Below are 142,820 nucleotides of genomic sequence, written 5' to 3'. Positions count from 1 at the left end.
GTTTTAAAATTCCTTCAGCAGCCCCAGGCCCAGCAGCTTCTCCCAGCGAAGGAACGAAAGGAACCAGGCCGCACGTGACTGCTCTGCGGCTGGGGAAGGCTTTGATGTTGCGGGTGATTTCAGTGCGCCCCTCCCCCTCCCCGCCCTTCCTTCCCCTCCTCTCCTTTCTTCCTCTGCTCCCTTTCCCCTCCTCCTCCACCCCCTCCACGCTTCCCTTCTACCCCTTTCTGTCTTCTCCCTCCTCCCCACCGCTTCCTCCTCCCCCTTCTCTCTTCCCCTCCCCCATCCCCACCACTTCCTCCTCCTCTGCTATTCTCTCTTCCCACCCCCACTCCAGGTACATGCTAATTGCCCTCCCCTCCTGCCATTACTTACCTGGCCTTGTGAGACCCCAGCCGGGTTACCCCTAGGAGGTTGAAGTGTCGGGGTGCAGGCAGGGCGGCCTGCATTGGGAGAGAGGTACAGAGGTTGGAGAGGTGCTAACTGGGACAGAAAGGCAAGTGGGACTGGTGACCAATGGGACGTGTCATACCCTCTAACCCCATTCCATTTCCACGGGGTTCCTGGGTGACCCACCACTGCCAGCATGTTCTGTTCATGAGGCTTGAGGCCCTTTTGTCCTGGGGGAAACTGAGGCTCCAGGGTATTGAAGGATGGCTAGGAGTGGGGAGGGGAGATGGGAGAGAGAGTCCATGGTGAGGGAGAACAAGGTAAGGACTGTGGGGTCCAGCAGGTGGCAGGGAGGTAGAGAGGGTGTGGGTAGGGGACTGGTGTGTGAGAGGCAGATGGAGAGAGTGCCAGAGCAGGGGGCTGCATGTGGGGAGAGGGGCTGGGAAGGACCCTCAGTTCCTGTGCCCCCAGCCAGACATGGCCTCACCTCCCTGCCGCGCTCCTCCCTGTGATTGTCCTCTGGGCTCTCTGGTTGCTCTTGCTGTCTGCCTACCGCCCCCTTGCCCCCGTCCTCCCGTGCCTTCTAAAGGCCAGAGGAGCCTGTAGGGCTGAGTCCAGATTTGTGGGGGTTCTCTTCCAGGTCTCCGTTCCCTCCACAGCAGCGGTCTGGGCAGGCGGTAGGTGTGGGAACCCTTGGACCCCACTGTTCATGTGGGGGTTCTCTTCCGGGTCTCCGTCCCCTCCACAGCAGCGGTCTGGGCAGGCGGTAGGTGTGGGAACCCTTGGACCCCACTGTTCATGTGGGGGTTCTCTTCCGGGTCTCCGTCCCCTCCACAGCAGCGGTCTGGGCAGGCGGTAGGTGTGGGAACCCTTGGACCCCACTGTTCATGTGGGGGTTCTCTTCCGGGTCTCCGTCCCCTCCACAGCAGCGGTCTGGGCAGGCGGTAGGTGTGGGAACCCTTTGACCCCACTGTTCATGTGGGGGTTCTCTTCCGGGTCTCCGTCCCCTCCATAGCAGCGGTCTGGGCAGGCGGTAGGTGTGGGAACCCTTGGACCCCACTGTTCATGTGGGGGTTCTCTTCCGGGTCTCCGTTCCCTCCACAGCAGCGGTCTGGGCAGGCGGTAGGTGTGGGAACCCTTGGACCCCACTGTTCATTGCTGTGGTTATTCTCTGTTCCAGTCGGTCTGCAGCTTCTAAGGCTGAGGACACTCCAGTGGGTGCCTCCTCTGTGCTGGCCGTGCCTGGCCCCTCCCTGCCCTGGACCCTCTTGTCCTCCCCTGACCAGAGGCAAGGATGGCTCCTGGAGTCTGGGGCATTGGGCACGCTGGTTCTGGACTGTCCTGGGGAAGGCCTGGTGGGGAGGGGGCTGTCTGCTGCTCTGGACCCCAGGCTCTGGCCCATCCCTGCTCTGGTTTCTGTGGTCAAATTTGTCATCTGGGTTGGTGTCGCCACAAAAGGCAAGTGCAGAGATAGATGAAATTCGGACAAATTTGCGACCATGCCAGTTGGTAGGCCTACTGTATGCCCAGCTAGCCACAGGGGACGTGGGAGTGTTGCCTGTCCCGCTGCCCCCTCCCCCAGCACCATCAGTGCAAGGATGAAGAGCCCAGGCTCAGGGAAGTGCCGAGACTTGCACAGCAGGGCTGGGACCCTGGCCTTCTGCTTCGGGGGTCTGGGCAGGATGGTCTTCAGTGATAGCCAAGGAGGCTTCATTCAGCCCTGGAGTCGCCACCCCGGCACGTGCCCTGTTTTCCTCCTTGAAACCTTAGTGACACTACTCCTGTCTCCCTAGGATAACTTCTCAGCGACAGCTGCTGTCACGTTCCACACCCAACGGGTGTCCCAGGCACAGTCGGCCCATTAGGTCAATCGCCCATGTGCCCACCCTCACCTACCCTCTCTCCAGGAACACCTCCGCTCATCAAACCCTGCCTGTCCTCACCCATCCCCTGCTCGTCCTCACCCATCCCCTGCTCCCTCTCAGCTCCTGGATGACTTGCTGGAAGCTGAGCCTTGGCTCTGGCTGAGGACTCAGCCCTCCCCCGGGCTAGGAAATCTGGTAACAGGAGCACCAGGGCCCTGGGATTTGTGCTCTGATCAGCTGTGTGACCTTGGGCAAGTCACTGGCCTTCTCAGGACATGTGAGAAATGGAGACAGTGGTGATACCTTCTCTCCCATAGGTTTGCTTTGAGTCTGTTGAGAAGACAGATGCTGAAAAGCCCCACCACTTTGTACAGATGTGAGCAGCTGGGCTGAGCGGTCACCTCTGCACCCCCTGAACCCAGCAAATGTTCATCCGTGCCGGAAAGGAGCCCTGCTGTGAACCCTCCGTGTGTCCCTCCCACTCTGAGTCTCACCTCCTCACCATCAGCCAGGAATGCTGGGCCCTGCCTGACAGGGGCCCCAGCTGGTTGGGGGGATGCGACCCGAGCCCTTCTGTTGTGGTTTGTGGGGCAAGAGGGGAGTCCACACATGTTTTGTCTGAACTGTGTGGCTGAAGATTCTCTCTGGCCAGTATTTCTTAAGTCTGCCTGGTCTGGGTTGGTAGAAGAGGTTATGAAGGGGCAGCTCCTGGGGGCTGAGCTCGAGGATCAGGGATCATGGGCTTTCATGGCTGACCCTGTGAACTGCCCCTCCCCAGTGCCTGGCCCCTCCAGCCCAGCCATGGGGCTACCCAGCTGTGCCCTTGGAGGGTGCTCAGGAGGCAGTGGGGAGAGGGAGAAGGTTGGGAGGGGCTCTGATGAGTTTTTGTTGCTGGTAAAAAAGAAGGCACAACCAGTGTCTTTAGATTTACAGTCTAATGCAAATGAGGACCCACTCCTCATTCTTGCTGCTCCATGAATATGACCAACCCTTAACCCAGCTAGGGAACCTGACCTCTGCCCAGGCCTGGCAGGGGACAGGAAGTAGCTCCTCACCTGTTTTTCTTTTTCAGCCCCCTGGTCAGTTCTACAGCATAGCCCTCTCTGATCATGCCCATTTTCCAGATGGGCAGCCTCCTTGCCCAAGGCCACCTAGCGGGCCATCCATTGTGGGTATGGGCACTGAGGCCTGCCTGAACCAGTAGTGCACAAGGGTTGGGACGCAGGTTCTGGGGCCCGAGTTTAAACTGACTTCTCCAGTTTGCTGTGTGGTTCTGGGTGGGTTACTGCACCTCTCTGAACTCAGTTGCCATGTCTGTAGAGTGGGTTTAACTATAGCACCTTCCTTTGGAGAGGCATCAGTGCCGGAGTGCATGGAGCACCTGGCATGGAATGAGTGCTTGCTGAGTGTCAGCTGTAGTTGCTGCTGTTTTTATTGTTATTTGACTTAAAAATCTCCCCCTGCTCCTCGTGTTGCTTTCTCATTTGTGAAAAGCTGAGCTGAATAAATGACGACGGGGCCTCCTGGGTCCCCCTGCAGCGCGATTACATCCCTGAACCCTGCTTGGGGCTGGCATCAGCAGGGCCCCCTTGTGGCTCGGGTGGTGAGGAGACACTTGGCCCTGTCCCACTGCCTGGCTGGAGCCCTGTTTGGGGGTGGGGGTCTCAGCCCTGCCTGGCCTGCCTCCCGGCTGACAGCTCGGGCACCATGAGCTGGCTGCCAGCCAAGCTGCTTCCTCTCTGGCTGGCTGGCATCCCGGGCCCGATGCCAGGGGGCCGGCTGGTGGGCAGCAGCTCGAACGCCGCAGGGCTGTGATCCTGGCCAGGAGACTCCAGGCAGGGCTGGGTGTTGGGGCCTCCAACTGCCCCTCATGGCCCTTGGGGAGCTGGGCACAGCTGCACTGGCTCTCGGTACCACCCCCCAAGTTGGCACTATTGCGGGTTTGCAAAGCGGCAGCAAAGAGTGCAGCCAGGGCAGTGGGAGCCGTTCACACCCCCAGGCCTGTCTCACAGGGTCAGACACTGAGCCAGCACTTGCTGAGTGTCTGTGTGTCCAGGGCCTGTGCTGGAGGTTAAGGACGCAGCATCCCGTTTGCTGAGGCCTGGCTGGGGGAGGCCAGGCTATTGCTGAAGATGATGACGGTGGTAATAATGGTGACCCTGCACTGCCAAGCACTCACCTGCCAGGCAGGGTTCTAAGTCCTGACACATCTTCACTCAGTAGTCCTCATAAAACTCAAATGGCTAAGGACTGCTTTTACCCCCATTTTACAGATGAAGAAACAGATCCACCTATAGCTAGAAAACGACAAAGGCAAGATTGGAACTGCAGCTTGCTGGCTTCAGAGTTCACGCCCTCAGTGATGCCCAGGGTCTTGTGGAGGGCAGCCTGTACCATGTGGGAGCTGGTCACGCTGCGTGGGAAGCCTGCCTGGAGGAGGAGGGGATGGGTATATGGGTTGGGGCTGAAGTCTGCACAGGATTTCTGCCGCTGAGGTGGGGAGTTCAAGGAAGGCTTCTCTGAGGAGGTGTCATTTGGGCTTTGGCCTGAAGGACATGAGCTGGTTGTATGAAAACATAAGGGAGGAGCGTCTCGGGGAGGGGAACAGCCAGGGCAGAGGCTCCGAGGCAGCAGCAGGCTTGCCAGGTGGGAAGGACCAGAAGGCAGCCCAGCAGTGGGGAGTGTGGAGTGAATGGGGCTGACAGGGTAGGGCCGGGTCACGGAGGGTGGGGAGGCTGCAGCAAGAGAGGAGTTCAGGGTGGCTGTGACGCAGGGACAGCTGTATGCTTCGCCTCAAATGTTACTGTCTTTTCTCTCCATCAAGGAGAAAGGGCCCGGGCTAGGGTTAGGAGGCTTAGGAGCCAGACTGTATCACTCCCTCTCCTGCTGTGCCTCCCCCGGCGCTGTTGTCTCCCTCAGTGGCAGTGGGGTTTCATCACCGGCTTTTCAGGTCCCTTGCCCATGTCTGATGGTGTTCCAGATGGGCCCAGCCAGGTGGCCCCTGCCTTCTAGGCAGCACGTAGGTCTCCTGGGGCAGCCTCGATCTGGCCAGCGCCAGCATGTCTCCCTGCACACAAGCCATCAAGCACCTTTGGACCCTATCTGAAGGCCATCCCTGTCCCCCAGGGCCCTCCATCCAACCACAACACCGGTGTGTGTTCCCCCCTGCAGGCTGCCAGGCACTCCAACCACAACACTGGTGTGTATTCCTCTCTGCAGGCTGCCAGGCACTCTGCCTGCACCTGCTGCAACTGGACAGTCCAGGCCTGGTGTGTGACTACAGCAAGGCACTGCCCACCTCTGAGCCTCATTGTCCTCGTCTGTAGAGTGGGGACATCAGCGTCTACTTTGTGGTTGGCTGTGAGGCTTAAACAAGATAATCTCCATCAACTCCCTGCCAGGAGCCTAGCCTGGCCTCCATCAGTGGCCGCTGTTGCAAATGTGAGTCCTAAATCCCTGTGACCGCTGGGCCCAGCACCCTGGACAGCAACAGCCTGGCCCTGCCCTCTCCCAGAGTTGGGAGGGAGGGCCTTTTCTCAGCCTGCTCGCCTGGGAGCAAAGCCTGCAAGTGACTTCCCTGCCTCTGCCATGCCGACCCCCAGCAGCCTCCCCTGGCCTCCCTCCCGCTCCTGGAGTCTTTAGTCTTCAGCACAGTCTGGTAATTAAAAACCTTCAAGGGGGACTTTATTGAGTTAGCATTAGTTATTTTGTCAGGCTGGGAGAGCAAGAGAATTATCTGTCCTCCGGGAGAGGGGGCTGGGGCGGGGTCGCGGGCTGAGATTGGCAGGTGCCTGCCAGTGCAGTGCACGCAGCGTTTGTGCTCTATTAATGCACCGCACTGCAGGCGCAGTGGTGGGATGTGACCTGAGTGGAGCGGGCTGGCGGGTGTGTGTGTGGGGAGGGGGGATTCCCCACTGTGAGGCTGGCCCTGCGGGAATGTTCCCACTTTCCAAGCTCTTCCTGGCTCCTGTCCTAGGGCTCTGTCAGCTCCTGGCTTTCAAAACAAGCCCCTGCCAGAGCCCACATGGAGAGATGGGCTGCTGAGGTTGCTCTTTGAGATAGAGTCTGTCTCTTTCTGTCACCCAGGGTGGAGTGCTGTGGCACAGTTGCCCCTCACTGCAACCTTCGGCTCCCGGCTTCAAGCGATTCTCCTGTCTCAGCCTCCTGAGTAGTGGGATTACAGGCTCGCACCACCACACCTGGCTAGTTTTTGTATTTTTAGTAGAGACGGGTTTCACCCTGTTGGTCAGGCTGGTCTCGAATTCCTGACCTTGTGATCCGCCCACCTTGGCCTCCCAAAGTGCTGGGATTACAGGCCTGAGCACCATGCCCAGCCTGAGGGCATTCTTTTCTTACTCTGAGCTGGGGGCTAAGCATCTTGCCTCCCCAGGCCTGCCCTTAGGTTAAGGTTGGTCAGTGGGCTGGTTAAGGTGCCCCAGGCCTCGTCCTTACCCTACCCTTCCCATAGCCTAAAGACACCCCCTTACAGAGTCAGGCAGGGACACCTGAGATTGGGAGCTGTGTGACTTTGGCGGAGTCTCCTCACCCTGCTGCCCTCAGACTCTCATTTGTGGAATGAGAACCACCCTCCCCAGGTAGTCCTAATGCAGGATAAAGGAGGCCAAATGGGAATTCCTGCCTCCAGGAAAGCACCTGGTTTTGTTCCCCTGGGTCTGTCTGAATGCCTAGCCCGAGAGAATGAGCTGACCTTTGCCCTTTTTGTTTGGCACTCACCTAGGGACAATACTGTGAATCCTGGCAAGAACCTTGCAAGACAGGTGTGTCCAGCCCCTGTTTCAGATGAGCACATTGAGGCTGCAGCACGGTGGCAGTTTGCTCAGAGTCAGCCAGGAGTGGAGAAGCTGGGTCTGCCCTGGATCTTTCCCCTGTTCAAGAGGCTGGGGGGCCAACACTACACTATTGAATCTTTTAGGGAAGGTGCCAAGGAAGGACATTTGGCCTCCTCCTGGGCTTGGGCCTGGCCAGGAGGCCTCCTGCTGGGAGCTGGCCCCAGGGCTTTGTATCCTGCCCTGCCTTGCCCCAGAGCTGGGCCCCACTCCCTGGCCTTTCCGCCCTGCCTATAAGGCCTGGCTCCTGAAATTCAAACCCCACCACTCCTGGTGGGCAGGGAAGAGTGGGAGGGGGATGTGGGATCTAGAATCCAGCGCTGGGGACAGTGGAAGGGTCTCACCAGCCATGTGTCTGTGCCACTCATGCTGAGACCCGGTCATTCAATAGATTCTCCTGGGCCGGGGCTAGTGCTCGGCTGGCCCTGGAGGCACAGAGGGGCTCACCGGGAGCAGAGAGGCCTGATAGTCCAATCTGAGTCTTGTCTCCCTAACCGTGGGGTCCTGTGTCCCAGGTGCGTGCTGCTTTGCAGCTCAAACAGGCCTCCTTGTCCTCCAAGTTCCTGCTCAAACACCTGCTCCTCTGGGATGCCTTCTGGGATTTATCCAGGCCACTATGCTGCCCACTCTTCTGGCATCTCACAACCTACCTTGGTTACAGTTGACACACAGGATGTTACCTCATTGAGGGCCAGGCTGGGCCCTAGTTACGTCCATATCCTCAGTGTATCTCCTGGGTCCTAGCTGAGTCCCAGCTCTGCCTCGGATTCCTCATCTGTCAAGTGAGTCCGGAGCACAGAACCGTGCTTGGGGACCGCAGGGCAGGATGAGGCCAGAAAGGGCTCCTTCTGTGGCATCCTTGACCTGTGCATGTGGCCTGACTTTAGCACTGGGGCCTCAGAGGATCAGGACATGGAACACCCAGGCCCAACCCTGGGAACTGTAAGATATTGCCTACTACTGCCGTGGGACCTGGGTGAGCTTTCTTCTTGCAAAATTGGGGGTGCTGATCCTCACCCATACTCTGTAAGACTATGGACAGAGAGCCCAGCATGACGGGAGGGCCTATGGGTGCTGTGCTAAATTTCTTTATCTAAGGAATGGGAGTGGGCTGGGCGTGGTGGCTTAAGCCTGTAATCCCAGCACTTTGGGAGGCCGAGACGGGTGGATCACGAGGTCAGGAGATCAAGACCATCCTGGTCTACACGGTGAAACCCCGTCTCTACTAAAAAATACAAAAAACTAGCCGGGCGAGATGGTGGGCGCCTGTAGCCCCAGCTACTCGGGAGGCTGAGGCAGGAGAATGGCGTAAACCCGGGAGGCGGAGCTTGCAGTGAGCCGAGATCGCGCCACTGCACTCCAGCCTGTGCGACAGAGCGAGACTCCGTCTCAAAAAAAAAAAAAAAAAAAAAAAAAGGAATGGGAGTGAGGCCCCATTAGTGCTCATGGGACTCATACGAGGGGTGGTATGTGAGAGGTGCCTGCTTTTACCCAGGTCAGACACCTCAGGTCCACAGGGGCAGGAGACAACAGGTGCTGGCTGTTGTCAGGGAGGGCTGTGGAGCCAGGAGCCTGACCTGCCTCCCTCACATCTGTGGTTTCAACTTCTGTGCTCTTAATCTGTGCTGGAAAGGAATTGGGCGGAGCCCCACACCCTCACGCTAGCCCTTCTGCTTGCTGGGCTGTCTTTGTGAGTACCTGTGCTCTGGACCAGAATCAGGAGACCCTGGCTCAAGAAGCCCCTCTTAGGCACCTTGTGGCCCCAGGACCCCACCTTTGCCTGGCCTGGGCTAGGCCAGGCAGCTGGGTCAGGATGCACCTGGATCCACAGCAGCCCTGCCCAGCGCCCCGTCTGTCACGCTCTCAGCCACACCTTTCTTGCTCTCTTCTGATTCCCCACTGCAGGGGCTGCCTCTGCTGCATGCGCCATCAGGAAAACTGCTCTCTTGGCAGATGACGTCTCCCAGAGGCAGTCCCACCACAGGCACTGCTGCTGCTGCCCCAGGACTCATTGTCCAGACGGTCCAACTGCTTTGCCAAGGGGCAGACCTGAGGCCTGTGACCTCCAGCGGGCTCAGGACACACATCTGACTACTATGGTTGAGACTCTAGTATGGAGATCCCCTCCCCCTGCCCCTCCACACACTGCTCTCTCCTCAGGGAATGCCTCCTCCTGGAAGCCCTCTCTGACCCCAAGGCTGTGGGGAGGGCCCCTCCCCTGGGGCTCAGGCTGGACTGTGGTCATCAGTTTACTTATTTTCCTTCCCACCAGACTGTGAGCTTGTTGAGTAACATCATGCATTTCTGGATCCCTGGCACACAGGAGGCACTCAATAAATGCTTGTGTTTGTTGGACAGTTTGTGGGGACTGGGAGGACCTTAAAATGTTCAGAGAAGGGGAGATAGAGTCTCAGAGACAGGAGGGACGGGGCATGGAGTGAGGCTTCACTGTCCAGAGGAGAGGGTTCCGATCCTGGCAGCCTGGGGACGGATCTGGCTGGACCACTTACTTCTCCTCTCCATGCCTCAGTTTCCTTATTTGTAAGTGGGCATCTTCAAGCCGCCTCTCATGGTTGTACTGAGGTTGTACGGAGGGAAGGTAAGAGGAGTGCTTTGCAAAGCCCCTGAAGGTGTGAGTCTTCCCAGCACTGTTCTAGGGGCTTCAGTGGGCCAGGATGGTCCGGAGGCCTGCGCCAAGGCCCCTGTGTGCTCTGGGAGGCTGACCTCGTCCTTGAATTGCCTCTGGGTACAGGCCAGCACCTCATCCCAGCCTCTTCCCCAGGCCTAGTGTAGCCCAGCAACCAATGCTGAAGGGGGCAGGCCCAGCAGTGTATGCTGCAGCCAGAGCCAGTGGGCTGAGGGGCGTGCGCTCCTTCTCCTCTGGTACCCTCCAGAAACCAGAAGCCTTTCCCTCCCGGCCTGCCCTTGGCTCTAATATCACAGACCACACTGTGGGGAGAGGGTCCCCTGCCTGTGCTAAGCAAAGGTCAGGAGCAGAGGCCTCCCACCTGCCACCAGCCCGCCTGCTCCATGGCCTGGTCACACCCACAGCTGACCCAGCCTCCCTTCACTGGGATTTTTATATTTTGAGCAGATGAAAGATTCTGAAAGATTCTCATTCCGTGTGTGTGCACGCACACACACGCACACACACTCGTGTTTTGGCTGGGATTAGCTAGACCCTGGCTGCCAGTTCCTCGGAGCTCTGCTGTGTTGAGAGGACATCAGACGGCCTGTGCTGAGCCGCTTCTCGGGGGCCCCGAGCCTCCTGCACATCCTAGGGCAGGGTACTGGGGGTCAGGACTGGGAGGAGAGAGGATGAAGGGGGCAGGCCCTGCTGTAGGCTCTGGCCCACCTCTGGCCCTGGCCCCCAGCGAGGGTTGGGGCCCAGCCCTGCCTCCTGCTGGCCCCTGTCCCCCTGGCTGACCCCGGCTCCCCAAGCAGCAGCCGGCAGTGCAGGGGGCGCATGCGTGCGGCGGGAGTGAGCCGGCTGTGGAGAATTAATATTCCTGGAACATCGCCCCGGCCGCCTGCACACGCCGAGGAGAATATTACGGCGATTAGCGGTGGGAGTTCGGCCTGCACGCAATATCTGGATGGAGAATTCGGTGTGATTAATCTGGCGCTAAGTAGCAGCCTCCGGGGTCCGCAGGGCTCTGGCATGTTTGGAATGGGAAAAAAGCTCGGGAGCAGAGCAATTCTTTGGGGGTCTCTTTGGGGGTCTGCCAGGGTGGCAGCTGTGCCCGGGGCAGGCTGCAGGCTCCTGGTGGCCCCAGGTGGGCAGATCATCCCTTATTTGCAGCCATCGGCAGACTGCCAGCAGATAAAAGTGTGTGTGGTTCAGCATCTCAGCCCATCTGACACCTATCTCAGACCTTTCTCTCCCTTTAGCCGCCTACGTGCAGGGTCACAGACCCACATTGGAGTTGTAGCTTTACCGCACGCTTCACACCACCTTTCGGGGCCTCAGTTTCTTCATCTGTAGAACAGGATGCATCATTCCTACCCTGCCATCTTGGGGAAAGTCACTATTGTTTTTCCCACTTCATGGAAGAGGAAACAGACTGTGAGCGTTTTGCACAGCCAAGAGTGGCTCTGTGCTATGCAGATATTAAAGATTATTGTTAATAATTCTGGCCGGGCGCGGTGGCTCAAGCCTGTAATCCCAGCACTTTGGGAGGCCGAGACGGGCGGATCATGAGGTCAGGAGATCGAGACCATCCTGGCTAATACGGTGAAACCCCGTCTCTACTAAAAAATACAAAAAACTAGCCGGGCGACGAGGCGGGCGCCTGCAGTCCCAGCTACTCGGGAGGCTGAGACAGGAGAATGGCGTGAACCCGGGAGGCGGAGCTTGCAGTGAGCTGAGAGCCGGCCACTGCACTCCAGCCTGGGAGGCAGAGCAAGACTCCGTCTCAAAAAAAAAATAATAATAATAATAATTCTACAAAGAACCTGAGTTCAGCAGCCACCAGTTCCTCTTGCTTTGTCTCTACTCTTTGGACAATGGCAGATCTGGTGTTTGGAACCTCCCAGAGCGTGTTGTTGGGATGTGGTGGCAGGGAGAGAGCACTGGTGGCCCCATCTGTAAAATGGGTGTAAAAATACCTCACTTCCCTGAAGTGGAGATCAAAGTGAGAAAAGCAGGTGACTGTTTTAAGATCTGCTATTCTGGGGCTGTTTTGTAGTCTAACTTAGGGTAGCAGTGGAGACCCGGTGAAACTGGTGGTGATGTGGGTCGGGGAACGTCTGTTGGTTTGGCCTTCCTCCCAGTCATCAGCCCCAGCCTGACTGCTTCATTGGATGGAAGCACTGAATGCCAGGGCTGGAAAGGAGCCTCCTGATCTTCCCCAGTGTCTTCATTTAAGGGCAAGGAAACCGAGGTGCAGAGAAGGAATGAGGCCTGCCCAGGGTTGCACCAAAGTGGTGGTGTGAAGGGAGGATTGTGGTCTTTGGAGCCAGCCAGACCTGCACTGACCTTGGGCAAGTCTGTCTTTCTCTGGGCCTCGGTTTCCTTATCTGTAGAATGGGAACGTTGTGCCAGCCTTTTGGGGTAGAACAGTGTAATGGGCAAGGAACAGAGCAGACACTCTGTTCTCTCTTTCTCTCTCTTTTTTTTTTTTTTTTGATACGGGGTCTCAAAAATACAGCCTGTTGCCCAGACTGGAGTACAGTGGCATAATCTCGACTCACTGCAACCTCTGCCTCCCTCCCAGGTTCAAGTGATTCTCCCACCTCAGTCTCATGAGTAGCTGGGAAGCACGCCACCATACCCAGCTATTTTTTTTTTTTTTCTGAGACGGAGTCTTGCTGTGTCGCCAGGCTAGAGTACAGTGGTGCGATCTCGGCTCACTGCAACCTCCACCTCCTGAGTTCAAGCAATTCTCCTGCCTCCACCTCCCGAGTAGCTGGGACTATAGGCATGCGCCACCATGCCCAGCTAATTTTTTATATTTTGGTAGAGACAGGATTTCACCATGTTGGCCAGGATGGTCTCGATTTCCTGACCTCATGATCTGCCTGCCTTGGCCTCCCAACATGCTGGGATTACAGGCGTGAGCCACCGTGCCTGGCCATGCCCGGCTAATTTTTGTATTTTTAGTAGAGACGGGGTTTTACTGTGTTGGCCAGGCTGGTCTTGAACTCCTGGCCTCAAGTAATCCACCCATGTTGGCCTCCCAGAGTGCTGGGATTACAAGAGTGAGCCACCACGCCAGGCCAGCACTCTGCTCTCTTAACAGGAAAAGGTCACGTTCTACTGGGAGCCCAAGAGGGCTTTCTGAAGGGTGCCCAGCACATACAACTGGCCTGCCTCCTCTTTGCCCAGGGTGCTGGACTTGCCGAAAGCTCTTATGGTGAAGGAATTCAACCATTGCACTTTTTCACTCAATTGCTTCACGCCCTGTGGGTTGAACATTTCCAAATCTGATTTGTAAGACTTTTCTTTTCTTTTCTTTTTGGCTAGTGAGGCTTTAGACTTCCATGCAACTCACCGTGCCCAGAAATGGATACTGGATCAATTGTCTTTACTCCCCCTTTCCCATGCAAGCAATGTAATGGCCTTTGAAAGGGGGTTGGTTTGTGGTTTTCCAGCAGTAGAATGGTCTGTGGTCTTGAGCAGCTAAATTTGAAACCGGGCTTTTCAGGAGGATCAACTGAGCGCTGAAACAGCTGGGCACAGTGCAAGGTGGCAGGGGTCAGGGAGAGGCAGGTGGGGCTCCTTGGGCTATGTTTTCACTGCTGACGCCTCAGTGCCGGGAACAGTAAGAGCTCACACAGCCCTGCTTGAGTGAATGCATGCATACATGATGGGATGGATCTGTGCTATGATGAGATGCAGTAGAGTATGTTGGTTAAAAGCCTAGGCTCTAGAGCTAGACAGCCTGGAGTGGAACTCTAGCTCTGCTCTTTGTTAGTGGTGTGACTTTGGGTAGCTCAGTTCAGTTCTCTGGGCCTCAGTTTGCTCATCTGTGAAATGGTTGAACTAGATGATTCCAGCATTCCTCCCAGCTCAGATGTTCTGGTTTCTTTCTTGGCCTTCATCCCCAACAATAATGTGCCCAGAACAAAGGCGTGGTGCTCCCTGAGCCCTCTAGCTCAGCCACCACGCTCCCAAAAACCTGTGCTCCCAAATAGAGGCAACGTGTCCTCTTTACCCAAATGTGCCTGGGAGATTGCCGCCTTGGAAATGTGCCTTTTTGCTTTGGGGGTTGGGTGCTCATACCCTTCTATTTTTTTGCCCCCTCCTCCCTTCCCCCCAGCCATCCTGATCCAGCTTACATACCTCCTCCTCCAGGAAGCCTTTCCTGATGCTGACTCCCAGCTATACTCCTTTCAAGGCCCCTCTCTGCATCTTTTGCTCCTGGCCTGGGATCCCACCTCACTCATGTTAGGGTGTTTGTGAGAAGTTGTTGAATAATTGTGCACACATGTCCTCCACGGTTTAAGGGACTGACAGGAACCCACATCTATTCCTTATCTATGAAGTGCCTGGCCTGGTGTGAGGAGGCACATTTGCACTCCTTGTCTGAAATTACCCACTCAAAATCTCAGTGACATAAAGAGTGTTACCCTGCTTCAAAGGAGGAAACTGAGGCTTGGCAAGCTTATTTGGAGCCTAGTCTCTGATCCCCTGAAGCTCATTTTCTTCCCACTGCCACAGCACATCTCTCTCAGACTGTGCTCTGTCCTCTGGACACCTTGCAGACCCTGATCAGATAAAGTAATCATGCTGGCCGCTAACTGGGATCGGCTCCTGCTTGGAGAGGCCACGCCGCTGTAAGCATTTTGCATCTCTTATCTCATGTAATCTTACAGCAACCTTATAAGGTAGGTCCTATTCTTATCCCCGTTTTACAGGTGGAGCATGTGTGGCTCTGAGAAGGAACTTGCTCAAGGTCACACAGGAAGGAAGTGGTGGAGCCAGGATTTAAAACCAGACAGCCTGATGTTGGTGCCTGCCAAATTGAATTGCAGTTCTTCAATTCACTGTTTCTGTCAACCTTGCCTAGGTTTCTCAGGGCATATTTCTTGAGTATGCACTGTGTGGGTCAGAGGACAAGGGGCAGAGGATCACAGACCCATGTCCTTGGCCGATCTCAGAGCCCCACTGGGAGGGGGCAGGTACAGTTCTGCTAGAGTCTTTTGAGGGCCTGCCCTGTGCTGAGACCCTCTGAAGGGACACTGCTGTTTGCTGTCAGCTTCACATAGGGTGGGGCAGGCTCAGAGGGGTCAGTGGCTTGTCTAAGGTCACCCAGTGAGCAAGTTGGTGAGCCAGGATTTGAACTTGAGCAGTCAGCCTCAGAGTCCCTACCCCTTTCCACCATTTCTTCCTGCCTTCCAGGACACAGCATATGAGCTGCTATGGGGGAAAAGCATAGAAAGTGGCATTTGACTTGGACTTGGGGGTAAGGCTTCTCTGATGAAGTGAGGTCTAAGTCGAGACCCTCATGTAATGCAGGAAGTGGTGGGAGTAGGGGGAGGAGAGGGAACAGCTTGTGCAAAGGCCCAGAAGCAAGAGAGAGCATGGTTTGTTTAAAGAACTGGATGCAGTGGTTCATGCCTTTAATCCTAGCATTTTGGAAGGCTCAGGTGGGAGGATCACTTGAGCCCATGAGTTCGAGACCAGCCTGGGCAACACAGTGAGACCCCCGTCCCTACAAAAAAATGAAAAAAAAAAAAAAAGAAAAGAGAACAGAATGAAGGTGTTTGTTCTAAGTTTCTTCACTGGCATTTCCAGTTGCAATCTTTGAGTAGTCAGTTTATCTAGAAGGGTTTACTGACTGCCTCATGTGGATTCTGTACCATGTTAGGTGTTAAATGCAGACCCAGCCCTTGGTAGGGGTAGGGACTAGGGCATTGCTCAGTGGGGGTCCCAAGGACTGAGGTGGGAACAGTAGCTCCAGTATTTGGGAAAGGCCAGGAGAAAAGGAAGTACTTTATAGTCAGTGGGAGCTGCCTTGTGTCCTTACCTGTAACCCTGACATCCTAGATATGGAAAGGATGAAATGAGATAACCAGGACCTGGCGCTTAGTAGGCCCTCACCAGATGCCAGGCACAGAAGCTTAGTGGCAGGCGTGTGCCAAGTTTGGGGCAGCCAGTGGTCAGCAGCCCAGCTGCCCCATGGCACCAGGGAAGAGGGGAAGGGCGCTGCTGGGGAGTAGGCAGAGCAGGGCCTGGAGAGGGCCTGGGCCAGGAGCCTCAGGCTGAAGCGAGCATGGCAGAGTGAAGTGCATGGTCTCTCACTGAGGGCAGAAGCTGGAACACTGGATGGGAAAGGCCCACCAGGCCAAGGATGACTTGAATAGCTATGGAGGAGGCAGCTCAGGCCAAGGATCTGGCCGTGGGCCCGAGTCTAGGCACTGGACATTTGGGTCTCTGTTCTGTCCCAGTGCTTCCTGGGCCTTGGTTTCCCCATCTTGACATGGGGCATTGGTACTTACCTCTTAGGCATTGCTGTGGAGTAGGAAGCGGGGTGTGAAGCGCCCGTGCTGGGCTTGCAGGTAGTAGGTGTTCAGCCCCTCAGAACGAATGCTGCTGCCATACACAGAGAAACAAGAGCCAGGACCCCAAGCTAGGCCTCCTCTTGCTGTGGCCTCTCTGAGATGGGACTTGGGACAAAGGGTGGTTGGGACTGCCATGCCCTGTCCTTTCCAAGCTCACCTTTGTAGGGGCAGCCTGGGCTCACCTCGGTGGTCTTTGAAGGCTTTAAAAAGCCCTGGAGCTGCTCAATTAGCCCTTCAGGCTCTGGGCTGTTTTGCTCCTCACATCCCAACTCACCTTCCTGCTTTGCAGCTCAGATATGCCCTTCCCTTTCTGAGCCTTGCCAGGTGAAATGCAGCCCTCTCTGGTCCTCATGACCACCACCTAAGGTGCTGGGTGCAAGTCTCCGGCACACAGTAGGTGCTCTATCAATAGTCGCACTTGCCTCTACCCCACAGTCTCCAAGCACAGCAGTGAGCTGCGATTCTCACCTGTGGTGGGCGTTCGCCCCTTTTAAGCCATTCACTCTGGGGCCAATTATAAATAGACACATAATCGCCCCTATCTACAGAGATAAGACATACTCTTCAGATGAGCCCGCCCCTCCCCTGCCCCCCTCCACGCTGGCACGCGCTCTCCGCAGTTGAAGGCGACGGAGGGATCGGGTGCTCCCCTCCCTCCTCCATCTATCCATCCCTCCTCCCCGCTGCTCCTCCATCTCCACCCTGCAGAGGTGAGATCGGCAGGGGCCGTGATGTCAGAGGCTCAGCTGATGTCACCGCCCCGGCCCTGTGACTTCACTTGCTGGCTTGGGCAGGAGGAGCCGCGAGGAGGCTGAGAGCCGAGAAACTGCCCCCCTTTCCTTTTTCTTCTCCTTTTTTTCCTTTCCCCTCCTCCCCCGCCTCGGCTCAGGAGTTGTTTTCCTCCCCGGTGGTCGCCGGGCTGGCAGGGGGTCTGGGGCAAGGGCCAGGGAAGGATGCGGCTGCAAAGGTAATGGTGTGCGCGGTGCCTCTTCCGCGGTCGTGAAAGTTTGCTCTGGCGTGCGAGGCGTGCCCGCCGGGTGCTCCGCCGCACCGCGCTGCCCTGGCCCGAGGCTCCCCGGGGGCGGGCAGGAGGCGCGCCGGGCCAGGGCAGGGGCCTCCCGGGCGGCCTTTACTGCCTTGTCCCCATCAAAGGCCGCAGCTGCTCGAGTGTCGGCTGTAGCTTTGAAACTGCCATAAAGAGCGATGGAGGGCGGGGAGGCGGGGGATGTTCAGAGCAGTGCCCAGGAGGGTGGCCGGGAGAGGAGGGGCCCGAGGGGGCTGCTCGGGGAGCGCGGCAGCAGCAGGGGCGTGAAGGGCAGGGCCCCGGGTCACAGTCCCAGGGGCCGACTGCCCGCCCCCGTCCCTTCTGGTCCAGATGCAGCCGCCCTGCGTGGCCAGCCCGGGTGTGAGGGTGCAGAGCGGCAGGGGGCGGGGGCTGGCTGCTCCCTCTCCCCCCCTCCACTATTTCCAGGCATGTTCTTCCACCTCCAGCAGGCCATTTGTCAGCGGTGATGCGGGACAAAGGAGGGGCAGTGGGTGGTCTGCTGCGAGTTGGGCGATGGGCACGGAGCGAGGGCCGAGAGAAACGCCAACAATGAAGAGGCAGATCGAGGGCTTTGCTCATTCAGGCTGTCGAGGGAGCCGTCATTTTGTGTTAGCGTGTGTGTCTGAGGTGGGAGGAGGGAGAGCAGAGAATGACAGGAGAAGGATTATGACATTGTGTTGTCTCTGTTTGTGGTAAATGCAAATTTGGCACCAGTGGTTTCCCGGGAAAAGCAACAGCAAGTAACCCAGGCCGAGGCCTTGGCCCAGACCCACGGAGGGAGCCCGTGCGGGGCGGCCGGGCATGGGGCTTTATTTGGCCCTCCCTTTTTTTCTATTTGGCGTGTGAGTCTTCCATTTATTTTACAGTGAAGAGCTGGAGACAGACAGGCCGGCAAGGCAGGAGAAGCCGGCCCCCTCCTCCCAGGCATGGCAGCCCCTCCTCAGCTCATCCCGGAGGAGGCCTGGGCAGCTCTCCCAACCCCCAGGCACTGTCCCAGCTCCCTGACCTTCCTCCCAGGTCTCTGCCCCCAGCCAGAGTCACCATTCCATCGTTCTCTTAACCTGGGCAGCCTGAGTGTCTGAAGGCTACTTCTGCCCGCAGTTGCTTCCCAAGCGTAACCAGAGACCGAGAACCTGGGACCGAGGCTGGGATGGGGCTTTGCAGAATGAAGGCCAGGGCCAGGCACTCCCCTGGCTACAGTGCTGGCCTGGCTGGCCTGGAGGTTGGCAAACAGCTCTGCAGCCAGGGGCTGTTGGCACAGCCTCCTGGACCTTGACTCCTCTGACAGGCCCATGAGGGCAAGGGAGCTTGAGCCTGCCCTGGGCCAGGAAGCGGCCATGATACAAGTCTCTGGGCTGCCACAGGGCTCAGACAGGTGCAGTGACATGGACACAGGTGGTCAGTGTGTTTACAGCAGGCCTCCAGAGAATGCGTGGTGGAGCGAGATTTACCAGGGCCAGGCCGTAGCTCAGGCCCTAGCAGACTGTGAGTTCTAAGCTGAGAAGCCAGAGCAGAAACCATCTACAGGTGGAGGGTCAGGGGAAGGCTGTGGCCCTCCTTCCAGTCTCCCTTTCCCTGGAGCTGGTCCCTCACCTGACCTCACCACTTTCTCTTTTCTGGTCAAGTCTTCTGGTCTCAACTCACTTCCTCCAGGAAGCTTTCCCTGTCCTCCTCTCAGGTGAACTTCGGTCCTGTGCCTGGCCCACTTTCTGTGCCCTCTCACAGTCCTGACCACACAGAGGTGGGTCTGTCTCCCTGTTAGGCCTTTGGGTGCAGAGCCTGGGTGACCATGCTTGGGTACAGGGACATTTAAGGCCTCCCCTCTGCCCTCCTGGCACCTGCCCAGAGCTGGGCATAGAGGAGCCCTGTGCCTAGAGCTCAGAGGAGCAGACCCAGACTCAGATTCCCCCAGGAAGTGGGACCACCAGGATGGAACAGCTGCCCTCTCCCCATGTCCTAGATGGTGTGATGGGCTCACTTCCTTTGGGCAGACTCACCCCAAGGGGTTTTTTCCCCACAGAAATCTTTTCCCTGAGTTCCCCTGTGAATTCTGACAGGGAAATCAAGAGAGGCTTCACAGAGGAGGTGGCATTTGAAGGCCTTGAATAGTGAGTAGGAGTTTGCCATGCTAAGGCAGGAGAGGGTGCACCATCAGAGGGAAGTGCAAGAACAGCGCATCCAGGGTGTAAGAGGTGGGTTGCACTGTGTGGCTGAAGCTGTTGGAAGGGACCAGTGGGGAGAGGCGGTGACAGTGGAAGTGGGACCCTTGTTTTGCTGGCTGGGGGAGCCACTTCTGGAGGAAAGAGAACTTGACCTGATGACAGTGCCACATGGACACCGCAGTTACTGCAAACTCACCTTCTGGATGTGCCTGGATGTGCACTTTGGACCTGTTTTCAGGATCTTGCAAAGCTGGCTTGTTCTAGCTGCTCCCAAGGCAGCCTCTCTCAGGCTGCCTTGTGCTGGGATTCCCAGATGGCCTCAGACTTGAATTTAAGGACCAACTCGGGTATTCTTTTAATTCGGAGTCTCAGGACCAGCCCAGGCCACATTCTGCGCTGGAACCAACTTGGAGGGGAAGCAGTTTGGACGCCGATCAAGGGGTGAAGGTCCTCCAGCCTGGGACCCTGAGATGACTGGAGGCTCCTGTGGGAGACTGGGGTGGCTAGTCCCCCAGACCTATCCCCAACTGAGATGGCAGCACAGAGGGGTGGCCAACGTCCTGGGGCCAGACTGCCTGGGTTCAATCCTGGCTCTGCCATTTCCTAGTTGTGTGGCTTCAAAGAAGTTACCTGCCTTCTCTAAGTCTTTGTGTTCTTGGGTAATAATAATACCTACATCACAGGGCTGAGGTGAGGATTATATGAGATCATTCTCACAAAGCAGTCAGCCAGAGCCTGGTTCCCAGGGGGCACTGAATAATTGTTAGCTTAAAAAAAGACAGCTCCAGAGAGTGAAGGCTCTAGCACCTAGTATCTGGGGGCTAATCACTCAATCCATCTGAGCCTCAGTTTCCCTAGTTGTAAAATGGAGATGGTCATCATGTCTGGTAATAATAGCCAAGACCTAGGAGCACTGACTGTGAGATTTGCAGGCTGTGTTCTAGTTGCCTAACTATGTATTAGCTTAATAGTCTCTCCCCACTCTGAGCCACATGTAGGGGCACAGCAGGGCCCAGGGCAGCCTAGAAACTAAAAGTGTGCAGGGAAGAGCCCCAGAGATTTGGTATTTTCTGGGTGAAGCTAAACCAGCCCCCTTGCTTAGCAAAGGCAAGAACAGAGGGAAGTGGATGGCTGGAGTGTGAGGCATGGAGACCACAAAGGCCCACCCACCACTGTAAATGAGCTGCCTGGGGCTGGACGCCCCTCATACATGGCAGAGTCACCTACACACCATGGGGCCTTGAGCGCGTCATGACCACCATCCTGGACTTTGACTTCCCTAGCTGTGTGAGGCGGACTTGGGTCTGCTCACTTCTCAGGTCTGCCACTGCTCTAAGGGGCTGTGATTCTCTTGTTGCTTTGATTTTCTTGGAAGGTTTCCATGTAGGTAGTGACTTGGGCGGTATCATCTGCCGATTGATTTTTCCAGAAAGGATGCTTTCTTCCCTCCCCCTCTGCACTCAGCCCATAGATAAGTGACCTCTTGCCTAGCTTTCCCATTTCTCCTCCTGTCCCCGCTAGTAACTCACCTGGTCTGGGCTGGGGAACCGAGAGGGCCCAGCCCAGTAGTAGCTCCCCAGAGGGCGCATAAGCCCATAGACACCACCCCCCATCACCTGTGAGGAGCACCTGGGGTGGTGTCTACGGGGCTGGGGAGCCACATCCAGCCCACACCTGGCTTTGTGAGCCTGATTGCCACGGAGTCCCCCAGTGGCTCATTCACTCAGCGGCTCCTCCCCAGTGGCTCCTCCCCTCAGCAGAAGCTTTGGGATTCAATAGGTGCGGCTTACTCCTTGCTCCGCTGTGGCTGCTGGGTGACTGCAGGCACCACACTTCCCTGAGCCTGTCTGCTCACGGGGTGAATGATCCCGCCTCACGGGGTGCCTGAGGCTGGAATGACGGCAACTTCACTTAGAGGCGCGGTCACTGATTGAGCCCTGTGTGCCTGCAGCCCGGGGGGGGGGGGGGGGGGGGGGCGGGGTGACGTTAATGTCCCCATTCTACAGGTGAAAAGGCTGAGGCTGCAGGACCTTAGGGAGCTTGCTGTAGGTCACATCGCCCTCTGTCCTTCCTTCCTTATTTTATTTATTGAGACGCAGTCGCTCTGTTGCCCAGGTTAGAGTGCAGCAGCACAATCCCTGCTCACTGCAACCTTCACCTCCCAGGTTCAAGTGATTCTCCAGCCTCAGCCTCCCAGGTAGCTGGGATTACAGGCACGTGCCACAGGCCTGGCTAATTTTTTGTATTTATAGTAGAGACGGGGGTTTCACCATGTTGGCCAGGCTGGTCTCGAACTCCTGACCTCAGGTGATCCACCCGCCTCAGCCTCCCAAAGTGCTGGGATTACAGGTGTGAGCCACCGCACCCGGTCCTTCCTTTCTTTTTAACACCCACCTACTACCAAAGGCACAGAGGCAGATGATGCTGGGAGCCCGTCTGAGGCAGGACGGGTAAAGGAAGCCTAGAGAGCCCTAGGGGAGGAGGCTGGGGAGGCACAAAACTTGTGAAGAGGTGGTTACCATGCATGTCTGTCATTATTTGCCCACAGAGGGATATACTGATCATAGGAATAACGGTCGTCAGGTGAGCAGGGGAAGGGGTGCCCTGCGCCATCATGGCTCCTGAAGAAGATACAGTCGTGGTTCCCTCTTCCCAAGATGTTTCTGCTCACCTTCGCTCAGGACATGAGGTTGCTTAAGGGCAATGTGTGGGTTCAGAGCCGGCCTCTGCACTCACCTGCATTAGATCTCAGGCTAATTATTTATTGCTCTGAGCCTCAGTATCCATGCCTGTACATGGGGATGGTCACTGTACTCACAGTGTTGTGAGGATGTTGTGGGTGAATGCAGGTAATGCACTTAGCACCATGCCCAGCTGGTGGGCGAGCTCTAGGAATGTTCTCTGTTGTTGTCCTCTTGAATCAGCCTTGCCTCTCTCCTCAGCATTCCCTCAGCACCTGCTGTTAAGTCAGCGCCAAGCCCAGGGAGCCTCCTCCTGTGCCCTGGGCTAAGCCGCCAGCCTCAGGGCCTGGGAGCTGAGCGTCTGGATCTGCCGCGCAGAGGGAACAGCCTCTGAGAATTGGTGTGTTGGCTCCCACTGCTGGCGTGACAGACATCCTGAGGAAATATGTCACTTTACAGTAGTTTTCAAAGAAATGTCTAGAAAGCTCTATTAACCCTATGGGGGCCATTCATAGCCTGGACTTTTGTTAGGTCCTAGTCTGAGTTTTGTTTTGATTTGCTGAGGACCCGCCCTCTCCTGGGCCTTGGTTTCCTCATCTGTAAAGCAGTAGCTACCTAGCTCAGAGGGCTGCCTATGTCAGATGAGACTGCTCCTGTGAAACATGCTTTGTAACCTCAAAAGCACCTTACAGAGCTTTCGGTTCTGTTTCTGGTCATTCACCTGACGGCTATGGGCAGATGCCTGGCCAGGGTAATACTGTGTGCCCAGGCTGGGTGTGTGCAGCAGTGGAATGCCAGCTTGGCTCTCAAGGGCTCCCTGAGTTGTGGCCTCACTAAAACCCTTTTACTTTGTAATTTCTAGAGAATGTGGAAGGCTTCACAGGCAGCCTTGCTCCTTCACAGGGAAATGATAAGCATCTTGTCCTGGTCACTGGTTCATCCCACGTATGTTTTTGGAGCAGCTCCTTGTGGTGGGCACTGGCCTGGCTGATGGGGATGAAGCTGAAGACCAGAGGTCAGCCTTGCCTTTGAGAGCTTGGTCTAGGAGGAGGGATACGGAAACTCGCATCCAAAACCCTGATGACTGAGGTTCAGGGTGACCTGACACAGGGCCTGCACTTCTCAGAAGAGGCTCAGCCACAGGGCAGGATCGCGTCTAAATGCATATTGGCTTGTGTCCTCTGCTCAGAATCCTTCATCATCTCCTCTTTTTGCCCAGGGATAAAGTCGCAAAGCCTCTATGGCCTGTACTGTCCTGCTCCAGCTACATCTCCAGCTTTCTTGTTTCACTTAAATTACCCTGCAGGCCCTGGTGCCCTTCCTGGAAATCTACTTGCTCCCTCCTACCACAGGGCCTTTGCCCATGCCATGCCGTCCGCCTGGAGCTCTCCTCCAACTTCACCATGTGGTTACTTCCTATTTGTCTTTCAGGTCTCAGCTCAAATGTCCTAGATCCCCAAGGCTCAGGGTCCCTGTTGTACACCTTCTGTGCTCCTGTCACACTTTCTTACTAATTTGTATCATGGCTGTTATCAGATGATTATGTGATGATTCTTTTTCTAACCGCTGCATGGCACCATAAGCTTCATGACCACAGGGACCCTTAGGATCAATGCTTGCCATAAGGGCTGTCAATGTTTGTTGAATGAATAAGTGTTAAGGTAAGAGTGTGGAGGAGGTGGCATTTGAGTAAGACTTGAAAGAGGGTATAATTTCAATCTGTAGGGAGGAGGGAAGGGCATTCCTGCTGCAGGGAGCAGAAAGGCACAGGACAGGAAGCCAGCTTGTCTAGTTAGGTGGAGAGGCAGAATGAGACCTGGGAGAGGTCTGGAGAAGCAAGCGGAGCCAGATAGGGCTTTGTATTCCAGGCTGATAGGAACAAACTTGAATGATGAAGCCACTCAGGAACCACTGACAGACTTCTGAGCCAGGGGAGCAAAGTCAGAACTGGCTTTGGATAACTAATGAATCCGCCACAGGGATGGGTGGGCAGGGCAAAGTGGCTGCAGTCAAGAGGACCAGTTAAGAGTTGGAGAATCCACGGCTCCTGCTGCTTTCTGCTCCCCTGGAATCAAATGTTGATTTGGCAGTTATCCCCGAGAGCTTGCAGGGAGATGCAGGGCAGTGATGAGGAACCTCACACGGCGTGGTTGCTTCCAGAAGACAATCGCCTTGGTGGCAGGGCAGCTATTCCCGAGTCAGTAGAGGGAGAGACGGAGTTGATTGAGCATTGGCATCTGCGTTTCTTGGCTTCTCCTGTTGAGAAGGCAGCATCCAGCTCTGCATCCCTGCACCTGTGTTCTGGTGCCTTCTATTAATAAGTGGTCCAGGAATCTTGATGCTGAAGGACCAATCTGTGGCAGAAGATGAGCAGAAACATTTCTGTCAAATGCCCAGCAAACAAGACTTCATGCCTCTGTGGGGAGCCAGCAGATAAGAGTCAGGACTCGAGGACCTGAGGACAAATCCCAGCACCATCACTTAGCAGCTGTGCACCACCAGGCATCTTCTAAGTGACTCTGGGCTTTCATGTCTTCAGTGGTGAAAATGGAGGCTGCCCTGGGGCCATGAAGGCTAAGGTTAAGTGACATATATGGATCCCCAAGCACGGGGAACACTGGAGGCTCAGGAAGTAGTGGCCATTATCATGGCTGCGTTTTTCTCCATGGTTTGAATTCTTAGCGGGAAGCTTGGGTTTCAGGCTTAAAAATGAAGAGCATGTCAACAAAACAGGATGGAACAAAGTCTTTTCCCAGCATGCCTCAGCATGTGGCACTGCCTTCCCGTGGAGCCCAGACAATGATATGGCTAAAAGTCTTGAGCTTTCAGGCAGAAATAATCCCAAAGGAAAGGAACTTCCTTATTGTCATCTTGTGACAAAGCCACGCAGGGGCCCTGCAGCCTGTCAGATTCAGCTCTGCCCCCTCCAAGCTGCTCTGTACCTCAGTTTCCTCATCTGCAAAATGAGGCAAGAACAGTACCCACTTTATAGGGTTGTTGTAAGGATTAAGCAAGTTACTGCAGGAAAAACTCTTAGAGCATGCCTTTGTCACTGCGACTGTCAGATCATTTCATATTCAGATTAACTCTTTGTAGTGCCCTGAGTAACTCTGTAGGGGCTTTGGAGAGAGGTCTGAGTTCAAATCCTAGCCTCTTCCTAGCTGTGTGACCTAGACAAGTCTCTTAACCTCTGTGTGCACCCATTTCCTGCTCTGTACAATGAACAGGACAATCCCTGCCTCACTGGTTCGTTGTGAGGAGTGAATGGGATCCCTCAGGGAAGGGCGAGGACTCCCCTGAGGCAGGCAGCTCACTTGGCCCCTCCCAGCCCAGTTTACAGCTGAAGGAATTGGATGATTTAAAGACACACACTGGTGAGACCAGGCTGGCCCCAGCTCCATGACCGGCCCAGTGAGAGTCCAGCCACTAGGGGCAGTGAGTGCCGGGCAGGTGGGGGTGATCTGTGCACCCGGGGCTGCACGGGCTTCCCGTTTCTTGGCCTCTCCTCAGGTGTCGGCTCTCTGCTCACCTGTGGGGAAGATGTGTCAGTCGATTCACAGCAGCTGCTGCTTGTTGGCCAGACTGTGGTCTTCCCAGCGTGGGGTCTGAGAGTCTGAGGCCCCCCCACCTGCCCCAGCTGCCCAGTGTTTAATATATGACTGTGGGAGAGGCTGGTGCTGCCCACGCCATCCTCTTACATTCTTTCCCTTATTGGCCTGCAGACTTTTGGTCCCACTGACTGTCTTTCCAGTGTTTGCTGAGTGCTGGGAAGCCTGGTGGTTAAGAGTGCAGCCTCTGAAGTCGTGGGTTCAAATACCAGCTCAGCCTCTTCCAAGCTGTGTGACTTGGGATAAGTTAAACTCTTTGCCAGCTACTTGGGAGGCTGAGGCAGGAGAATGGCGTAAACCCGGGAGGTGGAGCTTGCAGTGAGCTGAGATCCGGCCACTGCACTCCCGCCTGGGCGACAGAGCAAGACTCTGTCTCAAAAAAAAAAAAAAAAAAAAACTCTCTGCACCTCCGTAGCCCCATCTGTAAAATAGGAATGATAACAGTACCAAACTCATTAGACTGCTGCAGAGATGAAGAACTGGGATGACAAAGGGAAATCTGCAGAGTGCCTGGTTCATAGTAAGCCTGGATTCCTCTGGGTTGTATCATCCTCACTAACATCATTTTAATGGACATGGTGCCCTACCCTGCACAGGATGCCGGAGACCCGAGAGAAGCAGAGGTGTCTCTGCCCTGCATATGCTCACAGTCCAGGGGGAGAGATGGCTGCATCCCAGATTAGGATGCCACACTTCTATCCTGGAGGGCAGAGTGAGGGGCAAACCTAGAGAGCAGAAGTTTCTGTGGGACCCCGTGAAACAAATCCATACCAGACATGTCAATGCTACAAGGCTCTGCAGGATTCCACCCTTGCCCAACTCCGCAGCTTCATCTTTTTCCCCTGCACTGGGCACAGTCCTCCTGGGCACAGCAGGTGGCTCTCGCCCACACCCCTACGTCTCGGTATTCTCTGGTCCTCTGTTTTGAAGCCCTCCCTACCACCATAGCTTTAGAGCCTCCTCTGACCTTGCACCAGAAGGAACTGTTCTGAGCCCCCATGCTCCCTCCATGTGGGCTCAGAGACTTGCACAAAGCAGGGGCTCCTGTGGAATGAGGGCACAGAATGAGGGCGTGCCCACAGAGGCTCTCCACCCCTGCTGTTTGTGCACTCTCAGTATCCTTGTGCTTTGCAAGGGGACAGTGCGTGGCTTGGGGACAGGCACAACAGGAGGCTGTGGGGAGTTTCCCACTCTGTTAGCCAGAGGCTTTTGTAGGTTGCCTCCTGGAAGACTGCAGATGAAGCCCTGAGCTTGTGAGCAGGAATTCCAGGCCTCCCTCTTGGTGTGATTGAGTTAGCAGGCGGCCCCTCCCAAGAGGAAGGAGAGCTGGAGCTTGGTGAAGGATAAAGGTGAGGGCTGTGTGTCTGCTCACCAGAGCTGGCAAGTGAGGAAGGACATCCGCCTGCTCTGAAGGCACTCCGGCTCACTTTGCACAAGTCACTGATCTGCCGAGCAGGGCCAGTCTCCTCAATCAATCCACGCTGACAGATGGTAGTAGAATCAGTGACCTAGAGGCAGAAGGCTCCATTTGTAATCCTGGAGTGGCCCAGGCGCCTGGAGGAGGGCAGAGGAGTTTGTAATAAAAGGAGTGATACAGTGTTTCTAAAAGCCATCTTTGAGCCAGAGGAAGAGGCAAAGGATTAATTTTGTTTATAGAATTGATACACGGATTCAGTTCAATGAGTAATTTTTGAGTGGACTGGGTTAGGAGGGAGGGGGAAAAAACTAGTCTACTGTTTTTGTTTGTTTGTTTGTTTTTTACTGTTCTTTCCTTAAAGAGCTCCCAATGTGGTAGGAAAAACAGGATCCATGCATTTGAGACGAGAGAACAACAGAAAACACTAATGTGATTTCAGAGGAAGGGGCTCTCAGTTATTGAGTAATCTTGGGCAGAACTTAACCTCTTTGAGCCTCAGTCTATTCATGTGTCCTATTGTGTCCATATCATAGAACATGCAGCTAGTGTTAACAGTGCCTGGTACTACACTGAATTTTTTTTTTTTTTTTTTTTGAGACAGAGTTTTGCTCTTGTCGCCCAGGCTGGAGTACAATGGCGCAATCTCAGCTCACTGCAGCCTTCGCCTCCCAGGTTCAGGCGATTCTCCAGCCTCAGCCTCCCAAGTAGCTGGGATTACAGGCACCCACCACCACACCTGGCTAATTTTTGTATTTTTAGTAAAGACAGGGTTTCACCATGTTGGCCAGGCTGGTCTTGAACTCCTGACCTCAGGTGATCCACTCGCCTCGGCCTCCCAAAGTGCTGGGATTACAGGCATGAGCCAATGTGCCCAGCCTATGCAGCTCTCTTGAGAGTCCCACAACACCTTATGAGTGAGGTAATTAAAAAAAAAATTTTTTTAAAGTAAATACAGATGGGGGGAGTCTCACTGTGTTGCCCAGGTTGGTCTTGAACTCCTGGCCTCAAGCAGTCCTCACACCTCAGCTTCCCAAAGTGCTGGGATTATAGGTGTGAGCCACCACACCCGGTCCAGTGAGATAATATTATCTCCATTTTATAGCTGAGGAAACCACAGGGGGAAGTGACTTGTCCAAGGCCACACAGTGCAAGAGTAACCTACGTCTTCCTGTTGGCTATGATGCCCATACACGTTCTCTTTCCAAATGGTACCAAAAGAGAAAGCGGCAGGCTTTCAGGGATAAAGAGGCCCAGCTGGCCTGGTCCTAGGACTGGGGAAGTTTCCAGGTGGAGGTCATCAGGGCAATGTTCTGGCAGGGTCTGAAAGGGCAGGGAGGGGCTGCATGGTTATAAGAGGCAGGAGCTGACAAGAGCCTGGACTTCAGTTATCCGTCTGCATTCTTTATTCATTCCCTTTCGAATGAGACTCTGCGACAGATTGTCACCATCCCCAGGGCCCTGCATCTGAGACGCAAGTGAGCTTACGAAGAAGGGAAAGAATGGAGGAATGATGGGGCAGGCAACTCTAAGGAAAAGCGATTCACCTTTCTTCATGAATTCTCTCAATAAATTGAGGGTGCCCCCAACACCAGTCTTCAGGAAGCTCCCCTGCATTCTCCTATTTTTGTCCAGAAAACACGGCCCTGTGCTGAGCGCCTCTTCCACCTTTTCCCTTTATGGCCCTGACCCCAGGAGAAGCCAGGTACTGGTCTTTTAAGTCTTGAGGCCTGAGAATTTGAAAATGAAACTCAGAAGAACAATGGGAACAATCAAAGGGCAGGGCCTCGTGGCTTGTTCAGCTCTGCCCCGGAAGAGCCTGGCATGCAGGAGGTGTTGGGGAATCAAGTCCCTAGGAATAGTCCTGACCTGCTTTGGAGCCAGCCCCCACTTTGTGAGACTGGACAGAAGCCAGAAGAAATCACTGCCTTCCCCAAGGACATGCTCCTGCCAAGGGGCCCAGGACCGCCTTGGGCCCTGCCTCGGACCCTGGGACCCTCCTTGGGTAGCCTGAGAAAAGGCCAAGCATTAACATCTCTGGCTAGGTGGGGTGAAAGGTCAAAAAGTAAAACCAGGCCCACTGGGGAGCTGTGTACCTCAAATATATGGAAATCTGGGTCCCAGACCACACCTGGTTCCTGTCAATCCCCATCTGCTGCTGGAAGCACTTTCCAATCCCAACTGACTTGCAGGTTGGGTTGCTTCAGGAGAGGAAGCCACATACTCCCCTAACATCTAGGACAGACGGGAGCCTAATTTAGAATCGGCAATTTTAGCCAACATTAGGGACATCTAATCCAAACTTTCCTCACCCACAGGAAACTGAGGCCCAAAGTGGGAAGAAAAGTTGGCCAGGTCAAAGGTCAGGGGCAGGATCACAAATTCTCAACGTATTCTACCCTTGCTGGCCTTGTCACTTTTGATGGCCCTGGGGGCGCCAACATCTACACAGGAGTTGCTCTACAATTGCGATTTTCTTTATAAAGAAGTCAAGCCCTTTCTTTGCTCTAGAAACACATCAGGTCTGCAAAGGAAGGCTGGAAACAGGCTGAGGCCTTGGCACCGCAAATCCTCTGCCTTATCGGCAAATTAATTCGGGACCCTGGGCGCAGTCAGCCTGGCATTGCAGCTTCTTAATGCAGCAGCAGAAGGCAACTGGAGCGTCCATTTTACAGGTGAGGTAAGTGGGCCTCCCTCCTCGCGTTTTCTGCGGTGGAAACTGAGGCTCTGAGAGCATCCAAGCCCTTCCTCCACGGATACCCGGCGCCCATGGGCGGGGACTGCCAGGGACCCAGGCGGGACCAGCTAGGCCTTGGGCTGCCCCCGGCCCAGAGGGCTCTTGGTGGGCAGGAGCCGCCCCCACGCCCTGCCCGACTAAACAGGTCACCGAGAGGAGGCCGGGCCCTCGCCCGCGGGCTTCCCGGGCCGCGAGAGGCGCGATTCTGGCATTGGAGGCTCCAGGGAACTCCAGAAATCCCAGAGAGATTCCGGGCCACCAACTCCCCAGAAAGTTGGCTCGCGGCCACCCCCAAGACGGCCCTGAGGCGCGGGCCAAGATGGCACTGGGCTGGCGGCGTACTGCGCCCAGCGGCGGCGGAGAACCTCGCGCGACCCGGCCGTGGGGTGGGGGTGGGGGGGTCTTCGCAGCCCCTGCCCGGCGCGCGCCGGCCTCGACGCCGCCGCACGCGGGTGGGCACGCGCGCGCCCGGCCCCGCCCCCAGCGCCCCGCCCCCGCCGCGCGCCCCGCCCCGCTGCGCGCCCGCCCGCCCGCCCGCGCGCCGCGGCCCAGAGCCTCCCCATTGGCCGCGCGCCGTCACCTGACGCTCTGTTATTTCCTGTGTGTTGGGAGAATGGAGAGAAAAAACCCCGAGCCGAGCCGCTTTCGGCCCCTGCGAGGCGGCTGTGGCCTCCGCCAGGGGAGCCCGCCTTGAGGCGCGCCCGACCGGGGAGCGAGCGCGCGGGCCGGAGCGAGCCTCGAGGGGCCACGGCCCCGGCCCGCCCCGCCGCCGGCCCGGGCGCCCGAGCTGGAGGCGGCGGAGCCACCCCCACCCCCACCCCGCGCAGCGCCGCCAGCCGTCGCCACCGCTCCCTCCCCTCCCGCCCCCGGCGGAGGCCGAGGGACTGGGCGGGGGGCTCCAGCAGGTAACCGCCGCCCGGGCCTGAGGGGCAAGGAGAGGGTCGGGCCTGAGAGACTGGGGCCGGGCCTGGGTGTCCGGCCTGGGGGCCTGGGAGCAGAGGTCCTGGCCGGACCCAACCCGGGAGTGCGGAGCCCTCTGGACTCCGAGCTAGGGTTTGAGGTGCTGAGGGGAGTGTTGCTGCCCGGCCCGACCCGAGAGTGCGGGCAGGGGCCCGGGCCAGGGCTGGCGTCAGAGGGCTGAGGTGTCTCGGGCCGGCCCGGGGATTCGGCGGAGCTTGGGCGCCGGTGTTCGCCCGAGGGTGCGGAGGGAAGGTACCTGCTCGCCGCGCGAGGCCTTGGGTGCAAAGGCGGCGAGTGTGAGCGGGCGGCGTCCGGGAGTCAGCGCCGCCTGTCTCGGGGCCCCTGGCAGCCCCGGGGGCACCGCACGCCTGCCTCGGGGCCCCTAGCAGCCCCGGGGGCACTGGCCGCGCTCGCCTCTTGGCTGCGGGCTGGAGGCGAGGCCAGCGGGGCTGGGCCGGGCTCTGGGCGGGAGGGCGCCGCGCTGGGGCGCCCGGTAGGACAGGGGCCCGTTTACTGCCATGTGAACACCTGAAGCCATGTGGACGCGGCTGCTTCTCGCCTGTTGGGGGCGGAGGGCAGGTACCGGCGGGCTGGGAGCAAGGTCCCGGCGCAGGACACACTTCCTGTGTGGGGCGGCCTCTCCTCCCGCGCCGCGGGGAACAGGGCGGGGTGTGCGAGCCGGGGTCTCTGGGCGAGGGAGCGCTCGTTTGGGGATCTGAGGCTCTCGTCCCTTTTTCGGGGGAAAGTGGTGGTTTGAGGGAGCGTGGCCAATCGGGCCGATTCCTCTCAGGCTGCGGCAGGAGGTGCACTGTCCCCTGGGCGCCGGAATGGGAGTGGAATTTAGTGAGTTGGGGGGCGGTGCCGAGGAGCGGCCGTCTTCTCTGCTTGTGGGTGGGATTATTGTCGGTTTCTGTGGTTGCGGATACCAATACGGTCTGCTGGTCTGTATTCAATCCTTTAGTCTGACCTTAGGGGTCAGGTCAAAATTAGGATTTTCCCCTTTTCCTTTTTGCTTTTTTCCCTTGAAGATTAGATGTCTCTGGTAACTGCTGTAAAATGGATGGAATTTTGGAGCTATTATCTAACAGGCTGATCTTTGAATGATAATTGGACCCTTATGTTAACAGCCTCAGTGAAGAGTTTTATACAGCATCTTCCGCGGGGTAGCTGTTTGATGGGTGGGGTAACTTCACTGAATTCCGACCTAGGAGACCAGGAATCTGCTTACAGCTTTGACGCCAAATAAACTGCAGCCCAGGGCAAGTTACTTACCCTCGTAATTTCCTCATCTGTTAAGTGAGGATTCCCAGGTCAGACAGTACAGGGGTTTGTGGTTTTGCTTTTTTATCTCTCATTTTGTGCTCTGTTTTAGCCATAGGCAACTTTTCTGAAAAATGCAGACTGTACCTTAGCTGGCTTTTAAAAGCCTGTCTTTTAGCTTCCAGCCTCTGCCTTCAACAGAGCATAAAACTTAGGGTATACTCTTTTTTAAAATCCCACTTGCTGTTTGGTGCTTCAGAACAGAAAGTGTGTTATTCTGATCTGGGTGGAATGCACCTTACATATTTTTTGTCTTTGTGAAAGAAGTTATCAGAAATACTTCAGAGAATATTTGTCTACGTGGGAAATGTGTGGATAACATGTGATTGGGTCTGTGTATGTTGGCTCAGAGGAGTTCCAAGAGCTTTCTACGCAGGGGATTGTGGAGGATCCGGATCTTATTAAAGTTCTTCAAAGGACATTTGACATTTGGCTAACGGTTGAAATTTCCAGCCAGCTTCAGCATTCTCAGAGTAGGGGGACGAAGTAGAATGCCATAACATCTCCTGTGAAATGGTATGCTAGTGGAGTTAACTGTCACCTCAGGGTGCACTAATTATTTGCCTCCCCCAACTTACTCCTTACTGGTAGCCAATGCTCTGCAGATGCTTAGGAACCGCAATGAGTTTCACTGATTTTATGGTGTGTGAAGGCCTTAGGCCATGCTTTTGACTGGCAAGTATTTCTGTACCAATCTCAGAATTTGTTTGTCTTAAATTTCTAGAACTGTGCTGCTTGGCCGGATATGTGCCAAATATGGTACAATATGGCTTTCTCAGATCACTTTTTATTTTTATATTTTATTTTTTTAATTAAATCCCCTTTTATTTATTTATTTATTTTGAAACAGTATGGTGTTCTGTTGCCCAGGCTGGAGTGCAGTGGCGCAGTCTCGGTTCACTGCAGCCTCCGCCTCCCTGGTTCAGGTGATTCTCCTGCCTCAGCCTCCCGAGTAGCTGGGATTAGAGGCACACACCACCATACCCGGCTAATTTTTGTATTTTAAGTAGAGGCAGCATTTCGCCATGTTAGCCAGGCTAGTCTCGAACTCCTGACCTCAGGTGATCCGCCCACCTTAGCCTCCCAAAGTGCTGGGATTACAGGTGTGAGCCACTGCACCCGGCCTATATCACTTTTTGATTCAATCTCTTTGAACAGTTTCTAAAAGGATCCCAGCATAGGGGCAGAGTGTTTATGATACTGACTTTGGAGATGGTTTGGTAGTAGTTTTCTTGTGTGTTACCATCAGGCCTGTCACTGTCACTTTTGTGTTTATTTTTTGAGAAAGAGTCTTGCTCTTGTCGCCCAGGCTGGAGTGTAGTGGCACTATCTCAGCTCACTGCAACCTCCACCTCCTGGGTTCAAGCGATTCTCCCGCCTCAGCCACCCAAGTAGCTGGGACTACAGGTGCTCACCTCCGTGCCCAGCTAATTTTTGTATTTTAGAGATGGGATTTCACCATGCTGGGCAGGATGGTCTGGATCTCTTGACCTCGTGATCCACCTGCCTCAGCCCCCCAAAGTGCTGGGATTACAGGTGTGAGCCACTGTGCCCAGCCCACGAGTGGACACTTTTATATAGCCACACAGATTATTTGGAATTTTCCAGAATAAACAATTTGTTAGGATTTGAATTATGACCTTGTGTTCAGTGTGGTGTTTAAAAAACTCTGATTACTGAAATTGGTTTTGTTTTTTCTGTTATTGTTGTTTTGAGACGAAGTCTAGCTCTTGTTGCCTAGCCGGGAGTGCAGTGGTGCGATCTTGGCTCACTGCAACCTCCACCTCCTGGGTTCAAGTGATTCTCCTGCCTCAGCCTCCCGAGTAGCTAGAAATACAGGCATGCGCCACCTCGCCTGGCTAATTTTGTATTTTTAGTAGAGATGGGATTTCTCCATGTTGGTCAGACTGGTCTTGAACTCGACCTCAGGTGATCCGCCCGCCTCGGCCTCCCAAAGGGCTGGGATTACAGGCGTGAGCCACTGCTCCCGGCCTATTAAATTGTAAGCAGTTATCACACTCACATGTATATTACACTTGTCTTATAACTTATAAGGGAAAAAATTGTTATAAAATTTTCATTCAACGAAGTAATTTGTATGTATTTATGTGAGAGAAGGTTGCCAAAATTAGTAACATATCCGGAGACGTGGCTTTTAGGTTCCATAACCTAGTAGTGGTATACTTTTTTTTGAGATGGAGTCTCTCTCTGTTACCCCGGCTGGAGTGCAGTGGCACAGTCTCCGCTCACTTGCAAACTTCTCTTTTTAGGCTCAAGCGATTCCGCTGCCTCAGCCTCCCAAATAGATGGGATTACAGACTCCTGCCACCATGTCTGGCTATTTTTTTGTATTTTTAGTAGTGACGAGGTTTTGACATGTTGGCCAGGATAGTCTCAAACTCCAGACCTCAGGTGAGGTCAGGAGGTCATTCCCCTGCCTCAGCCTCCCAAAGTGCTGGGGTTACAGATGTGAGCACCTGCCCAACTTCCAAAAAATCTGTAAGATAAAATGGAGTGTAATTGAAATGATCACATTTACTTGGAGTTGGACTTTTACTCATGAGTTCAACCTAAGTAGGAAAAAATGCTGGCATTTGTATAAAAAACAAGCCTTTGTGCTAGACTCTGTCCAAGGCATTTTAAATTGTGTTACAACATCCACCCAGCCGACCTTAGCGGTAGACCATCTTTCCTTTCCCTGAGAGGTGGTAGAGCTAGTGAGGGTCAAGGCTTAGATATAACCCTCCCCCTCTTGGCTCCAGAGCCTGTACTGTACTAGATTTTTTGCCTGCTCAAGGCACAGATCAGTCAGTGGTAAGTGTGGCCCTGGAATCCATATCTTCTTGCTGTGCCCCGCTTTTTTATTTTATTTTATTTATTTATTTATTTTGAGACGGAGTCTCGCTTTGTCGCCCAGGCTGCAGTGCAGTGGCACCATCTTGGCTCACTGCAAGCTCCGCCTCCTGGGTTCACGCCATTCTCCTGCCTCAGCCTCCGAGTAGCTGGGATTACAGGCATGCACCACCACACCCAGCTAATTTTTTGTGTTTTTAGTAGAGACGGGGTTTCACTGTGTTAGCCAGGATGGTCTCAATCTCCTGACCTCATGATCCGCCTGCCTCGGCCTCCCAAAGTGCTGGGATTACAGGCGTGAGCCACCGCGCCCGGCTATTTTATTTTTTTATTTTAAAGCTATGATGAATCCGAAATCTAGATTCAGGTGAAATACTGGAAAGGGTGGTTTTTGAGACTGCTTATGCTTTTGTGATCCCCTGGGAGTTTCGTAAACTTACCTAGCCCATACTTGGTCAGTTTTGCCAGTGTACGTGAGATTTAATCTATGAAAAATTTCTGTTTTCCTACTTCATTCTGTCATTCTGTCCTGAGGTGAAAACTGTGCTATCAGCTTATAAGAGTAACATAATACATAAAGGGCTGTCTCTCTTCCTGACTAGTTTACAATGCATTAGAATCATTTTGTAGGGTGACTGCTCTCACTCAGTTTGACCAGTTGGGACTCAAAAGATGTATTTACCAAAGACAGTTCTTTCCCCAGTATATGCCTTAAGCCTTCTTACTCATGGGGACTTTGTGTTCAAGGCACCTTAGTACTCATTCATTCTGTCTGAGGCTTTGACTCTACTGTCTTCATTTTCTTTTTGTGGAGGTAAAAAAGTAACAAGATAAAGCAAAACAATAAAACTGTTGGAGTAAAACGGTACATGAAAGTGACACCTTTGAAATACAGTAAGCCTGGGCAACATAGTAAGACCTGGTCTCTGCAAAATAAAAAAACCAGATGTGGTGGGTGCCTGTAGTCCCAACTATTCAGGAGGCTGAGGTGTGAGGATCATTTGAACCTGAGAGGTTGAGGCTACAGTGGACCATGTTGTTGCCATTGCACTGCAGTCTGGGAGACAGAGTAAGATCCTGTCCAAAAAAAAGAAATATAATACAGTATACTGAAATCAAGGTATTTATAGTTAGAGCATAATTTGATCGCATCGCACTGGATAGTTTTTGATTATTGGTTAGGCTGTTGAAAGTCCTTTAATACCCTTGATACATGTGGTATGGGTGAAAAGGGTCTCATGGCGGAAACACAATCAGTACTTTCTGTGTAAGAGCAGTGTTTGCTTTGTGGGTAATATGCATGACCCAGCAGGAAGATGAACTAGAAAGTGAGTTAGCTGGTATATCAGTGACTTATTTAATCTGGTGCTTCATAGTGGGGAATTGAGAAAGAAGACTACTAGGGGAAATATCATTATTGCAGTATGCGTATGTAAGCTGTTCTATAGGAAAGAGTAGAACTTCACTGGAACATTTGATATCAGTCTGATTGGAAGATGGTTTGCACATTTGAACATCATGTCCCTGAATGTGAATTAAGGTCCGCTTGTGTGTGTGCGCTAATTTTTTTTACAGGCATTCTCAGCATGGGAAGTGCAGTGGTGGACAAGAAAGAGCCTACTCTGGAGACAGACTGTAAACAGTAAATAAAAATGTCAGGTGATGATAATAGCGGTGAAGAAAATAAGAAAACAATGTGAAATAACTCGGGGGATGTTACTTTAGAGTGGTCACAAAGATACTCCCTGTTCTGAAGCCTTTTCTGCCAGTGGGGCAGTTGAACTTGATCTGTGGGCTGGATGAAAATGACATTAAACAAAGTAAATAATTTGTTTCAGCCCTGAGCATCTTGAGAAGTTAATCCAAAGGATGGAAGTGGGCTGGTTTGAAGTGTTCCCTCTGTTTATATCTTTATGCTCTGTGAATAGGGACCTGGCTCAAAAGAGCTTAAGGGAGATCATTAGTGGTACCTTGTAAAGGCTAAGAAAGAGGAGTGCTGGCTGCTTTTTTTTAAAAATCATCCTGATAAAAAATATAGAGATGTATTATAATAGTGAGTGTTAGTGTAGGAAACATGTCTCTGGTTGTGTCTATTACCCTCCCTCCCCCCGCTCCCCTACTTTAGATCTAGACCTGTAGTTGTGTTCATGTTTCTTTGTTGGGAATCCTCTATTTGGATAGGGGGCTGGGGATATCAAGGCAAGCAAGGAAAGCTCTAAGCAGAGGCTCTGGCAAGGGAGGGAACCATGCAGATCAGACAGGCTTTGTTAACCATAGCCAAGAGGGTTCATCCTCTCAGTCTTTCCCAGCCAGCTGGCATCCAGCATGCCTTCTCCCACCCCCTTTCCATACTCTGATGATAGAATTTTAGAGCTGGAAGACACCTAAGAAATTGTCTAGTCTAACCCTTTGGCTTTACAACTCAGGAAGATGCCAAGAAGCTGGTAATTTACCCAAAGTTATGCGGCTTTATACTGACAGAATCAAGGGTAGGACCTGTTCTTTGCCATCTGTGCCCCATGCTCTTACCAGCATAGTTGACAGTGGCTCTTGAGTGGAAAAAGGAAGCTCCTGGGTGTTAATGTACTCAGGAAAAAGCCTATATAGTTCCAATCTTAAGATATCAAGGGGAGACAGTACACATCAGTCTTGAAAGCAGAGACAAAATTGTACTACTGTTAATTTTCACAAAGATATGTAGTGTTGGCTTCTTAGGCCCCATTGGTTTCTCTCATCCTAATTATGCCTTGGTCCAAAATAGGTGACATAGAGGAACTTCCTTTGCCGTGATCAGAATTAGTTCATTTAGAGTGAGGCCTTTTAGATGTAGGGTGAAACTCCTGATAGGTGGCTAAAATGGGTAAGTTAAGTCTCCAGCAGCTATAAGTTCTTTTACCTCCAGACCTCAGTTTCAGAGAAGCTAGATTTCACTGCTGCATTTAGAAGTGCCCTAAGGATGAAGCACTACTTTGAAAGTGTGGAGAATGTTCACTGTGCTTGGCAAGAATAGGGATTCTTGAGAAGTCAAGCAGGGAAGTACTTCCCTGGGCGTTTCCCTGACTTAGTGCTGTGGGGGACCAATTACGTGAGGACAGATTTTGTATCCCTTTGGCAGTGATGTGAGAGGATACTATTGCTGAAGAAAGTCCACGTGATGGAAGGCAGCAGAGCGTGTGAAGGAGGATACGCAACCTCATCCTGGCTCCATCACTTGCTATCAGTGACTTCAGGCATTTTGCCTGAGCTGTAGTTTCCTCATCTGTGCAATGGAGATATATCTTCTTTTGGGCTGTTGGGGGAAGGAACTAAAATAGGAAAAGTATATGGTGAAGTGGACTGCCTGCAGGTGGCACTTAGAATGGTAGCTGCCCATTAAACCATCAGTCTGTGTTGTGCTATATACTAAGACACTGGACTAGAGCAGGGCTGGTCCCTGCCAATTCTGTTGATTTTATGTCCTCAAATATTGGCCTAGTAGATAGTAGAGAAGCGCAATTAAATAGGGGTATCAAAAGTGTTCTCATAAGGGGAATAGAAGGTGCTGTACCAGGTGTGTGACCCTGACTTAAAAGGTCACTAGAGGGTTCTCAGAGCAGGACCATGTATTTCCTCATCAGCCTGCTGAATTCAGTGTCTCTTCCCACCTCTGGTTGTTCATCCTCTTATGCTTGACCATTGGTATTCTCCAGACCCTATTTTTTCAGTGTTCTGTCTCTCTTGGTGATCTCTGGTCTCCCCAGGCTTTTGTGTTTGTTCATAAGCTGATGATCCCCACATTGACATCTTCAGCTAGATGTCTTCTAGCGCCTTCAACTCCTGCTCGACACAGCGGCTTGACCATCTCACTGGTATCGTGAGCTTCTTAAGTCCAAAACTGAACACTTACTCCTCGCAAACTCTTTGTCCTACATTTGTCCCCCAGTCCATAAGTGGCTCTACCATATACCCAGTTTCTCAAATCAGATTTCTCCTTTTCTCTCACCAACGTCTACCTCTAAATCTATCACCGAGTTACTGTCAGTGCTATTTCCGTAAGATAACTTCTTTCATCTGTACTGCCACTACCCTCTTCACCTCTTACCTGAAACATGATGATGGCCGCCTCATTTCTGCTCGTGTCTCTATTCTACTTCACCCAGAACGGCCAAGAGTCGTGTGTCTGCTTAAAATCTTTTAATGGTTTCCCATAGCACTTAGATTCCAAACTCCTCCACATGGTTCACAAGGGCCGGAATAATCTGGCTCCCACCTGTCTCTGACCCTCCTGCTGCTTTTGCTCACGGCCCTCCAGTCACATTCATGTTTTTTTTTTAGGCCCTGGAAGGTGGCAAGCTCTTTCCCATCTCTGGAACCTTTTGCGAGACAGAGTCTTGCTCTGTCGCCAAGGCTGGAGTGCAGTGGCCCAATCTTGGCTCACTGCAACCTCTGCCTCCCAGGTTCAAGTGATTCTCCTGCCTCAGCCTCCCGAATAGCTGGGATTACAGGTGCCCGCCACCAGGCCCAGCTAATTTTTGTGTTTTTAGTAGAGATGGTGTTTCACCATGTTGGCCAGGCTGGTCTTGAACTCCTGACCTCGTGATCTGCCCACCTCGGCCTCCCAAAGTGCTGGGATTACAGGTGTGAGCCACCATCTAGAACTTTTTAGTATACTATTTCCTCTGTCTATAGCCCTCTGGCAAGGCTAGCCTTTTTCTCATCCTTCAGGATATTTGTTGAATGAATAAGAGGCAGCAAAGGGGATAGGGCAAGGAGGAAAGTGTCCTCTGAGTGTATCTACAAAGGTCTAAAAAAAAAAAAAAAAGATGTGGAATGAAATATGTTTGAAGAGCTGAAAGACTGAGTTTGGTTGTGGCATAGGTAAGAGTTATTTAAGCAAAACACGTAGGACTCAGGCAGCTGGAACTTGAATGCATTGCTGATGGGAGTATAAAATGATACAACCACTTTGGAAAACTGGCAATTTCTCAAAAAGTTGAACATGTATCTGCCCTGTGACCCAGCAGTTTAATTTCTAGGTATTTATCCAAGAGAAATGAAAATGTCCACAAATATGACTTACATGAGAATATTGATAGCCAAATGATAACCAAAAGTAAACAGTCCGGATGTCCATCAGCGAGACAGTGGATAACAAGTCGGCATGTTCATACAGTGGAAGACCACAAACAATAAAAAGGAACAAACTACAGACGCGTGTAATAAGGATTAATCTCACAAACATTATGCTCAGTGAAAAGCCAAACAAAAATCATACGTAATGGGTGATCCCACTTAACAGCATTCCAGAATGGGCAGAACTTATTTGTGAACTAGATTTCAGATTGATGTTGCTTCTTGGATAGAAAGGAATTGACTAGGAGAAGATGTGAGGGAACTTTTTAGAATATGAAAATAGTTAGGTCTTGATAGGCACTCATCAAAACTGATTAAATCGTATGCTGTATGTGATTTAACTGTAAAAATCACCTGTAACCTGCAGCCAGAAACAACGCAGAAACTGTTCTTGATTCCTTTTCCCCCTCACTCTCAACATCTAATTGCCCAGCAGGCTCTGTTCACGTTATATTCAAAACATATCCTGAGTTTGGGCCAGTTGTGGTGGCTCACATCTGTAATCCCAGCACTTTGGGAGGCTAAGGCAGGTGGATTGCTTGAGCCCAGGAGTTTTAGAAAGGCCTGGTCTACGCAGTGAGACCCTGTCTCTAAAATGTTTTTAAGTTAACCAGGAATGGTGATGTTCATCTGTGGTCTCAGCTACTTGGGAGGCTGAGGTGGGAGTATTGCATCAGCTAGCTGTGATTGTGCCACACAAAAACCATGTACATATATGTATCTCATGAATTTGTTCCCTCTCATCTCAAGAACTATACCTTCTTATCTGAACTGTATTATTAGTTTCCTGTTTTTCTTACCCCCTGTTTTTACCTTCCTCCCAAACCATTTTTTCCACTTATCAGCTAAAGTGACCTCTTAAAAATTCAAATTAGATTATGTCAATTGCCTTCCTAAAATGCTCCAGTGGTTTTTCATTGCTTTCATGGTGGTCAGCAGGGTCCTATCTAAATTTTGTCTCCCTCTGAACCCGTTTGACCTGGTCTCCTTGCTCTCTAAGCTATGGGTTTGTTGGCCATCCCTGTTTCTTGAACTCCTCAAGCTTATTTCTACCTTGGCTCCTCCTTCTGTCTGGAACACTCTGCTTCTCAAATCTTTGACTTGTTTCTGTTTGTCATTCAGGTTCAACTTAAATGTAACCTCTGAGAGGTTTTCTCTGACCCTTCCTGTCTAAAGTAGTGCCCCATTGCATCACCCTGCCTTGTTTTGTTCATAGCTTTTATTATAGTCTGAATCTATCTATTTTTTAAAACATTTTTAAATTTATTTATTTATTTTAAAAAATAGAGACAAAGGTCTCACTTTGCCCAGGCTCGTCTTGAACTCCTGGCTTCAAGCGATCCTTCTGGGATTACAGGCATGAGCCTCCATGAACAGCCTGAATTTATCTTGTCCTTTAGTTTACTTCCCTCTTCCTCTCAGGATTAAGCGTGCCTCCTTCACTGTTATATAGGCAGCAGTATTTGATACACGGTGGGCCAGATGTGTTAAGTGACATTATTGAGGACAGTGGTGTTAGGATGAGAGCTGTTGAAGATAGACTTGGTGAGGGAGGAGGTGCCAAGGAGAGGCAAGACTTCTTTTGGGAAACTAGGTGATGGCATTGCCATTCATTGAATTAGAAAACAACCGAGGAAGTGAAGATTGGAATAGGGTATAAAGTGATGAACTTGGTTTTGAATGTAAGTTTGAGATGCTTGTAAGGCATCACGTGTTTGAGCACAGATCTGCCATTTAGGAGAAGGAACTGGCCTATAGATGAAAACTTGGAGGTTTGTGTATATATCATAATTCCAGCCTAGGAGTACATGAGATTGCCCTTAGTGGTAGATGAAGAAGGTGAATATGTGGAGAAGTTGTTTCTACCTTGTTTCCTAAGTGATGGGCATATCCTGCTAGTAATAGAGACTTAGCTTGGGTCTCAGCCCCTAACAGGTTTTGTAGTTTCAGAACCCCCCAGGGAGTTATGTTATTCTTGCTAACAATGACAAGTGCTCACGAGCCCAGAACAGAAACTGAGAAAAGTGAAAGATTAAGGGAGCATGGTGGCTCTTAAATAGCAGCAGGGCTGCAACCAGATAAGCTGGAGGAAACTCCAGAGAGCATGGAACCAGGGAAGAGTTTTTCTGGTCAGACCTTTATAATTCTTTGTCTAGTTTTGGATTCTAGTGATTTGGACACAACTTTTTGTGCCTTGTGTCTGGCAGTAGACAAGATTACTGAGAAATGTCAGTTGGGTGGAGAGGGAGGCAGGCTTCTGGGGAGTGATAACTGAAGCTAGATTGTCATGTGTTGATGAGAAAGGTGAAGCGAAGACAGTAAATTGGGAGTCAGTCCTTCCTAAAGTTTGGCTGTTGGAGAAAAGGAAAATACAGATGCAGGGAGAATCTGGGATTAAGAGAAGAACTCTTTTATGTGTTTTTTTTCTTTTAACATAAATACTTCTTACGGAGTTATGTCCTGATAAACCCATCCATCCTAAGTCAAAATTATATTTAATACACCTAGCCTACTGAATGTCATAGCCTAGCCTAGCCTTAGATGTGCTCACAACACCTACATTAGCCTATAATTGGGCAAAATCATCTAACACAAAGCCGATTTTATAATGAAAGTGTTGAATTTATTGAATACTAAACTGAAAAAGTGAGAAGCAGAATGGTTATGTGGGTACTCAAAATAGGGTTCCTACTGAATGCTTGTCACTTTCGCACTATCCTGAAGTGAAAATCCTAAGTATATGAGAAACCAGAGCATGCGTAAATCCTGATGAGGAGCCAGCACACAGGATGGTGTGAAGATGCAGGAGACTGAGAGGATGTTGGATTGAGGACCTTCCTGGGGAACTCAGAACCCAGTGTGATCCCCTGTGATTGGCGTTGGGTAGTAAGAATATCCTTCTCCCAGAGGAGAGCAGAGGTGTGAGCAGAGGTGTGTGGGTGAGAAGCAGACTGCACACAGGGCAGGAATGTAAGGAATACTCTTTGCACACTGAAAATCCTCTGCCTAGGGAGGAGGAGGGGCTGTGGAGAGTTGGAGATTTCAAGAAATCATGAAAGATTTTAAGAAACTTCCTGCCAAGCAGATAGAGCTGACTAAGGAAACAATAATTGTAAGGATAAAAGTAAGAAAGTAGTTAAGATGAGCTTTCTACTTCCTGGGATTTTAGAGAAACTGGTCAGACCTTTATAATTCTTTGTCTAGTTTTGGATTCCATTGATTTGGACACAACTTTTTGTGCCTTGTGTCTGGCAATTCCACTGTTCCCCATACACTTCTGCCAATCCCATTTATTAGACCAGTGACTTGTAAATTATTTCAGAGCCCTCACATGTTATTAAAAAATATGTATGTAGCACTAGCTGTGTAGGTAGGTGGCAGTGTAGTAAGTGTTATATCAAAACAGAATAAGATGAGAGTAAGCCGGGGGGCACTCTCATCTCTCCGTGCTGGGCTCCCCCAGGTCTGCAGAGGCATTTTGGGGCACAGGTGGCCTGGCTGGGGTAGAAATGAGGGTCATCCTCTTCCCAACTCCAGCCAGAGCAACTCATCATCTCTCTTATCTTTTGGGTATATCAACATAAGATTTTTGCTGAAAAAAGACTTGCAGAATATTTTCAAACACCCCTTCACTAGGCTATAAGGCCCTTATAGTCAGGCCTGTGTTTTGCTTTTATAGCCGCATCGTCTGCATTGTTGCCTGTCAGTGCATTGAGAATGAATGTAACCATTTTGCCTCTGAGCCTCTGCTCTCTAATACTTTTCCCTCTTCCCCATCTCTAGCCATATATTACAGTTAAAATAAAATGTGTCTGTTTCATCGCAAATTTGTATATTCTTAGGTGATCGCCATTCCTTATTAATCGATGTCTTTATGTCCTGTTCACATAATTCTGTTAAAGTAATGTTGAATTTGGATTTGTTGTAGAAAACTTGCAAGGCTCTTCTAACAGTAACTAAAATCAGTAAAGAATAGGAGAAAAAATCCAGAGAAAATATAAGCAGGAAAACCATTGCAGACAGGGTCAGATGGAATATTAGCAGTTTAGGTGACAAACCCAGAGAACCACCTGCCCTGTAAGGAATGCCGGGTATTTCTCCTGGAGGGTTTTATTTTAATTTTTGAGACAGGGTCTTGTGCTGTCACCTAGGCTAGAGTGTGGTGACATGATCATGGCTCACTGCAGCCTTGAGTTCCTGGGCTCAAATGATCTTCCTGACTCAGCCTCCTATCTGGGACTACAGGCGCATGCCACCACACCCTGCTAATTTTATTTATTTTCTTTTGTAGAGATCGGGGTCTTGCTTTGTTGACCAAGGTCTGATTTTGAACTCCTGGCCTCAAGCAATCTTCCCCCTAGGCCTCCCAATCCTATAATCCTAGTGCTGGGATTATAGGCGTAAGTCACTGTGCCTGGCCCATGGAGAGTTTTAGAACATTAAAATAGAATTGTTACTCCATGGCAGAAGTATAGAGAACATGCCTGCCAGATTCCAGCCAGAAATAAACGCAACATACAGTCAGTGTAAATGAACCTGAACAGATTTACCAGTACCTGCACATTAGTAGACAGATGTAAATGAAAAGGTACACTATGCATTGAACTTAATGCTACTTTTTTGGGTTTTTTTCCTAATAGATGTGAGTTTAAATATAGCAGGAATAGGATTTTCATCTTCTCTTGTTGAAGTCTTTGTGGAAGTGGATTTAAGTTCTAGCATATTCAGTAGGAGAAATTTGAGCTGGAATGAAGGACATCACAGCCTGCATAATTTGTTAAATGTCTCTTTAAAAAAAAAAAAAAAAAACTTTGCTATGTTGGCTAGCATATGTGCTGAAAGTTGGCTTCCCCTAAAGATAAGGGACACAGGCCAAATGAAGCCTATGGGAATGAAACACATCAGAGAAAATAAAAGAAAAAAAGAAAATTTCTGTTCAGCCAAGATTGCTAAGTAGTTGCCATGCTAGGCACACAAAAAAAATCAAATAAAACACTTCACTTTTCCTTAGAGTTCAGGGTCTATGGGAGAGTCCAATATGGAAAATTAATATTTATCAAACCTATGAAGGATTGATAAGGCTGTAATGGTGGTGTAGCTGGAGTGCTGGGGAGAACTAGGCAAGAAGCTGTTCCTCCTCATTAAGTATGGGAAGAATATTGGAGGAGGTTGTAGAGGAGGGGGCATTTGGATGGACAAGAGAGAGACAAGTGGAAGACTGGGGAAAAGCATTCCTGAGAGGTCTTTTGGGAACCAAGGCTCAAAAGTATGTAGCATATTATCAGTCAAACCTTGGGCTCTCAGGCTAAGGGCCTGGAGATGACAGAGAGGGGAAGGTCAGAAGGGAGCGTGGGCCTAATAGTATGAGAGCAAGGTAGGAATAGCTTTGAACCTGGGGCTGGGGCACTTGAGTCTCATAAATGGAGCAAAGTTTTGTGAAGAGAGGTGTGAATACATGGTTGGGGGCATTGTTCTGACTGCAGAGGGATGGTGGTGGGAAGGAAGAGGGAAGAGCCGGAAATAGATGATGAATTGATCATTTTGGCCTCTTACTGTTCTGATTTTCTCATGGCCAAAGCCCTAGTCTGCATAAGAAGGATCTGTAAAAATTTAGCAATTGGCTTAAATAAAATGGATTTACAGGAAATTTCGGCATCAACTCATTTTGATTCCAAAACAGATTGGCAAGGATATTTTATGTACCCAAACCTTTTTAATAATAAATAATGTGATTTTTTTTTTTTTTGAGATGGTGTCTCACTCTGTTGCCAGGCTGGAGTGCAGTGGCACGATCTCAGCTCACTACAATCTCTTCCTCCCGGGTTCAAGTGATTCCCCTGCCTCCGCCTCCCAAGTAGCTAGGACTACAGGCGCGTACCACCATGCCTGGCTAATTTTTTTGTATTTTTAGTAGAGACGGGGTTTCATTGGCCATGATGGTCTTGATCTCCTGACCTTGTGATCTGCCCGCCTTGGTCTCCCAGAGTGCTAGGGGTTACAGGCGTGAGCCACCGTGACCGGCCAACAATGTGAATATTTTTATATAAATAATAAATTCCAAGGGCTAGGACTTGTTCTAAACATTTGACAAAAAATTAGGAGGTAGTGTTATTACCTCTATTTCAAATGAGGAAACTGAATCACAGGTTGAGTGACTTGACCAAGGTCACCCAGCTATTAAGTAGCAGAGCCAGGATTGGGAATTGGGAAAAACTCACCGCTAATCATGTTTTTCCTCTACTTTTCTTTTCTTTTTTTTTTTTTTGAGACGGAGTCTCACTCTGTCGCCCAGGCTGCAGTGCAGTGGCACGATCTCGGCTCACTGCAAGCTCTGCCTCCTGGATTCATGCCATTCTCCTGCCTCAATGTCCTGAGTAGCTGGGACTGCAGGCGCCCAGCACCATGTCCAGCTAATTTTTGTATTTTTAGTAGAGATGGGGTTTCACTTTGTTGGCCAGTATGGTCTCGATCTCCTGACCTTGTGATCTACCTGCTTTGGCCTCCCAAAGTGCTGGGATTACAGGCGTGAGCCACCGCACCCAGCCTTTTCCTCTACTTTTTTTTTTTTTTTTTGAGACGGAGTCTCGCTCTGTCCCCCAGGCTGGAGTGCAGTGGCGCGATCTCGGCTCACTGCAAGCTCCGCCTCCCGGGTTCAAGCCATTCTCCTGCCTCAGCCTCTCGAGTAGCTGGGACCACAGGCACCCGCCACACCCAGCTAATTTTTTGTATTTTTAGTAGAGACAGGGTTTCACCATGTTAGCCAGGATGGTTTCGATCTCCTGACCTCGTGATCCGCTCACCTCGGCCTCCCAAAACGCTGGGATTACAGGCCTGAGCCACTGCGCCCGGCCTCCTCTACTTTCAGACCACAACGGTCATCAACACAGACGACTTCTGTGGCCAAATGTGTGTGGGTTATTCCCTACGCACCAAGCAGCGAACACCAGCAGGGTGTCATCTAATTCAATTCTGACACTGACTATACGGAGATAGTGTCAGATGCCACAGGTTGGGTGCTAAGTCCCCAAGACTGTGCCCCACATTCCAGAAACTAGTCACAAGTCCAGGGCCTCCAGAACTTCTGATTGATTGGCTTAAAGTTGGGGTTCCCACAGCCCCCTCTCTGAGTTCAGTTAATTTGCTGACAGAACTCAGGGAAACACTTAGATTTACGAGTTTTTAAATAAAGGATATTGGAAAGGATACAGTTGAAGAGATGCGTGAAACAATGTTTGGTGGAAGGGGCAAGCTTCCATACCCTCCCGGCCACCACCCTCCTGGAACCTCCACGTGTTCAGCATCCAGAAGATCCCCAAACCTTGTCCTCTTGGGTTTTGTTGGTTTTTTTTGTTGTTGTTGTTTTTTGTTTGTTTTTTGAGTTTAGGAGTGGAGGCTTAATAGGCAAAAGAGGAGAGAAAGAGAAACAACAGTGCTCTCTATAGAGAGAAGAGTCTAAAATGGAGACCGAGAGCCTCAGAGTGAAAGGACAGAGTTGGAGTTCCGCTCCTCTGTTCACAGTTTCAATGAATGTTGAAATTTGATATCCCAGACGAGGCCACCAGTATGAAGCAGCTACGTTGTCTGGGCTGTATACGCTGGGGTTCATTGTCACGCTCCAGGAAAATTTAGGACACGGACACACACGAGGAGTTTAGGAGCAGAGGTTTAATAGGCAGAAGAGAAGGTGGGGGGATCTTCTATAGACAGAGGGGTTTCAGGCGGAAAGGACCTCCTCTTGAATTTTTTATTTTTTATTTTTTGAGACAGAGTTTTGCTCTTGTTGTCCAGGCTGGAGTGCGGTGGCATGATCTTGGCTCACTGCAACTGCAAGCGATTCTCCTGCCACAGCCCCCAGAGTAGCTGGGATTACAGGCGCGCGCCACCGAACCCGGCTAATTTTTGTATTTTTAGTAGAGATGGGGTTTCACCATCTTGGCAAAGATGATCTTGATCTCCTGACCATGTGATCTGCCCGTCTTGGCCTCTCAAAGTGCTAGGACCAGCTCCTCTTGGATTTTTATGGAAGTTTCCTGATGTCAGTATTTCTTCTCCCAGGGTATAGGGTGGTACGCCCTCTGAGGAGGGTCTTTTTTTTTTTTTTTTTTTTTTTGAGACGGAGTCTCGCTCTGTCGCCCGGGCGGGAGTGCAGTGGCCGGATCTCAGCTCACTGCAAGCTCCGCCTCCCGGGTTCACGCCATTCTCCTGCCTCAGCCTCCCAAGTAGCTGGGACTGCAGGCACCCACCACCTCGCCCAGCTAGATTTTTGTATTTTTTAGTAGAGACGGGGTTTCACTGTGTTAGCCAGGATGGTCTCGATCTCCTGACCTCGTGATCCACCCGTCTCGGCCTCCCAAAGTGCTGGGATTACAGGCTTGAGCCACCGCGCCCGGCCTGAGGAGGGTCTTAAGAGCCACAGTCTGAAAGGTGGGGAAGGATTAGAGTCCTGCCTTAGGGCAGGTGAATAGAGGGCAGGTGAGAGATTGTTTCCCCAGTATTCCCCTTAACGTACCCAGTATTATAATAGAAGACTGTTACAAGAGCTGGACCAAACCCAGTATATATCTGTGACACCACAGGCACCCTGGCTCTGGACTCTATGCCCTTAACTTGTACCCTGTGTGAATCAGTTTAATTTAAATGAGCTGGAATATAACTTGCAGGATAAGTTTGTGGCCATTTGAAGAGGAAGAGTTTAGTTTTGGATTGTAGAAACAAAGAAAAAGAAAGTGAAGTGGAACTGGAAAGTGCGATCCTGGGATCTACCTGGGAGAATAGTCTGCTGTGTGAGGGCAAGGACCTGTCTGTTCCCCATCATATTCCCAGCATCTAGAACAGTGCTTGGTATGTAGCTAATGCTTAGCAAATATTTTTGAGTGACTCAATAAATGAAATAAAATTTTGCTGCCAGCTCTCAAAGGAATATGCTGTGGAAGCTTTGTTTACTGTTTTTTTTTGAAAGGGAGTTTTTGCTCTTGTTGCCCAGGCTGGAGAGCAATGGCACGATCTCGGCTCACCGCAACTTCCACCTCCTGGGTTCAAGCGATTTTCCTGCGTCAGCCTCCCAAGTAGCTGGGATTACAGGCATGTACCACAACGCCCTGCTTATTTTGTATTTTTAGTGGAGACAGGGTTTCTCCATATTGGTCATGCTGGTCTCAAACTCCCGACCTCAGGTGATCCGCCCGCCTGGCCTCCCAAAGTGCTGGGATTACAGGCATGAGCCACCACGCCTGGCCTCTTCAGTTACTTTTTTCTCTTTGGTTCATGGTTCAGGATCCTTTCTGAATTAATGAATTTATTACTTGTTTTTACTGAACGTATTTTGTTCAGCTTTTCAAGGAATGCCAGTTCACTTTTATTGTTTTCAGGATTTAAAAAAAATCAACTTGCTTTCAAAATCAAAATATTAGATTTTAACATTCCAGCATAACTTTTTATATAAAACTTCTGTTGATGCTTTTGGTTTTTCGTACGCCTATATTTAAGGCGTAAATCTTGAAAATATTACTAAGGAATTGGAATTGACATCTGATTATAGTAGTTGAGATAATATGTTTCTCATCCTTTTTAGAGAAGTTTAATAAATATTTTTCAATAGGCCAAACATTATCTGCTTACTTTTTTTTTTTTTTTTTAATATTTTGATACTGGCCTATCCTGTATATGTTGAAGAAGCTTTCTTAGTGAGTGATTCGTTAGGAAATTCTCTCCCTGGAACCCAGTGACACAATGCAACTCAAGTAGCGTCTCTACTAATGTAAAGTCACAACATTGATCATGTAGAAGTCATGTATCTGATTTCATTAGCAAATTAATAGGTGGTATAGGTTTCTAAGGAAGAGTAACTAATGCATTCTCTCTTCTTTAGTTTACATTAAATCATTAGGGAATAGGGAAATAGGAATTTTTTTGTTTTGCCACTTATAAATGAGTAAAGCCTTAGTTTTTTGTTTTCCCTATGGCCCCCTGTCACTTGAAGGCCTTAGTTTTATAAACCAATATTTTCCTTCTCTTACTGACCTCATTCAGTTTTATTAGCCTTTTATTAAAATATATACTATATACTTCATATTTTATTTTTTGTTAAACATTTGACTACTAAATTAAAGATTTAAAAAATCTCACTATAATAGTATTTTTATTCTAGAGTTAAAATGGTTGTATGAAGTTATCTTTGTTGAAATAGTTATATATAGGGATAATTATATACGTTTAAAAATGCCAAGATTGTTACTCTAGTGTTTTTTTTTTTAAAAAGCTTTTAAAGGCTGGGCGCGATGGCTCATGCCTGTAATCCCAACACTTTGGGAGGCTGAGGTGGGTGGCTCATGAGGTCAGGAGATTGAGACCATTCTGGCCAACAGGGTGAAACCCCCGTCTCTACTAAAAATACAAAAATTAGCTGGGTGTGGTGGCGTGTGCTTGTAATCCCAGCTACTTGGGAGGCTGAGGCAGGAGAATCGCTTAAACCTGGGAGTTGGAGGTTGCAGTGAGTCGAGATCGTGCCACTGCACTCCAGCCTGGCGATAGAGCTGAACTCAGTCTCAAAAGCTTTTAAAACTATCTTGTGTGTGGATAAAGGTGACTTTTAAGACTGTTTTATAAAATATTACCCAAGTTTATGTTTGTAGATATTAGCTCTCCCAAAGGTTTCTTGAATATTTGTTTCAGATGGGTATAGGCCATAGTTCTGAAAGAAACAGTTCTTTTTCTTCCTTTTCTTTTTTCTTTTTTTGAGACAGACTTTCGCTGTGTTGCCCAGGCTGGAGTGCAGTGGTGCGATCTCGGCTCACTGCAACCTCCGTCTCTTGGGTTCAAGCGATTCTCCTGCCTGAGCCTCCTGAGTAGCTGGGATTATAGGTGCGTGCCACCACACGCGGCTATTTTTTTTGTATTTTTAGTAGAGACAGGGTTTCGCCATGTTGGCCAGGCTGGTCTTGAACTCCTGACCTCAGGTGATCTGCCCACCTCAGCTTCCCGAAGTGCTGGGATTACAGGCATGAGCCACTGCGCCTGGCCTAAAAGACACAGTTCTTGATGCCATAATCCCAAATACTGAAATCTCAAAATATCAAAATCCAAAAAATGTAATTCTGGAAAAAATAATTTAAAAAAAAATTATTTGAAAGACACTTATTTGGGCCAGGTGCCGTGTCTCACACCTGTAATCCAAGCACTTTGGGCGGCCTAGGTGGGCAGATCACTTGAGGTTAGAAGTTTGAGACCAGCCTGGCCAACATGTCAAAACCCCGTTTCTACTAAAAATACAAAAATTAGCCAGGCATGGTTGCATGTGCCTGTAGTCCCCACTACTCGGGAGGCTGAGGCACGAGAATCACTTGAACATGGGAGGCAGAGGTTGCAGTGAACTGAGGTCTATGCCACTGTACTCCAGCCTGGGTGACAGAGTGAGATTGTCTCAAAAAAAAAAAAAAGACACTTGTTTGGCCAGGTACAGGGTCTCACACCTGTAATCTCTGTATTTTGGGAAGCAAAGGTGGGCAGATTGCTTGAGCGCAGGAGTTCAAGATCAGCCTGGGCAACATGGAGAAACCCTGTCTCTACCAAAAAAAAAAAAAAAAAAAAAAAAAACACAGAAAAACAAAAATTAGCAAGGTAGCATGCACCTGTAGTCCAGTTACTTGGGAGACTGAGGTGGGAGGATCTCTTGGGTCTGGGAGGCAGAGGTTGGAGTGAGCTGTGATAACGTTGCCTAGGCAACAGAGCAAGACTTTGTCTTCAAGAAAACAAAAAACAAACCAAAAAAACACTTATTTAGATTTTTAAGGGGGATTTATTTGAGAAACAAAAACATGACAACACTTCATAGGCCACTTAATATAGTTTGGATATGTTTCCCTGCCCAAATCTCATGTTGAATTGTAATCCCCAATATTGGAAGTGGAGGCTGGTAGGAGGTGATTGGATTATGTGGGTGGATTTTTCATGAATGGTTTAGTACCATCCCCTTGATGCTGTCCTTGAGACAGTGAGCCACTTCTGGCGAAATCTGGCTGTTTAAAAGTGTGGCACCTCACACACTCTTGCTCCGTCCTCATCATGTGATATGCCTGTACCCTGTTTGCCTTCTGCCATGATTGGAAGCTTCCTGAGGCCTTCCTAGAAGCAGATGCCACTATGCCTCCTGTACAGCCTGCAGAACTGTAAGACAATTAAATCTCTTTTGTTCTAGGTATTCCTTTATAGCAATGCAGGAATGGCCTAGTACACAATGCAATAGTAACAAATGTATTTTGCAAGTTTACTCACTCAGTATACTAACAACAGTTGCATGGGTGTTACATTTTTTAACTGTGGTCCTCTGAAATACTATGATGGACAAACTAGGTCTTTTGATGAGGTAGTAAAAACCAGGATGGGTCATCACTATATGTGCAGTCGCCTGAAGAGCAGAGATCTTGTCGAATTTTATCTTTCACAAAAGCAGATATAGAAAAAGGACATCTCGTTTACTGAGCAAGTTTCAACTTTTTTTTTTTTTTTTTTTTTTCAGACGGAGTTTCACTCTTGTTGCCAAGGCTGGAGTATAATGGCCTGGTCTCGGCTCACTGCAACCTTTGCCTCCTGGGTTCAGGAGATTTTCCTGCCTCAGCCTTCCAAGTAGTTGGGATTACAGGTGCCCCACCACCACGCCTGGCTAATTTTTGTATTTTTAGTAGAGACAGAGTTTCACCATATTGGCCAGGCTGGTCTCGAACTCGTGACCTCGGGTGATCTGCCCGCCTTGGCTTCACAGGTGCTGGGGTTACAGACGTGAGCCACCATGCCTGGCCAGTTTCAATTTTATTTGAAGAGACCGTAGTCTAGCTATGTTGCCCATGCTGGAGTGCAGTGACTATTCACAGGCATGATCATAGTGCACTTCAGCCTCAAACTCCTGGCCTCAAGTGATCCTCCTACCTCAGCCTCCCTAGTAGCCGGGACTACAGGTGCTCCACCACACCTGGCTTCCACATTTTTATGTACACAGCCAGTGCTTACACACAAAGTCAGTGTTGTGATAATGCACTTTTGTGGAGTTCAGTTTGCAAAAATATGCATAGAATTAATTAGAACTCTCTAAGTCTCTACACAATTTATACTTCCAGTATTAGAAATGATGTGAAGATAAAATAGCATAGCGAATTGGCACTGCATGTGAAGGAGCAGAAATCATACACCATTGAATAATTTGGCAGAGGAGATTTTGTGTATTTTTTGTCTGCATTTTCACTTCTGTGATCCTCAAAACACTTGCTACAGTTTTATTTGCAAAGTGGTTGTGATCCACAAATTTTATAAGTATATACTGTCTATTTGAAAGTCTGATTATTGCCTGGCCATTGCAATTTCTGCTTTTGCAGCACCAGTAATAATTAGCTTTTAAACTTTTATCTTTTGCCATTAAGTAGCTTTGTACACTTATCAGAGCCTTTTTGCGAGGAAACAGTTTCACAGATCTCTTCAATTGTGCTGTAAAGAATAAAGTAAGAAGAAATGATACTCAGCTTCCCCAACACCAAATCTGTATTAGTCAGGGGTCTCTAGGGAGACAGAACCAGTAGGATATGTGTATAGATATATAAGGGAATTTATTAGGGGAATTGGCTTGTATAATTATGGTGGCTGAGAAGTCCCACGACAGATGATCTGCAGACTTGAGACCCTGGGATGCCGGTAGCATACCTCAGTCCAAATCCAAAGGCCTCAGCTAATGGTGTTATCTCTCGGTCCAAGGTCAAAAAGCCTCAGAACCCAGGGGGCCACTGGTTAAGTCCTGGAGTCCAAAGGCTGGCAAACATGGGCAGCAGAAGAAAAGTCTGTCCCAGCTCTCAGCAATTCACCCTCTGTGTACTCTCTTGGGCTCCTGGCTGATTGGATGGTACCCACCAACATAGAGGGCCCTCCTTGCCTACTGAGACTTCGCACGCTAATCTCCGGAAACACCCTCACAGACACACACAACACGGTGCTTTACCAAGTTTCTAGGTGTTCGGTCAAGTTGATAGCTAAAATTGAGTCCACAGATCTATCCTTGGCAACTTGGTACCCATAGGCATCTCCTTAAACCATACTTAATTTCCAAATAATGACAATAGCAAGGTCATAGTTCCACCTAGCATGGTGTAACTATTGTGTACAACCAAAACTATGCAAATCCCCTGCCCCAAAATTTGGCTTTTGGAATTTCAACATTTGGGATTTTAATCTTTTGGGGTTGTGATTTTAAACATTAGGGATTTTTAGACTTTAGTCTTTTGGGATTTTAACATTGAGGATTATGGCATTTGGGATTATGATTGGTACTGATTTCAGACAGTTTTTGCTAAATCTAGTGTTTAGATATAGCAGCAAAATAATTTCTATGTGTATTTAATCACTGATCTAGTAAATCAGTAGTTACCAAGTACCAGGCACAGTGCACTTTTTATATTCATTATTTAATTCTCTCAGAATAACCCAATAAAGTCAATACTTTATCTGTAAAATGGGGATAAAGAAACAGAATGAAGAGAGATTCATTCATTTGGAAAAGGTTACTCAGCCACTAAGTGATAGAGCCAGGGCTATCATGCAGCTCTATGTGGCTTCAAAACCTGTTGCTCCCTTTTAATGTAGAATGTATGCTTTGTGAAAATGTACACCATGTGGCTACTGCTTTCTCCCCACACTGACAGGCCTTCCATGCCCACCTGAGCCCAGGCAGCCCCCACATGAGTATGTGCTCTCTCCCTCTGCCTTATTCTCTCTTCTTCACAGCATTTATCTGACAGTCTTGTCTTTTATCTGTTTCCTTCACAAAATGTAAGCACCATGGAATGGAAACTTGGCCTACTCCATCCGTGTCTGCATCCCTGTTTCCTAGAGTAGGGCCTGGCACACGGTAGGAGCCAACATATTTGTTGTAAAGACTGTGAACCAGAAGGTTATATCAGTCCACAATATTCACTTTTTAAATCACTTCTTTAGAACAGACTATTAATTTGTCCTTTCTAGTCAGCAATTTTAAGTGAGGGAATTGAAGAGAGGTGTCTTGAAGAGATGTGGAGGAACCAGTCAAGTAGGAGACAGGTCAAGGCTTGTGGAAGTAGAGATTGGCAGTGGTTTGAATGAGCATAGTGCTGGACCTGCCTGAGCTCTTGTAGCTTCGTGAATAGTAACCCTTTTTCCCCAGTCCCTGGTCTAGTGTCTTCCCAACTACTGCCAGAAAGTCTTCTGAAAGGTAGCTCTTGTCATATCCTTTTCATTGTGTACTGAATTAAATTTAGACACCTTGCCTTGGTCTTCAGGGTTCCAAGGTAGGACCCTTCCCTGCCTCTCCAGCCCCATCTCCTGGTTTCCCCACTTGTATTCTCTGCTGCAGTTTGGTGTCCCAGAGGTGCCTCTATTTCCAGGTCTGGGTGTGTGTCCTCTTTTCTGTTCTCCATCTTTTTTTTTTTTTCTTTGAGATGGAGTCTCGCTCTGTTGCCCAGGCTGGAGTGCAGTGGCACAATCTCCACTCGGCTCACTGCAAGCTCTGCCTCCCGGGTTCATGCCATTCTCCTGTCTCAGCCTCCCGAGTAGCTGGGGTTACAGGCACCCGCCACCACACCAAGCAAATTCTTGTATTTTTAGTAGAGATGGGGTTTCACCATGTTGGCCAGGCTTGTCTCTAACTCCTCACCTCAGGTGATCCACCTACCTTGGCCTCCCAAAGTGCTGGGATCACAGGCATGAGCCACCGCATGCAGCCTGTTCTCCATCTTTTGAGACAATTATATTTCAAGGCCTTTCTCAAATGTTTTTTTCCTCCATGAAATCTAACATTCCCTTAACTGGATGTTTCCTTCATGACGTTTGTAATTGTCTGGTGCACCTTTAATCTTTGCTTTTTATTATCCCTTTCTATTTTTTCTTTTTTTCCCTGCAAGATGGAGTCTTGCTCTGTCCCCCAGGCTAGAGTGCATTAGTGCAGTCTTGGCTCACTGCAACCCCTGCCTCCCAGGTTCAGGCGATTCTCCTGCATCAGCCTCCCGAGTGGCTGGGATTACAGGCACCTACCACCACGCCTGGCTAATTTTTGTGTTTTTAGTAGAGACGGGGTTTCACCATGTTGGCCAGGCTGGTCTCAAACTCCTGACCTCGTGATCCGCCCGCCTCGGCCTCCCAAAATGCTGGGATTACAGGCATGAGCCACCACGCCCGGCCTATTACACCTTTCTAAACGTGTTCTTGCCCTCCTTCCGCAGCCCTCCCTGAGGGCAAGATTATGGTATTGTCCCCTGCCGTATCCTTTACAGTCCATTGAACACATGAACAAACAATCATTTTAAAGGTAGAGAAAAACATGTAGGAAAAAAAGACAAACAAGTGGTATTTCATTTTGGCATAGGGAAGACTTGTCCTTTGGCGAGGATTAGTTTTGGTGGTCAGGAACCTTTTTGAAGCCATGAAAAACAATGTAGGTAAAGAATTAAGTATATTGAGGTCAGGCCTGGTGACTCATGCCTGTAATCCCAGCACTTTGGGAGGCCGAGGCGGGTGGGTCACTTGAGGTAAAAGAGTTCAAGACCAGCCTGGTCAACATGGCGAAACCCCATCTCTACTAAAAATACGAAAGTTAGCTGGGCGTGGTAACAAGTGCCTGTAATGCCAGCTACACGGAGGCTGAGGTAAGAGAATCGCTTGAACCTGAGAGGTGGAGGTTGTAGTGAGCCAAGATCATGCCAGTGCCCATCAGCCTGGGTGACAGAGTAAGACTCCATCTCAAAAACAAAACAAAAAAACGAAAAAGAATTAAGCATATTGGGTCTAGTATTTTAGAGTAGAAGAAAAGAAACCAAATGGGGAAACAACTGAGAAGCACCATTTTTCAGAGTTTGGGGATGAGTCCTAGTATTTGTCCTCAGCGTGTTCAACAGTGTTGTATGGGAAACAGACAACTAGATCATTGATAATACATTGTAAAAATTTGGCCATAGAGCTAGCTGTGGGGGCTCATGCCTGTAATTCCATCTATTCAGAAGGCTGAGGTGGGAGGATTGTTGAGGCGAGGAGTTGGAGACCAGCCTGGGCAACGTAGTATTCAAAAAATACATAAATAACATTTGAAAATAAAATTGGCCATAGAGAGGGAAAGGCTCTAGAAAACATTGGTTAATTCTAGAAAAGCTTAGTGAGAGCTAGCGATCTTGGCAAAATCGAGGTCCTGAGCAGGTGGGCAGAAAGGTTGGCATCATGCTGGAGGAACCTGCCTTAGGGTGAGTACATGAATTGTCTTGACCCCCTTCAAAGGGCATAGCAGAAGGTATCAACAAGAATATTTTAGGAAGATGATGGTGAAAGGTTAGTTTTTAGTACTTGCACGCAGTTCTTAAGGAAGAAGTAGGTCAGTGTTCAAAGAAACAATATTTAATTTAGTGTTAGAAACCTCCCAGATAGCTTGCTCCCTTCTCCCAGTCCTTGGCAACCACCAATCTGTTATTCCACGTTTCATGTTTTTGCAGGGCCGAGATGCATAGCCATGGGAATGAGGCGTAAAGGAAGCTGGACACAGTGGTTCACGCCTACAATGGGAGGCTAGGTGGGAGGATCACTTGAACCCAGGTGTTGGAGACCAGCCTGGGCAGCATAGTGAGACCTTGTCTCTACAAAATTAAAAAAATAGCCGGGAATAGTGGTGCGTGCCTGTAGTCCCGCTACAAAGAGGAAAAAGAAGAGTCAGGGAGGTAACTAAAGGGGAAGACTATGTAATGAATTACTCACTCTTGCATGTCCTAGGTTCTTCTCAGTTATACCTTTTAGATATATATATTTTTTTCTTTTCTGAGACAGTATCTGGCTCTGTTGCCCAGGCTGAAGTGCAGTGGTGTGATCACGTCTAACTACAATCTCCGCCTCCCAGGCTGAAGCGAATCTTGTGCCTCATCCACCCCAGTAGCTGGGATTACAGGTGCGCACCACCATGCCCAGTTAATTTTGGTACTTTTTTGTAGATACGGGGTTTTGCCATGTTGCCCAGGCTGGTCTTGAACTCCTGAACTCAAGTGATCCTCCTGCCTCAGCTTCCCAAAGTGTTGGGATTACAGGTGTGAGCCACTGCGCCCAGCCAGATTTTTTTTAATTGATATGAAATTCACGTGACAAAATTAATTATTTTTAAGGAAACACTTGAGTGGCATTTACTGCATTCACAATGTGTGCACCCATGATGACCTGTATCTAGTCCCAAAATAAACTTGGTACCCATTAAGCAGTTACTCCCCTTGCTCCCTTCTCCCAGTCCTTTGCAACTACCAGTCTGCTTTCTGTCTTTAGATTTACTTATTTTGGATATTTCATTAGATGGAATCGTACAATATATGACTTTTCATGTCTGGCTTCTTTCACTTAGTACATAGTGTTTTGAGATTTATCTACATTGTATTGTGTATGAGTACTTCATTCCTTTTCATGGCTGGATAAATACTCAGTTTTATGTGTATACCACAATCTGTTCATCCATTCATCTGTTGATGGACATTTCAGTTGTTTCTACCTTTTGGCTATTTTTAATAGTGCTGCTGTGAACATGTGTGGATATCTATTTGTTTGGATACCTGTTTTCACTTACTTTGAGTGTATACCTAGGAGTGGAATTGCTGGATCATGGTCATTCTGTATTCAACTTTTTGAAGAACCACCAGACTTTTTCACAGTGGCTGAATATTTTATATTCCCACGTGTGGCCCAGACTGGAGTGCAGTGGCGTGATCGCGGATCACTACAGGCTTCACTCACTGAGCTCCAGCGTTTCTCGTGCCTCAGCCTCCCGAATAGCTGGGATTACAGGTGTGTACCACCATGCCTGGCTAATTTTTGTATTTTTAGGGACAGGGTTTCACCATGTTGACCAGGCTGGTCTGGTAACTCCTGGCTTCAAGTGATCCACTGTGCCTGGCCCCCACCAGCAATATCTGAGGGTTCCAATCTCTCCATATCATCACCAACACTTGTAATTTTTTGTTTTCCTTCTTATAGCCATCCTACTGGGTATGAAGTGCTGTCTCATTGTGGTTTGTTTTTCCTGATACATGAACTTCTTAAAAAAAATGTTAGTAGACTTTATTTCTTAGAGCAGTTTTAGGTTTACAGAAAAAATGAGCAATAAGAGAGTTCCTGTTTACCCTCCCTCAATCCGGCCATAGTTTCCACTATTACTAATGTATCATATTAGTGTGGTGCATTTGCTACACTTGATATACAATATTGATACTTTATTATTAACTCAAGTCCAGTTCATATTTGACTTATTTTTGTTTGTTTTTGAGAGGCGTCTTGCTCTGCCGCCCAGGCTAGAGTGCAGTAGTGTGATCTCAGCTCACTGCAACCTCCCATCTCCAGGGTTCAAGCGATTCTCCTGCCTTACCCTTCCGAGAAGCTGGGATTACAGGCACCCACCACCATGCCCGGCTAATTTTTGTATTTTTAGTAGAGATGGGGTTTCACCATATTGGCCAGGTTGGTTTCGAACTCCTGACCTCAGGTGATCCATCCATCTCAGCCTCCCAAAGTACTGGGATTACAGGCATGAGTCACCATACCTGACCCTTTTTTTTTTTTTTTTTTTTTTTTTTTTAAGAGACAGCATGTTGCTCTGTCAGCCAGTGCAGTGGTGCAATCATAGCTCACAGTAAGCTTGAGCTCCTGGGCTCAGGTGAGATTACAGGTGCTAGCCACAGCGACTAACTTGAATTCATTCTTCATTGTATGTTCTGTAGGTTTTGACAAATGTATAATGTCTTGCGTCTGCTAATACAGTATTATACAGAATAGTTTCATTATCCCAGGAGTCACCTGTGCTCTCCCCATATTCATCCTTCCTGCTGTTCCCTTGGATCGTTGGTAATCATTGATCTTCCTACGGACTTCACAGTTTTGTGTTTTCCAGAATATTACAAAGTCATGTAGCTGCTTCAGATTCATGTCTTTCAGTTAGCAATAATCATTTAAGGTTCCTCCATGTCTTTTTTTTCTTTTTCTTTTTTTTGAGACAGAGTCTTGCTCTGTCATCCAGTCTGAAGTGCAGTGGTACAATCTCCACTCACTGCAACCTCCGCCTCCTGGGTTCAAGTGATTCTCCTGCCTCAGTTGCCCGCGTAGCTGGGATTACAAGCACCCACCACCACTCTTGGCCAAGTTTTGTATTTTTAGTAGAGATGGGGTTTCACCATGTTGGCCAGGCTGCTCTTGAACTCCTTACCTCAGATGATCCGCCTGCCTTGGCCTCCCAAAGTGCTGGGATAGGCATGAGCCACCTTGCCTGGCTGGGTAGGGAAATCTTGACAGTTGAAAATACCTCTTCTAAATCCTTGACTTTGAGTTCCTCACATGCTGAGAGTGTTATCAGTTTGTCTATATAGTATACCCTGTGATAACCCCTAGTAGGACCACAGTAGATATTTAACTGTGGGTACTGAGAGAACAGGTTCATGTTATTTTTGGAAGACATTCTAGGAAATAGAGACCATCTGTTTTGTATTCACTAAGATTCTTGAATCTTTGGTGGTATCTATTATTTGTTCTGGAAAATTCCCAGTAATTCTCCTCACTTATTGCCTTGCCTGCATTCCCTTCTCATTCTAAGAGTCCAGCCACACAGGGATATGTTCAACCTTTTAGTCACCCTTTCTTTTGTGATTTCTTTTTCTTCTTCTTCTTCTTCTTTTTTTTTTTTTTTTTGAGATGGATTCTCACTCTGTCATCCAGGCTGGAGTGTAGTGGTGCGATCTCGGCTCACTGCAACTGCCGCCTCCCAGGTTCAAGCGATTCTCCTGCCTCAGCCTCCCAAGTAACTGGAACTACAGGCACGCATCACCACACCTGGCTAATTATTTGCATTTTAAGTAGACACAGGGTTTCACCGTGTTAGCCAAGATGGTGTCGGATCTCCTGACCTCCTGATCTGCCTGCCTAAGTCCTCCTAAAGTGCTGGGATTAAATGGCATCCATTACAAGTGTTGTTTTCTTTTCTGTTTTTCATTCCGTGTAGATTACTTTGACCTGTCTTCAATTAATCAATCTTCTCTTTGACCAATCTGCTTTTTTTTTTTTTTTTGAGACAAGAGTCTCACTCTTTCCCCCAGGCTAGAGTGCAGTGCAGGGGCATGTTCTTGTGCCTTAGCCTCTCGAGTAGCTGGGACCATAGGTGTGTGCTACCACACCTGGCCAATTTTTGTACTTTTAGTAGAGATGGTGACCATGATGACCAGGCTGGTCTTGAACTCCTGGCTTCAAGTGAGCCACCTGCCTCAACCTTCCAAAGTGCTGGAATTACAAGTATGAGCCACCACGCCCAGCCAATTAGTCTGCTTTTAATTTAATAACTCAATGGATAGTTCTTACCAATATCTTACTGTATTTTTCTGTTGTGATTGTTTTTAAATCTGCTACATTGTTTTTTATGAATTCCTGTTGCCTGCTAAATTTTTCAAACTTCACTTTTATTTCCTGGAACATACTAAATATAGTTCTTTTATAGTCGCCTGTTATCTCCAGTTTTGGAGTTCCTTTGGATCTATAACTGCCTCATGGTTCTTACTCATGTGGTCTCTGCAGCCAGTCCCCTGATTTTTGAATCCCAGCTCTGCCACTTGTTTGCAATGTGACCTCAAGCAAATAACTATTCTGCCTCTGTTTTTTTGTCTAGAAAACGGAAATAATAATTGTACCTACCTCGTGGGTGGTTGTGCCAGTTAAATTAGTTCATAACTAAAGCTTTTAGAACATTGCCAGACTTAAGTAATAATTAGATACATTTTAGCTATTATTATTACCACCTAGAAGCTTTGGAAATACAGGGATACCTCATTTTATTGCATTCTACTTTATTGTACTTTACAGATATTGTGGGATTTTTTTCGTTTTATAAATTGAAGATTTATGGCAACCCTGCCTTGATCAAGTCTAATTCTGTTGGTGCCAGTTTTTCAACAGCATATGCTCACTTTGTCTTTATGTCACATTTTGGTAATTCTCCCAATATTTTAAACATTTTATTTTTATTTTTATTTAATTTAACTTAATTTTATTTATTTTTGAGTCGGAGTCTCACTCTGTCTCCCAGGCTGGAGTGCAGTGGCGCCATCTCAGCTCACTATAACGTCTACCTTCTGGGTTCCAGCGATTCTCCTCCTCGGCCTTTCTGAGTAGCTGGGATTACAGGCGTGCGCCACCAGGCCTGGCTAATTCTTTGTATTTTTAGTAGAGGTGGAATTTCACCATGTTGGCCAGACTGGTCTACAACTCCTGACCTGAAGTGATCTGCCTGTCTCGGCCTCCCAAAGTGCTGGGATTACAGGTGTGAGCCACCACACCTGGCCCGAATATTTTAAATTTTTTTTTTCCTGAGATAAATTTTCGCTCTTGTTCCCCAGGCTGGAGTGCAATGGCGTGATTTTGGCTCACTGCAATCTCCGCCTCCTGGTTCAAGTGATTCTCCTGCCTCAGCCTCCCGAGTAGCTGGGATTACAGGCATGCACCACCACGCCCTGCTAATTTTGTATTTTTAGTAGAGATGGAGTTTTTCTGTATTGGCCAGGCTGGTCTCGAACTCCTGACCTCAGGCAATCCACCTGCCTTGGCCTCCCAAAGTGCTGGGATTACAGGCGTGAGCCACCGCGCCCAACCTTAAACTTTTAAAATTGTTATTATCTGTTATGAAGATCTATGATCAGTGATCATTGATGTTACTTTTGTAATTGTTTTGGAGCACCACAAAGCACTCCCATATAAGACGGCGAACTTAATCTGTACATGTTGTGTATAGATGTGTGTTCAGACTGCTGCCAACCGGGTGTTCCCCCATCTCATCTTCTCCTCGGGTCTCTCTCTTCCTTTGAACACAACAGTATTGAAGTTAGGTCAGTTAATAACCTGACCGTGGGCCGGGCGCGGTGGCTCAAGCCTGTAATCCCAGCACTTTGGGAGGCCGAGACGGGCGGATCACAAGGTCAGAAGATCGAGACCATCCTGGCTAACCCGGTGAAACCCCGTCTCTACTAAAAAATATAAAAAACTATCCGGGCGAGGTGGCGGGCGCTTGTAGTCCCAGCTACTAGGGAGGCTGAGGCAGGAGAATGGTGTAAACCCGGGAGGCGGAGCTTGCAGTGAGCTGAGATCCGGCCACTGCACTCCAGCCTGGGCGACAGAGCGAGACTCCGTCTCAAAAAAAAAAAAAAAAAAATAACCCGACCGTGGTCATTAAGTGTTCAAGTGAAAGGAAGAATTGCACATCTCTCACTTTAAATCAGAAGCTAGAAATGATTGCTTAGTGAGGAAGGCATGTCAGAAACCAAGACAGGCTGAATACTAGGCCTCTTGCACCAAACACGTAGCCAAGTTTTGAATGCAAGGAAAGGTTCTTGAAGAAAATTGAAAGTACGACTCCAGTGAACACATGAATGAGAAGAAAATGAAACAACTTATTGCTGATACGGATAAAGTTTTAGTGACCCAGATGGAAAATCCAACCAGCCACAATATTCCCTTAAGCCAGAGCCTAATCCCAGAGCAAGACTTGAACTCTTTTCACTTCTGTGAAGGCTGAAAGAGGTAAGAAGCTGCAGAAGGAAAGTTTGAAGCCAGCACAGATTGGTTCCTGAAGTTCTTGAAGCTCTCTCTATAACATTAAAATGCAAGTCGAAGCAGCAAGTGCTAATGTAGAAGCTGCAGCAAGTTGTATAGAAGATGTAGCCAAGATCACTGATGAAGGTGGCTATGTTGAACAGATATTCAGTGTAGCCTTATGTCAGAAGAAGATGCCATCTAGGACTTCCATAGTTAGGAGAAGTCAATGCCTGGCTTCAAAAGACAGGCTGACTCTTGATTAGAAGCTGGTGTAGCTGGTGAATTTAGGTTGATCCCAGTGCTCATTTACCATTCCAGTAATTTTAGGGCCCATAAATTTATGCTAAATCTACTCTGCCTGTGCTCTGTCAGTGGATCAACAAAACCTAGACGACTGCACATCTGTTTACAGCATGGTGTAATGAATATTTTAAGGCCATTGTTGAGACCTACTACTCAGAAAAGATTTCTTTCAAAATATTACTTCTTGACAGTGCACCTGGTCACCTAAGAACTCTGATGGAAATGTACAAGGAGATTAATTTTGTTTGCATGCTTGGTAACACAACATCTATTCTGCAGCCCCTGGATCAAGGAGTCATTTTGACTTTCAAGTCTTATTATTTAAGAAATATGTTTCATAAGGCTGTGGCTGTTCTACGTAATAATTCCTTTAGGGGGTCTGGGCAGAATGAATTGAAAACATTTTGGAAAGGATTTACCATTCTAAATGCCATTAAGAACATTTGTGATTCATGGGAGGAGGTCAGTACATGAGCAAGAGTTTGGAAGATGATTCTAGCCCTCACGAATAACTTGGAGGGGTTCAGGACTTTAGTGGAGGCAGGAACTGGAGATGTGCTAGAAATAGCAAGAGAACTCGAATTAAGAGTGGAGCCTGGAGATGTGACTGGATTGCTGTAATCTCATGATAAAACTTGAACAGATGAGGAGTTGCTTCTTATGGATGACCAAAGTGATTTATTGAGATGGAATCTACTCCTGGTGAAGATGCAGTGAACATTGTTGAAATGCCAATGAAGGATTTAGAATGTTACATAAACGTAGTTGATAAAGCAGTGGCAGGGTTGAAGAGAACTGACTGCAATTTTGAAAGAAGTTCTACTGTGGGTAAAATGCTATCAGACATTTTGACATGCTATAGAAATTAATCTTTTATGAAAGGAAGACCCAGTCCATGCATCAGACTTCATTGTTGTGTTATTTGAAGAAATTGCCACAGCCACCTCAGCCTTCAGCAACCACCACCCTAATTAGTCAGCAGCCATCAACATAGAGGCAAGACCCTCTATCAGCAAAAAGATTAGGACTCCCTGAAGGCTGAGATGATTGTTAGCATTTTTTAACAATAAAGTATTTTTTAAATTAAGGTATGTACATTGTCTTTTAGACATAATGCCATTTCACAGTAGACTGAAGTATAGTGTAAACATATAAAAGTTAATATGTGCTGGAAAACCAGAAAATTTGTGTGACTCGCTTTATTGCCATGGTCTGGAACCAAACCCACAATACCTGCAATGTTATGCTTGTGGCTGATTTTTCATAGAATGTTTGTGTCTCTTTGACTGTTTTATTTTCAAAATTTAGGATTGCAGGTGACTCTCCTTTGGCTTATTTCAGAATGACTGGGGTTAGGGTGTTTGCTAATTTCATGCCAGAGGTCAGGGAAGGAGGGAGAAAACTTGCACTTTAGAGGCCGTCTGCTTCCAAGTAGAGCTCCAACTGTCAGGCCACTGTCCCTCTGTGGGGAGGGTGGGGATTGGTCTTGTGGCTTGTAGTTCTTGCCATATAGAGTAAGAATGCGCTCCGTCGGCATTCTTCGTTGTGAATGAGAGGATTGATGAGGATTTAACCCTGCTGTGATTTCTATGAATGGACTGTAGATCCCAGGGTGTGGGATCTTTCCTAATTAGAGAATGACAAAAATTACCTGTCAGAGTGCTGTTACACCAATCAGTAGTTATTTGTGTTTTTTAGGGTTTATTTTGTTGTTTGTTTGATAGCTAACCTCTTTTTCCATTTTTTTCCTTTTTGTCTTTTACTTTTTTTTTTTGAGGTGGAATGTCACTGTCACCCAGGCTGGAGTGTGCAGTGTTGAAATCTCGGCTCACTGCAAGCTCTGCGTCCTAGGTACAAGCAAGTGATTCTTGGATTACAGGTGACTGCCACCATGCCCAGCTAATTTTTGTATTTTTAGTAGAGGCAGGGTTTCACCATGTTGGCTAGGATGGTCTTGAACTCTTGACCTCAAGTGATCTGCCCACCTCAGCCTCCCAAAATGCTGGGATTATAGGCGTGAGCCACCGTGTCTGGTGTCTTTTACCTATTTTATGATTGGTTCAAGTTTTTACCTGAGAGAGGGAATGAGGGCGGTAATTCTAACAGTGATAATTTTAATTTACATGATACTTAGCTGTTTGCAGACTTATTGTGAGACATTTCTGTACGGTGGCAAGGTAGGTTAACTCCATTTTTGCAGATGAAGAATGTGAAACATATGGGTTAAATAACTTGCCCAAGTCTCAGAACAAGTGGCAAAACTAGGAAGTATTTAGATTTCCTAATTCTGAATGTAGTACTTTTTCCAACAGGTGACCCAGGAGGATCAGTAGAAAACAAATTTAATAGTGGAAGCAATTGTAGGTTGCTAAAATAAAATTGTATTTTTTGTTCACTTTGCTTACTAAAATAAAATCCTATTTCTAGATGATTTTCTAAACATGTTTTTCTTGGTCTCTTTCTTCAAGTCATTTAGTTTGTCTCTAGGTAAGACAGTACTACTCAATGTTCTTTCTGTCTCTTCAGGAGAGAGATGGTGTGCACCAGTTGATACCCAATGTTCCCTTGTTCTCCCTGATATTACATCAGAGAAGTCCCCAATTGAGAAAGGAGGAGGAAGGTTTAATGGTTACTCAAATCTCTTGGAAAAGATGGCAAACTGATGTTAGGAGTAGTTTTCTTTTGTCTCGGTGTCTGTTATATTTATACATGGCACCCTCGTTATTATAGTTATGGCTTGTACCTTAAAATAAGGTCTAGAGCTACAGACATTTACAAAGTTCTTTTTTTTTTTTTTTTCTCGAGACAGAGTCTCACTCTGTTGGCCAGGCTGGAGTGCAGTGGCACGATCTCGGCTCACTGCAACCTCTGTCTCCTGGACTCAAGCAATTCTCCTGCCTCAGCCTCCCAAGTAGCTGGGATTACAGGCATGAGCCACCACACCTGGCTAATTTTTGTATTCTTAGTAGAGACAGGGTTTCACCATGTTGGTCAGGCTGATCTCGAACTCCTGACCTTGTAATCCGCCCGCCGCAGCCTCCCTGTAATCCATGCCTGGGATTACAGGCGTGAGCCACCGTGCCTGGTCTTTTCTTTGTTTTTGTTTTTGAGATGGAGTCTTGCTCTGTCATCCAGGCTGGAGTGCAGTGGCGTGATCTTGGCTCACTGCAACCTCTACCTCCCGGGTTCCAGCAATTCTCCTGCCAAGTATCTGGGGCGACAGGCATGCGCCACTATGCTTGGCTAATTCTTGTATTTTTTAGTGGAGATGGAGTTTCACCTTATTGGCCAGGCTAGTCTTGAACTCCTGACCTCGTGATCCCCCTGCCCTGGCCTACAAAAGTTCTGGGATTACAGGTGTGAGCCACCGCACCCGGCGCAAAGTTCTTATGCTACTAAAATGATCTTTTTTTTCTTTTAAGGTTTTCTGATCCTGTATTAATTTGCTAATTCTTGATGCTCTTCTTGAATAATTAAAGGTAATAACTATTTCATCTTAGTTTGGAGTTAGCATTTTGATGTTTATAGTATATTTGAAATAATCCTGCAAAGTATTTATTGGTTTGGGCTGTTAAGTGAGAAGCTCAATCTTCAGAAGGACTTTTAGCTTATGGACATTTAAAAAAAGCAAGAACTAGCACATCATTTCTTGGTATTTTGGAATTGTGGTGAGTTTGAGGCAACCATGGAAGTGTAGAGTGTGTTGACTCACCTCTGCTCCTCCTAACTCCTATGTTCATTTCACAGGAGTTAATCGTCCAGACAATATTCCTCCCATGCCTGCATCCCCAGCCATATGGAGAGGACCCCATAAACTGTAAAAAGGTCCATTGGCTTTTATCTGTAGGGGACTAAACCCATAGAACTCGGTTCTGCTTTTTGCTTCATTTGACAGGTTGACCTATGGTGTTGGTATCTCCAGTAAAATCAAGTCTAAATGCTTTGGTTAACTGCATTTCTCATTGTTTTGGTCAGGAAGGCCAAGGACGTGTTAAAATCTGTTTGTCCCCTCCTGTATTTCCTTTCTAAGGTTGTTAGCCAGCACTTTTGTTTTACAGTGTGTTTTTGTTTGGACTCAGCTTTTGCTCATAAATTCAGATGTGGTCAGTTGTTAAGAGCATTTTGAATTTAAATGTCCCTGTTTCACTGGTTTTGTGTCTCCATGTTTATGTATATGGAAAGTAACCTTGCATGTTTTTGCATTTCGTTTGTACTAAACTTAAGTGCTTTCTTTCAAGGGTCAGAGGCATTGAAAGTAATTTAAAAAACTCTAAAGAAACCTTTTTATTCTCATTGCTTACATTTTTAATAACAAGTTAGGTAGTTTTTATTCTTCAGAAGTGGGATTTATTATGTAAAGCCACTTTTTGGAAGAGGTGAAAATTAACCTGCCTTTCCTTATGCTTCAGTGAGAGGTGAGATTCAGAGCAGAGAATGAGGGGAGGGATTATGGAAACCCTTTCTTGATATTAATTTTCTTCACAGATTAAAATTTTTGGTCTTCATCTGTTACCTTTATGTTTGTCAGAAAGAGAATTTATATTGTCAACTTAATTCACCCAGTGTTTGAATGCTTGCTCTGTACGTGGCAGTAGGAGAACTAAGGTCCCACGCTGTGGGGGAAATAGAAGGGTAGATAACTCTGGTAATGCTTATCATGGTTTGTGTTCTAGGACGGTGTTAAGGGAAAAGTGGGATTTGCACTGGACTTGACAGGTGAGTGGTATGTCAGCAAAGCTGATATTATTCAGGCAGAAGGACCAGGCTGAACAAAGGAAAAGATGCAAAAGGTGCCTGCTGGGTGTTCTGGGAATACACAACATCGCTAAGAATGGTAGAAATTAGGGCACATTCCTTATTAGTTCCCAACCTATCTTCTTCACTGACTGGCTGTATAACCTTATGAGAGTTAAACTCTCTGAGCCTTTGTTTCCTCATCTGTGTGATGACTAGTTACTACATCATAGAGTTAAGATTAAATGAGACTATAATATATTGCATTGCAGCTGGATGCAGTGGCTCACACCTATAATCCTAGCACTTTGGGAGGCCAAGGCAGATGGATCACTTGAGGTCAGGAATTTGAGACCAGTCTGGCCAACGTGGTGAAACCTTGTCTCTACTAAAAATACAAAAATTAGCCGGGTGTTATGGCAAACGCCTGTAATTCCAGCTGCTCGGGAGACTGAGGCAGGAGAATCGCTTGAACCCCAGAGGCAGGGGTTGCGGTAAGCCGAGATTGCACCACTGCACTCTGGCCTGGACAACAGAGGGAGACTGTTTCAAAACAAACAAAAAATACTGTGTTGCACATAATTTAAACACTCAATAAAAGTAGTTGCAGTTATTAAGTTTTCTTTTTTATTTCTTGTTTTAAAATTAACGTGTTGGTCAAACTGTTTCTAAAGGTGACTATGACCTGTAATCCCACCCCCAAAACATCTGTTGTCAGCAGTTCAATGAATATCAGTCGTCTTTTTAATTTTCATCTCTACGCAGCTTTGGTGGTGCTGGTGGTAGGTTTTTTGTTTTGTTTTGGTGCAATCATGCCTTAGTTAACAGAACATTTCTAAGAAGTACATCATTGAGTGATTTTTGTCATTGGTCTAACATCTTAGGATGTACTTACACACACCTAGCCTGGGTGTAGCCAACTGCACATCTAGGCTATGTAGTATAGCCTATTGCTCCTAGGCTGCAAACCTGTACCGCATGTTACTGTACTGAATGCTGTAGGCAATTGTAAAAGAATGGTAAGTATTTATGTATCTGCATATATCTAAACATAGAGAAGGTACAGTAAAAATAAGGTATAAAAGATAAGAAAGTTGCTCTGGGTGAGTTGGTGAGTGAATGTGAAGGCCCAGGATGTTACTGTACACTACTGTAGGTTGTATAAACACTGTACATTTGGGCTACACTAAATTTATGTTTAAAAGTTTTCTTGTTTCAATATTATTAACCTTAGATTACTGTAACTTTTTTTTTTTGAGATGGACGAGTCTTGCTCTGTCGTCTAGGCTGGAGTGCAGTGGCGCAATGTTGGCTCACTACAAGCTCCACCTCCTGGGTTTATACCATTCTCCTGCCTCAGCCTCCCAAGTAGCTTGGACTACAGGCGCCCACCACCACGCCTGGCTAATTTTTTATATTTTTAGTAGAGACAGTTTCACCATATTAGCCAGGATGGTCTCGATCTCCTGACCTTGTGATCCACCTGCCTTGGCCTCTCAAAGTGTTGAGATTACAGGCGTGAGCCACCGTGCCCTGCCAGATTACTGTAACTTTTACTTTAAAAACTTTAAAATTTTTTTAACATTTTGACTCTTGCAATAACACTTAGCTTAAACCACAAACGCATTGTGCAGCTGTTCAAAAATATTTTGTCTTTGTGTTATTCTATAACTTTTTTCTTTTATGATTGTTATTACTCTTAGAGATAAGGTCTCACTCTGTTCCAGGCTGGAGTGCAGTGGTACAGTCATAGCTCCCTGTGACCTCAAACTCCTGGGCTCAAGCAACCCTCACTTCAGCCTCCTGAGTAGGACTACAGGTGCATGCCACCATGCTTGGCTATGTTTTATTTTTTGTGGAGCTGGAATCATGCTACATTGCCCAGGCTGTTCTCAAACTCCTGGCATCAAGCAGTCCTTTCTCCTCTGCCTCCCAAAAGTTCTGGAATTGTAGATATGAGCCACCAGGCCTAGCCACTTAAGCTTTTTTCTATTTTTTTATTATTATATGAGACAGAGTCTTGCTGTGTCGCCCAGGCTGGAGTGGAATGGTGTGATCTCAGCTCACTACAGCCTCCATGTCGTGGGTTCAAGCGATTCTCCTGCCTTAGCCTCCTGAGTAGCTGGTACCACAGGCACATGCCATCACACCTGGCTAATTTTTGTATTTTGTTTTTTAGTAGAGACGGGATTTCACCATATTGGCCAGGCTGTTCTGGAACTCCTGACCTCAGGTGATCCACCCACCTCGGCCTCCCAAAGTACTGGGATTATAGACATGAGCCACCGCACCCAGCCATATTTAAATTATTTTTTATTTTTTAAACAACTTTTGTTACAAGCTAAGACACAAACACATGCATTAGCCTAAACCTGTACAGGGTCAGAATAATCAGTATCACTGTCTTCCAGCTTCACGTCTTGGCCCACTGGGAGGTCTTTAGGGTCAGTAATACACATGAAGCTGTCATCCCCTATGATAACAGTGTCTTATGTTGGTTTGCTTTGGGTTTTTTTTTTAAGACAGTCTCTCTCTGTCGCCCAGACTGGAGTGCAGTGGCACCATCTCGGCTCACTGCAAACTCCACCTCCCAGGTTCAAGCAATTCTTCGCCTCAGCCTTCCTTCCAAGTAGCTGGGATTACAGGCATGTACCAACATACCCAGCTCACTTTTGTATTTTTAGTAGAGATAGGTTTTGCCATGTTGGTGGGGCTGGTCTCGAACTCCTGGTCTCAAGTGACCTGCCCATCTTGGCCTCCCAAAGTGTTGGGATTACAGGTGTGAGCCACTGCGCCTTCTTTTGGGTACCTCCTGCAAGGCCTGGTGGTAGCTGTTTTACAGTTAACTTTTTAAATTATTTATTTTTTGAGATGTGGTCTTGCCATGTTGCCCAGGCTAGACTTGAAGTCCTGGGCTCAAGAGATCTTCCTGTCTCAGCCTCCTGAGTAGCCAGGACTACAGGCACATTCTCCCACACCCAGCTCTAGTTACTTAATTTTTATAAGTAGAATACATAGTATACGTAACATAGAATTCCACATAGGATATGTAAACCAGTAACATAGTTTATTATCAAGTTTATATACTGTACATAGTTGTATGTGCTATGCTTTTATACCACTAACAGTATAGTAGGTTTATACCTGCATCACCATAAACAAGGAGGTAATACATTGCATTATGACAGCTACAACGTCACCAGGCGATGGGAATTTTTCAGCTCCGTTGTACTCTGATGGGACCACTATTGTGTACGTGGTCATTGTTGACAGAAATGCGTTATGTAGCACATGACTGTTTTTATTGCTGTTGCTTCAGCTTTAAGGTGTTTGGGAGGCAGGGAAGGGGAAAGCTGTGTGGCACACCTGGAAGACAAGTCTGCATGTGCTATACTAATAATTGGGAGCCAGTGAAGTTTTTAAAATAGTGGGTGAATTAATCAGATCTTTTTCAGGAAGATGCTGAAGTGCAAGTTGGATTGGAGGGGGAAGTCTAGTAGCAGAGCAACAAGCGTTTGCTTGGCTGCTGTTGGAGGACTTTGTAGATGTGAGACGTATTACATGCCTTCAACAATATATGGCTCAGCTGGGGAGATGAGGCATTCATACCAAGTGTGGAAATAAAGACATAGCCACCAGGTAATGGTGTATGGACAAGAAGTGCTGTAGCTGTTTGGGGAAGGCAAGATCACCAAGCTGAGCAGTTTTCCTGAAGGCTTCAGTGAGGAAGCCAAGTGGCCTTGAGGAATGACTCAGATTTGGAAAGTGTTTTGGGGAGAGGCCAAGCACAAATCAAGAGGTCGGAATGCATGGTCTGTGTGGAGTGATGGGTTTGGTTGGCCAATAGTGAACAATATGGTTGCAAAGGAAAATTGCCATGGCCTTCAACAAACCTGTTACACACCCTATCTTCTGAGCCTTTCTTCACTGTTCTGCAGCTGTTGTTCTCTTGCAGTTTGAGGCTTTTCAGGATAGAACAGTGTCCTAGTTATCTTCCCAGGTCTAGTAAACAGCCCAGCACATAGTAGATGCTTAAAAACAACAACAATAAAAGAATGATTGGATATTTGCTGCTTATGGAAGTTACAGACTGGATATCCTGCTGTTCCCTTAAACTTAGATCTCAAATAAAATCCTAATATCACCTCTCTCCTTCCCTTTTTATTCTGTGCTAAGTTTAAACAGGTCACGTTCACGCCTCTGCTCCCACTGCTGTGTGCTTACCTTGCCATCCATAATTATGGACATCTCTGTTGTCATACTGCATGACTCACCAGCACGTTGGATGTCCAACATGTCACATTTGCTTGGGGCTCCCCACTGCCTTTCCTCCTTCTTGTTTCTTCACTCTCCTTTTCTGGCTTCTTTTCCTCTTCTCCAGCTTCTAAATGCTGGAGTGATTTCAGGAATCAGTCACTCCAAGTTAACCTCTAGACCAGTGGTTTTAAATCTTTTTTTCAGCCATACCAGATACCAGCCAAGTACAAACACACTACACCGTCTTGTGCACACAGACACAACAGAAACAAAAGTTTCACAAAACGGTTCTTATGCTTCATGAGCCATGGATGCTGTTATTTTCCATTCTGCTCTATTTCATTTTTTTTAAGTGCTATTCATGACCCCTAAATTGATTTCACAGCCTGCAGTTTGAAAAACTGCTCTGGGTGAGCTCATCTACTCTGTTGGCTTTAAGTACTACCTCTGTGCTAATGACCTTCCCATTTTTATCCCTACCCCACCTTTCCTCGGAGATCCTGTCGCATTAGCTGTCTCCCTGCCATTTCCATGTGGACGTGCAATGGGAATCGTGTGTTGCCATGTTTGGCAAAGCACTCTTGATTCCCGTTACCAGTCTTCATTCCTCTTCATAAATGGTGCCATGTTTGCAGTTGTTCTGTAAGGGATGGTGATGAAGTACAAGCTCCCCAGCCACTGCCTAAGCTCAGATCTGAGGCCTTGGGCAGCTACACTACCTGTCTCGACCATGTTGTCTTCATTTGAATAAAGTGGGGTTGTCACCTGTACCTCTTGGGATTATTGTGACAGTTGAATGAGTTTTCACCTGAAAAGACATGGAGCGGTTCCTGGCACATGGCTTGTGTTTAACTAGTGTTGGCTGCTGCTGTTTATCATTGTTGTTATGGCTCTCATGTCCACTTCTGATTCATTAGCAATTTTTGTTGGCTCTAACTTCAAACGGTGTCTTTTTTGACCATGTGTCACCACCTCCATCAACACCACATTCACCCATGCAGCCAATATCCGTTAACCAGACTACCAGTTAACTCCCTGTTCTGTCCTTGCCCCTCCCTGTTCTGCTTTCCACAAAACAGCCAGAGGAGCCATTTGAGAACTGAAACCAGATCATGCCACTCTATAGCTTAAAACCCTCCAAAGGCTTCTAATAAAATCTGAACTTCCCCATGTGGCTCTTACTTTTTATAAGACCTTTCACTGATACTTCTCAAACAGCAACATGTGTGTGACTTGCTAGTGACCTTGTTAACATGCAGAATCTGATCCTGTAGGTCTGTGGGGCCTTGAGACACTACATCTCTAATAAGCTTGATCAGGTGAATATGGTAAATATCAGCAGTAGTGGGCTGGGTTGCCATCAGTCTTCTGATGCAATGCCCTGGGAAGAACACAGCACCGTGTGTCTGGTATTGCCACTAAGGAAGCATGACCTGAGTCTGGTCCTGAGGAAATACAGATCAGATTGAGGGTCATCTTGCAAAATGAAAAGACTGTACTCTGGCAGGGACATGGAAGTCAGGAAGAGAAAAGGGAACTATTCCAGATTGATTGACACTGGTGAGATGTAGCTCTGGGGTAGACTCCTGGACCAGAAAGGAAAAAGAGACATTGTTGAGACAGTTGACAAAATTCAAATGGGGTCTGTGGATTGGATTGAGAGTGTAGTATCAGTGTTGATTTCCTGATGTGGAGGCTTGTATGCTAGTTATGGAGGAGAATATCCTTGTTTTTGGAAATAACGCACTAGAGTATTGAGCAACAGTGGGGCTTCATGCCTTCAACCTGCTCTCAAAGGGGTCGGGAAAAGATAACGGAGCAAATGATGTAAAACATCAGTGGGAGAATCTCGCTGAAGAGGTTATGTGAGCCCTTTGAACTATTCTTGCACTTTTCTGTACATTTGAAATAATTTAAATCATTATTTTTTTGAGAGAGGCTCTTGCTCTGTCTCCCGAGCTGGAGTGAGTGCAGTGGCATGATCTTAGCTCACTGCAGTCTCCAGGGTTCAAGTGATTCTTGTGCCTCAGCCACCGGAGTAGCTGGGATTACAGGCCTGCACCACCATGCCCCGCTAATTTTTGTATTTTTAATAGAGACCGGGTTTCGCCATAATGGCCAGGCTCGTCTTGAACTCTTGGCCTAATGTGATCTACCTGCCTCGGCCTCTCAAAGTGCTGAGATTACAGGCGTGAGCCACCACACCCAGTCTTAAAACTTTTTTAATACCCTATTGAGATTTTGACTGGAACCTATTAGAATTTTATAAACTAATATGTGGAGACTTAACCTCTTTATAATACTAGCCCTTTTTATCTAGCTATACTGTTTGTTCTGCTAGTTTGTTTCTTTCATTTTGTTTTGAGCTTTTTTGGGTTGTTCAGTAAAGTCTCTAATTTTCATATAGCTTTTGCCCACTTCTGCTTTGGATTGGTCATTGATATCTTTTGAATTTTAATTCAGAATTATATATGTTTTATTATTTATTTTTAAGAGACAGAGTCTCACTCTGTCACCCAGGCTGGATTTCAGTGGTGTGATCCTGGCTCAATGCAACTTCCACCTCCTGTGTTCAAGTGATTTTCCTGCCACAGCCTCCTGAGTAGCTGGAATTACAGGTGTCTGCCACTACACGTGGCTAGTTTTTGTATTTTTAGTAGAGACCGCATTTCATCACGTTGACCCGGCTGGTCTTGAACTCCTGACCTCAGGTGATTTGCCTGCCTCAGCCTTCCAAAGTGATGGGATTACAGACGTGAGCCACCAGACCCGGCCTCAGAATTGTATTTGAATGAATGATAAAATGGAACATCCTTTTAGGCTCTAAGTGGCAACACTGATTACTTCCCTTTTGCCTCTGAAGGTTTAGAAATTATGTATTAAAACAACCTTTAAATGAAAAAATAAATTCAGTGACATCTCAGAAGCCCCTGTGCTCAGCATTTAAGAAAATCTCACAGGAACTCTAGCCCAGAGATGCCATTGCTCCCACCCTTCTTCTGCCTCCTTTCTGCAGGGAGCTGTGTGGCCATCCTGCTCACATATGTGGTAATCTGAAGTGATCTTGGGATGCCCCTGTGAAAATAAGACAGGTAGCCGTGGTGTGGGGGTGGGGAGTGGGGGATTGGGGGTGGGGCCAGGATAGGGCCCAGGTGACTTTGGTCTGCTCAGGAGCAGATTTATGGCATCTCCTTGCAGAGTTACAGAAGCATGTGATGGATAGGATGCTTACAGCCTCTTGGCTGTTTTAGATTATGTCTAATAATAGGCCTGCCCATTGTGGGATGGAATTCAGCTGACTTTAGGCCTGATTCTGAAAAATAACTTTGAGCTAGTGATTCTGTGTGCACACTTGCCTGGGCACTGTGGTGTCCAACAACCCTGTGTGTGGCATTGGCACCAGGCTTCCTGAAGTAGAGGTCATGTCTGGCAAGCTCCTCCCTTCCCTCCTGCTTCTGACTTGTGGGGTCCCCTGTGCCTCTATTTCTTTCCCTTGGGCAGAGCAGCACTTTGCTGTCAGTGGGAACAGATAAAGCTCTGATACTGTTGAGATAGTGTAAGGGTTGTAATTTTTACATGAGGTTAATGACATTTTGGCCAAGTACTGTGGCTCACCCAGTAATCCCAGCACTTTGGGAAGCCAAGACAGGTGGATCGCTTGAGGTCAGGAGTTCAAGACCAGCCTGGCCAACACGGCAAAATGCTATCTCTAATAAAAATACAAAAATGAGCCAGGTGTGGTGGCAGGCGCCTGTAGTCTCAGCTCCTTGGGAGGCTGAGGCAGGAGAATTGCTTGAACCTGGGAGGCAGAGGCTACCGTGAGCTGAGATTGCAGCACTGCACACCAGCCTGGGTGACAGAGCGATACTCTGTCTCAAAAAAAAAAAAAAAAAAAAAAAAAAACTTCCACAATGCTGCCCCCCGGATGGTCCAGAAGTTTTCCATTTTTCTCCATTATTCCCTTTGGCTTGGGACTAAATGAATGCCTCATTTTCAGATAGTTATAATCATAGCACAGGTATGAGTTTATGTGAGCTGCTCTTTTCATGTGATACTATGTAATTTTCCATGGTGCTAGAATCTTTGCAATTGTTTATTGATTATGTACTATTTCTTTGAGTGGATATACCATAATTTGCTTAACCAATTTTCAAATTTAAGAGTTAGGTTGTTGCCAGGTTTTTTCTTCTAATACGTATTACTGGAGTGAATATGTTGGTATTTTCTTTGTTTTTTTTTGTTTGGTTGATTGTTTTATTACCAGTTTTCTTTTCCAAAAGAGTCATAATCATTTATGCTGCGCTTTTTTCCCCCCCCCCGTACCAGCTGTAGCCTAACCTAACCAGAAGGGATATCATCTTTTAAATTTTTTAGGAAAATTTTTTTGAGACGAGTCTCGCTCTGTCACCCAGGTTGGAGTGCAGTCGTGCGATCTCAGCTCACTGCAAGCTCTGCCTCCTGGGTTCATGCCATTCTCCTGCCTCAGCCTCCCGAATAGCTGGGACTACAGGTGCCCACCACCACGCTTGGCTAATTTTTTTGTATTTTTAGTAGAGACGGGGTTTCACTGTGTTAGCCAGGATGGTCTCGATCTCCTGACCTCGTGATCTGCCCACCTCAGCCTCCCAAAGTGCTGGGATTACAGGCATGAGCCACCACGCCTAGCCAGGAAATGTAATAGTTACAAATTTATTCCCCCAGTTTTTGCCTGCATATATTTGATCATGATTGAAGATGGGTATTTTCTGTAGCTTACATGGCTAATACGAGTTTTGACACCCAGAAAGCAATCTTTTTAGATATGCAGCATTCTTGTGTGTTTCTTTTCCTCTAGCCAAGGAACTGACTTGCGAATTCTGAGTTGCTTTCAGACTCTTCTGATCTCCCAAGTCAGGGAGAAAGCCAGCACCTTCATTACACTTCACCTTATTCTGAAGTCCTATTACAGTAAGATAACTTTTAGCCACTGAGAAAAATATAGGCTATGCCCATATGCAAACAGGACATAGAGTATGAAATATTAAGTCACTGAGCAGATCTTTATGCTTGATGCACTTAGGACGATCCCACATTTGCACACACACACAAATCAAATGATACAGGTGTTATAGATATATCTAGGTACAAGCAGTCAACTAATTTCTAGCAAGATTCCTCAAGATTCCTTTCTAAAATGCTTCCCAATGTCACAGATTGGGAAATACAGACTAGGTTTTGCAGTGGGCATATTATATATCTTACCTCATTGTTTACCATGAGTCTTTTGCTTATTTAACTTCTGAGTCTCCATTTATGAAAAGGACTACTAACATTTCTTAGATCGTGGTGAGAATGAAATGCATTAACGTTTGTGCAAAGCACCTGGTAGAGGGTGTCACATGTGTTAGGCATGCAATAACTAAGTGATAGTCACAGTTATTAGAGATCTGACCCAAATGTGTGTCAGGATTTTCAAAAATATGGATTTGGGTTCTCCTTGCCTAATTTTGTGGTACAGTGAAAGAAAGGGTTATGGGCTCTAGAATCAAGAGTTGGAGTTACAGAATGTCAGCTCCAACTTGTCCTAGAGGAGTGACTTTTGGAAAATTTGGACTTTTGGAAAAAATTACATAAATTTTCCCCCTCATTCATTAATTGAGATACAGGTAAAACCACACAGTGACTGACATATATAGATTGCTTAATAAATGGCATTTGTTTATTTATTTATTGAGACAAGTCTTACTCTAGTACCCAGGCTGGAGTGCAGTAGCGTGCAACCTCGACTCACTGCAACCTCTGCCTTCCAGGCTCAAGTGATGCTCCCGCCTCAGTCTCTGGAGTAGCTGGGACTACAGGCACAAGCCAGCACACCCAGCTAATTGTTTTATATTTTTTATAGAGATGTGGTCTTGTTATGTTGCCCATGCTGGTCTCCTGAGCTCAAACAGTCTGCCTGCCTCAGCCTCCCAAAGTGCTGGGATTACAGGTGTGAGCCACTGTGGCTGGCCAGCAATTTTTATTATATCAATAGTACATACCTTAGATACTGGTTAAAGGTGAATAATTGGTTTGTTTTTACTAAGCGAGGTAAAGCCAACACATTCTCTGCTTAGAGGAAGATTTGTAGAGAAAATCACATAGATAACACCTTTCAGGAGCTCTTAAGATACAGCAGGACACATTTTAAGAGGTCTTAAGAACTATATGATCTCACATAGCAAGAAGGAATTCATGGGCCTGGGGGTGCTTAAGAGAAGGCTCCAAGTTGAGACCAAGATGAGAGTGGGCTGATGGCACAAAGAGGGTGGAGCAGGCTTATTTGAGAGGGTGGGGAGGAGCAGAAATTGTTGGGAAGATGTCACAGGGCTTCAGGGCCTATAGGGAATGGCAGGTAAAGAAAAGAAGATACTGAGAAAGAGAACTTTTCAAGTGTTATTCTAGCCCAAGAAAGATGAAAATGACAGTGACGAGGATGGAATGGGAAAGGACAAATACAGGAAAGAGAGTAGTGTCATGATGAGGTAGCATGGTAAATACAGACTCAAAGTGAAAGGTCAGTTTGGGGTTACTCTAAAACTTCTTGGGACAATCATGGTTTTCTTGAGAATAGGCAGTTGGGTCAGTTGAAGAAGAAGAACATTATCTTTGTCATTGAAAATGAGTTGGTTACTGCCTAATAATAAAGGCATTTTGTTATCTTTTAGAAATGATTACAGCCACAAGTGACACTCTCCAGAGTCCTTAAGTACTGATCTGTCTAGAGGGCCAGAGGCGTTGCTCTGTCTCTTCATGGTCATTAAAACCTTTGCCATGTGGTTAATAAGCCCTGCAGACCCCACTACATCCTTGGCATTCAGAGCCCAGCACCTGCCTGTAACTCTCTTCATAATAGCTCATCCAATTTTGGACTTTGGGCATTTCTTAGTTTCTTGCAACTTGGCTGTGCATCTTGTCTGACATTTCTAAGTGTTTTGTTGAGGGAGGATTTTTAGTCCCTGTTCTATGTCATAGTCATGAAATAGAAGTCTCTCATTCCCCAAGTGATAATAGTCTACTCTGAAATCCTAGGAATGAGAAAAATTCTTGTCAGGGTCCCAGTAGAAAACAGATGGCACACTCAGACTGGGTAATTTGAGGAGTGTTTAATTGTATCATTCAGGGTTCATTCAGGAAAATAAGTTTTCTATTCCAGGTATGAATGATATTGATACAGGAATTAAGGCTTTACCCAGCCCTGGAAAAACTGGAATGGGGAAGGTTCCTGATGATTTCATACTGGAGTGCCATAGTGAGTGGTTCTCATGAGCTCATGGGGAAGCCGCTATGAATCCACGTGTACTGCATCTACCTCCAGGGAACATCATCAGCCTCTACATTTATTTTGCCTTCTGAATCTCTCTTGCACTTCTCATTGCAAACTCTAACCCAGAACCATGCTGGTAAAGGGTTCTGGAATGGTAGTTCTCAGCTTCTGATCTGCAGAGGAGAGCTTGGAAGGAGGATGGTCATGATGCTGAGTTGACAACAGTGCAGAAGATTAATAAAGGGACAGTACAGGGTGAGCAGGGTTTGGGGAAACCAATAAGAAAGTGAAGTCTTCTGGCCTGGCAGTAGCAGGGAGTTGTTACCTACTACCTTCTAGCCCTGAAGGGCAGAGGATGAAGTGGTTCCTGGAGCTTGGAGAAAGTGGCTGTATGTTCAGGTTGCCCGATGGAGCTGCAGCCATTGGTGGAGGGTCTCAGCCAGCCTCAGTAACCTCGGGGTGGGAGCCAGGAGAGTAAGTTCCTCTCTTACTTTCCTCCTCTCCTGCCTTTTACCAGCCAAACTGGGTCAGAAGGCAGAGGGTGGTGGAGCCTGTCAATTGTCCCTCCAGTGTCCCTTCTAGGGCACAGAGTAGGGTGAAGAGAGGCTGTTGGGGGCGAGCAGGGAATATCCCCCACACAAGGGCTGTAACTAGATGCATCATTGTCAGTATCTTGAGGATTTAAAGGCAAAGAAGGAGAATAAGAAAATCGTGAAAGAGGATGAAAAAATTAGCTGGGGTCAGGTGCAGTGGCTGAATTATAACACTTTGGGAGGTTGAAACAGCAGGATCACATGAGCCCAGGAGTTTGAAACCAGCCTGGACAGCATAGTGAGACTGTCTTTATTTTTAAAAAACTATAAAAATTAACCAACCATGGTCCCAATTATTTTTTAAAAATTAGCCAGGGGTTCCATGCCTGTGGTCCCAGCTACTTGGGACGCTGAGGCAGGAGTATTGCCCGAACTGGGAGTTGAGGCTGTGGTGAGCCCGTGGTTGTGCCACTGTACTCCAGCCTGGGCAACAGAGTAAGACTCTTTCCAAAAAAGAGAATGGATTGGGAAGTGGGATGTTTTTGGACATATGGAGGAAGGAGGACAAAGAAAGCCAGTGTTGGTTTTCTGTAAGAGGGCAAGGTCATCAATCTTCCAATAGGATGGGGAGAACAAGTCTGCAGCTGGTTATGTGAGTGAGTTTGTGAGGTTGGCACATGGACTCTGGAATGTATAGGCACAGAGTTCTGTACCTCACTAATACACCTCCACAGCCCTTCTGAAACTGTTAGGAATATAGGAGAAAAACAGGAAAGGGAGAGTTAGTATGGATGGGAAGTACATTGGTAGACCTCTTTTTTATTTCTTTATTTATTGAGACAGAATCTCGCTTTGTTGCCCAGGCTGGAGGGCTGGAGGGCAGTGGTGCAATCTCAGCTCACTGCAACCTCTGCCTCCCGGGCTCAGGCGATCCTCCCGCCTCAGCCCCCCAAGTTGCTGGGACTACAGGCACGCATCACCACGTCCGGCTAATTTTTGTTTTTTGTGTTTTTTTTTTTTTGTTGTTGTTGTTGTTTTTTTTTCTTGAGACAGAGTCTCGCTCTGTCGCCCAGGCTCGAGTGCAGTGGCCGGATCTCGGCTCACTGCAAGCTCCACCTCCCGGGTTTACGCCATTCTCCTGCCTCAGCCTCCTGAGTAGCTGGGACTACAGGCACCCGTCACCTCGCCCGGCTAGTTTTTTTGTATTTTTTAGCAGAGACGGGGTTTCACTGTGTTAGCCAGGATGGTCTCGATCTCTTGACCTCGTGATCCGCCCGTCTCGGCCTCCCAAAGTGCTGGGATTACAGGCTTGAGCCACCGCGCCCGGCCTTAATTTTTGTATTTTTTATAGAGATAGGGTTTCACCGTGTTGCCCAGGCTGGTCTCGAACTCCTGAGCCCAAGCCATATGCCTGCCTCGACCTCCCAAAGTTCAGGAATTACAGGTGTGAGCCACTGTGCCCAGCCTCTTTTTTAGAGTATGTATGCAAGTTCCTTAGGTGACTTACTCCTTTGGGGCATCAGATTTTCCTTATTACTATTTGTATTCATTTAAACAAAGGAATTCAGGCACTTATTATTACTAATCACAGTGCTTTAAAACTGACTACACTGATGCTTTTTTTTTAAGATGATGGGATAACATTGGAATTATCTGTTAGCTTTTTTTTTTTTTTTTTTTAAGAGACAAGGTTACTGTCACCCAGGGTGGAGCACATTGGCACATTCATAGCTCATTGCAATCTTGAACTCCTGAGTTCAAGCAGTCCTCCTACCTCAGCCTCTTGAGCAGCTGGGACTGTAGGCATACCTCATCACACTGTGTATTTTAATTTTTTTTTTTTTTCTCCAGGCTGGTCTTGAACTGACCTCAAGCGATCCTCCCACTTCAGCCTCCCAAAACACTGGGATTGACAGGTGTGAGCCACCACACCCAGCCTGTTACTTATTTTATAGCTCCAGGTTTACGTTTTCTGTTGTTGGTGTATACTACTTGGTTTTCTTAATTGGTTTTCTTGGCATTCCTAGAAAAGGTAAACCTGGGCAACCACCTTCTAGTACTCAGGTGCTTCATGTATACTAAATATTTAGCGTGACTGGACCCATGCAGGATGTATTTGGCCTTGAATTTTTTTTTTTCTTCTATTCCATAAAGTAGAACCATAACAATAGGGAAAGGGGTATCATACAGGATAGGGAATCTGCCTGGGAGAGCTGAGAACAGACCTGAGAAGGAGTCCTTCCTGTATCTGTTTTCCGTGTCTGGAGGTAGGGCAGCCTGAGGCCTGATATGCTGATGTTTAAAATGGCCTTTAGCTCTTGGTGGCTCCTATTTAGGAAGAATATGGAGCAAGTGGCAACATTGTTTATACACTCAGATCTTCAGAAGCCTGATTTTATTTCCAGAAGGATTAATTAAACAACATGTAACATAGTTTTTTATAGAGAATATCTCTTGAGAAAACTTTTCATTAGTTTAAACTGCTAACTTTAATGTTTTTGTTCAATTTTAGCCCCCATTCAGCCTTGTTTTATCTAGAGAAGGCCACTGGCACTGAGTAGAGCAGGAGCACATCACAAGCAGAAAAAATTAATACTCGTGTAGACAGAATTGCTCTTGATAGTTCTAAGAATGATGGGGGAGGTAAAGAGCCAGCTGGAACAGTATGGAGGTCCTTGTGAGAGGGCGGCAGTGAAGGGACAGATTTATTGTGGGTGACTACCCACTTTTGAAGGCCGACCTGACAGGGCAACTGGCATCTTTTACTGACCGTGTGGAAGACCCGCTGGGCAGTGTAATGTTAAGAACATGGCCTGCCCCCGGCCCTGCTGCCTAGGAGCTTTGTGAACTCTGCTTCTGTTTCCCCATCTGTAAAACGAGCATGCTAGTGTTGTGAGGATTAAATGAGTTAGTGTATGTGAAGTGCTGGAACAGTGTCAAGCATCATCATCACTGTTTGAATAGCTATTACCTACTGCCCTGCAGATTCATTGGAACGAAGCAACAGAGGCATTTTGAATAGGATGAGAAGTTGTTTCCTTTAGATTCTGACATTATTTTACAGGAATATTTAATGATGGTTTTGGGTCACGTGACTATATAATCAAACTTAAGGAAGTAGACCCTTGTCTAGCTGTTTTAGACTTAACGATATTTCAAGATGTGGGTCAAGGTTTTAGAATTTGGGGTTACTGGCCATCTTCTGCTCTAATCCATATTTACTTTCTGAAGTCTTAACAGTTCTCGTGTGGACTCAAGCTGGGTCTTTCCCTTAGAACTGGACCCATGGGATTTTACAGGCAAGGTCTTCACCATCCTCCAACTCTGCTTCTAGGTTGATCATATTCTGTTTTCACTTTCTACAATTCTGTCATGTCACTCCCACAGCACCATCTCTGAATATGTGAGTTCTAGCCTAGTTCTCTGAGACCTAGTGTTTACACCGTTTAATCATTCACACAGCCTCCCATGTGATGACGTGAAGATTACAACAAGGAACAGGCAGTCTCTGCCCTTTATGGAGTTTACATTTTAGTCGGGGGAGAGACAGACAGTAAACAAGTAGCATATATGTGTCTTGTTTGGAGTAAGTACGGGGCCAGGCAGGAGATAAAATGGGGGAGGGAGTTACAGCCAGGGAAAAAGTGTGGAGCTAGCTGTTTTTACTAGAATGACCAGGGAATGAGTGATACTTGCCCAAAGACTGGAAGGGAGAGCAAGCTGTCTGGCTTTGGGAGAAAAATGTGCAGGTGAGAACAGAGTTCCTATGTAGATATGCGGTAGGCCTGTTCCAGGAACAAGGAGACTGTGGGGCTAGAGCAGAGAAGTGGTAGGGGGGGGAGGAGGTCAGAGAGGTCATGGGATGGGAGCCGGGGCCTTTGAGACCAGTTTCCCCAAGAATGAGGTGGGAGCCACTTCAGGGATTGGAGAGGATGAGTCTGACTTATCTTTAAAAGGGTTGTTGACTTTCCTGCAGGCAACTTCACTTTCAGCTCCCCTTCAGGGAAGCTAGGAAACTAGCTTCATAAACCATTGTAACTAAACTAAACTATTAGTACCTCACTTTACCCCATATGTGTTTCGGAACTTGTTTTTTAAAATTGGTTCTAAAGTCATTTGGAGCAATTTAGCCTTGTCCCGTTCATCTCTGACTCTGAGGAGACAGGCCCAGGAAAAAGGGGAAAAATCAGCTTGATTAAGAGGGATCAGAAAAGGTAATACAAAGCGGTGGCTCAGTCAGATAACTTTGGTGGAAAGAGTCTGGGTCCGAGGCTTGATGAATTCCTGCTTTCCTCTCTGTTTTTTGCTGTCCTCCAAGATGATTGCTTCTAATTCTTCTTTCATAGTAATGGCCAGTAGTAACTGTGAGTTTAAAAATTGGCAAATAAAAATACCACATGGTGGGTAAAGGTGCTAAAACTTTTACCCAAAATAATTTGGAAGAATAGTCACTGCTATTCACTGGCTTAAGTCTAGCCCTTTGTACCTGGGAACTGAAGGAAAGTGCTGGAGAGAGAAGGGTGCCTTAGACACAATCTTACGCCAAGAAGAGGATGACTTCAAAGTTTGTGTGGAACCCATATGGGCTGAGTGTCCTGGAGTCACCAGTCATCACAGGTAGTTGGCAATTACAGTAAACCTGCAAAAATGTGCACTTGGATAGAAGGAATTCGCTGCATTTCTCTGGCCAGTTCTGTTTCTCAGTGTTGGGGAGTGGCGATCAGCAGCCAGTGTTAAAACCCGCAGTTCAGTGATCACCCTAATACATGAAAGCAAAGAAATAAAAGTAGTGGCTTATGCCTGTAATCCCAAAACTTTGGGAGGCCGAGGCAGGAGGAACGTTTGAGGCCAGGTGTTTGATGCTGCAGTGAACTATGACTGTGCCCCTGCACACTCCAGCCTGAGCAACAGAGTGAGACCTTGTCTAAAAAATAAAAAAAGAAATTTGGTTTTTCTTACCCCGTACCCACTCCACCCCCCCCCCCCCCCCCCCCGCCGTAACTGGAAGACTCATTGAAAAACTGCTGTTTTTCATTGACAGTAATAACACAGCCCCATATTTTAATCTGGTTGAGTTTGGGAGCTCATTTGTCTAATAATGAAGGCATTATTAGATGTATAAGACATACATGTTTTTGCTATGTTGGGTTTTATGCACTCAGGGTGCTGTTTTTCATTGTACTACAGATTCTTGTCTTACTCTTTACTCTTTTTTCAGAAGTGGATAGGGTAAAATATAAAAGATGAAATTCAAGATCAGGATCGGTGGCTCACACCTCTAATCCCAGCACTTTGGGAGGCCAAGGCAGGCAAATCACGAGATCAGGAGTTCAAGACCAGCCTGGCCAGCATGGTGAAACCCTGTCTCTACTAAAAATACAAAACATTAGTCAGGCATCGTGGCCACGTGCCTGTAGTCCCAGCTACTCGGGAGGCTGACGTAGGAGAATTGCTTGAACCCTGCAGGTAGAGGTTGCAGTGAGCCGAGATTGTGCCATTGCACTCCAGCCTTGGTGATGGAACGAGACTGTCTCAAAAAGAAAAAAAAACGAAATTCAAACCAGTCAGCTTCATCTGGACATCTGAATCATCTTATCCCCTCCATCATCTAGACTTGATTTGTACCGAGGAGATGCGTGTCTAATGTTTTTCTTTCTTTTCTTCTATTTCTAGGAGGGCTGTTGGCCTGCTGCTGTGCTGCTGAACAGTATGCAGTCCTTTCGGGAGCAAAGCAGTTACCACGGAAACCAGCAAAGCTACCCACAGGAGGTACACGGTTCATCCCGGATAGAAGAGTTCAGCCCTCGTCAGGCCCAGATGTTCCAGAATTTTGGAGGTGCAGGTGGCAGTAGTGGTGGCAGTGGCAGTGGCAGTGGTAGTGGACGACGAGGAGCAGCAGCTGCTGCGGCAGCGATGGCTAGCGAGACCTCTGGCCATCAAGGTTACCAGGGTTTCAGGAAAGAGGCTGGAGATTTTTACTACATGGCAGGCAACAAAGACCCTGTGACTACAGGAACCCCACAGCCTCCTCAGCGAAGGCCTTCTGGGCCTGTGCAGAGCTATGGACCCCCCCAGGGGAGCAGCTTTGGCAATCAGTATGGGAGTGAGGGTCATGTGGGCCAGTTTCAAGCACAGCACTCTGGCCTTGGCAGTGTGTCACATTATCAGCAGGATTACACAGGGCCTTTCTCTCCAGGGAGTGCTCAGTACCAACAGCAGGCTTCCAGCCAGCAGCAGCAGCAGCAAGTCCAGCAGTTGAGACAACAGCTTTACCAGTCCCATCAGCCCCTGCCACAGGCCACTGGCCAACCAGCATCCAGCTCATCCCATCTACAGCCAATGCAGCGGCCCTCAACTCTGCCATCCTCTGCTGCTGGTTACCAGTTAAGAGTGGGTCAGTTTGGCCAACACTATCAGTCTTCTGCTTCCTCCTCCTCCTCCTCCTCCTTCCCTTCACCACAGCGTTTTAGCCAGTCTGGACAGAGCTATGATGGCAGTTACAGTGTGAATGCTGGATCTCAGTATGAAGGACACAGTGTGGGTTCAAATGCACAGGCTTATGGAACACAGTCCAATTACAGCTATCAGCCTCAATCTATGAAGAATTTTGAACAGGCAAAGATTCCACAAGGGACCCAACAGGGGCAGCAGCAGCAGCAGCAGCAGCCGCAGCAACAACAACACCCTCCTCAGCATGTGATGCAGTATACCAACACTGCCACCAAGCTGCCCCTGCAAAGCCAGGTGGGGCAGTACAACCAACCTGAGGTTCCTGTGAGGTCCCCCATGCAGTTTCACCAGAACTTCAGCCCCATTTCTAACCCTTCCCCAGCTGCCTCTGTGGTTCAGTCTCCAAGCTGTAGTTCTACCCCATCTCCTCTCATGCAGACTGGGGAGAATCTCCAGTGTGGGCAAGGCAGTGTGCCTATGGGTTCCAGAAACAGAATTTTACAGTTGATGCCTCAACTCAGTCCAACTCCATCAATGATGCCCAGTCCTAATTCTCATGCCGCAGGCTTCAAAGGGTTTGGACTAGAAGGGGTACCAGAAAAGCGACTGACAGATCCTGGGTTGAGTAGTTTGAGTGCTCTGAGTACTCAAGTGGCCAATCTTCCTAACACTGTCCAGCACATGTTACTTTCTGATGCCCTCACTCCTCAGAAGAAGACCTCCAAGAGGCCCTCATCTTCCAAGAAAGCAGATAGCTGCACAAACTCTGAAGGCTCCTCACAACCTGAGGAACAGCTGAAGTCCCCTATGGCAGAGTCTTTAGATGGAGGCTGCTCCAGCAGTTCGGAGGATCAAGGTGAGAGAGTGCGGCAACTAAGTGGTCAGAGCACCAGCTCTGACACCACCTACAAGGGTGGAGCCTCTGAGAAAGCTGGCTCCTCACCGGCACAAGGTGCTCAGAATGAACCGGCCAGACTCAATGCTAGTCCTGCCGCAAGAGAAGAGGCCACCTCACCAGGCGCTAAGGACATGCCATTGTCCGACGGGAACCCAAAGGTTAATGAGAAGACAGTTGGGGTGATTGTCTCCCGGGAAGCCATGACAAGTCGGGTAGAAAAGCCTGGTGGGCAAGATAAAGGCTCCCAAGAGGATGATCCTGCAGCCACTCAAAGGCCACCAAGCAATGGTGGGGCAAAGGAAACAAGTCATGCATCACTTCCCCAGCCAGAGCCTCCAGGAGGAGGAGGGAGCAAAGGAAACAAGAATAGGCGATAACAACTCCAACCATAACGGAGAAGGAAATGGCCAGAGTGGCCACTCTGCAGCGGGCCCTGGTTTTACAAGCAGAACTGAGCCTAGCAAATCTCCTGGAAGTCTGCGCTATAGTTACAAAGATAGTTTCGGGTCAGCTGTGCCACGAAATGTCAGTGGCTTTCCTCAGTATCCTACAGGGCAAGAAAAGGGGGATTTCACTGGCCATGGGGAACGAAAGGGTAGAAATGAAAAATTCCCAAGCCTCCTGCAGGAAGTGCTTCAGGGTTACCACCACCACCCTGACAGGAGATACTCTAGGAGTACTCAGGAGCATCAGGGGATGGCTGGTAGCCTAGAAGGAACCACAAGGCCCAATGTCTTGGTTAGTCAAACCAATGAATTAGCTAGCAGGGGCCTTCTGAACAAAAGCATTGGGTCTCTATTAGAAAATCCCCACTGGGGCCCCTGGGAAAGGAAATCAAGCAGCACAGCTCCTGAAATGAAACAGATCAATTTGACTGACTATCCAATTCCCAGAAAGTTTGAAATAGAGTCTCAGTCATCAGCCCATGAGCCTGGGGGTTCCCTCTCTGAAAGAAGATCAGTGATCTGTGATATTTCTCCACTAAGACAGATTGTCAGGGACCCCGGGGCCCACTCACTGGGACACATGAGTGCTGACACCAGAATTGGGAGGAATGACCGTCTCAATCCAACTCTAAGTCAGTCGGTCATTCTTCCTGGTGGTTTAGTGTCCATGGAAACCAAGCTGAAATCCCAGAGCGGGCAGATAAAAGAGGAAGACTTTGAACAGTCTAAATCCCAAGCTGGTTTCAATAACAAGAAATCTGGAGACCACTGCCATCCTTCTAGCATCAAGCATGAGTCTTACCGCAGCAATGCCAGCCCTGGAGCAGCAACCCATGATTCCCTTTCAGACTACGGCCCTCAAGACAGCAGACCCACGCCAATGCGGCGGGTCCCTGGCAGAGTTGGTGGTCGGGAGGGCATGAGGGGTCGGTCCCCTTCTCAATATCATGACTTTGCAGAAAAACTGAAAATGTCTCCTGGGCGGAGCAGAGGCCCAGGGGGAGACCCTCATCACATGAATCCACACATGACCTTTTCAGAGCGGGCCAACCGGAGTTCTTTACACGCTCCCTTTTCTCCCAACTCAGAAACCCTAGCCTCTGCTTATCACACAAATACTCGGGCTCATGCTTATGGGGACCCTAATGCAGGTTTGAATTCTCAGCTGCATTATAAGAGACAGATGTACCAACAGCAACCAGAGGAGTATAAAGACTGGAGCAGCGGTTCTGCTCAGGGAGTGATTGCTGCAGCACAGCACAGGCAGGAGGGGCCACGGAAGAGTCCAAGGCAGCAGCAGTTTCTTGACAGAGTACGGAGCCCTTTGAAAAATGACAAAGATGGTATGATGTATGGCCCACCGGTAGGGACTTACCATGACCCAAGCGCTCAGGAGGCTGGGCGCTGCCTAATGTCTAGTGATGGTCTGCCTAACAAGGGCATGGAATTAAAGCATGGCTCTCAGAAGTTACAAGAATCCTGTTGGGATCTTTCTCGGCAAACTTCTCCAGCCAAAAGTAGCGGTCCTCCAGGAATGGCCAGTCAAAAAAGGTATGGACCACCCCATGAGACTGATGGACATGGACTAGCTGAGGCTACACAGTCATCCAAACCTAGTAATGTTATGCTAAGACTTCCAGGCCAGGAGGATCATTCTTCTCAAAACCCCTTAATTATGAGGAGGCGTGTTCGTTCGTTTATCTCTCCCATTCCCAGTAAGAGACAGTCACAAGATGTAAAGAACAGTAGCACTGAAGATAAAGGTCGCCTCCTTCACCCATCAAAAGAAGGCGCTGATAAAGCATTCAATTCCTATGCCCATCTTTCTCACAGTCAGGATATCAAGTCTATCCCTAAGAGAGATTCCTCCAAGGACCTTCCAAGTCCAGATAATAGAAACTGCCCTGCTGTTACCCTCACAAGCCCTGCTAAGACCAAAATACTGCCCCCACGGAAAGGACGGGGATTGAAATTGGAAGCTATAGTTCAGAAGATTACATCCCCAAATATTAGGAGGAGCGCATCCTCGAACAGTGCAGAGGCTGGGGGAGACACGGTTACGCTTGATGATATACTGTCTTTGAAGAGTGGTCCTCCTGAAGGTGGGAGTGTTGCTGTTCAGGATGCTGACATAGAGAAGAGAAAAGGTGAGGTGGCTTCTGACCTAGTCAGTCCAGCAAACCAGGAGTTGCACATTGAGAAACCTCTTCCAAGGTCTTCAGAAGAGTGGCGTGGCAGCGGGGAAGACAAAGTGAAGACAGAGACACATGCAGAAACGGTTACTGCCGGAAAGGAACCCCCTGGTGCCATGACATCCACAACCTCACAGAAGCCTGGTAGTAACCAAGGGAGACCAGATGGTTCCCTGGGTGGAACAGCACCTTTAATGTTTCCAGACTCAAAGAATGTACCTCCAGCGGGCATATTGGCCCCTGAGGCAAACCCCAAGGCTGAAGAGAAAGAGAACGATACAGTGACGATTTCACCCAAGCAAGAGGGTTTCCCTCCAAAGGGATATTTCCCATCAGGAAAAAAGAAGGGGAGACCCATTGGTAGTGTGAATAAACAAAAGAAACAGCAGCAGCCACCGCCTCCACCCCCTCAGCCCCCACAGATACCAGAAGGTTCTGCAGATGGAGAGCCAAAGCCAAAAAAACAGAGGCAAAGGAGGGAGAGAAGGAAGCCTGGGGCCCAGCCAAGGAAGCGAAAAACCAAACAAGCAGTTCCCATTGTGGAACCCCAAGAACCTGAGATCAAACTAAAGTATGCCACCCAGCCACTGGATAAAACTGATGCCAAGAACAAGTCTTTTTACCCTTACATCCATGTAGTAAATAAGTGTGAACTTGGAGCCGTTTGTACAATCATCAATGCTGAAGAAGAAGAACAGACCAAATTGGTGAGGGGCAGGAAGGGTCAGAGGTCACTGACCCCTCCACCTAGCAGCACTGAAAGCAAGGCGCTCCCGGCCTCGTCCTTTATGCTTCAGGGACCTGTTGTGACAGAGTCTTCGGTTATGGGGCACCTGGTTTGCTGTCTGTGTGGCAAGTGGGCCAGTTACCGGAACATGGGTGACCTCTTCGGACCTTTTTATCCCCAAGATTATGCAGCCACTCTCCCGAAGAATCCGCCTCCTAAGAGGGCCACAGAAATGCAGAGCAAAGTTAAGGTACGGCACAAAAGTGCTTCTAATGGTTCCAAGACGGACACTGAGGAGGAGGAAGAGCAGCAGCAGCAGCAAAAGGAGCAGAGGAGCCTGGCCGCACACCCCAGGTTTAAGCGGCGCCACCGCTCGGAAGACTGTGGTGGAGGTCCTCGGTCCCTGTCCAGGGGGCTCCCTTGTAAAAAAGCTGCCACTGAGGGCAGCAGTGAAAAGACTGTTTTGGACTCGAAGCCTTCCGTGCCCACCACTTCAGACGGTGGCCCTGAGCTGGAGTTACAAATCCCTGAACTACCTCTTGACAGCAATGAATTTTGGGTCCATGAGGGTTGTATTCTCTGGGCCAATGGAATCTACCTGGTTTGTGGCAGGCTCTATGGCCTGCAGGAAGCGCTGGAAATAGCCAGAGAGATGGTGAGTATGAGAAATCTCTTACCAGCTTGGGATTTTTATTTCGTTTGGTTCCTTTTCTCCCATGTTTTTGTTCTTACATGTCACGTGATTATTCTTCCTCGTTAAAGCGCCTATCCCCACATGATGGACAGAAAACGAAATAGGTAATTTGGAAGATTTGTGTAGACTTCTAAAATCATTTTTCATTTTTTGAAATGTATAACTTATGAAGCATACTATGATTGTATTTCCTTCTAAAAAATTTAATTTCTGTAGGATTACTAACTCATGTATTCATTTGCTTTTTATTTTCTTGGACCACATCTTTTCTAACCCACACTTTCCAATTGGGATATTTATTCTTTGGGTTGGCTTCATAGCTATTATCCTGGGGCAGATCATCATCTTCATTTCTTTCTGTCCTCTATTGAATGTTCTGTTTCCTGAATCCCAATACTATGTCTTCATGATTCTTAAAGTGGGCCTTCATTTAAGGGTGTGCATCATCCTTTAGTAGTTTTGTGAGAAAGGGTGCATGGAAATGCAAAAATGTTAAGATCCTGTATATTTGAGCATGACTTTATCCTAGCCTCATGCTTAATTGAGAATTGGCTAGATGTGGAATTCTAGATTGGAAGTGATTTTTCTCTTACTGTCTTGCAGTCATTGTTCCTGGTTTGTCCTCTAGCTTCCAGTGCTACAGATGAGAAGAATGCCATTCTAATTTTTCATCCCTCGTACGTGTTCTGTTTTTCTCCTGGAAAGTTTGAGGATCTTCTCCTTTTCCCTAGGGTCTTGAGATGTCAAAATGATAGGTCTTGACTAGGTCTCCTCATTGATTATGTTGGCTACTCTATGAGATCTTACGTACGCTGATGTCTTTCAGTTCAGGAAATTTGTCATGTGGTAGTTCTTTGAAAATTTCCATTTTCTCTGCTCTCTCTTTTTATAATTCCTGTTAATATAAGGCATTTTACCTCCTGGATTGATCCTCTGTTTTTATCTTTTCTCCTCTGTTTTATCTCATTATCTTTTTGTTCTGATTTCTCTGTGCTTTCTTCAACTTTATCATCTAATATTTGTGTTTTGTTTTGTTTTTTGGTCACTCAGGCTGGAATGCAGTGGTGCGATCACAGCTCACTGCATTCTCGAACTCGGGCTCCCTGGTACCTGGGACTAAAGGCGTGTGCCACCATGCCCAGCTAATGTTTATATTTTTTGCGGAGACAGGGTCTCACTGTGTTGCCCAGAGTGGTCTCAAACTGCTATACTCAAGCAATCCTTCCACTTTGGCCTTCCAAAGTGCCAGGATTATAGGCATGTGCCACAAGCCACAGCGTCCAGTCTTCTAGTCTTTTATTTACTTATTTTTTTCCTGATATGAAGAGCTTTTTTTTTTTTTTTCTCTGAATGTACTGACTTTTAAAGAACAATCAGAGCCTAGTTGATGGCTGTAATCGTTTCTCTTACTTTTTGAATACATTATAATGTGTTTTTTGTTTTTGTTTCAGACAGTTTCACGCCCGTACACAGGCTGGAGTGCAGTGATGTGATCATGGCTCACTGCGGCCTCCAACCACTGGGCTCAAGGGATCCTCCCAAGTAGCTGGACCACAGGTGCATGCCAGTATACCTGGCAAAGTTTTTTTACTTTTTGTAGAGACAGCATCTTACTTTGTTGCCCAGGCAGGCTGGTCTCACCTCCTGAGCTTAAGCAATCCTCCCACCTCAGCCTTCCAAAGTTCTGGAATTATAGGCGTGAGCCACCACTCTTGGCCTGTATTGTAATTTTTAAAAATCTTTGTCTGTTTCCTATTTTCTCTTTCCTTGTTAGAGGTTCTTCAGATGTCTTGATATATATTTTGTTTGTTTGTTTTTCTTTTTTTTTTCTTTTTTGAGATGGAGTTTCGCTCTTGTTGCCCAGGCTGGAATGCAGTGGCGCAATCTCAGCTCACTGCAACCTCCGCCTCCCAGGTGCAAGCGATTCTCCTGCCTCAGCCTCCCGAGTAGCTGGGATTACAGGCATGTGCCACCATGTGCAGCTAATTTTGTATTTTTAGTAGAGATGGGGTTTCTCCATGTTGGTCAGGCTGGTCTCGAACTCCTAACCTCAGGTGATCTGCCCACCTTAGCCTCCCAAAGTGCTGGGATTACAGGCTTAAGCCACCGCGTCCGGCCTTGATTTATATTTTTAAGAGAGAAAGAGACGTTTTAAAAAATGGCTTGAAGCTCTGTGTTACAGTATGGGCCAGGCTTGCTAGCCTGTAGTCCTCTGCGTAGAATAATAAGGCAGCCAGCATATAGGTCTTTTCTCTGAGTTGAGTTTTCCCAGAGGAAAAAAAAAAATTTTTTTTTGTTTTGTTCCAGAGAAAAATCTTGAGATTTCCTGTCTAGAGGTGCAAGCTTGGCTGCCAGCATCCTAAAAGCCAAGTGGAGAAGGGGATGTAGGGTTGTGTGGGTGGGGATATGGGCTTATCATTCAGTGTGTGGACTTTGACAGTCTCCCACCTGTTTTTAGTAGATGAGGACAGTTACCTGGTTGAATTAAGGATCTAACTCCTCTTAGAAACTTTGGGCTAATGCTCTATTTTTCAGCCCCATGTTGCACCCCCACTTACTGAGGCCTCCCCAAGCTCTGAGCCGTAAAGTGGCGGGCTTTCTAATGGCTCCTCCACTGCACTCATCATTACTGTCTACTTCCTTTCAGTGCACAGAATCACTGTTACTCACTTCATCTCTCCTATTTCCAATTTCCCATTGCTCATGCTGTCATGAGTTTATCTTGCAAGTTTATCCACTTTTTTGTGGGAAGGGATCAGATGGATGTACAACTGTACGTTTCATAGTCTACCATATTATTTTTAACCTGGCAAAAAGGAAGTGCCCCTAGACTATAGTAAAAATTATATTGAATGTGAAATATATATTTGAAATTAGAACATTTTAATTCAGTCACGCAAGGAGCTTGCCCTTTCCTCTTATGTCCCCTAATCCCCCAATTATGGTCTTTTATTTTTCCCTCCTTCCCTCTCTCCATTATTAACATCACTGTTAATAATTAACGTCCCTGTGAAACTCCAAGTTTGAGGTAGAAGATTTACTTCCCCTAAGAAGTTTATATGCAATGACATTTTAAAATGCAAAGATCCTAGGAGGGTGTAACATTTAAGACCCTAAAGTACAAAATTCTTTAGTCAAAGTTGAGCCCTCAAAATAATCCGTTAATCATCCTCTTGCCAAAGTTGAGTTCTTGCTTCCCAGCTTTCCTTGGAAAGTCACAGTATTTGGTGGGTTTTTTGTTGTTGTTTGTGTTTTGAGACAGAATCTCACTTTGTTGCGGAGTTTCACCATGTTGGCCAGGCTGGTCTGAAACTCCTGACCTCAGATCATCCATCCACCTTGACCTCCCAAAGTGTTGGGATTACAGGTGTGGGTCACTGCGCCCAGCCTTTTTATTGCTTTTTGATGTGCATATGTGTATGTGACCATCTGACAGTGTTTTCGTTATTTCAACATTTATTATTATTAACATAGCACAGTTTTTATGTGTAAACTTTTAGGCATTCTATAGCAATAATTGATAATCAACAATCAGGCTAAATATTCCCAGCAAATCTCTAGATCCTGTGTCTCAATCCAGGTCTTAGGCCGGGTGTGATGACATACGCCTGTAATCCCAGCATTTTGGGAGGCCGAGGTCAGGAGTTCAAGATCAGCCTAGCCAACATGGTCAAACTCCGTCTCTACTAAAAATATACAAAAATTAGCTGGGCATGGTGGTGGGCACCTGTAATCCCAGCTACTCAGGAGGCTGAGGCAGGAGAATGGCTTGAGCCTAGGAGGCAGAGGTTGCAGTGAGCCAAGATTGTGCCACTGCACTCTAGCCTGGGCGACTGAGCAGGATTCTGTCTCAAAAAAAAAAAAAGGCTTGTTGTCTCTTCGAGCTGATGTACCACTATCACTATAAGATCTGTTTCTAGCTTTTATTTACCTAGCTTTTATTCTACTTCTCTCAGTGCACTCAAGGACAAATTAAAATTACACTAATTTACCTTTTATTTAATTTGAGAGATGATGTTTCAATTGTCCAGGATACTTTGAGTCTAGTTTTATCTTATTAGGTTTTAGCAGATAGATGCATTCAGTTTTGGTCTTGCTTAATGAGCATGCTCTTAATCCTATCATGTAAGATAAAGCCACGTATATTTCATTAGAGATCCATTTTGACCTGTGTATTAGGTGTTTTGACAAGCACAGTGTTACATTAAAATATTGGGAAGTCCTCAAGAGACATTGCTCCTCTCCCTGTGTCACACTACTCTGAAAATTGCCGAAAACTAGAACATTTCTTTATTTTAAAATGGCCTTTACTTTCCTTCCTTTTTCCCTTCCCACAAGTGTGGGACTTGGGAATCTATTTATTTCTGCACAGTTCCCTTTGCTTCTGTCCAGCATTGACCCCTGTTTGTTTGCCTTGGTATAATTGTGGATGAGAATCAGAATGACCTCTGACATGAATGATATTACAGAGGTAATTGCCTCTGAACGGGTATGGGTATAACTTGGTATGTACAGATCACCTTTGAGACATTAAGGAATGCAAAGGCATGCAGGGATGTGACAGAAGGTGGATCTGGTGGCCATGGATTCCTTAAGGCTGCATAGCCCTACTAGTGGGAGAGGCTTTGCTTATTCCCCTCTCATAGAAGGTGCCCCTCCCAAATTTTTCCAACCCCCCTTGGGAAATTTTTAATCTTTTTTTTTTTTTTTACCTGACAGTGTATGTTAACTCGTTTTAGGTTAATTTTTATTTTCTATTTTTATTTTTATTATTTTGAGATGAGTCTTGCTCTGTTGCCAGGCTGGAGTGCAGTGGTGCGATCTCAGCTCACTGTAGCCACCTCCTCGTGAGTTCAAGTGACTCTCCTGCCTCAGTCTCCCTAGTAACTGGGACTGCAGGCATGTACCACCACAGCTGGCTAATTTTTGTATTTTTAGTAGAGACGGGGTTTCACCATGTTGGGCAGGCTGATCTCGAACTCCTGATCTCAAGTGATCCACCTGCCTCAGCCTCCCAAAGTGTTGGGATTACAGGCGTGAGCCGCCGTGCCTGGGCAATTTTCTTTAAATTTCTGAATCAATATATTAAAGATTATATTTAGGGTTTTTTGTTTTTCTTAAATTTATTTTTTGAGACAGGGTCTCACTCTGTCATCCAGGCTGGAGTGCAGTGGCGTGATCTTGGCTCACTGTAACCTCTGCCTCCTGTATTCAAGTGATTCTCCTGCCTCAGCCTCCCCAGTAGCTGGGATTACAGGTGTGTGCCACCACACCCAGCTAATTTTTGTATTTTTAGTAGAGACAGGATTTGACAATGTTGACCAGGCTGGCCTCGAACTCCTGACCTTAAGGAATCCACCCTCCTCGGCCTCCCAAAGTACTGGGATTACAGGTGTGAGCCACCACACCTGGCCGATTTAGGGGTTTATTTTTAATACAAGTTTAAATAATGGATAATTATTTATTTCCCACATCTAACTCACATCTTTCTTAAATTTAAGTTGTGATGAAAAACATGATTTGAAAAATATAAAACAGATTGCATTATGAAAATGAAACCACATATTAAAACATCAAAACAGCCAAGTCAGAAAGGTAGTCTCTCTAGTTTAACTATAAAATAGAGCCATCAGTCTACATGCTCTCTAAATTCTCAACTATATGTTCCTTGAAGGTGGTCATTTCCAGGGCCTGGCAAGGCCCCCATCCTGGTGAAGGCTCCCTTCAACTCCTATTCTCTGCTCCTAACTCCAGTACCTCACCCCCACCCCCACCCCTACCTGATTGTTCCTCCTCTGCACCTGCTACACTGCCCTTTCTCACATTCCCACACTCCCTTTCTCCATTCTCCTCTCCCTCCCAGCCCTCCCTCTCTGGCAAGCACTTGCTGTTTGTTACTTCAGCTGGGACCCATCTTCATTTCTCACTCTCTAGGCAGTGGCGCCCTGTTCCCCTTGCTGTTTCCTTGGCTTTCAGTATATAGCAGAGAGTTGTATCTAATTTACCTGTTTTTCTTAACACTATGAGGTATATCTTTTTATATCACTGCATGATGACATTGACACTAAATTTCCAGAGAAAGGATTTTCTTTCAGGATTTTGTCCAAATTCTAAAGGATCAAGTGAAATTTTCAGTTTTGAATTTTATTGCATATATTACCTTACGGAATAAATCATGACAAATTGAAGGACTCAAATTTTACTATGATTTATTTATTGATTTTTTCTTTTTAGAGGTGGGGGATGGGTGTGGGGAGCATTACACGTGATTTTAAAGTAAAATTTATAAGGAGTGCATGATTCTTTGGAAATGCCAAGGCTGGGCAACGTGGCTATGCTTATAATCCTAGCACTTTGGATTACTTGAGCTCAGGAGTTTGAGACCAGCCTGGGCAACATGGAGAAACCCTGTTTCTACCAAAAATATGAAAATTAGCCAGTCTTATAACCCAGTCTCAAAATAAATAGAGGAAAATATTCAAAAAAATCCCAAAGGACCATAAACAAGAATATTGATAAACAAGCCACAACACACAAGTTATTATATATTAATTACTCATCCCTGGGATGTTAAACTAGTTATTGCTAATCTGTTAAAAGAGCTAACAGTAAATAGCATGTAAAAGCAGGCATCCCTTTCAATTCAACAACTTTCTGTGTCTGCTGGAAAACCAGTTGAAATCTGAAGTTAAACTGCTGTCAGGGAACTTGCAGGGTGACTCAGCTTCAGCCTTGGCCCCTTAGCTGGTGTGTGGTTAGAGAAGCTCTATGTCAAGGCTTCTGAACTTCATGCAGGGAAGTTTGTGTGGTTCTGCAGAAAGCAACTCCTTGCCACACGCAGATCCTGCACTGGGGCTTTGATTTTTCCAAAAGATACGGCTTCCTTCATCCGATACTGTTTCAGAAAAATGGAGGTTCCTCCTCCGCACCCCAAGCCAAGGCCAATTTTGTGAGACCCTCAAGGCTTGCTACTGCAGATCAGTTTTGTCCAATTTATTGGAAAAACGTATGAGAAGAGAAAATCAAGTCAGCTAAACACTTGTTCCAGAAGGTCCTGGCTTTTGCCGTTCTGCTCAACAGCTGTGTAGTGGGGAGGCCTGGGTGAGAGCCCCACAGTCCCACTGCTTCATATGAGTTCCAGGACTTGCTGTTTCCTCGCTGGGTCAGTAGCTCAAGTCACTTAACCTCTGTGCTTCACTGTCCTCATCATACAAAGCATGAAATCTGACAGCACCTACAGTAAACAGGAATGTTAGGAGGATTAAATGTGTTATTCTTTGGATATAAAGTGCTTAGAGCAGTGTTTGGCACATTTCAACATTTAGGTGGTTTCAGAGGAAATGCAAACTGCAGACTGGTGTCCACCCTCAGATGGTGTCCTCCCTTATTGTCGTCTTAGTAAAGATGTGTTCCCGTTAGCAAGCTCACTCGGTGCTCTGGAGCTCATGTTGTAGTTCCATCGTAGTGCAGCTAGCTAATCTTTCCAGGGGTGTTAAGAACTTAATCTCTTTGAAAGTTGTCCTGTGTGGAAATACAAACATTTTCTCCTTTTTACTCTTGTTGGAAACTCAAGTTTGCTGCGGAGGGAAGGGTGACAGGGTGTGAGGTATTTCAGGTGCAGTATTAATATTATGTCTTATGAAATAGCATCAGCCAACACGAACACACTCAGGAATTCTCTCTCAAGAGAGAAGGCAAAAGGGAGGGAATAAAATCTACCTTGCATGTTAAGTTAAAGGATTGATATTTTAGTGAAATGGCAAAGTTTTGATAGTGATTATCTAAAGCCAAACGAGTCTACCTGGTAGTAAAGTTGGGTTTTTGTTTTTGTTTTGTTTTTTGAGACTGAGTCTTTCTCTGTCACCCAGGCTGGAGTGCAATGGCGTGATCTCAGCTCACTGCAACCTCCGCCTCCCAGGTTCAAGCAATTCTCCTGCCTCAGCCTCCTGAGTAACTGAAATTACAGGCGCCTGCCACCATGACCAGCTAATTTTTGTATTTTTAGTAGAGACAGGGTTTCGTCATGTTGGCCAGGCTGATCTCGAACTCCTGACCTCAACTGATCCGTCTGCCTCAGCCTCCTAAAGTGGTGGGATTACAGGCATGAGCCACCGCACCTGTTCTAAAGTTGTTTTTTTAAGTAAACTTTTTAACATGTCAGCACTAAAAGTAAGGCCCCAGATAATTAAGAATTCCGAGTTTGTGTGGTGTACTCACAGAATGGTTCAGGACAAATACTTCCCTATAGCACTCCACCTCCTCCCCCAAAACAGTGAATATAGGGAGAATATGTGAACTCCAGAGGGCTTGTATTGGTCTGTTACTGCATTGCTATAAAGAAATGGCTGAGGCCGGGCGCGGTGGCTCAAGCCTGTAATCCCAGCACTTTGGGAGGCCAAGGTGGGCGGATCACGAGGTCAGGAGATCGAGAACATCCTGGCTAACACCGTGAAACGCCGTCTCTATTAAAAAAATACAAAAAACTAGCCGGGCGTGGTGGTGGGCGTCTGTAGTCCCAGCTACTTGGGAGGCTGAGGCAGGAGAATGGCGTGAACCCGGGGGGCGGAGCTTGCAGTGAGTCGAGATCGCGTCACCGCCCTCCAGCTTGGGGCACAGAGCAAGACTCCGTCTCAAAAAAAAAAAAAAAGAAAAAAAAGAAATGCCTGAGACTGGGTAATACATAAAGAAAAGAGGTTGAATTGGCTCACAGTTCTGGAAGCTGTATAGGAATCATGATGCCAGCATCTGCTCAGCTTCTGGAGAGGCCCCAGGAAACTTACAGTCATGGAGGGAGGCAAAGAGGGAGCAGGCTTCTTGCATGGAAGGAGCAGGAGCAAGACAGAGTGAGGTGGAAGGTGGTGCACACTTTTAAACAACCAGGTCTTGTAAGAACTCGGTCTCACAGGAACAGCACCCACATGATCCATTCACCTCCCACCAGGCCTTACCTACAGCATTGGGTACTACAATTCAACATGAGATTTGGTGAAGACAGATCCAAACCGTATCAGTGCTCTATTGTATTTGAGGGATTTAGCCTTTAATTTACGGGCAGTGCAAAACCTCTAGTGATTTCTAAGCGTGTAAATCACATGTACAGGTTTGTGTTTCATAAGGGAAACTCAGGAAATAAGTAGGGAGAGATCAGAAGCAGACAGGTCATTCGAGAGGCTGTGGGATTAATTTGTGCAAGAGCTGGTAAGGACTGAGTGTGTAGTAGAAATGGGAGTCAGAAGGATTGGATGGATCTGAGAAACGTTTTTGGGATTCAAAGTTGATAGTTTTTTTTGTTGGTTGGTTGGTTTGTTTTGAGATGGAGTCTTGCTCTGTCACCCAGGCTGGAATGCAATGGCACGATCTCGGCTCACTGCAACCTCCACCCCCCAGTTTCAAACCATCCTCCTGCCTCAGCCTCCCAAGTAGCTGGGATTACAAGCATGCACCACCACGCCCAGCTAACTTTTGTAATTTTAGTAGAGATGGGGTTTGACCATGTTGGCCAGGCTGGCCTCGAACTCCTGACCTCAAGTGATCCACCTGCCTCCCAAAGTGCTGGGATTATAGGCGTGAGCCACCACACCCAGCTAAAGTTGATAGATTTTAAACACTGACTAGATGTAGCAGGTTTGGGAAAGTGAGGCAGAGGTCAAGGATGAAGTTGAGGTTTCTAGCTCCAGCAAATCAGTGGGTGGGGTGAGGGGTCATCAACATACCAATAACAGAAGAAGGGTTGAAGAAAAGAAATTTAGATTTGCATTTAATATGTACTAGACAAGAAAATATTAGATATGAAGGCAGTTCAGCCTAATGTTTAGATCAGTCAACACTAGATTCTAATACAGCATTTTAAATGAGAGCTGCTTGCTTTTTATTTAAGCCTTTCAAATAGATGTAAACTGGTAAATTTTTAAGTCCGAATTGAAAGAAAGTGGAGAGAAAAATAGGAAATCATGAGGTCTGTGTTATGTTTATTAAAAAAAAAAAAAACAGAATCCCAAAAAGATGTCAAAAAAATTTAAGCTGTCATTATAATTATTCCTAAAATACAATTGGAAGGGGAAACAGAAAGGATAACTTGCTGTTTGGGCTTTTTTTTTTTTTTTTTTTTTTGGGGGGGGACAGAGTCTCACTCTGTTTGCCCAGTCTGGAGTGCAGTGGTGCGATCCCAGCTCACTGCAACCTCTGCCTGCCAGGTTCAAGCAATTCTCCTGCCTCCCCATCTGGCTAATTTTTTTTTTTTTTTTTTTTTTTTTTTTTTAAGAGATGGGGTTTTGCCATGTTAGCCAGTCTGGTCTCGAACTCTTGACCTCAGGTGATCCACCTGCCTTGGCCTCCCACAGTGTTGGGATTACAGGCCTGAGCCAGCACACTTGGCCTGTTTAGGCTTTTAAAATAATTTTCCCAAGATACTGACAATGTGGTGAAAACCAAGACTATATTTAATTAACTGAGAAAGAGCACGTATCAAACATTTTTATGGGCCTGAAGAAAACCTCTCTGTTGTGCAGTTGCACCCTATTTCCTCAGTTTCAGAATGCAGTCTCGGTGCCTTTATGCACTGAATTGAGACTAGGCCAAGTGCTAGCACTTTATAGCGAAATGGGCTCTGAAGTGGGAATCGTTGCTCTACCCATAGGAAGCAGCAGGAAACATGGGAAAAGGCAGAAGAAAAGATAAATTGGCTGCAGGGTTTAGATGAGGTGCTGGCACCATCCGTGCTGGTCAAGGTTCCCAGTTGTACTGCTGAGTCATGAAAATTTATGTATTATTTACATAAAGATAACAGTATTATTCTTATTGTAAAAGTAATGGAACTGTTAGTAAAAGAATGCCACAATCTTGATAACCCAACATATCTGCCTCTTTTCTAGACTTTGTCCATGTGTTGATTATTTCACTAGGTATAATAGTATAATACAGTCAGCTCCCCATATTCATGGGTTCTGCATTCTTGGATTCAATCAACGGCAGATTGAAAATATTCCGGTCGGGCACGGTGGCTCAAGCCTGTAATCCCAGCACTTTGGGAGGCCGGGATGGGCGGATCACGAGGTCAGGAGATCGAGACCATCCTGGCTAACATGGTGAAACCCCATCTCTACTAAAAAAAATACAAAAAAAACTAGCCGGGCGAGGTGGTGGGCGCCTGTAGTCCCAGCTACTCGGGAGGCTGAGGCAGGAGAATGGCGTAAACCCGGGAGGCGGAGCTTGCAGTGAGCTGAGATCCGGCCACTGCACTCCAGCCCGGGTGACAGAGCGAGACTCCGTCTCAAAAAAAAAAAAAAAGAAAATATTTGGAGGGGGCGGGCCACGGTGGCTCATGCCTGTAATCCCAGAAACTTGAAAGGCCAAGGTGGGTGGATCATCTGAGGTCAGGAGTTCAAGACCAGCCTGGCCAACATGGTGAAACCCCATCTCTACAAAATATATAAAAGTTAGCTGGATGTGGTGGTGCACGCCTGTAATTCCAGCTACTAGGGAGGCTGAGGTAGAAGAATGGCTTGAAACTCGGGAGGCGGAGGTTGCAGTGAGCCAAGATTGCACCACTGCACTCCAGCCTGGGTGACAGAGCAGGACTCCATCTCAAACAAAAAGAACCATCCTGGCTAACATGGTGAAACCCCGTCTCTACTAAAAATACAAAAAAAAATTAGCCGAGCGTGGTGGCAGGTGCTTGTAGTCTCAGCTACTCAGGAGACTGAGGCAGGAGAATGGTGTGAACCCGGAAGGCAGAGCTTGCAGTGAGCCGAGATCGCACCACTGCACCACTCCAGCCTGGGCGACAGAGCAAGACTTTGTCTCAAAAAAAAAAAAAAAAAAAAAAAAAAAAAAAAAAAATTGGAAAATTTCCGTCTGTTCTGAATATATACAGACTTTTTTCTTGTCATTATTTTCTAGATGAGAAAGTATAAACAACTTTGCATAGTATTAGTTACATCATATTAGATACCATACGTAATCTAGAGATGGCTTAAAGTATGCAGGAGGATGTGCTTAGCTTATATATAAATACTGTGCTATTTTATATAAGAGACTTGGGCATCCATGGAGTTTGGTATTGGCAGAGGTCCTGGAACCAGTCCTCCATGGATACCAGGAACGGCTATAATGACTGCTAACATGTACTGAATGCTTTCTAAGCACTATACGTGAATTATCACATTTAGACCTCAAACCAACCCTTTCTGATGGGTCTCATCACACTCCAGGTGAGATTTGAGGTCTAGAGAGGAACTTGCCCAGGATTCAAACCTTGTGAGTCTCCATCGTCACAGTGTAGATACAAGTCTGTGTTGCTTTTTTTACTTTATTTTGTAATTTTAATTTTCATACTAATCTTTTTTTTTTTTTTTTTTTTTTTTTTGAGACGGAGTCTCGCTGTGTCGCCCAGGCTGGATTGCAGTGGCGCGATCTCGGCTCACTGCAAGCTCTGCCTCCCGGGTGCACGCCATTCTCCCGCCTCAGCCTCCGAGTAGCTGGGACTACAGGCGCCCGCCACCTCGCCCGGCTAGTTTTTTGTATTTTTAGTAAAGACAGGATTTCACCATGTTAGCCAGGATGGTCTTGATCTCCTGACCTCGTGATCCACCCGCCTTGGCCTCCCAAAGTGCTGGGATTACAGGCTTGAGCCACCGCGCCCGGCCTAATCTTTTTTTTTTTTTGTCTTAATTTAGTGTTAGTATGATGTGATTTATCCAAGTATCGCACTTTTATTGAGTTGGTTTCCAGTTAATTTACCTATCGAACTGCTAGGTCAAAAAGGGCCAACATTGTTATGGTTTTTGATAGGCATTGTCTTGTGGTTTAACCAACAAAGGGTCATACCAAGGCATGAGCATCCATGAGGACAGGTGAGCCATTGTTTACTGCCACCTCAGTGACATTGGACCTTCTTTTTAAACTTTTAGTTCCTTTTTGTTTATTAGTGATATTAATGTTGCTCCATGTTAATTTTGTGTTTAATGTCCGTTAATTGTTACTTTGGATTTTTTTTTTTCTTTTTTTTTTTTTGAGACGGAGTCTCACCTTTTCACCCAGGCTGGACTACAATGGTGCTATCTTGGCTCACTGCAAGCTCTGCCTCCCGGGTTCACGCCATTCTCCTGCCTCAGCCTCCCAAGTAGCTGGAACTACAGGTGCCCACCACCACGCCCAGCTAATTTTTTGTATTTTTAGTAGAGGCAGGGTTTCTCCGTGTTAGCCAGGATGGTCTCGATCTCCTGACCTCGTGATCTGCCCACCTTGGCCTCCTGAAGTGCTGGGATTACAGGCGTGAGCCACTGCGTCCAACCTGGAATTTTATTATTTATTCTCAATTTGTTGTTTTTCTGTACCTATTTCTCATAGCCTGAATCACTTCTCTGGAAAATTCAAATGTATGGAATTCCTTTCTTCAGGGGTGCCCCTAAATTAGTAGAGCTCTTAAAAATTAAATGATGGTAGAGGACTGTAAAGGATAAAACTAACTTTGCTGGAAATCAGGTAGCCTCCTTGGTGGATACTAAAATACTCTTGGAAGCTTTTGAGTTGTTGTTGTTTTAAAGGAAGCAAATATTATGAGCTAGCATCAGCCTTAGAATTGTGTCCTCATGTGTTGGTTTAGTAAAGATATACTCCTGTCTCTAAACTTATTGGTGGAAATTAAGAGAAAAATTCAGCCCTATCTGATGCCCTATCTGATGTAAACCTGGTAATAGTGGAGTGATTTTGGTTGTATGCACTTAAGAGCTGACACTTAATTTGAAGATGCTGACACTTAATTTGAAGATGCTGGCAGCATACTGCTGTCAGTTAACATGCCTTATTAAAATAGATTTGAAGAACTGCTACACAGGCAGATAAACAATACCAAAGTCAACAGAATAACAAATTTCCAACAGAACTCAAATCTGAAGTGGTGCTAGTCCCTTCTGATGGACTAGCACCACCAGTGGAACCTGGGTGCCCTGACATTGTTCAACTGTGGAGGCATTTCATCTCTGTTACATGTTTCACTGAGCAGCTAGTGGAAGTTTCTAGTAAAATGTATATTCCTCTAACAAGTCTCAGGCCTGTTCATTGTGGCTGGCTCCCTGGGGGTGCCATGTGGTTCCAGACTTCGAAAGCCGTGATTGTGAACCTTAAATCTTAGTTCAGACAGATGTCAGGTGAAGGCCTCTGCTTTGCTTGAAAGTTATTCTTGTTTTTTTCATACAAAGCTGGTTGCTAGGATAATAGGGTAATTCATTAGGATAAGTGATAGGATAGTTGCCAAATTAATTCTGTTTGCTTGTTTCTAGGTAGGGTTCTTTATTGAAGTAATAAAAATATACTAATGCTTTAAAAACATACTAATGCTTTAAAACTCCTCCAAATTGAAATGTATTTGTTTGCTGACAGAAGACTTCGTGTCTTCCTTCTCTTCAGAGAGCAGGCCTGGGCATTTTAATCTACTATTATTTGTGAAAAGCACGTGGATTTAAAACCAGCTCACCTGTCACCTCATCCCCCAGGCAGCAAGTGCTGCCCAGCAGCACTCCCATTTTACCTGTTACACCACTTAGCACCCATGGGTCAAATCCCCCAAGTCACTCCAATAGTGGCAGGTCCAAGTGCCTCCTCACTGAGGGTAGGACAGACTTCTGAGACCTTACTGACTCAGCCTTCCCTTTGCAGGTTACACAGACTCAACAGTATTCAGAGCCTATGCCTCCCAGCACTTATGCAAATGCTCAGCTAACCTGGAGCTGCTCTTGGTGTGACTACCAGCTTACCTGATTGTCTTCTTCACCAGATAGGCTCCCCAAGAGCCAAGTTGGCCCCAGAGCCCACCCTAGTGCCTGGCATGGGGGTGATCAGTACAGGGTAAATTTGTGACTGATAAGTTATTTAAGAGACACATAGGAGCAATGTAACCTCCAGTGGGAAGAGGTGGGGCTTCGGATGCTATTTAAATATGTATGTTTAAAAGTGTGTAATATTGGGCTGAGCGCGGTGGCTCCTACCGGTAATCCCAGCACTTTGGGAGGCAGAGGCAGGCTGAGGTCAGGAGTTTGAGACTAGCCTGACCAACATGGGGAAACTCCATCTCTACTGAAAATACAAAAGTTAGCTGGGCATGGTGACAGGCACCTGTAATCCTAACTACTTGGGAGGCTGAGGCAGGAGAATCCACTTGAACTGAAAGGTGGAGGTTGCAGTGAGCTGAGATCGTGCCATTGCACTCCAGCCTGGGTGACGAGCGAAATTCCATCTCAAAAAAAAGTATGTAATATTGGAAATAATTTGTGAATATGCTGGTCAGAATTTTAATCTACGTATAAAAAATTAAGGAGTTGTTAAAAGTGTGTTTTGGTAGTGAGACTGACTTGTTTTCCTGTATGCTACTTTATAGTTTTGGGGAACAAAATGAATGGATGAGAGATGGATGACCGTCAGTATTCTTAATTTCTTGCCCTTGTATTCTTTGTAAGGCACAATATGCCAGGAACAGGTTCTGCCTTCATTATAGAGGGCATCTGTATGAGGCTTTGTTGTTCATGAGTTTCAGTGTATGTCTCTGGGGACAAAAGCGTGAGTTGCCACTGGGTGAATGTAGTGCCACCTGAATGTTGAAAAACACAACTCCCAAGAGAACAGGTTTGGTGGGGATTCAGGAGTTGTATTTTGTTCATGTTAAGTCTGAGATGCCTCCTAGACATTCAAGTGCAGTATGACCATTTCAGAATGAAGGAATTTCCAATGGATAGTTTTTTGCAGGTAAAAGCAGCCCCACAGTATGTTCAGTGAGCACTTGCATAAGTGCTGGGAGGCATGGTCTCTGGATACCCTGAGGTCTGTGTAAGTGTGGAGAAGCTATGCCTAACTCGGCCAAAGGGAAGATTGAGTCAGTAAGGCCTCAGAGGCCTGCCCTCCCCATGTGGCACTCGGACCTACCACCACTAGAGTGACTTGAGGGGTTTGAAGCATGAGTAGCAGGGGAAATAGATAGGCACATGTCAAGAACCACACCATGCTGCTTTGCCAATCTCCTCCACCATGCCCTGTGAAACTCACAGTCCACCAAGAGCACTCTGATAGTTCTCTGCACTGAACAGCCATTTTACCTGGCTTTCTCAGTAACACCACCTACTGCTATCCCCGCCCCCACCCCACACTCTCCCAGGCAGAAGCAGAGTCATTAGTATTTAACCCTCTCACTGTGGGCTAGGTGACGACTTGTTCCTTCACTAGGGTACGTCAGGACAGGGATAAGTGTTAAGCATCCCTGGTAGAGACCTGAGGAACATTGTGCAAGGCAGCTGTGGTTGTTGCTAGGTATCTGTATCAACTACTGATGTTTTAGCTTCACCTCCTGGCAGGGTGAGGCTTTTAGCAGTGCCGCAGAAACCCTTCTTCATTAAAGCAAATCATCCCCCAACAATGGAATCTCACTGATCTGCTGACCCAGCATTCTGTTCTCTCAGACCTACCTCATCCCTTCCTGCCTTGGGAAAAAAGTTCCATTTAGGGTGAATAGGCCAACAAAATCTTGTTGCTCAGCTCCAGAAGATTATCTGTTTTAGATCTTCCAAATTATCTCTAGAAAACCCTAGGAAATGATCCAGCCACATAAAGACTCACCTTTCCCGTGGACCCTCAAGGAGCTCTGAGACCACCAGCAAACACCCAGTTGTTGCCTTTAGCTCCTTAATTTGACTTGGGAACTCTGAAACCCCTTAGACATTGGTATATTTTCAGACAGTTTCAATAATCTGGCTAGTGCCATCCTCTGCTTGTTGCTTCTCTCTAATCTCATTCTTGAAATAAAAGTCATGTGATGGAACCACCTTTTATTATATGACCACCACGCTGCCCAGAGACAAGGCCCGAAGGAGAGCACAGAGGCTCTTGAATTTACCAGATGGTCCTTGTTGGCCATGAGTCATAATTACAGAATCTTGTAGGTCATATTTTATCCTTCATCCAAACGTCTGTAGGAGTTGGCTTCCTGGGAAACTATAAACATCACTTAGTCCCTCAGCCCAATTTCTTAACCTGTAAAATGGGGTTAATAATGGACTGCCTTGTCAAGTTGTTGGATAAATGAAATCTGTCCTAACAATAGACACTTAAATCTTGGGGCTTGGCATGGTGGCTCACACCTGTAATCCCATCACTTTAGGAGGCTGAAGTGGGAGGATTGCCTAAGCCCAGGAGTTTGAGACCAGCTTGGGCAACAAAGTGAGATGCCGTCTCTACAAAAAATAAATTAGCCAAGTGCAGTGGTATATACCTGAAGTCCCAGCTACTAAGGAAGTAGAAGCAAGAGAATTCCTCTAGCCCAGAAATTTGAGGTTGCAGTGAGCTCTGATTGCTCTACTATGAGTACAGTGGCACAATCAAAGCTCACTGCAACCTCAAGCTCTGGCTCGATGAATGAGGGACAGAGTGAGACCCTGTCTCAAAAAAAAAAAAGTGAAGGTGGAGGAGGAGACGTATTGAGGAATTATGCAGGATTTCTAAACTAGGTTATATTACTTCCAGATCTCTATTTTCTTCATGGAGACTCTTGGAGTTTCCTTTTTTTTTTTTTTTTCCCCTTTTCTGTTGAAGTGAGGATTGTACTCTTGCTGAGTATCTTCCTAATCTGGTAGGAATCTTCTGAAACTGAAATGTAGAAGAAAATTTCCACATCTATGAAGATGAATTGAACCAATAGTTCTAAAACTTTCTTGAGGATAAGAAACACCTGGGATGCTTCCCATTCAGTCTCTTTTGGGACAGTGTCCTCAGTCTGTTTTTTTAACTCAAGCTTGGGACCATGCTGGTGCAGGTGGCAGAGTTACACTTTGAGAAATGCAAAAATCAACTCTGAAAACTCAAGGTTCATAAGCTAGTCACAGATTTGGCTGCCAAAGTTTCCATTCTAGTGTGGACGTAGTTTTTCCTTCAGGTAGGTTTCCAGCAAGAAAATGCCCTGGATTGAGCATGACCTGTGGGAGTGTCCTGAAATGAGATGTGAGGCTATGTCTCATATTATTGCCAAATTAAATGACCCCACTGAAGCTTGGCTGAGAGGTGGCAGGGGCTGGCTTAGGATTTGAGGACCGGTGATCCTATGGTCGTTTCATTGGCAGTAGCTTCGGTATATCAAGATATCCTCGTTCTTGAACGTTCCTTTCTGCTGGTACTCTGTTATTTCCTGAGTATCTGAGACTAAGTGCCACCAACGTCTCTCCTGTCAGGCTGCCCCTGCCTTTGAAAAACTTGCCACTTCCAGGAATAGGGTGGCTTTGCCTGACAGTACCTCAACCTGTTTGAAAAGATGGGCAGGTGAGAGCGCTGGTGAGATGGCAGTGGCTCTGGATGCAAAAGAGGAAGGTAGTACGAATGCAAGAAGGAAGAGAGGAGTAAATGAGAAAGACCTCCAGAGCCAAGTGTTTAGAACAGCTTTGGAGATTTCCGTTTCAGTATGATCTTCACAGATTTGAAATCTTGTTAAGGGAGTCCTATTGTGGCAGCAGGTTTGTCGTTTCTGCTGCTGAAACTGTAAACATTTCAGTATGGGTGCCTTGTGAATAAGCAGCTTCCAGTAATTGGCTTTCTGGAAGCACAGACCCAACTCCTGGGTAGGATGAGCCATGGAGAGAAGCAGCTTACATCAAGAGTCACTTCCCTGGAGTGTAATTTCTTTAAAAAGATGCCTTCTTAGATTCAGAAAGCACAAAATGGAATCATTTCTCTTTATAAGCTAATCCACTGAGCAAAGGGTAAAATAAAAATAAGCTAGTGCAAGATCTTGTGCAACTTCAATTTCAGTGTTTTAAACTGTCTGTAAGCATTTCTCTCCCTGTATTTGAGAAAAAGCTCTTCTCTTTCTTTGTCACAGGGCTGCTGCAGGGCTCCTACTCCTGCTGGGTTCAGCCTTTTCTCAGGTTCTCTGCTTTTATTCAGAGGAAAAGTGCTAATTAATGGCTTATTCCTAGTACTGGACTCTAGCACTCTGTGCCCTTCCTTTCTAACTTCTTAAAGGGCACAAGCTCCTTTTAATATGGAAAAACTCGGCTGGGCGCGGTGGCTCAAGCCTGTAATCCCAGCACTTTGGGAGGCCGAGACGGGCGGATCACAAGGTCAGGAGATCGAGACCATCCTGGCTAACACGGTGAAACCCTGTCTCTACTAAAAAATACAAAAAACTAGCCGGGCGAGGTGGCGGGCGCCTGTGGTCCCAGCTACTCGGGAGGCTGAGGCAGGAGAATGGCGTAAACCCGGGAGGCGGAGCTTGCAGTGAGCTGAGATCCGGCCACTGCACTCCAGCCTGGGCGACAGAGCGAGACTCCTTCTCAAAAAAAAACAAACAAAAAAATATGGAAAAACTCGTTAGACAAAATGTATAAGGTTTTCAACACAGTTGCAGTTTTCTTTGGGGGCTATAAAAGAAACTTCTGATTAGGATTATTTTAATGGAGTGTATATAACTGTAGATAAGATAAAATGCAGGCTGGGTGTGATGGCTCATGCCTGTAATTCTAGCACTTGGGAGGCCAAGGAGGGTGGATCACCTGAGGTCAGGAGTTCGAGACCAGCCTAGCCAGTATGGCAAAACCCTGTCTCTACTAAAAATACGAAAATTAACTGGACGTGGTGGTGGGTGCCTGTAATCCAGCTACTTGAGAGGCTAAGGCAGGAGAATCACTTGAACCCAGGAGGCAGAGGTTTTGGTGAGCCAAGATCTCATCACTGAACTCCAGCCTGGGCAACAGCATGAGACTCCGTCTCAAAAATAATAAAATGCAAACTGTGTTTCAGAAAAAAAGGCAAGTTTGTTTAGCACAAAGAAACATCATTAGTGACACCTGTGTTGGCCTTCTGAGTTATGAGACTTCATATTAACATTATAACAAACTACGTATACATCTTGTGCAAGAGAAAAATTACTAAACCAAGCCTTCTTGAGTAATGCTTTAATTTTCCAGAAGAGGGACAAAGGTTGGATTTAACTTAAATTGAGGCAAATGGATGTATTTTATTTGGGAAATTGTGTTTTGTTCCTCCTTTGTTTTGTCTCTGTAAATTTATTAATGCAGAACCTGAAGGCTGTAAACCCAGGATAATTAGAGTTATGGTGTTGTAGAACATTAAAAACCCACAGCAAGTGGCTGATATCTGCCTACCATATCTGCAGTTGAAGTTCATACCATGTGTGATAATTATGAACTTTCTTTTTGTGGGCACCTTGGTAGAAATAATGAGTAGCACCTGCCATATTTTCATGTGTTACTTTAACATTATCATCAATAAAGTGTACATACTAAAGCAGATAGCTGAGGGTGGGGAATAAGTGGTTAAATACTGTGCCTGACCTGTAAAATACACTCCAAATAGACAAAAGGAACACCTATGTGTGGCAGCATAGCTGGGTTTGGTTTAATCAGCAATAGTAGATTGTTAGCATTAACTCCTGGATGTCTGTGATGCTGCCCATAGCCTTGCAGACAAGCCTAGAGGGCCTTTGTAGTTTCAAGGGACCATCCATTCCACATGGGAATAGAGAGTAACAGAAAATGACTAGGGATCAGTATTGGCACTTCCTGGGAAGTATGTGCAGGGTGTATGTGTGTGTCAATCAAGGTCTTGCGCTGTCGTCCAGGCTAGAATGCAGTGGTGTGATCATAGTTGGCTGCAGCCTTGACCTCATGGGCTTGAGCAATCCTCCTGCCTCAGCCTCCTGAATAGCTGGGACTACAGACGAGCACCAACACACCCAGCAAATTTAATTTTATTTTTTGTAGAGACAGGGCCTTGCTTTGTTGCCCAGGCTAATCTTGAATTCCAGGCCTCAGGCAATCCTCCCACCTCAACCTCCCGAAGTGCTGGGATAACAGACATGGGCCACCTTAGACCTGGCCCTGTTCAGGTTCTTTTGCCCTGATCAATGTCTTTAAATAGCAGAAGATACCCCTACCCTGTCCTTTTTTCCCAACTGGGTATTATCCCCAATGTACTGTTGAGGAAATCGAGACTTAAATTGACTTGCCTAGGCTCCTGTAACCAGTGAGAGAGAGGGCCAAGATATTAGTTTCTGTTAGCCCTGCTGCTCTTCCAGATCAGGAGCTTCAGTGGACAGCTCCGTTCCAGCGAAAAACTCCGAGAACTTTCTCTCCACCCCAGCTTTCTCTCTTTTCCTTATTTCATGTCTTTGTTTTAGACTGCCTAAATTTGAGGTAAAAATCAAGAAAGATTTCTGATAAGGAAAACCTGAATTAAGGAAGGCACATAGAGGAATTGTCAGCTAAACTAGCTGTGCCAGTTTCTTTGACTGGATTTGTTGTTGTTGTCCTCTACTTGGGAGAAGTAAAGTGACACGGAGAGAAGCTGCTAGCAGCGATTTATTTTAAAAAGCAAGTTTTAGTCTCTGTCCTGGGATCGCTTTGATGAAGCCTCGTCTCTTCCTCATGTCTTACAAGAATATTCTTTTTTTTTTTTTTTGAGACGGAGTCTCGCCCTGTCGCCCAGGCTGGAGTGCAGTGGCGCGATCTCGGCTCACTGCAAGCGCCGCCTCCCGGGTTCACGCCATTCTCCTGCCTCAGCCTCCCGAGTAGCTGGGACTACAGGCGCCCGCCACACCGCTCGGCTAGTTTTTTTGTATTTCTTTTAGTAGAGACAGGGTTTCACCGTGTTAGCCAGGATGGTCTCGATCTCCTGACCTCGTGATCCGCCCGTCTCGGCCTCCCAAAGTGCTGGGATTACAGGCTTGAGCCACCGCGCCCGGCCAAGAATATTCTTAATACAGAATCGTAACTCTAAGGCAATGGAAAACAATCAGTTTACTCAAAATCCTGAGCTGTTTACTAAAGCAGAAAGATAGCCTGTGTTCTATAAAAGGTTTCTTGTAGTTATCCATAAAATATCATTTGGAATTAAACCCATTCCTGACCAGCTGAGATTTTGCTCTTAGTCCAAAACTTTCTCTTCTGTAAATGGAATCTTTCTAGGAGAAAGTAGCATTTAGAGCAGGTGCCATGTGTGTGCTCACCTCATCAGAATCCTGCTGTGCTGGCATCCAGAGGGCTCCCTGTCTACTGTGCCGATTTACACTGCCATACATGCGGGCTCACTGCAACATGTCTCACAGACCCCTGGCCATCTGTCAGCATCAAGTCCTGTCGGTTTTACCTCCAAAGTGTCTATGCAGCCTCTTGTATGCATTTCCACCACCAGTACCCAAACTCTTCTACATCATCCCTAACCCAGCAACGGCCATTGTTGGCCCCGGGTTCCTGCACATCAGCTGCCCACCCCCTCAGAGTTGTGCTCCACGGTGTCAGTTCCCTACACCCTGCCTGCTTCTCCCTCCACAAAGCAGTTTGTTCCCCTTCCCCCCCAGGTAGCTCTTACTCACTGTTGACGACTCAGGTCAAGCTACACTCTGTCAAGAATGCTTTCCTGACCTCCTTAACTAGGTTGGTGACATTACCTCTATGCTCTGAAGTATTATTTACATCACTGTTTAAATTTTGCTTTACCCCCACATCATTCTGTGAGCTCCTGGAGGGTAGACACTTGGTGAACTTTGGCTCCCCATTTCAGCCCCTGCACACAGGCATGCAATAAAAATTTGTAGAATGAATAAAAAGAAAAGATTATTATACTTCTGAAGTCGATACCATCAACTCATAAGGGAACTTAAATATCAAAGAAAAGAGCACTGAGAATAAAAGGCACCTTGATCACACGGTGTCTTACAACCTTTAGAGAAACCTGCACGTCAGGGGGAAAGTCCAGCCTGATCAAGTTCTTACTAATTTTCATCCAACCCATGTTTCTACTTTCTGTACATTGCAGTTTTATGCTGTGGAATCAGGATTGACACATTAATAAGGCAAATTAAAAGTCCCAGAGAACAGCTCGTTAAGAAGTCGAACTGCCTTCTTCACATTCAATAGAATAATTTACACTTTATGATTTTGAAGAAGCACCAGTCTGGTGTTTTTACAACTTCGTTAGCCAAGGGTTACCTTCACATTACTGCAGAGGTCCCTTCCTCATAACACAGCTCACGGGTGAGAATCAGGATTTTTAAAGCAACAATGGCATAAAAAGAGGTGTATGTGACAGAATCTTCTGGAGAAAAAGACCTCCTTCCCCACCTGCGTCTTAGACCTACTAACTTCTCATTATTCGTTTGCTCAGTGTTAAAATGAACAAGTCTGTTGTATAAAGCTGTGTATATTCTGAATATGTTCTTCATCTGCTCAGGATTGTGGCTAATTTCCTCTGTTTGGTAGATGAAGTACAGAAAGACAAAGAAGGACATTCGTAATGAAGGAAAAAAGTCCTTAATCCCAACCCTTCTAACTTGATGGAAAACATCATAACTTTACTATAAACTGCAGACAGGCTGGTCCCACCTTATGCGCACAAAGACATCAGAAGGGAAAGGGAATGGGCTTTGTGGATTGAAACAGAATCCAAGGATGTAGCTGGGAGATGCTGCCAAAATGGCCACACTCAAGAGATTTGGACCTTGGTCATGCTTTCTGTGCATTTTGCACCACTTCTGGGGCCAGCTACCACACAGCCTCCACTCAGCCACGGAGACACTTAACAGGTTTATAATGTGACTTGAAAGGCTTTCCCAAAGAAACAAATACTTGTCAGGATCTGTAGTAGAGCCATATTTTGATTGGGGCTTTTATGGGTGGAGAATGGTGATCTAAATATATAATTTTATTTCAAATTATGCCTGAAAGATGATCAGATTAAATCAAGTTTGTTTGAGTGTTTTCATCTGCTTGTATTGGTGGAAAGCAGATGACTGGGTCCCAGGAGGCAGAGAAGATGAACTCTTAGCCTCTAAGTGTGTTGAAGGAGTAGTACCATCTGTTGGACCTAAGATCCACATGGCAGCAGAGGGTCCAGAATCAGCCACAGCAGATTATTCTAGATTACTCTAATGTGAGTGGGGATAGGTTGTGAGAAGTATGGCTAGGAGCACCTGGCAGGTGACTGATGCAGGCAGCAAAGGAGTCATTGGTGCTCAGGTCTGCTCTTCACATAACAGAGGGCAGTGTCTGTAGAGTACAACAGGCAAGCCTGTGAGGCAGTTTTTCTCATTCTAGTTGTGCTCAATATGCCATTTTGGGGCAGTTTTCAGTGCTTTCGAAATCCTGCTAGAGTTTAATTTGTATGCAGTTGTGTGTCATATTAGTCCCCATTTATTTAACATCTGTTCTTCCAATGCAAAATGCTTTAGAAAGCTTTAGAAATAGTTATTAATTTGTATTGGTCCAGTATAGGAGAATTGAGAGGGGAGATACAATGAAAGTAATAGTAAATAGTAGCTAAGAAGTGAAGTGTCCAGAGACTTGGCCAAGAACTGACCTTCGCACCCTCGGAGATGAAACGTTACTGAAACATACAACAGCTAGACTTACCAAAAAAAAGACCAGCAGCAGGTGTCCAGACCCATGCAGGGTCTGCTTGTTTAAGGCAGGTTGTAGGAGAAAAATTGCTTAACAAAAAATTTGAACTGTTTGTCTTAATTTAATAGACTGTACTTTATATTATATCTGAGTTTGATATCAGTAATTGCCAAAGTATGACACTTAGAGATGAATATGTTTTATATAATTTTTGTTTAAAAGTTCTAATAATTACATAACTTTCTAGTTTATAAGACACTTCTATGGTTATTTTACACAGCAACTTTATGCAGAAGGCAAAGCAAATTCTGTTATCCCCATTTTACAGGTGATAAAATTGGCCTGGTGACTTTTGGCTTTCACACATGTGCTGACACCCTCAGTTTTTTCCTCCAGTAGCCCTGTGCTGTGTCATACCTGAACAGTATGCACATTAGACAAACCACATTTATTCGAAAAAGCTAGTCAAGCGTGGGACTTTTGTCTTAAGTACACACAATTAGCCGTTAGCCAGTGAATGCCTGGCTGATGTTTCATACTGACATAATGGATTCAGTTTCTGAAACTGGCACTTTTGCTGGAGCAACTGTGGGACATAAGTGCAGCTTCTAAATCCATGCACCATACCTTGAGTAGCATTGAGTAAATGGACCTGAGAAGAACTGGTCAACTCTCTGTCCCTCTGAGGTTGCTTTGGTGGTAGTGGGCTGTGGTGCAGTCCCAGAGGCTGGTGCCAGAGCCCATTCCCTTTGGGTAAATGGCAAGTTAAAAGTGCTCCAGCCTGTCTTAGGAGCTTTTCATGAAGAAGCATAAGGAGATTGTCTAGCTGTAAGGAAGTAAGGACTGAAACACCTAGGGCTATGTACATATTGCTTTGGCTGACACTTCGAAGTACTCTTTAAGAAGCTTGATAGGATGCAGAGTTGCATCAAAGAAATGCTCACAGGGCCTTGAAGGGTAGCTCCTTGTATGTAGCCCGTCTAGCTGCCGCGTAGTTGGTGTTGATAGCTGGGATGGCAGAGGCTTCCATCCTAGATGTAGGAGGCATAACTGAGAGGACAAAAAACTTCTTGCTGATGGCCAAAAATTAACACATACCTTGTTCCACATTCTCCAAGCTCCACCAGCATCAGTTTTGTAACTCACTGAAGAGTATCCTCATTAGTTTGTCTTCAGGCTCTCAAGTTTGTCAGACATTGCATTCATTCCATCAGCCCACATTTACAGTGTCTGTGGTGTGCCAGTCCCTGGGGGTGCAAGAACAAGTCTCACAGTTTAAGGGAGGTGGACAAACATGAGTAAGTAAATATTGTGAGCATGAGCAGAAGTGTGTGCCATGCTGGATAAGAGCCATCTGAGGCACAGTAGTGGAAGAGTAATCTACAAAACCAATCATCATCAATGTGCTGTAATACTACTCTGACCCAGTTGCTTTGGCGTTCTGAGGCTGCTCTGAGATGCTAATTAAACAAGGTGATTATTCAGGTTGCTGTTATATCTCATAAGAAAGAGCCTTTCTGGGAATGAGCAGGCATCAGGCTTGCATAGAAGTCTCCCGGGAAGCTTCCCTCAGATGAGGATTAAACAACTCTAGTTGATTCAGTCCTTGTAGTTTGCCACCTCAAGTCAGCAAGCCCTGCCTCTGAGACAGTGACAAAGGCTGGTGAAAGGTTCAAGCTCTGTATCTGGACCACTTTCTGTTTAAACATGCCCCAAAACTAATAATACCTTTTATAATTTATTCTCAAATTTAGAGTATCAAAAAATGTGAGGTTCTCGTCAGAGTTCTTTACGAATAGTTTTTATTCCCTTCCATAACAAAAAATTTACTATTAAAAGATTTTGAAGTTTGGGCCATTCCTTATTTTTAAAATGTGTCTTAATTTAGAAATCATGCTTGGAGCCCCCAATGTGTCTCATTCTGCCTGGGGAGCAGTATTGTATGGACTTACCTCTGCTTGGAGTGAATGTAGTAACATTGTGGTCAAAAACAAAGGATATTTAGCTATGCAGTGACTTTAATATATTATTTGTAATATAGGAGGATGATAATGCAAATAGCTACTTCACGTAAAAAGTATAGAATAAAAATGTAATTAGAAATTGTAGTAGCATGGGTATTGATTTTTGGGTAGAAGGGAAAACCTTACACATGGAAGACACTATAGATAAGTATTTATATTCTATCTTTGGCACCTGGCACCTAGAGAGTACTTTTCAAATGTTGGATAGTTGAGTGAATGAAGGGGGCTAACAGGCATCATGGTATGGTATGAAGAAAGTTGAACTTGGGGTTCAGAAGAAAAAGGGGTAAAGTTCTAAGTTCTCTTACTTACTATGTGATCTTTAGCAGGTCACTTTGCTTTGGCCTCTGTTTCTTCAACAAGAAAAACATATTGAAGACAGACCCAGAGTTCCTTATTTATTGATCTCCTGATGTCAGAATTTGCCTAGTGAAATTGTAGGTGTTTTCATGAGGGAGAAGTCTGTTGCATTAAAGAACCTAAGGCCAGGTGCGGTGGCTGACGCCTGTAATCCCAGCACTTCGGGAGGCTGAGGCGGGCAGATCACCTGAGATCAGGGTTCAAGACTAGCCTGGCCAACATGTTGAAACCCCATCTCTACTAAAAATACAAAGAGTAGCTGGGCGTGGTGGCGGGTGCTTGCAATAACAGCTACTCGGGAGGCTGAGGCAGGAGAACCGCTTGAACCCGGGAGATAGAGGTTGTGGTGAGCCGAGATCATACCATTGCACTCCAGAGTGACAAGATAAGAGCAAAACTCCATCAAAAAAAAAAAAAAAAAAAAAAAAAAAAGAACCTAAGAGGAAAATGGACAATCACTTGAGAGTCTTGGGAAATCCCCGTGTATTAGTTTTCTGTCATTGCCATAATACATTACCACAAACTTGTTATACAGTTCTGCTTACAGTTCTGTAGGTTCAAAGTCCAACACAGGTGTCTTATTACGCTGGAATTAAGGTGTGGACTGGGCTGTGATCTTTTCCAGAGGCTTAGGGAAGAACGTGCTTCCTTGCCTTTTAAAAATTCTGCAGCTGCTGCCTTGCCCCTTCTCCCATCTTCAAGGCCAGCAACATTGCACCTATGACCCTGCTGCCAAATCATCAGGTCTCCCTGAAGCTGACAACTTTAACTCCCTCTGGGGGGAGTCATTTGCTTTTGTGGACCTGTGTGATTAGACTGGGCCCACCTAGCATATAACCTAGCATATTCTTCCCATGTCAAGGTCCTTAATCTCATCCGCAGAGTTCATTTTGTATATAAGATCACAGGTTCTCGGGATTCTACCTACCATATCCCAAGATCTGATTGCTCTGTAGGAGACAGAACACTAAATGGCTCTCAGGAAACCAGTAATCCTAGCTCAGTCAGTCATTGTATCTCTCTGAGTTTCTTTTTTCCGCATCTGAAAAGTTGGGGAGTTGAATTAGATGAGTGGTCCTCAAACTGCATTGTGCATCAGAATAGCCTGGAGGACTTCTCACAACACAGATTTAGGTGAGGCTCAAAAGTGCGCATTTCTGCCAAATGTGGTGGCTCACGCCTGTAATCCCAGCACTTTGGGAGGCCAAGGCAGGTGGATCACTTGAGGCAAGAAGTTCAAGACCAGCCTGGCCAACATGTTGAAACCCTGTCTCTAGTGAAATTACACAAATTTGCCAGGTGTGGTGGTTCATGCCTGTAATCCCAGCTACTTGGGAAACTAAGGCACAAGAATCACTTGAACGTGGGAGTTGGAGGTTGCAGTGAGCCAAGATTGTGCCACTGCGCTCCAGCCTGGGTGACAGAACGAGACACTCTCAAAAATAATCCAAAAAACAAAACTGCATTTCTGACAAGTCCCTGAGTGTTGCTGATGCTGCTGTTCCAGAGGACCACACTTCAAAAACCACTGAACCAAACTGTCTTTAAGGATCTTTCTCTGAGTCCCTAACACACCCTGAGGGTCTTTCCCCTTTGGATGCAATGTTGTAAATTAATCATCGTGCAGTTCGTGCAATGCTTGCCAGGTTGTGGGGTTGAATTAGGAAACAAATGGACATTGTTCAGATCTAAGCTCCACGTCTTCTCTTTCCTCTTGTAAACTGGGATGGTGACAAGGCCTGCTGTGTGGTTGCTTTTCATGAGGTGGTCTTTGTAGATTAGCATGTGTCTGACACATGGTCATCTTGGGTCACATTTACTTAGCACTTTTGACCCAGCCAGCATTTTAAGCCTGAATTAATTCATTTAACCCTTATGACATTTCTATGAGGTGAGTGCCATTATTAGTCCCACGTCTGTAGATTGAGGAACAAAGGTTAGAAATTTGGCCAAGAAGGCAGAACTAGAAAGTGGAGCCACTTACCAGGCAGTTATTTAGGTTCCAGAGCATGCATACTTAACCCTTCTACAGCAGCCCCCAAGTTTCCTGTAACAAGGCTAGAGGTGGCCTGGTCCTGGGTTTGGGTGATTTAGTGCTTGACAGTGTCATGGTAGGTCCAGGTCTCTCCATCTTGCCACTCTTCTGTCCTCAGCAGGCTGGCTTTGTCTTCAGGGCTGTCCCCTTATGGTGATACTGTGGCTGCCACAGATCCCACCGTCTAGTCCTCACAGAGGCTGAGCAAGAAAATTACCTGTTCCTCCCTCTTGTCTCTTTTTGAGAGGGTGAAACTTTCATACTAGCACTTTTGGACACTGAGATGGGAGAATTGCTTGAACCCAGGAGTTCAAGAGGAGCCCAGGCAACATACTGAGACCCCATCTCTACAAAAACATTTTTTTTTTTTTTTTTTTTTTTTTTTGAGACGAAGTCTCGCTCTGTCGTCCGGGCTGGAGTGCAGTGGCCAGATCTCAGCTCACTGCACCCTCTGCCTCCCAGGTTTACGCCATTCTCCTGCCTCAGCCTCCCAAGTAGCTGGGACTACAGGCGCCCGCCACCTCGCCTGGCTAGTTTTTTGTATTTTTTAGTAGAGACGGGGTTTCACTGTGTTAGCCAGGATGGTCTCGATCTCCTGACCTCGTGATCCGCCCATCTCGGCCTCCCAAAGTGCTGGGATTACAGGCTTGAGCCACCGCGCCCGGCCAAAAACATTTTTTTAAAAAAACTAGCTGGATGTGGTAGCACACCCCTGTAGTCTCAGCTACTCGGAGGCTGAGGTGGGAGAATCACCTGAGCCCGGGAGGTAGAGGCTGCAGTGAGCCATGATTGTGCCACTGCACTCCAGCCTGGTTGACAGAGCAAGACATTGTCTCAAAATATAAAAAAAAAGGTGTGGGGGGGGGGGTGAAAAATGTTTTCAGAAGCCCTTTTTCCTGCAGACTTTCCTACCAGAAATGCTTGATGATACCCATTCCTAAATGGCCACCACTCACTGTGATTCATTCTCCGGGGTAGGGAGGGCCATATCTTCAGGCTCCTTGAGTAAGAAGGTGGCAGCAGGAGGCTGGGTGTGGTGGCTCACTTGAGGTCAGGAGTTTGAGACCAGCTTCGCCAACATGCAAAACCCCATCTCTACTAAAAATACAAAGATTAGCCGGGCGTGGTAGCACATGCCTGTAATCCCAATGCCTCAGGAGGCTGAGGCAGGAGAATCGCTTGAAACCAGGAGGCAGAGGTTGAAGGGAGCCAAGATTGTGCCACTGCACTCCAGCCTGGCCAACAAAGCAAGACTCCATCTCAGAAAAAGAAAGTGGCAGCAGACATGACTGCAGGTTGGCCACCGATGGACTACCCACACTTCCTTTCCTCAAGTTGATAGTGAGTCCTTTTGATTCTAAGATGCTCTGTGGCACTGACAAAGGTAGACAGAGTCTAGGGCTACCAGAAATGCTGTGAACTTGTTCTTGGTTTACTCCAGACCAAATGATCTTTTCTCTTAACAAGGGTGCGAGGGCACATGACAAACATTTACTGATTATCGGCACCAAGAAGGACCTTGGTCTTCTGAGAGCAGGGCAAAGCTTTTGAAGGACTAATCTCTTCCAACCCTTTTTCCTATCTCTTTTGTCTCTTGAGGATGCCAGAGATGGTCATCCAGAATCTCAGCTCTGACCTGGAACAAGTTATTTTGCCTCTGGTGTCTCAAGAGTTTCATGTAAAGCATTAGGAGCACCTGCCAGGTGGAGTAGTGCAGAGGGCTGGATGAGATCATTCAATCTGAGCATGTGGAGCGCTTGGGCTTTGCTGTTGCTGGCGTTAGCGTAGTTTCCCATCAGTATTTGTGTCGGGGGCCTGAGCCAGCTCAGTGTAATTGCTTAGGGAACACTTGTATTTTTCATAGAAGCAGGAACGAGTTTCTGTCTCTTCCAGCTAGTCTTGATGGTTGTGTACCTCTGCTACCTGAAGAGCCAGCATCCTTAGTAGGGTCATATGTGGTTGAGTTTTATGAATATGTTTGTTGCTGATAGGACACATTTCTTACCCTGACAGGATGAGCACTCACAGCAGCCACATCACAGGGCTGACAGAGATGTGCCCCACTTTAAGAGTAACCTGACCATATAAGGAGGAGTGTCTCAATTACAAAATAATGTCTCACTTAGCCAGAAATTCATGGCAGGTTTTCTGGTGCATTTAAAATAAGATTCATGTATAAAAATACCATTTGCACACAGGAGCCCATATTTTCTGAAAAGGGAAATATACTTGTATTGGGCATTTGGGGTAAGTAGATCAAAAATAAAAATAAAATCTTCTTACAAATACAAGAACTAGAAACCAAATTCCGCTTCTAATTCTAAAAGGTTTATATATAACTCTACTACCTTACCCTCTCTTACCCCAGATTTTCACGGCAGAAGTAAACAGGGAAGATCTACAGACCGCTCACGATAGCAGCAAGGAAATGCCTGGCAGAGTGTGTGGGTGGGTGGATGGCGGGGGCACCAGAGGCAGGGCTGGGAACCCCACTCTGGCATGTCCTTTATGACATGGATTGCTCATCTCATCCTGCTGTGTTGTTGATTTGAGAACATTTGTGAGGCTTAGCCTAAAACATTATTGCTGGATCCCTTCCCATGTTGTGGTCAGTGAGTGGCATTTAGAAATTGACCAGCCCATCCTGCCACCACAGACTCCTCTAACCACAGAGACACGTGCTGAGGTCTAACAGATGGGGACCAGGGAAGGCCTGGAGGAGAGGGCCAAATCTGGGATACTGACATGCCTGACTTTTCCTTCCTTTCAGAAATGTTCCCACTGCCAGGAGGCAGGCGCCACCTTGGGCTGCTACAACAAAGGCTGCTCCTTCCGATACCATTACCCGTGTGCCATTGATGCAGGTAAGAGGAGACCACAGACCCTGTCCAGAGTGTCCAAAGGGTTAAGACATACAGTTTGATTCTCTCCGTTTCTTTTGTTTGTTTGTCACTTCATAAAAAAATTCCTACCCATTAGTAGCACTTACCTCCCTTCCCCTTCCTCCAGTCCCTGGCAACCACTATTCTGTTTTCTTTTTTAAATTTTTATGATTTTTTTTTCCTTTAAGCTCTGTTGGACCCAATCCTTTCTATCTCTGTGGACTTTGCTGTATATTTGGGTTACTTCCACTTTTTGACTATTATGAATAATGCTGCTGTAGAACATTTACATGCAAGCATTTGTGTGAACATGTTTTCAGTTCTCTTGGATGTATACCTGAGAGGAATTGCTGGATCATGTGGTAACTCTGTTAAACCTCTTAAGGAATTGTCAGACTGTTTTCCAAAGTAGCTGCCCCGGTTTACATTCTCACCAGCAGTGCATGAGGGTTCTCCTTTCCCCAGCTCCTCCCTGACACTTGACTTCATGTGTGTGTGTGTTTTTTGTTTTTTTTTTTTTTAAATTGTAGCCAGCCCAGTGGGTATGAAATGTTATTTCATTGTGGTTTTTATTTGTATTTCCTTGATGGCTAATGATGTTGAGCATTTTTTCATGTGCTTATTGGTCATTTGTTCATCTTCTTTGGAGAAATAGCTATTCACATCCTTTGCCCATTGTAAAATTGGAGTATTTATCTTTTTAATGTTAAGTTTTAAGAATTATTTGTAGGCCGGGCGCAGTGGCTCACGCCTGTAATCCCAACACTTTGGGAGGCTGAGGCGGGCAGATCATGAGGTCAGGAGTTCAAGACCAGCCTGGCCAACATTGTGAAACCCCATCTCTACTAAAAATACAAAAACTAGCCAGGTATGGGGGCGCACACCTGTAGTCCCAGCTACTCGGGAGGCTGAGGCAGGAAAATCGCTTGAACCCAGGAGGCAGAGGTTACAGGATCGTGCCACTGCACTCCAGCCTGGGCAACAAAGGAAGGCTCCGTCTCAAAAAAAAAAAAAAAAAAATTTGTAATTCTGCATATGTGGTTTGCAAATATTTTCTTCCATTCTCTGAGTTGTCTTTTTACTTTTCTTTCTTGATAGCATCATATAGGCAGTTCACTATTGGACATCAACTGGTTGTCCTACAGTTTAGCTCAGTTAGAGTTAAACTGCACAAGCAGAGTTAGTGCAGCCCATAGAGGTTAAGGGCTCAGTCCCACAAGACTGCTCCCCACTTCAGATGCCAACCTCAAGCCCTGTGTTACGACCTGACCTGTGTTTCTGAATGATCAGCTTTAAACTAGGTTTTCCAAGACCCCTTCACTGGGTTTGATTAATATTTAACGTGGCTTACAGAATTCACAGAAACACTTCACTTGTGCTTGCTCGTTATGAAGGGTGCAGATGAACAACCAGATGAAAGAAACATAGGGCCAAATATGTGGGAAGGGCGTGGGGCGTCCATGCTCTCTCCAGGGGCACCACCCCCGAGGCACCTTCGTATACTCAGCAGTCCAGAAGCCCTCTGAATCCAGTAGTTCATGGATTTTTTGGAGGCTTCATCATGTAGGCATAATCAATTATTAACTCAGTCTTCACCCCCTCTCTGCTTCCTGGAGTGGGGTGGGTAGAGCTAAAAGTTCCAAGACGCTAATCACAGCTTAGTCTCTGTGGTGCCCAGCCCCCATCCAGGAGCCACCAAGAGTTGCCTCATTAGAATGAAAGGTGCTCCTTTATCCAGGAAATTCCAAGGGGTTAGGAGCTCCATGTCAGGAACCAGGATCAAAAACCAAATATTAGAAGAAAAGATGCTCCTAGCACCCCTGATTGCTCAGGAATTTACATGGGTTTTAGGAGGTCTGTGCCAGGAATCAGGGATGAAGACTAAAATATGTATTTCTTACTCTGAATCACAGTATTACAAAGAGTGTTGTATTTTGTTTGTTGAGATGATAGGGGGATGTTTTGCAGTGTGTTAACTGTTGAAAGAAGGGAAACATTTTGTTAAAGAAGTGCCATCCAGTAAGTGATGCAGAATTCTTGAGTTTTGACTTAGAGCTTCAATAACCTGGGAAAATCACCTTTCTTACTCTAGACTTTTAGTCTCTTTAGTGGGTGTTTTCCCCAGTTACTTTTTTGGTGGCAGGGTGAGTGTTAATTTCAAGTTTATTAAGTTTTTTGCTTTTTTTTTTTTGAGATGAAGATTCGCTCTTGTCGCCCAGGCTAGAATGCAATGGCATGATCTCAGCCCACTGCAACCTCTACCTCCCAGATTCAAGCGATTCTCCTGCCTCAGCCTCCTGAGTAGCTGGGACTACAGGCGTGCGCCACCATGCCTGGCTAATTTTTGTATTTTTAGTAGAGACGGGGTTTTGCCATGTTGGCCAGGCTGGTTTCAAACTCCTGACCTCAGGTGATCCACCTGCCTCAGCTTCCCAAAGTGCTGGGATTACAGACATGAGTCACCGCGCCCAGCCTTTTTTACTTTTTTAAATGGACATTAATTGTAGATATGGGGTGCTCAGTAATGTTTCAGTATATATATAATGATCAGACCTAGGTAATTAGCATATCCATCATCTCAAATGTCATGTCTGTGTTGGAACATGTGGTATCTTCTGGTCATTTGAAACTATACAATATATTGTTGTTAACTGTGGTCATCCTACAGTGATAGAGAATACTGGAACTTATTTCTCCCATCTAGATGTAATTTTGTATTCTTTAACAAATCTCTACTTATCCCTTCCTTTCCCTTTCCTAGCCTCTAGTATCCTCTGTTCTATTTAAATTTCCACGTGAGCAAGAACGTGCAGCTTTTAACTTTCTGTGCCTGGCTTATTTCACTTGACATAATGTCCTCTAGTTACTTCTTGAGCATTGGATGTGTCTAAGACCATCACCCAGGCAGCCCCCATAATGCCTGTGGTCACGTTTGAGGAAAAGTGGCGAGAGAAGGCTGCAGGTAGCACCGTGCTTGTCATCTGCATGCCCCTTCTCTGTGCTTCCCCAGGAGAGAAGCAGGGCTGTCCACGGAGGCAGCCACACTGTCCATAGGAGGTGGGGTTTGATTTGAATTTGATGGGAAGGGGAAGAGGGCGTGGCTGACTACATAATAGGAACAGGCATGAGGCATAACACACACAGAGCAGGGCCAACAGACTTGGATCAGGTCTCAGAATTCATCCTGCCCACCCTTCCTTCCAGCGCATCAGTTACTTGCAGCTCCTGACTTTTGTTTAAGCATGTCTCCCTTCATTTCACATCCTTCTCCTTGCCTTTACCTTTTCCTTCCCTCTTTTCTCTCCAAGCTTCTGTAGGAGAAACAGTTAAAAAGAACAAGAGAGATAGAGAAGATAACGCTGATGCCAGTTAGATTCTTATAAAAGTGTGTATTCACACCTACATGTGGACAGTGGCTCACGCCTGTAATGCCAACACTTTGGGAGGCCGAGGTGGGCGGATCACGAGGTCAGGAGATCGAGACCAGCCTGGCCAACATGGTGAAACCCTGTCACTACTAAAATATGAAAAATTAGCCGGGTGTGGTGGCGCATGCCTATAGTCCCAGCTGCTTGGGAGGCTGAGGCACAGGGAAATTGCTTGAACCCGGGAGGCGGAGAGGTTGCCGTGAGCTGAGATCGTGCCACTGCACTCCAGCCTGGCAACAGAGTGAGACTCCATCTCCAAAAAAAAAAGAGCTAACCAGTTAACGAGGTATGGTTGTTCACACCTGTAATCTCAGCTACTCGGGAGGCCAAGGCTAGAGAATCGCTTGAGGCCAGGAGTTCAAGTTCAGCCTGGATAACATAGCAAGAACAGGTCTGTTCAAATAAAAAAAAGTGTTTAAAAGAGCCAACCAGTTGCCTTTTCTCATTTTCATGACCCCTAGTTACAGCAGAATATTGTGTTTTATTCCCTGTAGACTAGTGGCTAGGAAAGGGAGACAGTAATACAAAGTTTTCTGTTTCTAATTGAAGAAAATGGCTTTTTTTTTTTTTTTTTTTTCCTTTATTAGCTGAGGGCTTGTGAGTAAATGGTATCTGTCATTTTCTGTTTTGGGGCCCATCTTGGTAGCCTGCCTAGTTAAGCTGGTAGCATCTCTATTTAACAGAAGTTGGTGGCCAAGTGTCCAGCGAGACAGAGGGTTCTGGGTTGGGAGGAGTGAGGCTAAGGTTGTCGGCCTCTGGCTTTGCTGCCTCTGCTGCTGTGCACTTTGCTCCTTCATGTGGAGAGCTGGGACCAGAGGCAGTTTCACGAGATGACCATGTCTTGGTCATTGTGGTCTTTTTGATGACCCAAGTCACAGTGACCCAGAGTTCTGCACTGCTCTGTGGGGATGGATGCTTGTATTATTCCACACAGTCTTCTTTTAAATTGGCTCTCTGTATATGATGTAACTTTGTATCCAGGAAACAAGTTTATTGTTTGACTTTTCTTTCTAATCGTAACAAAAATAAGTCCTTGGTTTGAGAATCCCTAACCTCCCTATGGAGTAAGAAGCAGTTTAACATTTTCATCTCTGCCTTGCTGTCAACCACCCAGATCTTTAAAGAGCTGTTGATGTCTCAGGGAAAACTTTTATTACTGGGATGTCTCCATAGAAACAGAATCTCTGTTTCATGATCTGTGACTCCTGCCACCTTCCCCCCAACTTGATATTGACCCTGCATGCCTGACATCATGGTCAGCTGTTTTGTGTTGCTTGTTATGTCATAGGCACGGGATTTGGCTCCAGGTGGGGGTTACAGTAATAAGAGCATGAGCTCTGTTTTTTGTTTTGTTTTGTTTTTTAATTAATGTGTTTAATGCAATGAACCACAACAATTAGAGAAAAAAAGGCTGTGGTAGCTCATTAATAATTCCACTGTGCGTAAAGAACCTTGTGTGGAGGGTTTTTTTCTTCTACTCTCATGAAAAAACACAGCTGGGAATTCTACTTTCTGTAGCTCTCCTTGCAGTAGCATTTTAAAGCTGCTATCTCTGCTGCAGGCTTTGATCTTGGTAGTGTGGTCAGAGCTCTGGATGGGTCGTTAAAAATTGCTGGTAGTCTGACTCCTACCCAAGGGATAGCTGTCTGCATCACAGAAGCCAGTCCCAGTGCCAAAAGCCCCGTATTTCCCTCCTTATGGCCCAGGAGCCTGAGCCTACCCTTCAGCAAGGCAGGATAGAGCTGGCAGGCCCCTGTGTCCCAAGCCCTGCAATGTGCCAACATAAGGAATAACAGTAACACTGGGGTAGAGTATAGGTGAATTGGAGTCTGTGTCTGGTACCCAACAGATCCAAAGGGCATTAGACCCTTCTTGTTTTTCCCACTTCCCTCCTTGAGCCCACCATCCTCAGCCTGGAAGCATGTGGATGCATGTGGGTATCTGAAGCTTCACAGAGCTTATAATGAGGAGATCAGTAAATCCACCCTGCCTTTGAGCTTAAAGAGAGAAATGAAAGTGGTCTTCTCTTCTGGGAGGTTGATGTTTGTGTCTGCAAGCCATCTTGTTGACTAGGCCACCTTGTGGGTCTTTTTGAGCTTGGATGTTAATCTCACAAGCTGTTTACTTTGACTTCACTATGCAGGAGTGCTGCCTGGGCCCTCTGGACAGTGTAGGATGGTGCCTGGGCCTTGAAGAACACAGATTGAGAGACCTTGACTGGCTGGCCATCTAGGTGCAGTTGCCTGTTCAGAATCCTCAGAAGAGGTTTTACTACACTGTTGCTTTTCACTCATCCCTCCCAGCAGGGACTGGTCAGAGGAGAAGCTCCCCTGTGCCCTCCAAGTTTCTGAGCTCTCTAGCTGTGGTTCTGGCCCCTGCCAGGAACAGGAATTGCGCTTCCTGATGGCTTGCGGACATGTATGAGAACAGAGTAGGGCATTGTCTGCACAGCGTTCCTGCATGGGATGCCTTGTCAGAGATGGACACTGCCTCAGGCAGATTGCTGTAGGAGACTTCGTTTCCAGATGTATCTGGCATTAGTTTCAAGTTGTCTTTAGTGTGCACTCATAGTGTCTTACTCTTTTCTGCTTCTAACTCAGAGGGAACACATTTCCTAACATGAGGCGTGTTTTATTAATGGTCCATCACAGCTGGTCACTGTTCTGTGGCCATGAGGGAACTGAGCCACCTGTGCCTTTCTGATGGCACTCTTTGCTGCTTGTGTGGTCCCCATCCTCATTTGTATAAACCCCTGTGGCATAAGCATGGCCAAGCCCCACGTGTGCTGTACTGTTTCTGTTTGGCCCAAACTAGAGACTGAGCCAGCATAGTGCTTGCTGCCAGAGCCCAGGTAAGAAGAGAGCATGTCCCCTGAGCTCCAGTTGTCTGGCTCCTGCTGTTTATAAACTCTCTGGCAGATTGGAGCAGCAGGAGTCTTGGTCACACTATGTACTTGTGGGTTTTAAATTAACACATTTCATTTATTGCCTTGCTAGTTGCTTGCTGCGGGAGGGTCTTGGAGGTTAGTGGTAAGTTGCTGAGTTCTTGGGCCCACAGAGCCAAGAAGGCTGTCGCCAGTCTCTTAGATATTCATGGGCTCCAACGAAAGACAGGCTGTGATGTTCCAGGTCTGGCCAAATATAAAAAGGTCTTTTTGATTTGTTTTAGGATACTGGGACCTGAAAAGTTTTCATGTGTATGTTCGTTGCTTATTACTATTGCACTTAATCTGCGGGCACACAGACTGCTAGTCTGGATCTCAGTTTAAATTTAACAAGGTTAAGTACCATGGCTGTCTCCTGCCATGGTGCCTGGGAGCTCTCTGAGAATGTGTTATCAATATTTATTAACATTCTGCCACCGCGTTTTGCACCAGTGACCTGGCTGTTGGTCTCCAGGAGCTGTGGTGTGCAGAGTGAACTCATTAATTAGATTTCCTTGCACTACCCTTGTGCGAGAGCTCAACTCACCTGGAGGCAGATGTGTCCTTGCTGCCATCCAGGATGCTGTCATCATGTTAAAAGTTGGAATGAATCATTTTTCCTCCAAGGATTAAAAGCATCCTCATGGGATTTTACCTTCCTCTGAAGAATTTAGTGTGGATTATGTGATTTGTGTTGGAGGCTTCTGTGTCTCCGTGGGTCATAAGGCAAAGGTGACAGTGGGGCTCTTGGGCCTGGCCACCTTTCTGTCTCAGACACCTGGGCTTTCTCTGTACAGAGAAGAAAAGGCGCTTCCAGATTTTAAAGTGTTTTTACAAGGAAGCTTTGGCTTTGAGCCTGGGAAATGGGGTTAGCCTACAATCAGGGATTTTTAAAATAGCATTTATTGGTGATATCATGGGAATATAGAAAAGATAAAATTTAAATCAGCTGTATCTTATTACCCAAAGAGAATTATTGTTATATGTTCATAGATTTCCTTTCGGTCTTTTTTTTTTTTGAGACGGAGTCTTGCTCTGTCACCAGGCTAGAGTGCAGTGGTGTGATCTCGGCTCACTGCAACCTCTGACTCCCTGGTTCAGGTGATTCTCCTGCCTCAGCCTCCCGAGTAGCTGGCATTACAGGCACGTGCCACCACACCCAGCTAATTTTTGGTATTTTTAATAGAGACAGGGTTTCACCATGTTGGCCAGGCTGATCTTGATCTCCTGACCTTGTGATCTGCCCGCCTCGACCTCCCAAAGTGCTGGGATTACAGGTGTGAGCCACCACGCCAGCCTTTGTTTTTTTTTTTGGTTTTTTTTTTTTTTTTTTTTTTTTTTTTTTTTTTTTTTGAGACAGTCTCACTCTGTCGCCCAGGCTGGAGTGCAGTGGTGCGATCTCGGCTCACTGCAAGCTCCACCTCCTGGGTTCACGCCATTCTCCTGCCTCAGCCTCCCAAGTAGCTGGGACTACAGGCGCCTACCACTTCGCCTGGCTAATTTTTTATATTTTTAGTAGAGTTGGGGTTTCACTGTGTTAGCCAGGATGGTCTCGATCTCCTGACTTCGTGATCTGCCTGCCTCGGCCTCCCAAAGTGCTGGGATTACAGGCGTGAGCCACTGCGCCTGGCCTTTTTTTTTTTTTTTTAATAGTAACAGGATCTCACTGTGTTGCCCAAGCTGGTCTTGACTGTTGGACTCAAGTGATCTTTCTGCCTTGGCCTCCCAAAGTGCTGGGATTATAGGTGTGAGCTACCATGCCCAGCCTCAAGCCTTTTTTTAATGCATAGAAACATTTTAATAAAATTAGCACATTTATACATTTGTATATCCTGGTTTTTTAAAGCAGTTTTGTTTCATGAGTGTTTTCCATACCATTAACTCTTTTAAAATGTTAATTTTTAAATGACCAATATCCATCATGTTAAGGTATTACAGCTTACTTGGGGTGTCTCTAATGTTTTCCTATTAGAAGTAAGTGTAGGGACCTCCTAGTTTTATGTCTGACCCTGTCAGTCCCAGCCAGTATGACCACACGTACGTCCAGCTGTGAAGTCTCTACCTGACTGTCCCCTTCTGTCTTCCAGATTGTTTGCTACATGAGGAGAACTTCTCGGTGAGGTGCCCTAAGCACAAGGTGAGTCAGAGGCCCCAAGAGCTACTAGCAGGGATGGGATCAAGGGTGGCTCCTCCTGAAAGATCTGAAGACCAGATGGTGGGCCTCACCCACGCCTGTCCTCACCTGTGCCTCTGACTGCCAGTCCACTCCTGGCCCTGGGAGGGTGGAGGGGCATGATGCTGAAGGGAGACCCGTGGCATGGGGACCAGCACTCGGAGTAGTATGAGATCCCAGGAGAAATGTGTTTTGGGGGAGTTGGTGTTTGTTTATTCATTAAGAGAGGCGAGAATACCTAACTTGACCAAGCCACTGATTTCCACTTGAGGTGAATAGAACCCCAGTTCACAGGTTGGAGTTTGGTAAGTCTGGTTCTAGACCTTGAGGCCTGTGCAAAGGCATCTTCCCAGACTAGAAGTCAAGCTCACCCCAAGGCTCTGGGGAAGCTCACAGTCTCTTCCAGGTTGTGCTTCTGTAGAAGCAGCCTGATGCTCAGTGGAATGGGCTGCCTCGGCTCCACTTCCCAGTTTATTTAGGAGGTGGTCTCGTGGTCGCTTCCTTTAGGAAAGGGTGGAAGGTGAGGGGTGAATGGCCTGTTTGTGGATGCCACATATGTGTATGGGGAGGGTGTATACGGAGAAGGAGCCCCAAGAAAGGATCAGAATGGAGACCACTGCCACCTGATGTTTCCTGCAGGGGCTGCACCGTGTCTCTGGCTGAGGTCACACTGACACCTGGTGGTCACTGGTCACTCACAGTCTTAAATCTAGTAGGGCCGAAAGTACTAGGAGGAGGTTGTCCAGAGAGGTCTGCCCTCAAAATGCTCCTGAAAGATGCTTGCTTATGCTTTTCTTTAAAAATTATTTCCAGGGAGGGGCGGTCACAGGATCTTATATTCTCTTTATTTTTACTTAATTTGCATGTTATGTTTAGAACTCCCTTTTTTAAGGGTTACATTTTGCCTCAGAAAACCCTGTCTGAATGTCTCCTGTTTGTCGGTCAGGACTGACTCTGCCTTTTCTTTCCTTTTCCGTGTGCCACTCCTGTCCTCCCTCTGCCCCCCCTGATTTCCGCACTGTCCTCTCCCACCTGTCTGTCTCCTCTTGGTTTTGCCTGTGTCAGCCTCCCCTTCCGTGCCCTCTCCCCCCCTTGCAGAACAAGACCGCGAAAGGCAGCCTCAGCACAGAGCAGTCGGAGCGGGGGTGAGGGGGGCAGTGTGCTCGTGGGAATGGAAAGGACAGCAAGCACAGGTGAGTCGGGGCCACTGGGCTCCCTGTACCCTGCCCGGCTCCCAGCGGGCCTTGTTGCCTCTGCCCTCCTGCTTGCTCCGTGCTCTGCCACCAGCATTTCATCCTATGGATGACACCACCAGGTGGATGCAGTGTTCTTCCATTGGTTACTTAGCTCCCCAGAATATCTGTGGAAAGGAGTGGGGCCTTCTAAACTGTCCACTGCTGATGGGGTGCAGGGTGACTGTTCCTGAAGGCAGCCCTTCAGAGCACAGCTAGCCAGGGGTGGCCTTGTGAGTAGACACAACAGGCTTTTAGGTCTCTTCCTCGGGCAGGGCACCTCTTGCCCAGTAGCCCCTGCTCTTTCTCCCATCTCAGAAAGGGTTCCACTCAAAGGTCTCTTTTTAATTTGCTCCATTACTGTAAAGCTTATGGTGTGTTTTCCTTTGAAAACAACAGAACTCTTGGGTTTTGTTATTCGAAATCTTTTTTTTTTCCAGTACTTTGAAGGATTCCTTTTTGCAGAAGTACAAAGGAAAGAAAAATCCTCAAAGATTTAGTAGACTCTAGCATCTGATTTAATTTTACTCTTAAAAATCTTGAGGCTGGGTGTGGGGCTTCTACCTATAATGCCAACACTTTGGGAGGCTGAGGCAGGAGGATTGCCTAAGGTCAGGAGTTCAAGACCAGCCTGGGCAACAGTGAGACCCTGTCTGTACGTTTTAAAAAATATTAACCATGCATGGTGGTGCATGCCTTTAGTCCCATCTACTCAGGAGGCTGAGCTGGGAGGATTGCTTGATCAAACCTGGAGGTTGAGGCTGCAGTGAGCCATGATCGTGCCGCTGCATTCCAGCTGGGCCACAGTGAGACCCTGTCTCAAAAAAAACAAAACAAAATTATTGTGATTGAGTTGTGCTTGTTGTGAGTTTGTGTGGGATTGTGGTCATGGCCCTCAGCAGGTATCTGTGAAAACAGGATGATAGGACTTGGGTCTCTAGAAGCTGCAGGCCTCTGAGCTCCATGTTGCTCCTTCACCCTCCCTTCCCCACTGAGGCATGAGGGGAAATAGGTTGTAAAGAAAAGAAAAACAAAAATGTATCTTGTGGCACTTACTGCTATAGGATGGGGCAGGAGGACTAGTTGTCTCAGAAATATTCATTGAGGGGTCATTTCTCTCAAATGGGAGGACTTCTGTGTCAACCTCAGGAGTTTGACCCACACAGCTACGCTAGACCTGTCCCTTCCGGCACCACCATGTACCTGACCACCTTCTGGAACATGCCCTGCCCCTTGTTACCACTACTAATTTCCGGAGAAGGCCCCTGGGCTGCCGCACCATTTGAGAATTCAGGTGCTAAGTGCCTTCTTGATAGAACATTGAGTGTAGTGCCTTTCCTCTTTACTCTTCCAGGGAGTAGGGCTGTCAGTGGAGGGATCAGAGCAAAGTTGGGGGAGGGATTACAGGTGTGAGCCACCGTGCCCGGCCAACTCTTCAACAGAACAATGAGCTTCATCCTTCTGGGTTGAAGCACAGTGATGAAGTGGCCTCACCCATTGTAGAGTCGTCTCAGGTCCATCGAAGTTGAACCATTCAGCTCTTGGAGGGAGAGGATGGACGCACTGCATCCAGTCCTGTCCATCTGAAATGTTTTTTATGTGCTGTTCCCACAAGGCAGATACCTTTTCCTGGTTTCCCAGTTCAGCAGAGTGACATTGAGGGTGGTCACCGTCCTTCATTTGTGGTAGAAGCCCTGGTGACTGGGGATGGAATCACACCTCTTACTAAAGGAGGGCTCATCTTGGGCCCCATGCTGGGGACAGAGAGCCGCCATTACTGGGTGCCCTGACAAGGCAGGGCACAGACAGTGGATGTGCGTGTGTGTCTGCCTCCTGGTGCGCCATGTTCTGAGAAAGTGGTTTGATAGGTACTGTGTGACTAAAGTCAGACCACTCCATGTCTCTGTGCTTCAGTTTCTTCTGTAAAAACAGGAATAGCAGTGCCAACCTTTTGAGATTCCCTTGGGAAATGTCTTTAAGTGCCAGCACAGCACTGGCTGTCAGCCTGTTGGTCTGCCATGCCTAGCTGTGGGTTTCTCGTGGGAGTTGGAGAGGTCAAGGCAGCAGATTGAACCCTGTAGCTGTCTCTTATAGCAAAAAATACCCAAGACTTGGGGTTAAAAGATGCTGCCCCTGCCTCCCAGCATGTGATGTACCTTGTACCTGACCCTCGCCAGGAGTGCAGAGGGGAAAAGTCCTTCCACAGGCCTGTGGTTGCCCACTGTCTCCTTGTGCCGAGGTGGATTGTCTTGCTGGCTTGTGTCATTGGTTGGCAGAGCTTTTGACATTGGAAGGCCCAGCTCTTCTTCCTGTCGTGAATTAAACAAGGAGGCCCCAGCCTCCCCTAACAGGCCCTGTGGTCCAGCACATGGGAACCTATAACCTTGATCAGGGCTAATGCTGCATCCTGGGTGCTACGTACCCTGCAAAGAACAGCCATGGATGGAAGCTGAGCAAGGCGGGGCATGGGGAGTGGCGCCCCTGCCCCTGGAACTGGATGTCACACAGCCCATTTGTGTATGAATGAATGTCACATTCTAGATTCCCTTTTTCCCAGACTGGTCCAGAGGTGGTCCGGGATTACACCTCCAGAGGAGAGCCCGAGTCTGTCCACTTTCTTTCCCCACCAGCACCAGCCCAGGCATTGCAGCTCCTATAGTGCTCGCCTCCCTGCCACTGCTCAGTAGCCAAGTGCAGTCTTTATTAGGCCTCCCTCCAGTCCTGTCTCTTCTCTACGTCAGAGAGTCTTGTCATCTTCCAAATAAAGTCCAAACGTCTCACCTTGCCTCCAGAGCCCTGTGGAAGTCTCAGGTGACTCTCCAGGCCCCTGGCCTCCTCTACCTCCTCAAGGGGCAGGCTGCCTCCCTCTGGGCTTCTGCACACACAGTTCCTTGTGCTGCAAACACTTTAGCTCCCCGTCTTCATGTTGAAAACAGGCTCCATCTCCTGAGTCCCAGCTTAAATGCCGCTTCCTTAGAGAAGCCTTTCCCTTTTTAAATCCTTGTCTCCATTGTCCCGCTCCTCACTTTCAGCTGTCCTAGCATCACCACAATTTCAGATCGTTTACTTGTTTACTACCTGTCTCTCCACTAGAATGTAAGCTCCACGTGGGCAGGGACCACATCTGTCAAAGCCTAGCCCAGAGCGGGGCATGTAACTATGCTAGTGCCAGGTGAGTCTGTGTTAAAGAAATGAGTGCATCCCAGGCCGGGCGCGGTGGCTCACACCTGTAATCCCAGCACTTTGGGAGGCCGAGGCGGGCAGATCACGAGGTCAGGGGATGGAGACCATCCTGGCTAACAATACAAAAACACAAAAAATTAAAATACAAAAATACTAAAAATACTAAAAGCCGGTCGTGGTAGCAGGCACCTGTAGTCCCAGCTACTCGGGAGGCTGAGGCAGGAGAATGGCGTGAACCTGGGAGGTGGAGCTTGCAGTGAGCCTAGATCGCACCACTGCACTCCAGCCTGGGCGACAGAGCAAGACTCCATCTCAAAAAAAGAAAAAAATAAAAAAGAAATTAGTGCCATCCTAGAGAAGAAAGGGCTCTTGGACCCTGAACATCAGTGCCCTAAATCAGTATAGATTCAGAATTAGGTTTCTTGTCACATCCTTCCTCTCTAGTCAGAATTAATGTCTATTTTAGAAATGAGGAAATGGGCTCTGGGTGAATCCTGGCCAGAATGAGTGGTGTTGAGATGATGAGTTTTTGCTGCAATTAGGAAAGGCAGGCTTGGAGTCTGATATGGAGGGACATGAGGACGGCGTCCCAGGTTCAGGCCACAGATGAGGCCAAAGGGGAGCAGAAAGGACAGTGTGAGCGAGAAGGGAATGAGGGAGAGAACAAGTGAGAGAGCCTGGGAAGGTGTTGGCCCAAGACGAAACCCTGGATGCTGGCAGCTGAGCAGCAAGATGACGTTCTTTAAAAGAGAATTGACAGTCTTCAGCATAGGGGCGGCAGGTCACTCCTGCTGCTCAGGCCAGCTGGCACCACGGCTGCTCCCAGGCTCACTGTCTGGGTCCAGCCGTCTCTCAGCCACACCCCATGCCCTAGGACATGCAGCTCCTAGGACCCAGTCAGGAAAGCCCCAGTCCCACCTCTGGCCATGTCGCTTTGGGCTACACCTGTCGCCTTCCTGAGCTTCAGCTCTCTTGAAGATGGGGGTCAGGCAGGTCCACGTCACTGTGAACTAATATCTGTAAAGCTTCTAGCCCAGGGCCTTTCTAGAATTTTCCTTCCTAATTTCCCTACTAAAGGAACAATTTTTTTTGAAGTAACTCTTGAAAAGTTAGGGTCCCATTACATTCAGGATATCATGTGTTTGGGCTGGTCTAGTTGTCAGACCTAGGGAACACTCCCTGTTGGGAAGGCGGTGAAGGGCAGAGCCCCAGGCTGCAGGTGCTGAAAAACTGCTGCTGCCTGGGCCACCATGCACCCCAGGGAGGGGCCCACAGGTAGCAGCTCACAGAGTCGACTGGCCAGGCAGACCCTGGCTGCTGATGTGTGCTTCATTCTTCAGTGGGGAGCTGGTGTGGGGTCCTGTTCTTTTGAGTAATGAGCAAGATTGGGGTGCAGGCCCAAGACTGCTGTGTACTCGTAAAGAGGGCAAACCCTGCACTGTCCCCTCCATGAGCAGAGCCTGGCAGGGTACATGTGGGCATTGACCTTGATTCCCACGGGCATCCCACAACCCCAACAAGATGACACCCTTCTGTGTTCCTGGAGGTAGGTGCCCATTAGCTCAGCTGCTGGCCTGCATTCCCAAGGCTTACCTTTACTTGCGTGTGGTGATGTTGTGCCGTGGCCTCTGTGGAGCGTGTTCCTCCTCATTGTTGTTACCTGCCAAGTGGTCAGGAACTTCCTTGGGCAAGAGCATGTGCATGTACGTGCTTGGGAACAGCTCAATCTTAGCTCCTGCAGGCCCCAGCCTTCTTAGCAGTTCTGTGTGTGTAAACTTTATGGAAGCAGAAAGGGCTGGTGACACCTGGGTTTCTAGGGTTTATTTGTAAGGGGAGGGCACCAAATTGGGCTTGAGGAAGCAGTTAGTTGAGCCCCAGTGACAGTCTTAAGCACAGTGATTGGCAGATAGCAAGTGAAGGAGGGGCGAGGCTGCCATCACTTCTGGCTTCTCGTGAAATTTTACTGGACTGATTTCCTTGGAAACTGCTGTTTCTCTTTGAGACTTTTCCATATAGGATGGCCCATGAAGCATTCCACCTTGGTATAATCCATCTGTCCTATGTAGGCCATCAGAATCCCCTTCTGCACCTGGGCTGGAAGAGGAGAGAAGCCCCCCAGCCTGGGGATGGGAGACCTAGGGTTCTCAGGCTCCTGAGAGGTCGAGAGGATTAACATAGTCCAGCTCTGTCTGAGCCTCAGAAATCCTGCCCTCCCTGTTAGAGGCCATGGGAAGAGCATTCTTTTTAATCATGAAGAACTGACTGTGGGCCAGGCCCAGTGGCTCACGCCTGTAATCCCAGCACTTTAGGAGGCCAAGGTGGGCAGATCACCACCCTGAACAACATGGTGAAACCACATCTCTCCTAAAAATACAAAAATTAGCCAGGTGTGGTGGCGTGCACCTGTGATCCCAGCTATTCGGGAGACTGAGGCACAAGAATCACTTGAACCCAGGAGGCGGAGGCTGCAGTGAGCCAAGATTGCACCACTGCACTCCAGTCTGGGCAACAGAGCAAGATTCTGTCTCAAAAAACAAAAAACTTTGTCATTAGCTGAGGATGGTGGCGTGTACCTGGTAGTACCAGCTACTTGGAAGGCTGAGGTGGGAGGATTGCTTGAGCCCAGGTCAAGGCTGCAGGGAGCCGAGGCGACAGAGTGAGATTTTGTCTCAAAAACAACTAGCTGTATCGACTAGAGGCAACTGTGCAACTCTCCTAAGAGGCTGGACTTCGAGAAGGTTCTTCCACAGATTGACCAGGTACTATAGGTTTCAGTCACAGCTGGGATCTGACACTGGCAAAACCCCACCAGCTGCCCCACAATTGGGGACTTGCCCTGAGGTCAGGGAGTTCTCTGCTGTCCTGGTTCCTTTATGCACTAGGAAGGCAGACATACCCTGAGGAGCCCTCAAAGTCCGGCCACAGCACCCCCACTAGGTCATTGCTGCCTTTAATCACATTCCAGATCCAAAGCCACACAGTGGCCCCGGCATTGGGTCTCGGGTGTGTCCCACACCAGCAGCACATCTACAGAGGGGTCTGAGTGCAGGCTCCCTACTGAAAGCTCCCAGGGGTACCATGGAACAGCGGCTGTTGGTGGTGGACCCTGTGGAGGCTCCTGGCCTTCAGTGTCTGTCCCTTGTTTTCCAGGTGAGACTGTGGAGATGAGAAGGTGGTGGACACTCGTGATGGAATGGAAATCGTCCTACCGTGCAGCCACACCCTGCCCCGCCCCGCCCCGCGTGCCTGCCCATGCCAGCACTTCCTTCCTAAGTTCTCACATCACACTCAAACCGGTGACACCACAGGAAAGAAAGACCCAAGACGTTGGAATGGCTGTTTCCATGGACACAATCTCCATAGTGACAATGTGGGGGGAGGGGGGAGGGGTGGGATGATGGGGAAAGGGTGGGGGGAATTAAAAGGGAGGGATAAAAATATATATATATAAATCTATTTTTAGTCTGGAAAGACTTTGTTTAAATGAAAGGTGCGCTATCCCTTTTGATTCTATTTTAAAATTATCTAGTTAAAGATCTCCAAATTTGTTCTGATGACAAGTGAAATTTAAATGTGAAATTGAACTGAACAAACCCTCATCTCATAAAGGACGGGGTGTGTGTGGCTTTGATCTTTAGCCTGTCTCACACCAGTTCAGAAAACACTAGACCCAGGATTGAAAAAGCAGACAAACCACACCAGAACCATCCTTTTGTCATTAATTTGTCTCAAAGTGGGAAGGTTTTAGCGGGAGGGGGAAATACAGGGACGGTCCATGTTTTCAAGAGCAGGGGAATGATGTTTAAACACAAAAATAATTTTTTTTTCATTTCCAGAAACACTATTTATTTATTTTTTTTTTTAACTTTTTCTTTTTGGGGGTGAAATTGGCAGATGTCTGAGGTCATTGCTGTGGCTGGTGAGGACCCTAAGTGTACACAGCAGCAGCAAAATCGAGGGATGACCCTCCTCTGGGGCCCCCTGTCCTCAGCACATTCCAGGCAGCTGTGCCCTGACCCACAGGTACCTGTGGGGATGAGAGGAGGCCCAGGCCTGTGCTGCCAGAGCCGGCAGTGTGAGCTGTAGGCAGGGACGGGGAGGGACTGTCGCTGTGATCAGAGTGGGTTAAGCTGACCAGGAACACCCATTTAGCCCCTTTTTCTTTTTGCTTTCATTTTTATAAAGGAAAAGAGGACCTGTCAGATAGGCAGCCCCATGCTACGTGATTCTTTATGTTGTGTTGTTTTGTTTTGTTTTGTAAATTGTATAATTTTTAAATATCTGAGTTTTAAAAAAAGAAAAAAGTACAAAAAAATCTTGTTATGGCCTTAAGAAGGGGTTAGTGCATCTTTCAGGGGTCACTCTGCCATGGGGATAAAATAGCTGTTTCACAAACAGTTTTATTTAAAAAAACAAAAAACAAAAAAAATCAAAAAATCAAAAAAATAATAAACTTCATTTTAACCTTGTTTCCTTCTTTTGTTTAATTTAAAGTGAATGCGTCTCTTCCTTCTCCCATTCTAACCCCCAAAGGGTAGCTCTGGTTCTCCAGAGGAGGCCATGATCAGATCCGGTCTGTCCCATTCCTAGCCTGTCAATGGCCACGCAATTGGGAAGCAAACAAAATTCAGGGTTCTTCCGCCACTCCTCTGGGCAGGTAGAGTGTGGCCAGTGTATGGGGACAGTCAGATTTATTCAAGTTGATATGAGGACATATTTCCAGTCAACATTAAAGGTTATAAAAAAATAATGGAATGTTAATGGACTTTTTTAGAGAGTAGAAATACTGGAAGGAATGTTGTGAAGTAGAAATAAGCAATTATAAATGAGTTCTGTGTTCATCAATTTAGGGCAGCAGAAATGGCAGATTAATTGTGTTTTAATGGCTACATGAAGCAGTCCATTTCTCATTTCACTCCGCCAGGATGGAGGTGTGGGTGGGTGCGTTGTGTCGGCCATAGGACCAAGCTTGGGCAGCTGAACAGGACCTGCATAGAAATGATGGCTTTTTTGAGCTAGTTGCATTCTCATTCTGGTCTTGGCATTAATACAGTTAAAATGAAATGGATAGATTTCAGGTGTCAAGGGCTAAACCACAAAACTTGAAAAATATGTATCTTGAGGAAAATGTTTTCCTGACAGCAAATGTTTGTCATTTTGCCTTTTATTCTTTTGTCCCCTTTTGACTGGCTTGAGTGGAGTACTTGCGATTGTTCTAGGTCTTTCCTTAAATTGACTTCAGAAATGACCTTCACTGGGGAGTGGCAGTGATACGCGCATGCCTCCTGACTCGTTTCTGCCTTCTGCAGTTCGCCTCAACTGCTCAAGTGCCTTTTAGTTCCTTCAGTGTTTGTCTTAATTGATTTTGTTAAAGCAGTTTTATGTTCACAGCAGGATTAAGCTGAAGGTAGAGTTCCCATATAACCCCTTACCCCCATATGCATACCTTCCCCTCTATCAACATCCCATCCAGAGTGGCACATTTGTTACAACTGATGGATACATTGTTATCACCCAAAGTCCATAGTTTATACTAGGGACCACTCCTGGTGGTGTACATTTTATGGCTTTTGACAAATGTATGAAGACCTGGATCTGGCAGGGCGTGGTGGCTCATGCCTATAATCCCAGCATTTTGGGAGGCTCAGATGGGCAGATCAAGGCTTGAGTTCGAGAACAGCCTGGGCAACATGGCGAAACCCCATCTCTACATAAAAATACAAAAATTAGCAAGGCGTGATGGTGCACGCATGTAGTCTCAGCTATTTGGGAGACTGAGATGGGAGAATCGCTTGAGCCCAGGAGGTCGAGTCTACAGTAAGCCGTGATTGCACCACCACACTCCAGCCTGGGCGACAGCAAAATCCTGTCTCAAAAAAAAAGACATGGAACCACCATTTTCCAGAGTAGTTTCACTGCCCCAGGGATCCTCTGTCCCACTGTTCATTCCTCCTTCCCCCCAGTCCCTCACCACTGAGCCTTTTTCCAAAGTTATGCCTTTTCTTCCAAAGTGTCATATAGTTGAGATTATATAGTAGGTAGCCTTTTTAGATTGGCTTCATCCACTTAGTAATGTGCATTTAAGGTTC

At 47.2% G+C, this 142,820-nt stretch overlaps 2 protein-coding genes across 2 annotated transcripts; one reads left to right on the top strand and one right to left on the bottom strand.

Moving 5' to 3' along the window:
* Positions 1-26,716: 26,716 nt before the first annotated feature.
* Positions 26,717-65,426, bottom strand: LOC104676654 (proline-rich protein HaeIII subfamily 1-like). The gene is made up of 4 exons (XM_030914464.1): positions 65,334-65,426; positions 31,124-31,530; positions 30,972-31,083; positions 26,717-27,112 (listed from the first exon to the last, which is right to left on the bottom strand). Exons 1-4 carry the CDS (start codon positions 65,424-65,426, stop codon positions 26,717-26,719), a joined length of 1,008 nt encoding a protein of 335 aa, XP_030770324.1.
* Positions 30,365-141,200, top strand: TCF20 (transcription factor 20). Its single transcript, XM_010373015.2, is given in 7 exon segments — positions 30,365-30,660; positions 86,372-88,414; positions 88,416-92,066; positions 123,681-123,774; positions 132,231-132,280; positions 133,415-133,509; positions 139,882-141,200. Coding segments are annotated over 5 exon segments (5,853 nt in total). The 5' UTR covers positions 30,365-30,660; positions 86,372-86,407; the 3' UTR covers positions 133,466-133,509; positions 139,882-141,200.
* Positions 141,201-142,820: the final 1,620 nt, after the last annotated feature.

This window comes from Rhinopithecus roxellana, chromosome 13 (genome assembly GCF_007565055.1).
Source record: "Rhinopithecus roxellana isolate Shanxi Qingling chromosome 13, ASM756505v1, whole genome shotgun sequence".
In the NCBI taxonomy this organism is placed as follows: domain Eukaryota; kingdom Metazoa; phylum Chordata; class Mammalia; order Primates; family Cercopithecidae; genus Rhinopithecus; species Rhinopithecus roxellana.
Note: the sequence above shows the minus strand (reverse complement) of the source record. Positions and strands in the feature narration are given on the sequence as shown.

Excerpts from the sequence above, each read along its gene's own strand:
- LOC104676654 (XM_030914464.1), bottom strand. The coding sequence starts at position 65,426 with ATGCCGACGGAGCGCATTCTTACTCTATATGGCAAGAACTACAAGCCA. Across the intron at positions 31,531-65,333 it reads AGAGGGACAGTGGCCTGACA|GGGACAGTGCACCTCCTGCC; the intron begins GTTGGAGCTCTA and ends TCCGGCGCCCAG. Across the intron at positions 31,084-31,123 it reads CCCGCAGCCAAGAGGCGAGC|GCGTGCGGTGCCCCCGGGGC; the intron begins GCGGCCAGTGCC and ends GCCCCGAGGCAG.